General features: G+C 43.9%; 2 protein-coding genes and 2 pseudogenes across 5 annotated transcripts; 2 read left to right on the top strand and 2 right to left on the bottom strand.

Annotated features, from left to right (window-relative positions):
* Window positions 1-43,585: 43,585 nt before the first annotated feature.
* Window positions 43,586-67,082, bottom strand: LOC137859540 (kinesin-like protein KIF27; annotated as a pseudogene).
* A 14,047-nt stretch (window positions 67,083-81,129) lies between these two features.
* LOC137859539 (ubiquitin carboxyl-terminal hydrolase 42-like) lies at window positions 81,130-92,866 on the top strand (annotated as a pseudogene).
* A 3,620-nt stretch (window positions 92,867-96,486) lies between these two features.
* On the top strand, window positions 96,487-112,412 carry LOC137859949 (cysteine protease ATG4A-like). Its single transcript, XM_068689609.1, has 10 exons — window positions 96,487-96,941; window positions 97,405-97,503; window positions 98,297-98,398; window positions 98,955-99,027; window positions 100,361-100,440; window positions 100,979-101,166; window positions 101,276-101,354; window positions 102,243-102,388; window positions 103,439-103,495; window positions 112,217-112,412. The coding sequence occupies exons 3-10, from the start codon at window positions 98,395-98,397 to the stop codon at window positions 112,289-112,291; spliced, it is 702 nt and encodes a 233-aa protein (XP_068545710.1). The 5' UTR covers window positions 96,487-96,941; window positions 97,405-97,503; window positions 98,297-98,394; the 3' UTR covers window positions 112,292-112,412.
* LOC137859948 (coiled-coil domain-containing protein 138-like) lies at window positions 107,491-134,537 on the bottom strand. Of its 4 annotated transcripts, XM_068689606.1 has the most exons (15): window positions 134,365-134,531; window positions 132,731-132,847; window positions 131,097-131,213; window positions 129,520-129,578; window positions 127,828-127,948; window positions 126,192-126,308; window positions 124,558-124,674; window positions 122,924-123,040; window positions 121,290-121,406; window positions 119,654-119,770; window positions 115,057-115,212; window positions 114,119-114,235; window positions 112,992-113,184; window positions 110,219-110,401; window positions 107,491-108,712 (listed from the first exon to the last, which is right to left on the bottom strand). In XM_068689606.1, the coding sequence occupies exons 1-15, from the start codon at window positions 134,467-134,469 to the stop codon at window positions 108,708-108,710; spliced, it is 1,758 nt and encodes a 585-aa protein (XP_068545707.1). In that variant the 5' UTR covers window positions 134,470-134,531; the 3' UTR covers window positions 107,491-108,707. The 4 variants fall into 4 exon arrangements, with proteins under 4 accessions (XP_068545707.1, XP_068545706.1, XP_068545708.1 ...); XM_068689605.1 differs by having other exon boundaries at window positions 107,491-110,401; window positions 134,365-134,530; XM_068689607.1 differs by having other exon boundaries at window positions 107,491-110,401; window positions 121,290-121,410; window positions 122,982-123,040; window positions 134,365-134,530.
* Window positions 134,538-144,179: the final 9,642 nt, after the last annotated feature.

Below are 144,179 nucleotides of genomic sequence, written 5' to 3'. Positions count from 1 at the left end.
CTTCCAAAAGTGCCCCCAAAGGAAGGCTTTGGGTACATCGGAACTCCCCAGGGGAGCCTTTATGCAGCCCCACATGCAACTGGACCCTCCGCGTTCACTCTTTCTACGCAAGCCTAAATATAGACCTAGCCGCAAAGGGAGAAGACTGAAAAAGCGGGCCTCAGAAAACACATTGCGAGTCTCTTTCGCCCATCCAAAAGTACCCCCAAAGGAAGGCTTTGGGTACAAGTGAACTCCCCAGGGGAGCCTTTACGCAGCCCCACATGCAACTGGACCCTCCGCGTTCCCTCTTTCTACCCAAGCCTAAGTATAGCCCTAGCCGCAAAGGGAGAAGACTGAAAAAGCGGGCCTCAGAAAACGCATTGCGATTCCCCTTGCACCATCCAAAAGTGCCCCCAAAAGAAGGCTTTGGGTACAAGTGAACTCCCCAGGGGAGCCTTTATGCAGCCCCACATGCAACTGGACCCTCCGGGTTCGCTGTTTCCGAGCAACACTAAATATAGCCCTTGCCGGCATTCGAGACGACTGAAACCTCGGGCCCCAGAAAACGTATTCCGAGCCCCATTCGCCCATCCAAAAGTGCCCCCAGAGGAAGGCTTTGGGTAGAAGTGAACTCCCCAGGGGAGCCTTTACGCAGCCCCACATGCAACTGGACCCTCCGTATTCGCTCTTTCACAGCAACCCTCAATAAAGCCCTGGCCCGCATGGCAGACGACTGAAAAATCGGGCCTCAGAAAACGCCTTACAAGCCCCATTCGCCCATCCAGAAGTGCCCCTAAAGGAAGGCTTTGGGTACAACTGAACTCCCCAGGGAAGCCTTTATGCAGCCCCACATGCAACTGGACGCTTTGGTTTCACTGTTTCCGAGCAACCCTAAGTATAGCCCTAGCTGGCATCGAAGACGACTGAAAAATTGGGCCCCAGAAAACGCATTGCGAGCCCATTTCGCCCATTCAAAAGTGCCCCCAAAGGAAGGCTTTGGGTACAAGTGTCTTCCCCAAGGGAGCCTTTACGCAGAGCCACATGCAACGGGACCCTACGGGTTCACTCTGTCATAGCAAACCTAAATATATCCCTTACCTGCACTTAAGACTGAAAATCCGGGCCCGAGGAAACGCATTCCGAGCCCCTTTCACCCATTCTAAAGGTGCCCTCAAAGGAAGGCTTTGGGTACAAGTGAACTCCCCAGGGGAGCCTTTACGCAGCCCCAAATGCAACTGGACCTTCCGGGATCACTCTTTCAAAAGAAGCCTAAATATATGCCTAACCGGCATGGGAGAAGACTGAAAATCCGGGCCCCTGAAAATGCTTTGCGACCTCCTTTCGCCCATCCAAAAAGTGCCCGCAAAGGAAGGCTTTGGGTACAAGTGAACTCCCCAGGGGAGCCTTTCGCAGCCCCACATGCAACTGGACCCTCCGCGTTCCCTCTTTCTACCCAAGCCTAAGTATAGCCCTAGCCGCAAAGGGAGAAGACTGAAAAAGCGGGCCTCAGAAAACGCATTGCGATTCCCCTTGGACCTTCCAAAAGTGCCCCCAAAGGAAGGCTTTGGGTACAAGTGAACTCCCCAGGGGAGCCTTTATGCAGCCCCACATGCAACTGGACCCTCCGCGTTCACTCTTTCTACCCAAGCCTAAATATAGCCCTCGGCGCAATGGGATAAGACTGAAAAAGCGGGCCTCAGAAAACGCATTGCGATTCCCCTTGCACCATCCAAAAGTGCCCCCAAAGGAAGGCTTTGGGTACAAGTGAACTCCCCAGGGGAGCCTTTATGCAGCCCCACATGCAACTGGACCATCCGGGTTCTCTCTTTCCGAGCAACCCTATATATAGCCCTGGCCCGCATGCCAGACGACTGAAAACTCAGGCCCCAAAAAACGCATTCCGAGCCCCTTTCGCCCATCCAAAAGTGCACCCAGAGGAAGGCTTTGGGTACAAGTGAACTCCCGAGGGGAGCCTTTACCCAGCCCCACATGCAACTGGACCCTCCGTATTCACTCTTTCACCGCAAGTCTAAATATATCCCTCCGCGCAATGGGAGAAGACTGAAAAAGCGGGCCTCAGAAAACGCATTGCGATTCCCCTTGCACCATCCAAAAGTGCCCCAAAGGAAGGCTTTGGGTACATATAAACTCCCCAGGGGAGCCTTTACGCAGCCCCACATGCAACTCGACCCTCCGGGTTCGCTCTTTCCGAGCAACCCTAAATATAACGCTAACCAGCATGGCAGAAGACTGAAATCTCAGGCCACAGAAAAAGCGCTTCAAGCCCTATTCGCCCATCCAGAAGTGCCCCCAAAGGAAGGCTTTGGGTACAACTGAACTCCCCAGGGAAGCCGTTATGCAGCCCCACATGCAACTGGACCCTCCGCGTTGACTCTTTCTACCCAAGCCTAAATATAGCCCTCGGCGCAATGAGATAAGCCTGAAAAAGCGGGCCTCAGAAAACGCATTGCGATTCCCCTTGCACCATCCAAAATTGCCCCCAAAGGAAGGCATTGGGTACAAGTGAACTCCCCAGGGGAGCCTTTATGCAGCCCCACATGCAACTGGACCCTCCGGGTTCGCTGTTTCCGAGCAACACTAAATATAGCCCTTGCCGGCATTTGAGACGACTGAAACCTCGGGCCCCAGAAAACGTATTCCGAGCCCCATTCGCCCATCCAAAAGTGCCCCCAGAGGAAGGCTTTGGGTAGAAGTGAACTCCCCAGGGGAGCCTTTACGCAGCCCCACATGCAACTGGACCCTCTGTATTCGCTCTTTCACAGCAACCCTCAATAAAGCCCTGGCCCGCATGGCAGACGACTGAAAAATCGGGCCTCAGAAAACGCCTTACAAGCCCCATTCGCCCATCCAGAAGTGCCCCGAAAGGAAGGCTTTGGGTACAACTGAACTCCCCAGGGAAGCCTTTATGCAGCCCCACATGCAACTGACCCTCGTTATTCGCTCTTTCACAGCAAGCCTAAATATAGCCCTAGCCGCAAAGGGAGAAGGCTGAAAAAGCGGGCCTCAGAAAACGCATTGCGAGTCTCTTTCACCCATCCAAAAGTGCCCCCAAAGGAAGGCTTTGGGTACAAGTGAACTCCCCAGGGGAGCCTTTATGCAGCCCCACATGCAACTGGACGCTTTGGTTTCACTGTTTCCGAGCAACCCTAAGTATAGCCCTAGCTGGCATCGAAGACGACTGAAAAATTGGGCCCCAGAAAACGCATTGCGAGCCCATTTCGCCCATTCAAAAGTGCCCCCAAAGGAAGGCTTTGGGTACAAGTGTCTTCCCCAAGGGAGCCTTTACGCAGAGCCACATGCAACGGGACCCTACGGGTTCACTCTGTCATAGCAAACCTAAATATATCCCTTACCTGCACTTAAGACTGAAAATCCGGGCCCGAGGAAACGCATTCCGAGCCCCTTTCACCCATTCTAAAGGTGCCCTCAAAGAAAGGCTTTGGGTACAAGTGAACTCCCCAGGGGAGCCTTTACGCAGCAACACATGCAACTGGACCCTCCGGGGTCACTCTTTCACAACAAGCCTAAATATATGCCTAACCGGCATGGGAGAAGACTGAAAATCCTGTTCCCAGAAAATGCGTTGCGAGCTCCTTTCGCCCATCCAAAAAGTGCCCGCAAAGGAAGGCTTTGGGTACAAGTGAACTCCCCAGGGGAGCCTTTACGCAGCCCCAAATGCAACTGGACCCTCCGGGATCACTCTTTCAAAAGAAGCCTAAATATATGCCTAACCGGCATGGGAGAAGACTGAAAATCCGGGCCCCTGAAAATGCTTTGCGACCTCCTTTCGCCCATCCAAAAAGTGCCCGCAAAGGAAGGCTTTGGGTACAACTGAACTCCCCAGGGGAGCCTTTCGCAGCCCCACATGCAACTGGACCCTCCGCGTTCCCTCTTTCTACCCAAGCCTAAGTATAGCCCTAGCCGCAAAGGGAGAAGACTGAAAAAGCGGGCCTCAGAAAACGCATTGCGATTCCCCTTGGACCTTCCAAAAGTGCCCCCAAAAGAAGGCTTTGGGTACATTGGAACTCCCCAGGGGAGCCTTTATGCAGCCCCACATGCAACTGGACCCTCCGCGTTCACTCTTTCTACGCAAGCCTAAATATAGACCTAGCCGCAAAGGGAGAAGACTGAAAAAGCGGGCCTCAGAAAACACATTGCGAGTCTCTTTCGCCCATCCAAAAGTACCCCCAAAGGAAGGCTTTGGGTACAAGTGAACTCCCCAGGGGAGCCTTTACGCAGTCCCACATGCAACTGGACCCTCCTCGTTCAATCTTTCTACCCAAGCCTAAATATAGCCCTCGGCGCAATGGGATAAGACTGAAAAAGCGGGCCTCAGAAAACGCATTGCGATTCCCCTTGCACCATCCAAAAGTGCCCCCAAAGGAAGGCTTTGGGTACATCGGAACTCCCCAGGGGAGCCTTTATGCAGCCCCACATGCAACTGGACCATCCGGGTTCTCTCTTTCCGAGCAACCCTATATATAGCCCTGGCCCGCATGCCAGACGACTGAAAACTCAGGCCCCAAAAAACGCATTCCGAGCCCCTTTCGCCCATCCAAAAGTGCACCCAGAGGAAGGCTTTGGGTACAAGTGAACTCCCGAGGGGAGCCTTTACCCAGCCCCACATGCAACTGGACCCTCCGTATTCACTCTTTCACCGCAAGTCTAAATATATCCCTCCGCGCAATGGGAGAAGACTGAAAAAGCGGGCCTCAGAAAACGCATTGCGATTCCCCTTGCACCATCCAAAAGTGCCCCAAAGGAAGGCTTTGGGTACATATAAACTCCCCAGGGGAGCCTTTACGCAGCCCCACATGCAACTCGACCCTCCGGGTTCGCTCTTTCCGAGCAACCCTAAATATAACGCTAACCAGCATGGCAGAAGACTGAAATCTCAGGCCACAGAAAAAGCGCTTCAAGCCCTATTCGCCCATCCAGAAGTGCCCCCAAAGGAAGGCTTTGGGTACAACTGAACTCCCCAGGGAAGCCGTTATGCAGCCCCACATGCAACTGGACCCTCCGCGTTGACTCTTTCTACCCAAGCCTAAATATAGCCCTCGGCGCAATGAGATAAGCCTGAAAAAGCGGGCCTCAGAAAACGCATTGCGATTCCCCTTGCACCATCCAAAATTGCCCCCAAAGGAAGGCATTGGGTACAAGTGAACTCCCCAGGGGAGCCTTTATGCAGCCCCACATGCAACTGGACCCTCCGGGTTCGCTGTTTCCGAGCAACACTAAATATAGCCCTTGCCGGCATTCGAGACGACTGAAACCTCGGGCCCCAGAAAACGTATTCCGAACCCCATTCGCCCATCCAAAAGTGCCCCCAGAGGAAGGCTTTGGGTAGAAGTGAACTCCCCAGGGGAGCCTTTACGCAGCCCCACATGCAACTGGACCCTCCGTATTCGCTCTTTCACAGCAACCCTCAATAAAGCCCTGGCCCGCATGGCAGACGACTGAAAAATCGGGCCTCAGAAAATGCCTTACAAGCCCCATTCGCCCATCCAGAAGTGCCCCTAAAGGAAGGCTTTAGGAACAACTGAACTCCCCAGGGAAGCCTTTATGCAGCCCCACATGCAACTGACCCTCGTTATTCGCTCTTTCACAGCAAGCCTAAATATAGCCCTAGCCGCAAAGGGAGAAGGCTGAAAAAGCGGGCCTCAGAAAACGCATTGCGAGTCTCTTTCACCCATCCAAAAGTGCCCCCAAAGGAAGGCTTTGGGTACAAGTGAACTCCCCAGGGGAGCCTTTATGCAGCCCCACATGCAACTGGACGCTTTGGTTTCACTGTTTCCGAGCAACCCTAAGTATAGCCCTAGCTGGCATCGAAGACGACTGAAAAATTGGGCCCCAGAAAACGCATTGCGAGCCCATTTCGCCCATTCAAAAGTGCCCCCAAAGGAAGGCTTTGGGTACAAGTGTCTTCCCCAAGGGAGCCTTTACGCAGAGCCACATGCAACGGGACCCTACGGGTTCACTCTGTCATAGCAAACCTAAATATATCCCTTACCTGCACTTAAGACTGAAAATCCGGGCCCGAGGAAACGCATTCCGAGCCCCTTTCACCCATTCTAAAGGTGCCCTCAAAGGAAGGCTTTGGGTACAAGTGAACTCCCCAGGGGAGCCTTTACGCAGCAACACATGCAACTGGACCCTCCGGGGTCACTCTTTCACAACAAGCCTAAATATATGCCTAACCGGCATGGGAGAAGACTGAAAATCCTGTTCCCAGAAAATGCGTTGCGAGCTCCTTTCGCCCATCCAAAAAGTGCCCGCAAAGGAAGGCTTTGGGTACAAGTGAACTCCCCAGGGGAGCCTTTACGCAGCCCCAAATGCAACTGGACCTTCCGGGATCACTCTTTCAAAAGAAGCCTAAATATATGCCTAACCGGCATGGGAGAAGACTGAAAATCCGGGCCCCTGAAAATGCTTTGCGACCTCCTTTCGCCCATCCAAAAAGTGCCCGCAAAGGAAGGCTTTGGGTACAAGTGAACTCCCCAGGGGAGCCTTTCGCAGCCCCACATGCAACTGGACCCTCCGCGTTCCCTCTTTCTACCCAAGCCTAAGTATAGCCCTAGCCGCAAAGGGAGAAGACTGAAAAAGCGGGCCTCAGAAAACGCATTGCGATTCCCCTTGGACCTTCCAAAAGTGCCCCCAAAGGAAGGCTTTGGGTACATCGGAACTCCCCAGGGGAGCCTTTATGCAGCCCCACATGCAACTGGACCCTCCGCGTTCACTCTTTCTACGCAAGCCTAAATATAGACCTAGCCGCAAAGGGAGAAGACTGAAAAAGCGGGCCTCAGAAAACACATTGCGAGTCTCTTTCGCCCATCCAAAAGTACCCCCAAAGGAAGGCTTTGGGTACAAGTGAACTCCCCAGGGGAGCCTTTACGCAGTCCCACATGCAACTGGACCCTCCTCGTTCAATCTTTCTACCCAAGCCTAAATATAGCCCTCGGCGCAATGGGATAAGACTGAAAAAGCGGGCCTCAGAAAACGCATTGCGATTCCCCTTGCACCATCCAAAAGTGCCCCCAAAGGAAGGCTTTGGGTACATCGGAACTCCCCAGGGGAGCCTTTATGCAGCCCCACATGCAACTGGACCATCCGGGTTCTCTCTTTCCGAGCAACCCTATATATAGCCCTGGCCCGCATGCCAGACGACTGAAAACTCAGGCCCCAAAAAACGCATTCCGAGCCCCTTTCGCCCATCCAAAAGTGCACCCAGAGGAAGGCTTTGGGTACAAGTGAACTCCCGAGGGGAGCCTTTACCCAGCCCCACATGCAACTGGACCCTCCGTATTCACTCTTTCACCGCAAGTCTAAATATATCCCTCCGCGCAATGGGAGAAGACTGAAAAAGCGGGCCTCAGAAAACGCATTGCGATTCCCCTTGCACCATCCAAAAGTGCCCCAAAGGAAGGCTTTGGGTACATATAAACTCCCCAGGGGAGCCTTTACGCAGCCCCACATGCAACTCGACCCTCCGGGTTCGCTCTTTCCGAGCAACCCTAAATATAACGCTAACCAGCATGGCAGAAGACTGAAATCTCAGGCCACAGAAAAAGCGCTTCAAGCCCTATTCGCCCATCCAGAAGTGCCCCCAAAGGAAGGCTTTGGGTACAACTGAACTCCCCAGGGAAGCCGTTATGCAGCCCCACATGCAACTGGACCCTCCGCGTTGACTCTTTCTACCCAAGCCTAAATATAGCCCTCGGCGCAATGAGATAAGCCTGAAAAAGCGGGCCTCAGAAAACGCATTGCGATTCCCCTTGCACCATCCAAAATTGCCCCCAAAGGAAGGCATTGGGTACAAGTGAACTCCCCAGGGGAGCCTTTATGCAGCCCCACATGCAACTGGACCCTCCGGGTTCGCTGTTTCCGAGCAACACTAAATATAGCCCTTGCCGGCATTCGAGACGACTGAAACCTCGGGCCCCAGAAAACGTATTCCGAGCCCCATTCGCCCATCCAAAAGTGCCCCCAGAGGAAGGCTTTGGGTAGAAGTGAACTCCCCAGGGGAGCCTTTACGCAGCCCCACATGCAACTGGACCCTCCGTATTCGCTCTTTCACAGCAACCCTCAATAAAGCCCTGGCCTGCATGGCAGACGACTGAAAAATCGGGCCTCAGAAAGCGCCTTACAAGCCCCATTCGCCCATCCAGAAGTGCCCCTAAAGGAAGGCTTTGGGTACAACTGAACTCCCCAGGGGAGCCTTTATGCAGCCCCACATGCAACTGACCCTCGTTATTCGCTCTTTCACAGCAAGCCTAAATATAGCCCTAGCCGCAAAGGGAGAAGGCTGAAAAAGCGGGCCTCAGAAAACGCATTGCGAGTCTCTTTCACCCATCCAAAAGTGCCCCCAAAGGAAGGCTTTGGGTACAAGTGAACTCCCCAGGGGAGCCTTTATGCAGCCCCACATGCAACTGGACGCTTTGGTTTCACTGTTTCCGAGCAACCCTAAATATAGCCCTAGCTGGCATCGAAGACGACTGAAAAATTGGGCCCCAGAAAACGCATTGCGAGCCCATTTCGCCCATTCAAAAGTGCCCCCAAAGGAAGGCTTTGGGTACAAGTGTCTTCCCCAAGGGAGCCTTTACGCAGAGCCACATGCAACGGGACCCTACGGGTTCACTCTGTCATAGCAAACCTAAATATATCCCTTACCTGCACTTAAGACTGAAAATCCGGGCCCGAGGAAACGCATTCCGAGCCCCTTTCACCCATTCTAAAGGTGCCCTCAAAGGAAGGCTTTGGGTACAAGTGAACTCCCCAGGGGAGCCTTTACGCAGCAACACATGCAACTGGACCCTCCGGGGTCACTCTTTCACAACAAGCCTAAATATATGCCTAACCGGCATGGGAGAAGACTGAAAATCCTGTTCCCAGAAAATGCGTTGCGAGCTCCTTTTGCCCATCCAAAAAGTGCCAGCAAAGGAAGGCTTTGGGTACAAGTGAACTCCCCAGGGGAGCCTTTACGCAGCCCCACATGCAACTGGACCCTCCGGGATCACTCTTTCACAAGAAGCCTAAATATATGCCTAACCGGCATGGGAGAAGACTGAAAATCCGGGCCCCTGAAAATGCTTTGCGACCTCCTTTCGCCCATCCAAAAAGTGCCCGCAAAGGAAGGCTTTGGGTACAAGAGAACTCCCCGGGGGAGCCTTTCGCAGCCCCACATGCAACTGGACCCTCCGCGTTCCCTCTTTCTACCCAAGCCTAAGTATAGCCCTAGCCGCAAAGGGAGAAGACTGAAAAAGCGGGCCTCAGAAAACGCATTGCGATTCCCTTGGACCTTCCAAAAGTGCCCCCAAAGGAAGGCTTTGGGTACATCGGAACTCCCCAGGGGAGCCTTTATGCAGCCCCACATGCAACTGGACCCTCCGCGTTCACTCTTTCTACGCAAGCCTAAATATAGACCTAGCCGCAAAGGGAGAAGACTGAAAAAGCGGGCCTCAGAAAACACATTGCGAGTCTCTTTCGCCCATCCAAAAGTACCCCCAAAGGAAGGCTTTGGGTACAAGTGAACTCCCCAGGGGAGCCTTTACGCAGTCCCACATGCAACTGGACCCTCCTCGTTCAATCTTTCTACCCAAGCCTAAATATAGCCCTCGGCGCAATGGGATAAGACTGAAAAAGCGGGCCTCAGAAAACGCATTGCGATTCCCCTTGCACCATCCAAAAGTGCCCCCAAAGGAAGGCTTTGGGTACATCGGAACTCCCAGGGGAGCCTTTATGCAGCCCCACATGCAACTGGACCATCCGGGTTCTCTCTTTCCGAGCAACCCTATATATAGCCCTGGCCCGCATGCCAGACGACTGAAAACTCAGGCCCCAAAAAACGCATTCCGAGCCCCTTTCGCCCATCCAAAAGTGCACCCAGAGGAAGGCTTTGGGTACAAGTGAACTCCCGAGGGGAGCCTTTACCCAGCCCCACATGCAACTGGACCCTCCGTATTCACTCTTTCACCGCAAGTCTAAATATATCCCTCCGCGCAATGGGAGAAGACTGAAAAAGCGGGCCTCAGAAAACGCATTGCGATTCCCCTTGCACCATCCAAAAGTGCCCCAAAGGAAGGCTTTGGGTACATATAAACTCCCCAGGGGAGCCTTTACGCAGCCCCACATGCAACTCGACCCTCCGGGTTCGCTCTTTCCGAGCAACCCTAAATATAACGCTAACCAGCATGGCAGAAGACTGAAATCTCAGGCCACAGAAAAAGCGCTTCAAGCCCTATTCGCCCATCCAGAAGTGCCCCAAAGGAAGGCTTTGGGTACAACTGAACTCCCCAGGGAAGCCGTTATGCAGCCCCACATGCAACTGGACCCTCCGCGTTGACTCTTTCTACCCAAGCCTAAATATAGCCCTCGGCGCAATGAGATAAGCCTGAAAAAGCGGGCCTCAGAAAACGCATTGCGATTCCCCTTGCACCATCCAAAAGTGCCCCCAAAGGAAGGCATTGGGTACAAGTGAACTCCCCAGGGGAGCCTTTATGCAGCCCCACATGCAACTGGACCCTCCGGGTTCGCTGTTTCCGAGCAACACTAAATATAGCCCTTGCCGGCATTCGAGACGACTGAAACCTCGGGCCCCAGAAAACGTATTCCGAGCCCCATTCGCCCATCCAAAAGTGCCCCCAGAGGAAGGCTTTGGGTAGAAGTGAACTCCCCAGGGGAGCCTTTACGCAGCCCCACATGCAACTGGACCCTCCGTATTCGCTCTTTCACAGCAACCCTCAATAAAGCCCTGGCCCGCATGGCAGACGACTGAAAAATCGGGCCTCAGAAAGCGCCTTACAAGCCCCATTCGCCCATCCAGAAGTGCCCCTAAAGGAAGGCTTTGGGTACAACTGAACTCCCCAGGGGAGCCTTTATGCAGCCCCACATGCAACTGACCCTCGTTATTCGCTCTTTCACAGCAAGCCTAAATATAGCCCTAGCCGCAAAGGGAGAAGGCTGAAAAAGCGGGCCTCAGAAAACGCATTGCGAGTCTCTTTCACCCATCCAAAAGTGCCCCCAAAGGAAGGCTTTGGGTACAAGTGAACTCCCCAGGGGAGCCTTTATGCAGCCCCACATGCAACTGGACGCTTTGGTTTCACTGTTTCCGAGCAACCCTAAATATAGCCCTAGCTGGCATCGAAGACGACTGAAAAATTGGGCCCCAGAAAACGCATTGCGAGCCCATTTCGCCCATTCAAAAGTGCCCCCAAAGGAAGGCTTTGGGTACAAGTGTCTTCCCCAAGGGAGCCTTTACGCAGAGCCACATGCAACGGGACCCTACGGGTTCACTCTGTCATAGCAAACCTAAATATATCCCTTACCTGCACTTAAGACTGAAAATCCGGGCCCGAGGAAACGCATTCCGAGCCCCTTTCACCCATTCTAAAGGTGCCCTCAAAGGAAGGCTTTGGGTACAAGTGAACTCCCCAGGGGAGCCTTTACGCAGCAACACATGCAACTGGACCCTCCGGGGTCACTCTTTCACAACAAGCCTAAATATATGCCTAACCGGCATGGGAGAAGACTGAAAATCCTGTTCCCAGAAAATGCGTTGCGAGCTCCTTTTGCCCATCCAAAAAGTGCCAGCAAAGGAAGGCTTTGGGTACAAGTGAACTCCCCAGGGAGCCTTTACGCAGCCCCACATGCAACTGGACCCTCGGGATCACTCTTTCACAAGAAGCCTAAATATATGCCTAACCGGCATGGGAGAAGACTGAAAATCCGGGCCCCTGAAAATGCTTTGCGACCTCCTTTCGCCCATCCAAAAAGTGCCCGCAAAGGAAGGCTTTGGGTACAAGAGAACTCCCCGGGGGAGCCTTTCGCAGCCCCACATGCAACTGGACCCTCCGCGTTCCCTCTTTCTACCCAAGCCTAAGTATAGCCCTAGCCGCAAAGGGAGAAGACTGAAAAAGCGGGCCTCAGAAAACGCATTGCGATTCCCCTTGGACCTTCCAAAAGTGCCCCCAAAGGAAGGCTTTGGGTACATCGGAACTCCCAGGGGAGCCTTTATGCAGCCCCACATGCAACTGGACCCTCCGCGTTCACTCTTTCTACGCAAGCCTAAATATAGACCTAGCCGCAAAGGGAGAAGACTGAAAAAGCGGGCCTCAGAAAACACATTGCGAGTCTCTTTCGCCCATCCAAAAGTACCCCCAAAGGAAGGCTTTGGGTACAAGTGAACTCCCCAGGGGAGCCTTTACGCAGTCCCACATGCAACTGGACCCTCCTCGTTCAATCTTTCTACCCAAGCCTAATATAGCCCTCGGCGCAATGGGATAAGACTGAAAAAGCGGGCCTCAGAAAACGCATTGCGATTCCCCTTGCACCATCCAAAAGTGCCCCCAAAGGAAGGCTTTGGGTACATCGGAACTCCCCAGGGGAGCCTTTATGCAGCCCCACATGCAACTGGACCATCCGGGTTCTCTCTTTCCGAGCAACCCTATATATAGCCCTGGCCCGCATGCCAGACGACTGAAAACTCAGGCCCCAAAAAACGCATTCCGAGCCCCTTTCGCCCATCCAAAAGTGCACCCAGAGGAAGGCTTTGGGTACAAGTGAACTCCCGAGGGGAGCCTTTACCCAGCCCCACATGCAACTGGACCCTCCGTATTCACTCTTTCACCGCAAGTCTAAATATATCCCTCCGCGCAATGGGAGAAGACTGAAAAAGCGGGCCTCAGAAAACGCATTGCGATTCCCCTTGCACCATCCAAAAGTGCCCCAAAGGAAGGCTTTGGGTACATATAAACTCCCCAGGGGAGCCTTTACGCAGCCCCACATGCAACTCGACCCTCCGGGTTCGCTCTTTCCGAGCAACCCTAAATATAACGCTAACCAGCATGGCAGAAGACTGAAATCTCAGGCCACAGAAAAAGCGCTTCAAGCCCTATTCGCCCATCCAGAAGTGCCCCAAAGGAAGGCTTTGGGTACAACTGAACTCCCCAGGGAAGCCGTTATGCAGCCCCACATGCAACTGGACCCTCCGCGTTGACTCTTTCTACCCAAGCCTAAATATAGCCCTCGGCGCAATGAGATAAGCCTGAAAAAGCGGGCCTCAGAAAACGCATTGCGATTCCCCTTGCACCATCCAAAAGTGCCCCCAAAGGAAGGCATTGGGTACAAGTGAACTCCCCAGGGGAGCCTTTATGCAGCCCCACATGCAACTGGACCCTCCGGGTTCGCTGTTTCCGAGCAACACTAAATATAGCCCTTGCCGGCATTCGAGACGACTGAAACCTCGGGCCCCAGAAAACGTATTCCGAGCCCCATTCGCCCATCCAAAAGTGCCCCAGAGGAAGGCTTTGGGTAGAAGTGAACTCCCCAGGGGAGCCTTTACGCAGCCCCACATGCAACTGGACCCTCCGTATTCGCTCTTTCACAGCAACCCTCAGTAAAGCCCTGGCCCGCATGGCAGACGACTGAAAAATCGGGCCTCAGAAAGCGCCTTACAAGCCCCATTCGCCCATCCAGAAGTGCCCCTAAAGGAAGGCTTTGGGTACAACTGAACTCCCCAGGGGAGCCTTTATGCAGCCCCACATGCAACTGACCCTCGTTATTCGCTCTTTCACAGCAAGCCTAAATATAGCCCTAGCCGCAAAGGGAGAAGGCTGAAAAAGCGGGCCTCAGAAAACGCATTGCGAGTCTCTTTCACCCATCCAAAAGTGCCCCCAAAGGAAGGCTTTGGGTACAAGTGAACTCCCCAGGGGAGCCTTTATGCAGCCCCACATGCAACTGGACGCTTTGGTTTCACTGTTTCCGAGCAACCCTAAATATAGCCCTAGCTGGCATCGAAGACGACTGAAAAATTGGGCCCCAGAAAACGCATTGCGAGCCCATTTCGCCCATTCAAAAGTGCCCCCAAAGGAAGGCTTTGGGTACAAGTGTCTTCCCCAAGGGAGCCTTTACGCAGAGCCACATGCAACGGGACCCTACGGGTTCACTCTGTCATAGCAAACCTAAATATATCCCTTACCTGCACTTAAGACTGAAAATCCGGGCCCGAGGAAACGCATTCCGAGCCCCTTTCACCCATTCTAAAGGTGCCCTCAAAGGAAGGCTTTGGGTACAAGTGAACTCCCCAGGGGAGCCTTTACGCAGCAACACATGCAACTGGACCCTCCGGGGTCACTCTTTCACAACAAGCCTAAATATATGCCTAACCGGCATGGGAGAAGACTGAAAATCCTGTTCCCAGAAAATGCGTTGCGAGCTCCTTTTGCCCATCCAAAAAGTGCCAGCAAAGGAAGGCTTTGGGTACAAGTGAACTCCCCAGGGGAGCCTTTACGCAGCCCCACATGCAACTGGACCCTCCGGGATCACTCTTTCACAAGAAGCCTAAATATATGCCTAACCGGCATGGGAGAAGACTGAAAATCCGGGCCCCTGAAAATGCTTTGCGACCTCCTTTCGCCCATCCAAAAAGTGCCCGCAAAGGAAGGCTTTGGGTACAAGAGAACTCCCCGGGGGAGCCTTTCGCAGCCCCACATGCAACTGGACCCTCCGCGTTCCCTCTTTCTACCCAAGCCTAAGTATAGCCCTAGCCGCAAAGGGAGAAGACTGAAAAAGCGGGCCTCAGAAAACGCATTGCGATTCCCCTTGGACCTTCCAAAAGTGCCCCCAAAGGAAGGCTTTGGGTACATCGGAACTCCCCAGGGGAGCCTTTATGCAGCCCCACATGCAACTGGACCCTCCGCGTTCACTCTTTCTACGCAAGCCTAAATATAGACCTAGCCGCAAAGGGAGAAGACTGAAAAAGCGGGCCTCAGAAAACACATTGCGAGTCTCTTTCGCCCATCCAAAAGTACCCCCAAAGGAAGGCTTTGGGTACAAGTGAACTCCCCAGGGGAGCCTTTACGCAGTCCCACATGCAACTGGACCCTCCTCGTTCAATCTTTCTACCCAAGCCTAAATATAGCCCTCGGCGCAATGGGATAAGACTGAAAAAGCGGGCCTCAGAAAACGCATTGCGATTCCCCTTGCACCATCCAAAAGTGCCCCCAAAGGAAGGCTTTGGGTACATCGGAACTCCCCAGGGGAGCCTTTATGCAGCCCCACATGCAACTGGACCATCCGGGTTCTCTCTTTCCGAGCAACCCTATATATAGCCCTGGCCCGCATGCCAGACGACTGAAAACTCAGGCCCCAAAAAACGCATTCCGAGCCCCTTTCGCCCATCCAAAAGTGCACCCAGAGGAAGGCTTTGGGTACAAGTGAACTCCCGAGGGGAGCCTTTACCCAGCCCCACATGCAACTGGACCCTCCGTATTCACTCTTTCACCGCAAGTCTAAATATATCCCTCCGCGCAATGGGAGAAGACTGAAAAAGCGGGCCTCAGAAAACGCATTGCGATTCCCCTTGCACCATCCAAAAGTGCCCCAAAGGAAGGCTTTGGGTACATATAAACTCCCCAGGGGAGCCTTTACGCAGCCCCACATGCAACTCGACCCTCCGGGTTCGCTCTTTCCGAGCAACCCTAAATATAACGCTAACCAGCATGGCAGAAGACTGAAATCTCAGGCCACAGAAAAAGCGCTTCAAGCCCTATTCGCCCATCCAGAAGTGCCCCCAAAGGAAGGCTTTGGGTACAACTGAACTCCCCAGGGAAGCCGTTATGCAGCCCCACATGCAACTGGACCCTCCGCGTTGACTCTTTCTACCCAAGCCTAAATATAGCCCTCGGCGCAATGAGATAAGCCTGAAAAAGCGGGCCTCAGAAAACGCATTGCGATTCCCCTTGCACCATCCAAAATTGCCCCCAAAGGAAGGCATTGGGTACAAGTGAACTCCCCAGGGGAGCCTTTATGCAGCCCCACATGCAACTGGACCCTCCGGGTTCGCTGTTTCCGAGCAACACTAAATATAGCCCTTGCCGGCATTCGAGACGACTGAAACCTCGGGCCCCAGAAAACGTATTCCGAGCCCCATTCGCCCATCCAAAAGTGCCCCCAGAGGAAGGCTTTGGGTAGAAGTGAACTCCCCAGGGGAGCCTTTACGCAGCCCCACATGCAACTGGACCCTCCGTATTCGCTCTTTCACAGCAACCCTCAATAAAGCCCTGGCCCGCATGGCAGACGACTGAAAAATCGGGCCTCAGAAAACGCCTTACAAGCCCCATTCGCCCATCCAGAAGTGCCCCGAAAGGAAGGCTTTGGGTACAACTGAACTCCCCAGGGAAGCCTTTATGCAGCCCCACATGCAACTGACCCTCGTTATTCGCTCTTTCACAGCAAGCCTAAATATAGCCCTAGCCGCAAAGGGAGAAGGCTGAAAAAGCGGGCCTCAGAAAACGCATTGCGAGTCTCTTTCACCCATCCAAAAGTGCCCCCAAAGGAAGGCTTTGGGTACAAGTGAACTCCCCAGGGGAGCCTTTATGCAGCCCCACATGCAACTGGACGCTTTGGTTTCACTGTTTCCGAGCAACCCTAAATATAGCCCTAGCTGGCATCGAAGACGACTGAAAAATTGGGCCCCAGAAAACGCATTGCGAGCCCATTTCGCCCATTCAAAAGTGCCCCCAAAGGAAGGCTTTGGGTACAAGTGTCTTCCCCAAGGGAGCCTTTACGCAGAGCCACATGCAACGGGACCCTACGGGTTCACTCTGTCATAGCAAACCTAAATATATCCCTTACCTGCACTTAAGACTGAAAATCCGGGCCCGAGGAAACGCATTCCGAGCCCCTTTCACCCATTCTAAAGGTGCCCTCAAAGGAAGGCTTTGGGTACAAGTGAACTCCCCAGGGGAGCCTTTACGCAGCAACACATGCAACTGGACCCTCCGGGGTCACTCTTTCACAACAAGCCTAAATATATGCCTAACCGGCATGGGAGAAGACTGAAAATCCTGTTCCCAGAAAATGCGTTGCGAGCTCCTTTTGCCCATCCAAAAAGTGCCAGCAAAGGAAGGCTTTGGGTACAAGTGAACTCCCCAGGGGAGCCTTTACGCAGCCCCACATGCAACTGGACCCTCCGGGATCACTCTTTCACAAGAAGCCTAAATATATGCCTAACCGGCATGGGAGAAGACTGAAAATCCGGGCCCCTGAAAATGCTTTGCGACCTCCTTTCGCCCATCCAAAAAGTGCCCGCAAAGGAAGGCTTTGGGTACAAGAGAACTCCCCGGGGGAGCCTTTCGCAGCCCCACATGCAACTGGACCCTCCGCGTTCCCTCTTTCTACCCAAGCCTAAGTATAGCCCTAGCCGCAAAGGGAGAAGACTGAAAAAGCGGGCCTCAGAAAACGCATTGCGATTCCCCTTGGACCTTCCAAAAGTGCCCCCAAAGGAAGGCTTTGGGTACATCGGAACTCCCCAGGGGAGCCTTTATGCAGCCCCACATGCAACTGGACCCTCCGCGTTCACTCTTTCTACGCAAGCCTAAATATAGACCTAGCCGCAAAGGGAGAAGACTGAAAAAGCGGGCCTCAGAAAACACATTGCGAGTCTCTTTCGCCCATCCAAAAGTACCCCCAAAGGAAGGCTTTGGGTACAAGTGAACTCCCCAGGGGAGCCTTTACGCAGTCCCACATGCAACTGGACCCTCCTCGTTCAATCTTTCTACCCAAGCCTAAATATAGCCCTCGGCGCAATGGGATAAGACTGAAAAAGCGGGCCTCAGAAAACGCATTGCGATTCCCCTTGCACCATCCAAAAGTGCCCCCAAAGGAAGGCTTTGGGTACATCGGAACTCCCCAGGGGAGCCTTTATGCAGCCCCACATGCAACTGGACCATCCGGGTTCTCTCTTTCCGAGCAACCCTATATATAGCCCTGGCCCGCATGCCAGACGACTGAAAACTCAGGCCCCAAAAAACGCATTCCGAGCCCCTTTCGCCCATCCAAAAGTGCACCCAGAGGAAGGCTTTGGGTACAAGTGAACTCCCGAGGGGAGCCTTTACCCAGCCCCACATGCAACTGGACCCTCCGTATTCACTCTTTCACCGCAAGTCTAAATATATCCCTCCGCGCAATGGGAGAAGACTGAAAAAGCGGGCCTCAGAAAACGCATTGCGATTCCCCTTGCACCATCCAAAAGTGCCCCAAAGGAAGGCTTTGGGTACATATAAACTCCCCAGGGGAGCCTTTACGCAGCCCCACATGCAACTCGACCCTCCGGGTTCGCTCTTTCCGAGCAACCCTAAATATAACGCTAACCAGCATGGCAGAAGACTGAAATCTCAGGCCACAGAAAAAGCGCTTCAAGCCCTATTCGCCCATCCAGAAGTGCCCCCAAAGGAAGGCTTTGGGTACAACTGAACTCCCCAGGGAAGCCGTTATGCAGCCCCACATGCAACTGGACCCTCCGCGTTGACTCTTTCTACCCAAGCCTAAATATAGCCCTCGGCGCAATGAGATAAGCCTGAAAAAGCGGGCCTCAGAAAACGCATTGCGATTCCCCTTGCACCATCCAAAAGTGCCCCCAAAGGAAGGCATTGGGTACAAGTGAACTCCCCAGGGGAGCCTTTATGCAGCCCCACATGCAACTGGACCCTCCGGGTTCGCTGTTTCCGAGCAACACTAAATATAGCCCTTGCCGGCATTCGAGACGACTGAAACCTCGGGCCCCAGAAAACGTATTCCGAGCCCCATTCGCCCATCCAAAAGTGCCCCCAGAGGAAGGCTTTGGGTAGAAGTGAACTCCCCAGGGGAGCCTTTACGCAGCCCCACATGCAACTGGACCCTCCGTATTCGCTCTTTCACAGCAACCCTCAATAAAGCCCTGGCCCGCATGGCAGACGACTGAAAAATCGGGCCTCAGAAAACGCCTTACAAGCCCCATTCGCCCATCCAGAAGTGCCCCGAAAGGAAGGCTTTGGGTACAACTGAACTCCCCAGGGAAGCCTTTATGCAGCCCCACATGCAACTGACCCTCGTTATTCGCTCTTTCACAGCAAGCCTAAATATAGCCCTAGCCGCAAAGGGAGAAGGCTGAAAAAGCGGGCCTCAGAAAACGCATTGCGAGTCTCTTTCACCCATCCAAAAGTGCCCCCAAAGGAAGGCTTTGGGTACATTGGAACTCCCCAGGGGAGCCTTTATGCAGCCCCACATGCAACTGGACGCTTTGGTTTCACTGTTTCCGAGCAACCCTAAGTATAGCCCTAGCTGGCATCGAAGACGACTGAAAAATTGGGCCCCAGAAAACGCATTGCGAGCCCATTTCGCCCATTCAAAAGTGCCCCCAAAGGAAGGCTTTGGGTACAAGTGTCTTCCCCAAGGGAGCCTTTACGCAGAGCCACATGCAACGGGACCCTACGGGTTCACTCTGTCATAGCAAACCTAAATATATCCCTTACCTGCACTTAAGACTGAAAATCCGGGCCCGAGGAAACGCATTCCGAGCCCCTTTCACCCATTCTAAAGGTGCCCTCAAAGGAAGGCTTTGGGTACAAGTGAACTCCCCAGGGGAGCCTTTACGCAGCAACACATGCAACTGGACCCTCCGGGGTCACTCTTTCACAACAAGCCTAAATATATGCCTAACCGGCATGGGAGAAGACTGAAAATCCTGTTCCCAGAAAATGCGTTGCGAGCTCCTTTCGCCCATCCAAAAAGTGCCCGCAAAGGAAGGCTTTGGGTACAAGTGAACTCCCCAGGGGAGCCTTTACGCAGCCCCAAATGCAACTGGACCCTCCGGGATCACTCTTTCACAAGAAGCCTAAATATATGCCTAACCGGCATGGGAGAAGACTGAAAATCCGGGCCCCTGAAAATGTTTTGCGACCTCCTTTCGCCCATCCAAAAAGTGCCCGCAAAGGAAGGCTTTGGGTACAAGTGAATTCCCCAGGGGAGCCTTTCGCAGCCCCACATGCAACTGGACCCTCCGCGATCCCTCTTTCTACCCAAGCCTAAGTATAGCCCTAGCCGCAAAGGGAGAAGACTGAAAAAGCGGGCCTCAGAAAACGCATTGCGATTCCCCTTGGACCTTCCAAAAGTGCCCCCAAAGGAAGGCTTTGGGTACATCGGAACTCCCCAGGGGAGCCTTTATGCAGCCCCACATGCAACTGGACCCTCCGCGTTCACTCTTTCTACGCAAGCCTAAATATAGACCTAGCCGCAAAGGGAGAAGACTGAAAAAGAGGGCCTCAGAAAACACATTGCGAGTCTCTTTCGCCCGTCCAAAAGTACCCCCAAAGGAAGGCTTTGGGTACAAGTGAACTCCCCAGGGGAGCCTTTACGCAGTCCCACATGCAACTGGACCCTCCTCGTTCAATCTTTCTACCCAAGCCTAAATATAGCCCTCGGCGCAATGGGATAAGACTGAAAAAGCGGGCCTCAGAAAACGCATTGCGATTCCCCTTGCACCATCCAAAAGTGCCCCCAAAGGAAGGCTTTGGGTACATCGGAACTCCCCAGGGGAGCCTTTATGCAGCCCCACATGCAACTGGACCATCCGGGTTCTCTCTTTCCGAGCAACCCTATATATAGCCCTGGCCCGCATGCCAGACGACTGAAAACTCAGGCCCCAAAAAACGCATTCCGAGCCCCTTTCGCCCATCCAAAAGTGCACCCAGAGGAAGGCTTTGGGTACAAGTGAACTCCCGAGGGGAGCCTTTACCCAGCCCCACATGCAACTGGACCCTCCGTATTCACTCTTTCACCGCAAGTCTAAATATATCCCTCCGCGCAATGGGAGAAGACTGAAAAAGCGGGCCTCAGAAAACGCATTGCGATTCCCCTTGCAACCATCCAAAAGTGCCCCAAAGGAAGGCTTTGGGTACATATAAACTCCCCAGGGGAGCCTTTACGCAGCCCCACATGCAACTCGACCCTCCGGGTTCGCTCTTTCCGAGCAACCCTAAATATAACGCTAACCAGCATGGCAGAAGACTGAAATCTCAGGCCACAGAAAAAGCGCTTCAAGCCCTATTCGCCCATCCAGAAGTGCCCCCAAAGGAAGGCTTTGGGTACAACTGAACTCCCAGGGAAGCCGTTATGCAGCCCCACATGCAACTGGACCCTCCGCGTTGACTCTTTCTACCCAAGCCTAAATATAGCCCTCGGCGCAATGAGATAAGCCTGAAAAAGCGGGCCTCAGAAAACGCATTGCGATTCCCCTTGCACCATCCAAAAGTGCCCCAAAGGAAGGCATTGGGTACAAGTGAACTCCCCAGGGGAGCCTTTATGCAGCCCCACATGCAACTGGACCCTCCGCGTTGACTCTTTCTACCCAAGCCTAAATATAGCCCTCGGCGCAATTTGATAAGCCTGAAAAAGCGGGCCTCAGAAAACGCATTGCGATTCCCCTTGCACCATCCAAAAGTGCCCCCAAAGGAAGGCATTGGGTACAAGTGAACTCCCCAGGGGAGCCTTTATGCAGCCCCACATGCAACTGGACCCTCCGGGTTCGCTGTTTCCGAGCAACACTAAATATAGCCCTTGCCGGCATTCGAGACGACTGAAACCTCGGGCCCCAGAAAACGTATTCCGAGCCCCATTCGCCCATCCAAAAGTGCCCCCAGAGGAAGGCTTTGGGTAGAAGTGAACTCCCCAGGGGAGCCTTTACGCAGCCCCACATGCAACTGGACCCTCCGTATTCGCTCTTTCACAGCAACCCTCAATAAAGCCCTGGCCCGCATGGCAGACGACTGAAAAATCGGGCCTCAGAAAACGCCTTACAAGCCCCATTCGCCCATCCAGAAGTGCCCCGAAAGGAAGGCTTTGGGTACAACTGAACTCCCCAGGGAAGCCTTTATGCAGCCCCACATGCAACTGACCCTCGTTATTCACTCTTTCACAGCAAGCCTAAATATAGCCCTAGCCGCAAAGGGAGAAGGCTGAAAAAGCGGGCCTCAGAAAACGCATTGCGAGTCTCTTTCACCCATCCAAAAGTGCCCCCAAAGGAAGGCTTTGGGTACAAGTGAACTCCCCAGGGGAGCCTTTATGCAGCCCCACATGCAACTGGACGCTTTGGTTTCACTGTTTCCGAGCAACCCTAAGTATAGCCCTAGCTGGCATCGAAGACGACTGAAAAATTGGGCCCCAGAAAACGCATTGCGAGCCCATTTCGCCCATTCAAAAGTGCCCCCAAAGGAAGGCTTTGGGTACAAGTGTCTTCCCCAAGGGAGCCTTTACGCAGAGCCACGTGCAACGGGACCCTACGGGTTCACTCTGTCATAGCAAACCTAAATATATCCCTTACCTGCACTTAAGACTGAAAATCCGGGCCCGAGGAAACGCATTCCGAGCCCCTTTCACCCATTCTAAAGGTGCCCTCAAAGGAAGGCTTTGGGTACAAGTGAACTCCCCAGGGAGCCTTTACGCAGCAACACATGCAACTGGACCCTCCGGGGTCACTCTTTCACAACAAGCCTAAATATATGCCTAACCGGCATGGGAGAAGACTGAAAATCCTGTTCCCAGAAAATGCGTTGCGAGCTCCTTTCGCCCATCCAAAAAGTGCCCGCAAAGGAAGGCTTTGGGTACAAGTGAACTCCCCAGGGGAGCCTTTCGCAGCCCCACATGCAACTGGACCCTCCGCGATCCCTCTTTCTACCCAAGCCTAAGTATAGCCCTAGCCGCAAAGGGAGAAGACTGAAAAAGCGGGCCTCAGAAAACGCATTGCGATTCCCCTTGGACCTTCCAAAAGTGCCCCCAAAGGAAGGCTTTGGGTACATCGGAACTCCCCAGGGGAGCCTTTATGCAGCCCCACATGCAACTGGACCCTCCGCGTTCACTCTTTCTACGCAAGCCTAAATATAGACCTAGCCGCAAAGGGAGAAGACTGAAAAAGCGGGCCTCAGAAAACACATTGCGAGTCTCTTTCGCCCGTCCAAAAGTACCCCCAAAGGAAGGCTTTGGGTACAAGTGAACTCCCCAGGGAGCCTTTACGCAGTCCCACATGCAACTGGACCCTCCTCGTTCAATCTTTCTACCCAAGCCTAAATATAGCCCTCGGCGCAATGGGATAAGACTGAAAAAGCGGGCCTCAGAAAACGCATTGCGATTCCCCTTGCACCATCCAAAAGTGCCCCCAAAGGAAGGCTTTGGGTACATCGGAACTCCCCAGGGGAGCCTTTATGCAGCCCCACATGCAACTGGACCATCCGGGTTCTCTCTTTCCGAGCAACCCTATATATAGCCCTGGCCCGCATGCCAGACGACTGAAAACTCAGGCCCCAAAAAACGCATTCCGAGCCCCTTTCGCCCATCCAAAAGTGCACCCAGAGGAAGGCTTTGGGTACAAGTGAACTCCCGAGGGGAGCCTTTACCCAGCCCCACATGCAACTGGACCCTCCGTATTCACTCTTTCACCGCAAGTCTAAATATATCCCTCCGCGCAATGGGAGAAGACTGAAAAAGCGGGCCTCAGAAAACGCATTGCGATTCCCCTTGCACCATCCAAAAGTGCCCCAAAGGAAGGCTTTGGGTACATATAAACTCCCCAGGGGAGCCTTTACGCAGCCCCACATGCAACTCGACCCTCCGGGTTCGCTCTTTCCGAGCAACCCTAAATATAACGCTAACCAGCATGGCAGAAGACTGAAATCTCAGGCCACAGAAAAAGCGCTTCAAGCCCTATTCGCCCATCCAGAAGTGCCCCCAAAGGAAGGCTTTGGGTACAACTGAACTCCCCAGGGAAGCCGTTATGCAGCCCCACATGCAACTGGACCCTCCGCGTTGACTCTTTCTACCCAAGCCTAAATATAGCCCTCGGCGCAATGAGATAAGCCTGAAAAAGCGGGCCTCAGAAAACGCATTGCGATTCCCCTTGCACCATCCAAAAGTGCCCCCAAAGGAAGGCATTGGGTACAAGTGAACTCCCCAGGGGAGCCTTTATGCAGCCCCACATGCAACTGGACCCTCCGCGTTGACTCTTTCTACCCAAGCCTAAATATAGCCCTCGGCGCAATTTGATAAGCCTGAAAAAGCGGGCCTCAGAAAACGCATTGCGATTCCCCTTGCACCATCCAAAAGTGCCCCCAAAGGAAGGCATTGGGTACAAGTGAACTCCCCAGGGGAGCCTTTATGCAGCCCCACATGCAACTGGACCCTCCGGGTTCGCTGTTTCCGAGCAACACTAAATATAGCCCTTGCCGGCATTCGAGACGACTGAAACCTCGGGCCCCAGAAAACGTATTCCGAGCCCCATTCGCCCATCCAAAAGTGCCCCCAGAGGAAGGCTTTGGGTAGAAGTGAACTCCCCAGGGGAGCCTTTACGCAGCCCCACATGCAACTGGACCCTCCGTATTCGCTCTTTCACAGCAACCCTCAATAAAGCCCTGGCCCGCATGGCAGACGACTGAAAAATCGGGCCTCAGAAAACGCCTTACAAGCCCCATTCGCCCATCCAGAAGTGCCCCGAAAGGAAGGCTTTGGGTACAACTGAACTCCCCAGGGAAGCCTTTATGCAGCCCCACATGCAACTGACCCTCGTTATTCGCTCTTTCACAGCAAGCCTAAATATAGCCCTAGCCGCAAAGGGAGAAGGCTGAAAAAGCGGGCCTCAGAAAACGCATTGCGAGTCTCTTTCACCCATCCAAAAGTGCCCCCAAAGGAAGGCTTTGGGTACAAGTGAACTCCCCAGGGGAGCCTTTATGCAGCCCCACATGCAACTGGACGCTTTGGTTTCACTGTTTCCGAGCAACCCTAAGTATAGCCCTAGCTGGCATCGAAGACGACTGAAAAATTGGGCCCCAGAAAACGCATTGCGAGCCCATTTCGCCCATTCAAAAGTGCCCCCAAAGGAAGGCTTTGGGTACAAGTGTCTTCCCCAAGGGAGCCTTTACGCAGAGCCACGTGCAACGGGACCCTACGGGTTCACTCTGTCATAGCAAACCTAAATATATCCCTTACCTGCACTTAAGACTGAAAATCCGGGCCCGAGGAAACGCATTCCGAGCCCCTTTCACCCATTCTAAAGGTGCCCTCAAAGGAAGGCTTTGGGTACAAGTGAACTCCCCAGGGGAGCCTTTACGCAGCAACACATGCAACTGGACCCTCCGGGGTCACTCTTTCACAACAAGCCTAAATATATGCCTAACCGGCATGGGAGAAGACTGAAAATCCTGTTCCCAGAAAATGCGTTGCGAGCTCCTTTCGCCCATCCAAAAAGTGCCCGCAAAGGAAGGCTTTGGGTACAAGTGAACTCCCCAGGGGAGCCTTTCGCAGCCCCACATGCAACTGGACCCTCCGCGATCCCTCTTTCTACCCAAGCCTAAGTATAGCCCTAGCCGCAAAGGGAGAAGACTGAAAAAGCGGGCCTCAGAAAACGCATTGCGATTCCCCTTGGACCTTCCAAAAGTGCCCCCAAAGGAAGGCTTTGGGTACATCGGAACTCCCCAGGGGAGCCTTTATGCAGCCCCACATGCAACTGGACCCTCCGCGTTCACTCTTTCTACGCAAGCCTAAATATAGACCTAGCCGCAAAGGGAGAAGACTGAAAAAGCGGGCCTCAGAAAACACATTGCGAGTCTCTTTCGCCCGTCCAAAAGTACCCCCAAAGGAAGGCTTTGGGTACAAGTGAACTCCCCAGGGGAGCCTTTACGCAGTCCCACATGCAACTGGACCCTCCTCGTTCAATCTTTCTACCCAAGCCTAAATATAGCCCTCGGCGCAATGGGATAAGACTGAAAAAGCGGGCCTCAGAAAACGCATTGCGATTCCCCTTGCACCATCCAAAAGTGCCCCCAAAGAAGGCTTTGGGTACATCGGAACTCCCCAGGGGAGCCTTTATGCAGCCCCACATGCAACTGGACCATCCGGGTTCTCTCTTTCCGAGCAACCCTATATATAGCCCTGGCCCGCATGCCAGACGACTGAAAACTCAGGCCCCAAAAAACGCATTCCGAGCCCCTTTCGCCCATCCAAAAGTGCACCCAGAGGAAGGCTTTGGGTACAAGTGAACTCCCGAGGGGAGCCTTTACCCAGCCCCACATGCAACTGGACCCTCCGTATTCACTCTTTCACCGCAAGTCTAAATATATCCCTCCGCGCAATGGGAGAAGACTGAAAAAGCGGGCCTCAGAAAACGCATTGCGATTCCCCTTGCACCATCCAAAAGTGCCCCAAAGGAAGGCTTTGGGTACATATAAACTCCCCAGGGAGCCTTTACGCAGCCCCACATGCAACTCGACCCTCCGGGTTCGCTCTTTCCGAGCAACCCTAAATATAACGCTAACCAGCATGGCAGAAGACTGAAATCTCAGGCCACAGAAAAAGCGCTTCAAGCCCTATTCGCCCATCCAGAAGTGCCCCCAAAGGAAGGCTTTGGGTACAACTGAACTCCCCAGGGAAGCCGTTATGCAGCCCCACATGCAACTGGACCCTCCGCGTTGACTCTTTCTACCCAAGCCTAAATATAGCCCTCGGCGCAATGAGATAAGCCTGAAAAAGCGGGCCTCAGAAAACGCATTGCGATTCCCCTTGCACCATCCAAAATTGCCCCCAAAGGAAGGCATTGGGTACAAGTGAACTCCCCAGGGGAGCCTTTATGCAGCCCCACATGCAACTGGACCTCCGGGTTCGCTGTTTCCGAGCAACACTAAATATAGCCCTTGCCGGCATTCGAGACGACTGAAACCTCGGGCCCCAGAAAACGTATTCCGAGCCCCATTCGCCCATCCAAAAGTGCCCCCAGAGGAAGGCTTTGGGTAGAAGTGAACTCCCCAGGGGAGCCTTTACGCAGCCCCACATGCAACTGGACCCTCCGTATTCGCTCTTTCACAGCAACCCTCAATAAAGCCCTGGCCCGCATGGCAGACGACTGAAAAATCGGGCCTCAGAAAACGCCTTACAAGCCCCATTCGCCCATCCAGAAGTGCCCCGAAAGGAAGGCTTTGGGTACAACTGAACTCCCCAGGGAAGCCTTTATGCAGCCCCACATGCAACTGACCCTCGTTATTCGCTCTTTCACAGCAAGCCTAAATATAGCCCTAGCCGCAAAGGGAGAAGGCTGAAAAAGCGGGCCTCAGAAAACGCATTGCGAGTCTCTTTCACCCATCCAAAGTGCCCCCAAAGGAAGGCTTTGGGTACAAGTGAACTCCCCAGGGGAGCCTTTATGCAGCCCCACATGCAACTGGACGCTTTGGTTTCACTGTTTCCGAGCAACCCTAAATATAGCCCTAGCTGGCATCGAAGACGACTGAAAAATTGGGCCCCAGAAAACGCATTGCGAGCCAATTTCGCCCATTCAAAAGTGCCCCCAAAGGAAGGCTTTGGGTACAAGTGTCTTCCCCAAGGGAGCCTTTACGCAGAGCCACATGCAACGGGACCCTACGGGTTCACTCTGTCATAGCAAACCTAAATATATCCCTTACCTGCACTTAAGACTGAAAATCCGGGCCCGAGGAAACGCATTCCGAGCCCCTTTCACCCATTCTAAAGGTGCCCTCAAAGGAAGGCTTTGGGTACAAGTGAACTCCCCAGGGGAGCCTTTACGCAGCAACACATGCAACTGGACCCTCCGGGGTCACTCTTTCACAACAAGCCTAAATATATGCCTAACCGGCATGGGAGAAGACTGAAAATCCTGTTCCCAGAAAATGCGTTGCGAGCTCCTTTCGCCCATCCAAAAAGTGCCCGCAAAGGAAGGCTTTGGGTACAAGTGAACTCCCCAGGGGAGCCTTTCGCAGCCCCACATGCAACTGGACCCTCCGGGATCACTCTTTCACAAGAAGCCTAAATATATGCCTAACCGGCATGGGAGAAGACTGAAAATCCGGGCCCCTGAAAATGCTTTGCGACCTCCTTTCGCCCATCCAAAAAGTGCCCGCAAAGGAAGGCTTTGGGTACAAGTGAACTCCCCAGGGGAGCCTTTCGCAGCCCCACATGCAACTGGACCCTCCGCGTTCCCTCTTTCTACCCAAGCCTAAGTATAGCCCTAGCCGCAAAGGGAGAAGACTGAAAAAGCGGGCCTCAGAAAACGCATTGCGATTCCCCTTGGACCTTCCAAAAGTGCCCCCAAAGGAAGGCTTTGGGTACATTGGAACTCCCCAGGGGAGCCTTTATGCAGCCCCACATGCAACTGGACCCTCCGCGTTCACTCTTTCTACGCAAGCCTAAATATAGACCTAGCCGCAAAGGGAGAAGACTGAAAAAGCGGGCCTCAGAAAACACATTGCGAGTCTCTTTCGCCCATCCAAAAGTACCCCCAAAGGAAGGCTTTGGGTACAAGTGAACTCCCCAGGGGAGCCTTTACGCAGTCCCACATGCAACTGGACCCTCCTCGTTCAATCTTTCTACCCAAGCCTAAATATAGCCCTCGGCGCAATGGGATAAGACTGAAAAAGCGGGCCTCAGAAAACGCATTGCGATTCCCCTTGCACCATCCAAAAGTGCCCCCAAAGGAAGGCTTTGGGTACATCGGAACTCCCCAGGGGAGCCTTTATGCAGCCCCACATGCAACTGGACCATCCGGGTTCTCTCTTTCCGAGCAACCCTATATATAGCCCTGGCCCGCATGCCAGACGACTGAAAACTCAGGCCCAAAAAACGCATTCCGAGCCCCTTTCGCCCATCCAAAAGTGCACCCAGAGGAAGGCTTTGGGTACAAGTGAACTCCCGAGGGGAGCCTTTACCCAGCCCCACATGCAACTGGACCCTCCGTATTCACTCTTTCACCGCAAGTCTAAATATATCCCTCCGCGCAATGGGAGAAGACTGAAAAAGCGGGCCTCAGAAAACGCATTGCGATTCCCCTTGCACCATCCAAAAGTGCCCCAAAGGAAGGCTTTGGGTACATATAAACTCCCCAGGGGAGCCTTTACGCAGCCCCACATGCAACTCGACCCTCCGGGTTCGCTCTTTCCGAGCAACCCTAAATATAACGCTAACCAGCATGGCAGAAGACTGAAATCTCAGGCCACAGAAAAAGCGCTTCAAGCCCTATTCGCCCATCCAGAAGTGCCCCCAAAGGAAGGCTTTGGGTACAACTGAACTCCCCAGGGAAGCCGTTATGCAGCCCCACATGCAACTGGACCCTCCGCGTTGACTCTTTCTACCCAAGCCTAAATATAGCCCTCGGCGCAATGAGATAAGCCTGAAAAAGCGGGCCTCAGAAAACGCATTGCGATTCCCCTTGCACCATCCAAAAGTGCCCCCAAAGGAAGGCATTGGGTACAAGTGAACTCCCCAGGGGAGCCTTTATGCAGCCCCACATGCAACTGGACCCTCCGGGTTCGCTGTTTCCGAGCAACACTAAATATAGCCCTTGCCGGCATTCGAGACGACTGAAACCTCGGGCCCCAGAAAACGTATTCCGAGCCCCATTCGCCCATCCAAAAGTGCCCCCAGAGGAAGGCTTTGGGTAGAAGTGAACTCCCCAGGGGAGCCTTTACGCAGCCCCACATGCAACTGGACCCTCCGTATTCGCTCTTTCACAGCAACCCTCAATAAAGCCCTGGCCCGCATGGCAGACGACTGAAAAATCGGGCCTCAGAAAACGCCTTACAAGCCCCATTCGCCCATCCAGAAGTGCCCCGAAAGGAAGGCTTTGGGTACAACTGAACTCCCCAGGGGAGCCTTTATGCAGCCCCACATGCAACTGACCCTCGTTATTCGCTCTTTCACAGCAAGCCTAAATATAGCCCTAGCCGCAAAGGGAGAAGGCTGAAAAAGCGGGCCTCAGAAAACGCATTGCGAGTCTCTTTCACCCATCCAAATGTGCCCCCAAAGGAAGGCTTTGGGTACAAGTGAACTCCCCAGGGGAGCCTTTATGCAGCCCCACATGCAACTGGACGCTTTGGTTTCACTGTTTCCGAGCAACCCTAAATATAGCCCTAGCTGGCATCGAAGACGACTGAAAAATTGGGCCCCAGAAAACGCATTGCGAGCCCATTTCGCCCATTCAAAAGTGCCCCCAAAGGAAGGCTTTGGGTACAAGTGTCTTCCCCAAGGGAGCCTTTACGCAGAGCCACATGCAACGGGACCCTACGGGTTCACTCTGTCATAGCAAACCTAAATATATCCCTTACCTGCACTTAAGACTGAAAATCCGGGCCCGAGGAAACGCATTCCGAGCCCCTTTCACCCATTCTAAAGGTGCCCTCAAAGGAAGGCTTTGGGTACAAGTGAACTCCCCAGGGGAGCCTTTACGCAGCAACACATGCAACTGGACCCTCCGGGGTCACTCTTTCACAACAAGCCTAAATATATGCCTAACCGGCATGGGAGAAGACTGAAAATCCGGGCCCCTGAAAATGCTTTGCGACCTCCTTTCGCCCATCCAAAAAGTGCCCGCAAAGGAAGGCTTTGGGTACAAGTGAACTCCCCAGGGGAGCCTTTCGCAGCCCCACATGCAACTGGACCCTCCGCGTTCCCTCTTTCTACCCAAGCCTAAGTATAGCCCTAGCCGCAAAGGGAGAAGACTGAAAAAGCGGGCCTCAGAAAACGCATTGCGATTCCCCTTGGACCTTCCAAAAGTGCCCCCAAAGGAAGGCTTTGGGTACAAGTGAACTCCCCAGGGGAGCCTTTATGCAGCCCCACATGCAACTGGACCCTCCGCGTTCACTCTTTCTACGCAAGCCTAAATATAGACCTAGCCGCAAAGGGAGAAGACTGAAAAAGCGGGCCTCAGAAAACACATTGCGAGTCTCTTTCGCCCATCCAAAAGTACCCCCAAAGGAAGGCTTTGGGTACAAGTGAACTCCCCAGGGGAGCCTTTACGCAGTCCCACATGCAACTGGACCCTCCTCGTTCAATCTTTCTACCCAAGCCTAAATATAGCCCTCGGCGCAATGGGATAAGACTGAAAAAGCGGGCCTCAGAAAACGCATTGCGATTCCCCTTGCACCATCCAAAAGTGCCCCCAAAGGAAGGCTTTGGGTACAAGTGAACTCCCCAGGGGAGCCTTTATGCAGCCCCACATGCAACTGGACCATCCGGGTTCTCTCTTTCCGAGCAACCCTATATATAGCCCTGGCCCGCATGCCAGACGACTGAAAACTCAGGCCCCAAAAAACGCATTCCGAGCCCCTTTCGCCCATCCAAAAGTGCACCCAGAGGAAGGCTTTGGGTACAAGTGAACTCCCGAGGGGAGCCTTTACCCAGCCCCACATGCAACTGGACCCTCCGTATTCACTCTTTCACCGCAAGTCTAAATATATCCCTCCGCGCAATGGGAGAAGACTGAAAAAGCGGGGCCTCAGAAAACGCATTGCGATTCCCCTTGCACCATCCAAAAGTGCCCCAAAGGAAGGCTTTGGGTACATATAAACTCCCCAGGGGAGCCTTTACGCAGCCCCACATGCAACTCGACCCTCCGGGTTCGCTCTTTCCGAGCAACCCTAAATATAACGCTAACCAGCATGGCAGAAGACTGAAATCTCAGGCCACAGAAAAAGCGCTTCAAGCCCTATTCGCCCATCCAGAAGTGCCCCCAAAGGAAGGCTTTGGGTACAACTGAACTCCCCAGGGAAGCCGTTATGCAGCCCCACATGCAACTGGACCCTCCGCGTTGACTCTTTCTACCCAAGCCTAAATATAGCCCTCGGCGCAATGAGATAAGCCTGAAAAAGCGGGCCTCAGAAAACGCATTGCGATTCCCCTTGCACCATCCAAAAGTGCCCGCAAAGGAAGGTTTTGGGTACAAGTGAACTTCCCAGGGAAGCCTTTATGCAGCCCCACATGCAACTGGACCCTCCGGGTTCGCTGTTTCCGAGCAACACTAAATATAGCCCTTGCCGGCATTCGAGACGACTGAAACCTCGGGCCCCAGAAAACGTATTCCGAGCCCCATTCGCCCATCCAAAAGTGCCCCCAGAGGAAGGCTTTGGGTAGAAGTGAACTCCCCAGGGGAGCCTTTACGCAGCCCCACATGCAACTGGACCCTCCGTATTCGCTCTTTCACAGCAACCCTCAATAAAGCCCTGGCCCGCATGGCAGACGACTGAAAAATCGGGCCTCAGAAAACGCCTTACAAGCCCCATTCGCCCATCCAGAAGTGCCCCGAAAGGAAGGCTTTGGGTACAACTGAACTCCCCAGGGAAGCCTTTATGCAGCCCCACATGCAACTGACCCTCGTTATTCGCTCTTTCACAGCAAGCCTAAATATAGCCCTAGCCGCAAAGGGAGAAGGCTGAAAAAGCGGGCCTCAGAAAACGCATTGCGAGTCTCTTTCACCCATCCAAAAGTGCCCCCAAAGGAAGGCTTTGGGTACAAGTGAACTCCCCAGGGGAGCCTTTATGCAGCCCCACATGCAACTGGACGCTTTGGTTTCACTGTTTCCGAGCAACCCTAAGTATAGCCCTAGCTGGCATCGAAGACGACTGAAAAATTGGGCCCCAGAAAACGCATTGCGAGCCAATTTCGCCCATTCAAAATGCCCCCAAAGGAAGGCTTTGGGTACAAGTGTCTTCCCCAAGGGAGCCTTTACGCAGAGCCACATGCAACGGGACCCTACGGGTTCACTCTGTCATAGCAAACCTAAATATATCCCTTACCTGCACTTAAGACTGAAAATCCGGGCCCGAGGAAACGCATTCCGAGCCCCTTTCACCCATTCTAAAGGTGCCCTCAAAGGAAGGCTTTGGGTACAAGTGAACTCCCCAGGGGAGCCTTTACGCAGCAACACATGCAACTGGACCCTCCGGGGTCACTCTTTCACAACAAGCCTAAATATATGCCTAACCGGCATGGGAGAAGACTGAAAATCCTGTTCCCAGAAAATACATTGCGAGCTCATTTCGCCCATCCAAAAAGTGCCCGAAAAGGAAGGCTTTGGGTACAAGTGAACTCCCCAGGGGAGCCTTTACGCAGCCCCAAATGCAACTGGACCCTCCGGGATCACTCTTTCACGAGAAGCCTAAATATATGCCTAACCGGCATGGGAGAAGACTGAAAATCCGGGCTCCTGAAAATGCTTTGCGACCTCCTTTCGCAAATCCAAAAAGTGCCCACAAAGGCAGGCTTTGGGTACAAGTGAACCCCCCAGGGGAGCCTTTCGCAGCCCCACATGCAACTGGACCCTCCGGGTTCACTCTTTCACAGCAAGCCTAAATATATCCCTAGCCGGCGTGAGAGAACACTGAAAAAGCGGGCCCCAGAAAACGCGTTGCGAGCCCCTTTCGCCCATCCAAATGTGCCCCCTAAAAAAGGCTTTGGGTACAAGTGAACTCCCGAGGGGATCCTTTAGGCAGCCCCACATGCAACGGGACACACCGGGTTCGCACTTTCCAAGCAAACCTAAATATATCCCTAGCCATCGTGGGTCAAGACTGAAAAACCGGGCCCCAGAAAATGCGTTGCGAACACCTTTTGCCCATCCAAAAGTGCCCGCAAAGGAAGGCTTTGGGTACAAGTGAACTCCCCAGGGGAGCCTTCACGCAGCCCCACATGCAACTGGACCCTCCGGGTTCACTCTTTCACAACAAGCCTAAATATATGCCTAACCGGCATGGGAGAAAACTGAAAATCCGGGCCCCAGGAAACGCATTCCTAGGCCCTTTCACCCATCCAAAAGTGCCGGCAAAAGAAGGCTTTGGGTACAAGTGAACTCCCCAGGGGAGCCTTTACGCAGCCCCACATGCAACTGGACCCTCCGGGTTCTTGTTTCCGAGCAATCCTTAATACAGCCCTAGCTGGCATAGAAGACCTCTGAAAAATGGGGCCCCAGGAAAGGCGTTACGAGCCCCTTTCGCCCATCCAAAAGTGCCCGCATAGGAAGGCTTTGGGTACAAGTGAACTCCCCAGGGGAGCCTTTACGCAGCCCCACATGCAACTGGACCCTCCGGGTTCGCTGTTTCCTCTCAACCCTAAATATAGCCCTAGCTGGCATGGGAGAACACTTAAAAATTGGGCCCCAGAAAACACGTTGCGAGCCTTTTTCACCCATCCAAAAGTGCCCGCAAAGGAAGGTTTTGGGTACAAGTGAACTTCCCAGGGGAGCCTTTACGCAGCCCCACATGCAACTGGACCCTCCGGGTTCACTCACTCCGAGCAAGCCTTAATATAACCCTAGCCGGCATCGAAGACGTCTGAAAAACTGGGCCCCACGAAATGCGTTGCGAGCCCCTTTCGCCCATCCAAAAGTGCCCGCAAAGGAAGGCTTTGGGTACAAGTGAACTCCCCAGGGGAGCCTTTATGCAGCCCCACATGCAACTGGACCCTCCGGGTTCACTCTTTCACAGCAAGCCTTTATATATCCATAGCCGGCATCGAACACGACTGAAAAATCCGGCCCTAGGAAACGCATTCCGAGCCCCTTTCGCCCATCCAAAAGTGCCCCCAAAGGAAGGCTTTGGGTACAAGTGAACTCCCCAGGGGAGCCTTTACGCAGCAACACATGCAACTGGACCCTGTGAGTTCACTCTTTCCAAGCAACCCTAAATATATCCCTAGCCGGCATCGAAGACGTCTGAAAAACCGGGCCCCAGAAAACGCATTGCGATTCCCTTTGGACCATCCAAAAGTGCCCCCAAAGGAAGGCTTTGGGTACAAGTGAACTCCCCAGGGGAGCCTTTACGCAGCCCCACATGCAACTGGACCCTGTGAGTTCACTCATTCCAAGCAACCTTAAATATATCTCTAGCCGTCATCAGAGACGAATGAAAAATCAGGCCACACAAAAATCGTTGCGAGCCCCTTTCGCCCATCCAAAAGTGCCCGCAAAGGAAGGCTTTGGGTACAAGTGAACTCCCCAGGGGAGCCTTCACGCAGCCCCACATGCAACTGGACCCTCCGGGGTCACTCATTCCGAGTAACCCAAAAACAGATCCCTTGCCGGCATCAGAGACCACTGAAAAATCTGGCCCCAGAAAACGCGTTGCGAGCCCCTTTCGCCCATCCAAAAGTGCCCCCAAAGGAAGGCTTTGGGTACAATGAACTCCCCAGGGGAGCCTTTACGCAGCAACACATGCAACTGGACCCTCCGGCTTCACTCTTTCATAGCAAGTTTAAATATATCCCTTACCTGCACTTAAGACTGAATATTCGGGCCTGAGGAAACGCATTCCGAGCCCCTTTCACCCATCCAAAAGTGCCCCCAGAGGAAGGCTTTGGGTACAAGTGTACTCCCCAGGGGAGCCTTTATGCAGCCCCACATGGAACTGGACCCTCCGGCTTCGCTCTTTCTCAGCAAGCCTATATATATCCCTAGCCAGCATAGAAGACTACTGAAAAATCGGGCCCCAGGAAACGCGTTGCGAGCCCCTTTCGCCCATCCAAAGTGCCCGCAAAGGAAGGCTTTGGGTACAAGTGAACTCCCCAGGGGAGACTTTACACAGCCCCACATGCAACTGGACCCTCCGGGTTCGCTCTTTCCGAGCAAACCTATATATATCCCTAGCCGTCGTGGGTCAAGACTGAAAAACCAAGCCCGAGAAAACGCGTTGCGAGCCCCTTTCGCCCATCCAAAAGTGTCCGCAAAGGAAGGCTTTGCGTACAAGTGAACTCCCCAGGGGAGCCTTCACGCAGCCCCACATGCAACTGGACCCTCCGGGTTCACTCATTCCGAGCAACCCGAAACATTACCCTGACCCGTATCAGAGACGACTGAAAAGTCGGAACCCAGAAAACGCTTTGCGAGCCCCTTTCGCCCATCCTAAAGTGCCCGCAAAGGAAGGCTTTGGGTACAAGTGAACTCCCCAGGGGAGTCTTTACACAGCCCCACATGCAACTGCCCCCTCCGGGTTCGCTCTTTCCGAGCAAACCTAAACGTAGCCCTAGCCGGTGTAGGAGAAGTCTGAAAAACCGGGTCTGTATGTATGACATCTGCTGTAATAATAATAACAAAATAGAAATACGTTTAATATGCAACAAATTCAATGTAGATGATCAAGCTGGGGATTGGTCTGCATGTAAATGATACAGAGTCTGTGGTGGGTATTTTAAAGAAAGTGTTAAAGAAGTCTCTGTTGTTGTGATATCATTGATGCTCTCTGAAGAAAGTTCTTGACCAGGAAGTTTCTGAAGTTTTCCACAGGTGTCTGAATTCAAGGATTGCATTGCTTTGCCAGAGAAATGAACTTTAGAAGAAAAGAAAATCCGAGGGAAGTTAGAGCAGAAAGGCTTATACCATGTCAAAAAAACTGGGTATCCTGGGATAAATGCTTAGCTCTACAGACAAAATGAGGTTTCCATGCAGGGAAATTGTTTGCCTGAATTTTCTGGAAGAGTTTCCCAATGACTAAGCAAATGAATGGGAAAGGCTCTTGAGAACGCCCTTTGTTCTTCCAGGTCCTATTTCAATACATACTCTGATACGTCCAGAGGGAAATCCGTTTCATCCTCATGTGGTTTACTTTGCTGTGAGTCTGATCAACGGAGACACAGGGCAGCCATGCACAGTAGTCCTCTCCGGTAAGAAAGCGTTCTCCTTCCAACAGGGATGTCAGGGTGAGCTCTGTAGTGAGACAGGGAACAAGATGAAGGCTGGTGATTCCTAGGTCTGAGCGAGCACCATTGTAGGTTACCGACCTGAAGATAATGGAGTACAAGACTCTATGCAGAGATCACGGAAACAGCAAGAACTGGCTGACTGCAGAAGTCTGTCAAAGACATGAAAGGCTGAGAGGTGGAGAAAGAAAGCTCTTATTAAAATTCAGTCTGTTCCTTGGTAAGTTATGAAGGAAATTAAAAATAGATAATAAGTAGGTCAGAATCCTTTTTTATTTTATTTTATTTTATTTTATTTTATTTTATTTTAATTTAATTTTATTTTATTTTATTTTATTTTATTTTATTTTATTTTATTTTATTTTATTTTAATTTCTATACACAGCTCTGTTTTTTATGTATTTTTACCCTATAGTCAGCTTTCAATTTATCTTATTTTTGGACTGAAAATGTGTAACTATCCCAAATTATAAAAAAGAAGTTGAAAAGTAAACTGCAGTTCCTGGCACCAAGATGAGTTACAAGTGCTTAAAAATGTAGAGTAAGAGCTAACCCAACAGACTGGTTTTTGCTACAGCCTTTCTCTGGTACAGCCCGCCTCTCTGGTAATTTCTCACTCATCTTCAGCCGTGTCTTAACCTTACTTCTTCTGTCCATAAGCAAACCTGATTGTTGAAGTGAATCTTGTCTTTATGTCCTTGGTCTTGCTTTCAAGCCATAGCCACTGGAAAAGAGTGGAGTCTGGGAAGAAGACCCGAAGAGAAACTTTCATAGGAAGAAAATGAACTGGTTTTACTGTCCATCAGTGTCACCATTTTACTGTGCTGGAGAGAGTGAAGCAATGCAACAACAAATCTGTAAAAATATGATCTTGTCCTTGTTCTTTCCTCCTTTGAAAGAAAGTTTGTCTTGCAGTCTCCTGTTGGATGTCCTCTTTCATCCCAGGGTGTTAGTTGTCATGCCAGAATTTGCATTCCCATTTCCATCCAGTAGAACAGCCGGACTTGTCGAAGAATGCAGCCAAAGCTGGTTGCAATACCACCACCTCCAATCCCAGCAGTTTCTGTACTTCCTCGCAGGTGTTTGTCTTCCATGGGGGTGACAGCTGAATTGTGTGCAGAAGGATTGACTGAGGCTGGCACACATACAAAGGCAAGTCTCCTCTTGGCTTCCTGTCTTCCTCTGGCCAGATGTTGCCACTGTGGAGCAGAGGCTGCTGGAAACAAATTCTTGTTCAAGCAGTCATTTGCTCAGTTCGGACAACAGGCTTCCAGCACTAAGTCTTGAGCAATCTTCACTGGGAAAGCTATGTGTTTCTGCAGCAAGGCTCTTTTTTCTTTCAGGGGCTTCTGCTCTGAGATGATTTGGAGTAGAGAGAAGCATTTTCTGAAAGACTCTTCTGGGCAGAGGATCTTCATTGTTAGTCTTGTAGTAGCACATGCTCTGAGATTTCCATCAAATTAGGTTTTGGACATAGATGTAGATAAGATTGTCATTGGGTTTCTAGGTCTGTATTTCTTGATGTCAACTAGGTACGGAACAAATCAAAGAGGCACACTGTATTCTTGTGCCTCTTTCCTCCTAATGAATTAATCCTTCCCTTTTTCTACAAGAATGGGTGAAATAAATGTCATGCTCGTGTAAGGTGATCTACAGCTTATCTTCTGGCACAACCGCAATGTTGTCATCTGAAATCCAAGGTTACTCTGCACTGTAACCTAGTCATCAGCTGTCACCCAACTTGCGAGCATTTCTAACCAGTCCTACCTTACCAGTCAGGCGTTTTTGTTAAATGCTCCAGGGAATTCTATACATATTGTACAAGTGTGACTTTTGCTTCAATATGCACATTACAGACCCTTCACTTCAGAATGAGAACTACCAAGAATTCACGAGCTTCTTCCTCTAAGCCCAGAATGCACGTTGATGTGTTTGCGTTCTGCTCTGCAAAATGGCATGGCAACTTTACAACAGCTACAGACTTCTGCGTAGTAGCTTTTTACTTATTGTCAATCCCAGCTAAGATGCTTGCTTTTCCCATGAGTCTTGTTTTCCCCATTATTTTTCCACTTCAAGAAAGACATTTGGTTATCTCTTTTCCTTTATCCACACGTGACACTGCTACCTGTGTTTTTCTCAGATCTATTTCATGGCTGATCTTTGTCTCCACTTCCTCTGTTATAAATCCCTACATCTGTTAGATTTGGACTCCTGTTTTCAAACACCTTGGTAACTTTTTGCTTTTTGAGATGCTTCTACTTTCTTAAAGAAGAAAGACCTGGATGTACAAGTCAAGTATCTCCAAAGAAAGGAAGCATGCAGAATTCATGAGAAAAGCCACAAAGCAAATTGCCAGCTGATTCACAGCATACCTGATCATTTTGTTTTCCAAGATATTAAAAACACCACGGCTGTGCTGGCCAAGAGGAAATGTAGCAATTCCCTTCGGGCTTGGAGTACTTACGACACTCAAGATACTAATGCTTATCTGGTATCTTTTCAATATTGAGTACCTTGTGTTCTTTTGCCCAAGGTGAAGACAGGCAGTTTTGGAACCAACAGACTACACCTGGGTAGCCAGATAGCATACCATATAGGCATCCTTCTTCACTTCTATGAAATTCTGAAGTGGTTCACCTGGGAAATACAACAGCAGCATAGTTGTTAGACAGCCAGTCATGTGAAAGGCTTTGTTCAATTGACTGCTGCTTGTAAGCAATAATTACATCATGACAGAAAGTGACAGAGTGACATAATTTTTTAGTGCATAACTCCGGTCTGTATGTGAATAGCTGGATTAGTATGAATGGGAAAGAACCACATAAGTAAATCTACACAGGAAATAAAGATAGATAGAATCATTTTTGTCTGTTCTTCTAAAAACTGTCTATTAATTATGAAGCCACAGCACTGCTTCAAATGCTGGAATTGACACTGTTCCTGTAAATTGACACTGTTCCTTTCATTTCATTAGACCAACTATACAGAGTTGTATAGAGAAGACTATTCTTGTGAAGAAGAGTTGTATAGCATAGCCTAAGTACCCTAAATCTAAGCAGGTAAAATCATACCTAGTAAAGAACATGTCTTTCTTTCATGGGGTAAGTGTAAGAGCATTACCAAAATTCCGTCCTGACTTGGGGAACAAAAAAACAAAACTGTGCAAAAGAAATCATGAGCCACTGGGATGAGTGCTCTGGCAAGCAGACCCAGATTCTTCAGATTCTTTGCAGCAAATCTACCCAGGCTATCATTTGCACTTCCTATCTACTTCAGTGCAACCAACTTTTGATTTATCCTCGGAGTATTTCTCAAGTTTTTCAGTCCTTCCCCAGACCTCTCCCCTTCACACGGTCCATGAAGCCCACCTTCAGCCAGAGAGGAGGCATGGCCACCCTGAAGAAAGAAAATGAATGGGGACAGTCCCTGCCACCTCATCCTAGTACTACGTACTGGGACCAGGTTGCCATAGGCATCTGTCCCTGGAGTGGAGCAGGGTGGAGCATTAATCAGAAAGGAATTTGTCTCTATTGCCGAGAGCAAGCCACATTCCTCATGGATATCACAAGTCTTCTTTTCATTCCCTGTGGAGCTCTTGAAGCCCTCTGCTCAGGGAACCTCACTGCTGGTGACCCCTGTATGTTCTACAGGGACTCCTGGTACCTCAAGTGACCTGAGGCGTGGATTTCACAGCTCAACTGGAAGCCTGAGCGATGCATAAGCCTTAGGTATTGCAACCTGTTCCTTCCTTAGATCTCTCCTTACCTACGTATGGACAAGATTGTCAGGTGTTGTTTTTGAACCTTCCAGTACCCACTAATCACTGAATTGAAAAAGCCAATCTGCAAGCAAGGACTGGATTTCCAACAAAAAACGGAGAGAAGCCCTGGAAAAGCTGTTGTGAACAATAGCCCCCTCTTGTGTGTTAAAGGAGCAGCAGGTCTGTGTCTGCATAGGCCTGAGCTTTGGAGCTTTACGCAAACTTGGTAAACTTGTGAGGAAAGCAACCAGTGCAAGTGGCTTCCCCAAGGGGCGACTGGACAGAAGCGAACGCCTGACAGTGGCTGCCCAAGCTGACGGCTTAGCTCTGGTCTGGATATATCATAAGCTTTGTTGTGCAGGGTAGAAGTGAATTTCCGTCATGAAAAACAGCCCGGTGCTGTATGATATCATGTTTATTTCATAAAGAAGCAAGGAGGGAGGAAAACTTGACTGTTTTCTAAGACTCTTGCATATCCTCAGCACATTGAGCACGTAGGTCCTAGCACTGCACTAGTAAGGGAAGACCTCAATCAGGAGCAGATTATTCTTGATTAATTTAAACTGGGGGAGCGGGAATCACACCAGACAAAGACGTCCTTTTCACCAACATAGTTTATTTTGCCTGTCACGGCTCTACACGAAGACAGTAAAAAGGTAACAAATAAGGCAATATTCCCTCCTTCCCCTTCCCTCTCCTCCCCTCCACTTCCTTCCCCGACTCTCTCCTCCCCTATACTCCCGTACATTCCCCCCACACACACTCCCCTACACTCTCCTCACCTACACTCCCCTACACACACCTCCCCTACACACTGCTCCCCTACACTCCTCTACACTCTGCTCCCCTTCCCTCTTCTTCACCCAGTTCCCCTACACTCCCCTACACTCTGCTCCCCTACCCTCTTCTTCACTCAGTTCCCCTACACTCTCCTACACTCTGCTCCCCTACCCTCCCCTACATTCTGCTCCCCTACCCTCTTCTTCACTCAGTTCCCCTACACTCCCCTACACACACCTCCCCTACCTTCCCCTTCACTCAGTTCCCCTACACTCCCCTTCCCTACACTCCACTCCACTCTCCTCTCCTACACTCCCCTATACTCTCCTCCCCTACGCTCCCCTACACTCTCCTCACCAAACAATCCCCTCCCCTACACTACCCTACACTACCCTACACTCCACTACACTCTGCTCCCCTGCCCTCCCCTGCCCTCCCGTGCCCTCCCGTGCCCTCCCCTGCCCTCCCCAGAACTCCCCTGCCCTCCCCTGCCCTTCCCTCCCCTCCCATTCTCGTTTTTACCCTTCCCTCCCCTCCCTCCCGTTCTCTTCATTCCCTCCCCTTCCCTCCCGTCTTCTCCTTTCTTCTCCTCTCTTCTCCTTTCTTTCACAAATTGCAATGGAGAACAGGGAGAAGCATCACTTCCAGTCACTTCCGTCGTTCTTGTAGCTTGTGTCACTGCCTGATTCGTGGCAATCCATCAGCAGTATCCAGAAGCGTTCCAGCTGCTGTGCTACTAGGTGAGCAGCAGTCTCCAAGGGGCAATCACGGACTTCTTGCTGTGGCTCGGACACGGCACTTTCAAGTCCACCCTGGCTTGGCCATGTCCTCTTGCTACGTCCCCACCTACATTACAGTTCTGCTTAGAAGCCGAAGCACAGTGCTGAAGTAGTTCCACTCCTTCCATTTGCAATGATTGAGTTTGTCTAGCCAAGTGGTTTCTGTCCATAGAACACAAGAAAGAGGTTTTGCTTAGAAACAACGCAAGGAGGACTTCTTTTCCACATGGGCAAGGAATAGTCACGCTTTTCTAATGGAGACTCCAGTGGAAGAGAGAATGACAGATCATTCCGAGAGCTTTGAAATATCCCTTGGGGATGCTTAGTGCAGAGGACCAGAGGAAAGCTGTCCAAAGGACACCAGAGAATCACTCTGAATTACTTCCTCACAGACACATGTCCTTACTATGTCTGATATGGCTTCATGTCTGATATGGCTTCAGCTGGTTTCAGGGTTCTTGTTCACCTAAAACCTAAATTCGGAGTTGTAAATGAAGATGGAAAGATTGACAAATGTATAAATCACTGATGGGGAAAAAAAAAAAAAGAAAAAAAAGTGCTTTGAGAACTTTGGCCATTAGCCCTGGAAAGCATCAAAGTACTGTCCTCTGAAGCAAATGCCTTCTTCTCTTGATACCTAAAGAGGTAAATCAATCCAATGTTGTAACATTAGAAAAGCAAACACTAAACACAAGCAAAGGAGAAGAACACAAGTAAGCAATTGCAATGCCTATGGGGCTATTGCAGGGTTAGGCAAAGAACTATTGTACCATGAAATCTTGGGATAGAAGAAATATTATGTGCATTTTTTACTGTTTCATTTGTTGAGCTAATTTAGAAGTGGATATAAAATTGTTTTCTTTTTTTTTTTTTCCTCTTGAGTTCACTCCTTTTTATAGGATTTCATAATAGAATAGATATATACTAAAAAAAAAAAAAGATTCCAAGCAGGTAATCATATTCACAATTATTTTTTCAATCCAGAAACAATAGCAAGGATGAGCTGAAAAGTATTTCTATGCCATTAGAGTGTCAAGGTGTGTCCCATACGTTAGTAACAGTCAGAGGATTCATTTTGGAGAACAAAAGATATCTTGAAAGAAGTAAAGACAGAAGTAAATATGTATGCATGTACATCTCTCTCTCTCTACAGAAACCTAAGAAACTCGTATGCAGGTTAGCTTCTTGCGCTCTCTTCTCAAAGTTCTAGTGAATACAGCATCAGTGTGTGTTCCAAACATTACCCTCAGTCCAGCACGGATACACATGAGAGGTCAGTCTGCAGGTTGCGCAGGCCAAGAAACTGCTCTGGCTTGATGGGAAGAGCCAAGGCAGAAGTTGCTGTCAGAGAAAAGATGCTGTCAAAGCGTGTCACGTCCATGCTAGAGCCTCTCTCCCACCATCTAGCTCTACTGCATCTAGATGCATCTATACTAGAGCGTCGCTACTTAGCCAGTCTGGGGGATCTTAGGAGCCTTCTGAAGACCCAGAGGAGGGGCTCTTTGTCCTTTCTGTTTTAACAGCCAGTGAAAACTCTTACCATTTGACACAGAGTGGCTGAAAAACACAAAGTGGACTTGCAATCTTCACAGCTTCGAAGCAAGTGGAGATTGTGGAGGTTGTGGAGTAACCAAGGAAACTGTTGATCTAGAAGCAGCCTACAGATTGTGTTTAGCCAGGGCCTTGTATTGCCCTTCTGGCTGATCTGCCAGCAATTCAAGAAAGTCTCCCTGGCAAGCCAGCCCTGGAGTCACCCAAAACTTGGTGAAACCCATGAGATTAGAAAGGAGACAGTTGCACTCCATAAACTGCAGGTTTCTGTGCTTTTTGATTGATTGCTTGCTTGCTTGTTTTCCAGGCTGAATTGGATTAGCTGGACAAGTTGGCAGCTGCCTACAGACAAATACCTTATCAGGAGTCTAAACTACGGGATTGCTCTAACTGAGAACAATGAATTGGACTTGACGTCCTTAGGAAGTCTTTCCAGCTACGCTTTCTACCACTACAGAAATGCACCTGATTCTTTCACAAAGCTTACGGGTGCTGACTGCAAATAGTCCTCATCATTCTCCATTGCCTTCCTCATCTCCATTCTCTTTTGGCCCGTGAAGCTTTTCCGAGCAGAGATGAAGATCAGCTCTAATACGCAGTCTGGGATTCTGCAAAGGAAAAGAAGAATCCTCCTGAAAACTCTTTGCAACCTCACCCGCCATCCCCAAAGCAAAGAAGAGCAAAAGAACACCGCTTGATCACAGCAAGCATCAACTCGAGCATAGGTCTCCTGCAAGTATAGCGGGGTTCAACAGCTGCCAAACAAGCTTAAGGAGCACACCCAGAATCAAGTCCATCAAACCGTGTCTTCAAACAGGTGCTTGAAAGAGTTAGGTTTTCTTAGGCGTGAGGAATGAAAAAGAAAGCAAGAACTGACAACTTACCAGCACACAGTTTCCCTCGAGCTTGCTTGGCTTCATTCCGCACCTGAGGCTGGGCTCCCAAGCAGGATTGAGCAGCATTGTGCAGAAATGCCAAAGCCTCCCCAGCTGTGCTGGATCTTCAGCCCCAAGGGCTTTGGCTCTGTTGCCTCCTCAGCAACATGGGCAATTGCCCAGGCAAGCCGGTGTCCAGCAGCTCGACTCAGGAAGTGCAGCCCCCCCTTGCCACCGCTTGCCGCTCACACCAGGAGCCCCCGCGGTGGTGGCAGCCGTTGCGCGGCGCTTGGTGCAGTGCGGTGCGGTGCGGGCAGAGGGCTGCGGGCTCCTTCTCCTCGGGGGTGGCTCTGCCATGGGGCGTCCACCGCGGGGCTGCTGAGGCGGCGGGGGGCTCCATGGGGGAGCGGAGGGCGACGTGCGCTGGGGCTGGGACGGGCCTGGGGCTGGGGCACCGCGCCGCCGCCGCCATGCCAAGCGGCACTCCTGGCATCTGTGCTGCAGAGCCAGCCAGTGTGATGCCTTGGCGTTTGTGACTTCACAGAATCACAGAATGTCTGCGTTGGAAGAGACCTCAAGACCATCGAGTGCCAAACAAAGGCAACTCTGCATTTCCTTCTTAAACACCCGGTTTCTTCAGAAAAACAAAACAAAACAAAACAAAAGAAAAACAAAACAAAAAACACAGAACTTCATCCCTCACACGGGATTCCCGAAGAGAGCCTGCAGGGGCTGCCAAAGGCAGCAGCTCCTCAAGCACTGCTCCCACACGGCTCCCTACCACGGGCTCCATCCATCCCCCAGGAGCAAACTTGGTCAAACTAAGCCCCTTTGGAGATATTGTATGGCAGGCCTTACCAAATGCCGGACAAAGGAGAAGATCTAACCCATTTAGGAAACCAATATTTGCAACAACATCTTACAGTTTGGTGCAAGCAACTAGAACAAATCAATGTTTTAGGCACTAGACCTTTTATTTGCCTCCCAAGGGGAAGGATGCACTTTAATCAATATTAGTTGCTGTATGTGTGTAAATGAGGCAGGAGGAATTGAGACTGAGCACGAAAACATTTGGGGAAAGACTACGGTAATAAGGTGATTAGTCTAAGGTGATTACGTAAGGTAATTCAAGATGACACCTCCTGGGGTTTTCGAGAATTATGCAACAAAATAACCTTTTGGTTACCCAACTTTACTTGGCTTAAGCAATCGTTTAGAGGAATCCTGATCTTCTTTTTAAGAGTAGTAGTCTTGACTTGTGTAGTGGTACAATGTGCATTTTGGTGCTGTATGAAGGACTAGATTATGATACCTGGAAGTGTAACTGAAACAAGCACCAAGTCAAAACTGGTAAGAATTTAATGAAAACTTTTAATCAAGAAGGATTGTAATAAGCCAAAGAATTTGCTTAGGCTCAAGAAAAGGGGGGACTTGAGACAGGGAACAAGATAAAGACTGGTGATTCCTAGGTCTGAGCTAGCACCATTGTATGTTAAGGACCCGAAAGATGAGGAAGTAAAAGACTGTGTCTTTTACTTTCCGCTGGCTCTTTGCTTGTAATACAAGCTTCACCATTCTAACTTGCAATTTAGGCAATCTTAAAACAACTGAACCATGACAGTAAAATATGAAATTCTTCGTATTTTCAAAAGTAGTCTGCAATTTCATTAGCAGAACACACAAAACATAGTCTTTGAATGTGACTTTAATGTACACAGGGATTTTTGTTATTTTTAAAGCTCATCACTTTTTTATTACATTGTATTATGCCCCAAAATATATTCAGAGGAAAGATAACTAAAGGTAATTATACAAAAATACTGAGCGCTTCTTACAAACGTTACAAACATATGGATTTGAAAAAGTTAGAAATTCACAGGGACATTCACCCTTCTACATTTCGCTACAGTTTGGCTGCGATGGATGTTTCCTCACAGCAAAACATGTCCTGGACTACATGCTTCTTTGTGTATTAGACACAGAATAATCTTCCCCATGCTCATTTACAGTCCAACCTGTGCAATATTCATGTTCACACCACCACAGCATACTTTCGAGTAATGAACCTCTAGGCTTATTATCCTGCCTGGAGAGCTAAACCTCAATCCACTCTGGTAGCAACAGATGCATATGTGACCAGCATCTACGTGTTACAAAGACATGGCACTACCTCAAGTGTGACGAAATAGAACCATCAGTTAAGAGGAAGAATGAGTCACGCTGAGCCTTAAGACGAAACACGGGGCCAAGAAGGCTGCACTGTGCGTGTGAAGTGGTGGTGGTGGCAGTGTGAGGTGTAAGACAACCAAGATAATGACAATGATTAAACCATTTTTGCTTCTACACTAGAACTACTTCATTTTAAGTTTGAGTTGTGGTTAGTAGGACCTGGAACAATGAAAAAAACTTTTCATAGTTGTTTGTTGGTCCTTTTTTTTTTTTTTTTTTTTTTTGGTCAAAGCATAGATCACATTAGGAAGCTTATCTTCTTACTACAAATTCTTACTACAAATATCTAGGTCTTTTAACCTTAATAAAGAATGATTTTAGTTAACTGGAAGTATGGACCTCCTCATTGACAATCTTCCAAGAAATAACTTCTATGAAATCAAGTGCTGGCAGCAAAATCAAGTTGATTGTTTAAAATACTGGCATCTAAAAGCATAGCATATTACACATTTGTTAATTATAATGCCATTCAGAGTCTTTCAGATCATAAAATACCGTTTTCTCAACCACAACAGTGTGAGACTGTAGCTTCTGAAATTATGCTCGAATCCACAGAAAACCAAACACGAATTTAGAACAGTGTTATACCACTGCCTCTATTACAAACTGATGTTGTCTCTCCTTTGCAAGTGTGGGGAGATGTAGTACCTTCCTGGATAAGAGTTAGTTCAGTAAAAATATGAGTTTTATGTCTATCTGATATACTTCTGTCTGTTTGCTACCCCTCAAATGATCTACTGACAAACACAAAAGCATTTTAAGATCATGTACTTACATTTAGTAGGTGCTATTAGTTGATGGGGTGACTCTCCAAAAAAGCCCTTCAATTTCTTCTTCAGCTCTCTGCTGGTTTTCTCTAGAATAAAAGAAGTCTTTTTCCAGTTGCTGGACTTTTACTTCATACTCTTTCAAGGTTTCTGCAATACCTTCACCATCTTGTTCTAGGGCAAGTAAAACTAGTATGAGAATCAAATCTTCACTTCACTTCTCTGTGCCAAAATCAAGATGCCCAGCTAGAGAATGTCCTGTATTTTGCTGACACTCTGCTTTCAGGGTGTACATTTAAAGTAGTATGACAGAGGATCAAAAAGCCCATGCCAACCCCAATTCTCCATTTTAATAGGAGCATTTAGAGGATAAAGATCAAGGGGATTGCTATCTTTCACCTTTCCAATGTCAACAAATTGAATATAAAAATGTGACAATTCTGACCGTTTTTTAAAAATGGTCAGCTTTTTTCTTTTATACAAGCACCTTGTGTCTGTTCATCAGCATCCTACACGACATCAGAATTAGTAACAGCCAAAATGTTATCTTTCTACCTCATATCTTCTTTTTTCTTTCATATGAAACACAGTATTTCTCAACAGTGACTAAAGATAATATCTGCTGTACAATTCCCCTTGGAAAACAAACAAGCACCCTTGAAATGATGCAGTATCAACTGTAGTTTTTTCTCATGTTCTCTGTGTTGTAGCGTCAGCTGCCTGTCACACTGCAATTTGATGTGCTCAAGTGCAGATTCCAATTCACGTATTATATTTTCCTGGTCTATGACCTTCATCTCCTGTTCTTCAGTCTGCAGTTGTAATTTACGTTCAGACTCTCGCAGGCCAACAATCTAAGACAATCTAATACACTTCTATCAAACCATTTCAACAAATGCTTTTACAGTTCTGCTTAATAGATGAATGGATACAAAAGCAATTGTCTGTATAAGCTGTAAGCTTATACTGGAAACAGATTTGCCTGCTGACACGAGTTCACACTTCAGAATTGAGCTCTGTAGATTTTGATCACATGGACTAGTGGATTTTTTAATGCCCTGTGCAGAACTTAAACTGATACAAGAGTTTTTTTCCTGTTTCTGGAAAACTGCCAATTTGTGTACCACAGACAACTTGTTCACAAAATCACCCAAGGTTCACCCATGGGCAAAGAGAGACACCAAGTCCTAATGCATTTCTTTTTTATGTTTCCAGGTGTCATTACGATTCTTCAGTATATGGTGGTAAGCGCTTGTTTGCAGAAAGATTTTATAATGGATTTGGAAAAAAGAAATACTATCCTGAGGTTAATAAAGACTGCAGGTGGGAAGAATTTCAATACGACACCACTGTTTAAATATGTTGCTACTTGAGAAGTTAGCAGCATAAAGCAGTGGAAAGGAGCAAGGAAATTTCCAGAGTTGCAACACCTTTTAAGCTAATGACACCAAAACAAGATACAAACAAGTAATAGAAAAGCATCCTTTTTTATGTTGATGTCAAGATGCAAAATATCCAAATTAACAACAGATGTGAGTAACCTAAGCAGGCTTTCAAGGAAAGTGGATTAAATTGACTTTACTTCTTGACACTATTTCATTTAACTATTTAGCACAATAACAGGTAATAGGCTAAAATATTGATCATTAGCCAAAGCAAACCTTGTTAAAGTATTTGAAGAGGATAGCTCTGAGCTCATCAGCAGACAAGGAAACTAGTTTTCCTATTGCATTATCCTCACTCTGTGAAAGGATCTGTGAAGAGGATCTAAGCAAGTACTGGCGACTCTGAATGCTTTCATTCTTGTAATTAATAGCAGCCTCCAGGGCTTCAATTCCTTCTTCCAGCTGCAAAAGGACATGTTCTTCCTACACAGAAACACAGGAGTGAGATTGTAAAAAAAGTACAAAACAAACCTTTGTGTGCATAAGACATTAACTTCATTCTCAAAGGTGAATCTAAATTGAAGAGCAAGACTAACTAGTAGTAGTACAGAGAATGGAATGGGAAAAATAAGAGGAAGAGTACAAATCTAGAACCTGCTTGGAGCAAGCAGGAAATGTCTTGATATCCCTTCCACAGACCAGAGTTCAAACAAATGGTTCATCACCACAAAAGCCTACATTCTATTCTTCCTCCATTTTCCCCTCCCCACAATTTGATGACTTCTATTACTTTTTCAGTTGAACTAGTTTTCTAATTAGCGATTAATGAACCAATCAGATCTGTAAGCAGTTTGGTGACCATTATCTGTGCAGGAAGGTGGCAGAAATTCATGCCCTGAAGTATTGCAGAAGATTCTGTGGAGTGAAGCAAATAGGATTCTTTCTGGCATGCTATCAGCTCAGTAATAGGCCCCAACTGCTGCTTCTCAAGACCTAAAACAAAACTGTGTATTTGACATCAATTTATTCAATCTTCAACTTAATTATACTGATCAATTCAAGTGTGTAACATCCACAATATGGCTTATTTTCATTGTAACTATATGGAGGCCTTCAGGTGAGGTTTGGTCTTTCACAAAAGCCTATGAAAAAAAAAATCAAGGGACATCACTATTAGAGTACTTCACCTTGTTCTATGTCCTGATAGGAAAATAGCTGCCTAAGATAAATTGATGGACATCCTGTTTCATTATTTCTAATTATAGAATTGTTAGGCCAGCGACATTTGTCCGGACTCTAGCTAAAGTAAGTAAGTTCCTCTGAAAGTATATGTTGTTACCTGTTATGGAAGTAGTGCCATTATAGCAGTACTTTCATGTCGGCTGTTAACAAAAACACCCAACCTCAGTTCCTTGATTCTCTACTGTCTAATACTGGGAGACATTTTAGGTCATGATTGGAATACTTTATTATACAACATTGCCTAAAACTTTGATGTATCTCAGAGATAGTTACTTACTTCAGCTGACAACACTTTTCAGTTACCCTCTTTCAGTTTCTCATCCATACTATTTCTTCTTCTGAGTAGCTGATCCCTTTCCTTCTGAAGAACCTGAATTTTTTCCAGAATGTCTGTCTTATCTTCAGTAGTGCTGTCCTGAAGCTGCATACCTTTATCACACAATTCCTGGTCCAGCATACTTAAGCGAGTAGACAATTTCATACTATCTTTGTTTAAAGCCTTTAAAAAAAAAAAAAAAGAGAGAGAGAGAGAGAGAAAGAAATAAGAGGAAGAATGAAAGAAACCGTAAGTATAAAACTCCTTCCCCATAAACATGTACATGAGACTGTCGCATCCTAAAGTGGAAGACCTGTCTACTTCTTGTAAAGGGACGCCATTTAGGCTAAGTAGACAGCTACCATAAAATTTACTATTTAATCAAAAGATGAAAGAAAACAAAGAAAAGCAATGTGCAGTTTTCTACATATCTTACATGAGTTAGTCATTACGGTGACAATGACATTTCAATTTCTGTTTCTCAGTAGCCAAAGTAAATAATACAGAATGTTTCTCTGCCATGTTCTCTACTTTGCAGGCATTGAGCAATTTTTTAGATATCGTTATTTAATGTGCTGCAATAACAGAACTTTGGAAGTCAGATTTTGTTTTGTTGTTAGAATTTCGGGGATATCATGTAAATAAAGGTTATTACATTCTATTATTCATGTTTAAAATGTTCATTTGATCAAGCCACACAATAATGTAATGGCAGCGCTAGAGATACAAGTTGCATGGCTTAAACCTCTTCTGTTATCCGGCTGCCCTCCTCCCATAGTCTTTTCAGGCAGCTCTACAATTGTGTTAAATTTCTTTCTTTCTTTCTTTTTTTTTTTCCTTAAATCACCTGGCTAGATCTCAGTTTCTTGATTTCTAGGAGGCTCTTCTCTTGCAATAATGCTTCTTTTTTAGCTACAATGGCTTCTCTTTTCTTTAAATCTTCTTCTAGTTCCACTAACTGTTGGTGCTGTTGAAGAATTCTTTCCATTTCTTCATCCAGCCATTTCTTTTGCTCTTCTAACTTCTACAATTTAAACAGAGATCCAGAGAGCATTAACGAGGACTATTTGGGTCAGAATTTTATGACTATGTTTTTCCTCTTTTAGAGTAACTGATAAAACGTGAGAAATCAACATTTCAATTCTTAAAATTAAGTGTTCAACAGAATCCTGATTCAGGATAATACAGAAATAGGACTGACTTAAGGAGAGGCTCAGCAATGTTATATTACTACATCTTATGCAAACAATTTTATCAGATGCTTTTAAGGAAATGTATTATTTTCCTAAAAACAGTTATAGAAATAGATGTCATATATAGAATGACAACAACTAAGTTTGAAAGGTACCACAAGAAATCAGCTAGCCCATCCTCATTGCATGATTCTTGCCCAAGACCAAGATTTGTGGAAAAACACATCGTGATGAGAAACTCTGATGCTGAAAGAAAGAAAAAATGGGAGTTCTGATCCTGCTAGCAGAGTCTATTATAAGTCTCTTCTGAAGCAATGGTTTATCAGTGGGCATATTGCTGGTATGGCTAAGAAGTTGCTTTTATTTCATTTTTTAAATTGATTTTCACCTCTAAAGACTTTGGTTAACTCATGAAACTCTCATGTTCCAATGTCTAGTTCTGAAATCATGCAGGTAGCACTGTTGCACAGGAAACCTACTATTCTAACACTGTCATGAACAACCAAAACCATAGCCATTTGTCATATTTGTCAGATGGGAAAAGAAATAAACAAACAAACCATGCAACATTTATAACAGAGCTCATCAGAATCACCTTCAAACCTACCAGACAACCAAACTCGTTGAATTTCCAGCTATCTGCATTACTACCTTTGACAAGTCATAGAAAAAACAAAGACATTACAGCCCTCTCCTTTCGTTCATTCAAAACCAGTAAAAGAGCTTCTTGACTTGTCTCAGTTTTTGCTACAACAAAAAAATAACAATTTAAAAAAAAAACAGGGGAGGGAGAACGGAATACTCTTCTTCCAAACGCTTTACAAAGGTGACACGGGGTGAATAAAGACACCTTTCTTTTCAGTGTCCACACAGATTTGGAATAGATTAGCTACCTCTGATTTCTGTAAAGTCCACACCGAGTTATTTTTCTTCTTTTTAAATGCAGCAATCTCTCTGTCTTTAAGAATCTTCTGTTGCTGTTCCATCTTAAGCTGAAGTTCCTCTAAACAAAAACAAACAAACAAAACTTTCTTTCTGCCTCAGTCAGTGTGTTTTTCAAACACATTTAATGACAGAATCTACACAATCATGAAATCAGAAATATTGAACTAATTTACATGCAAAATTGCAACTCAGGGCTAGACATCACATAATAACATTCAAAAAAATAGCTGAAGAGAAAGGAAGAATGAAGATTTCTGTGAAAATACTTATACACAATTTCTTTAGTGTCAAGTAAGCAATTACTTAAAAGGACAAAATCTGGTAGTATAGTACATTGCCTTTGGGAAAACAAAGGTCAAACTGGTTGATCTTACTCTTTGTCATAAAGAAACAGAAAGAATCCTACTTTAATTTGTAGCTGGTCCCGCTGAAGCTCTGCTTCTAGTTGCTTCTTTTTTTTCACTCTCCTCACGCAGTCTTTTCTCTAGCAGGGTCTGCTGATGCTTCATCTGAGCCATGTTCTGCTCAAGTTCTATTGCTCGTTTTTCACTTTGGTTAGATAGAGAAGCCAGATTCTTAGTGTCTTGCTTCTTCTTCTGTAAGGCCTGAATGTTCATGGAAAATTTCAGCTTAACAACAGGAAAACTTAAAACTAAAACCCGACTCAGGTTAATTCTCTATTTCACTGAGTTAGGACAGTGAGCAAGACTTGCTACATTTTGCCACAACAATCACACATTATCTCTAAGGTCTCTGAGCCTTCGTAAAATCATCAAAGACAGAACTATCTAACTACTTAGTTGTTAAATAGTAGTGGGTATAACTGTGTGAAGGTTCTCATTGGCTACTTCAATCCAACTAGCTTCAATTGTGTGAAGCTGATGAGAGTTTCACAAGCAGAGTGTACGGATTTCAAAGGTGATGCTGAGACAGGAATTTGCAAATCCTAATGGTCATATTGGAAATACCTGCACTTTCAGCTTAGCTGCATCCATCTTCTTTCGGAACTCTCTTTGCAGCTTGGCTTTCTCAGCTCCTTATTCTCCAGCTCCTGAAGCTGCTTTTGAGTTTCGGCCAGTTCCATTTTGGCCTGCTCGGATTCTTGCTCCGGTTTAGTTATCTTCAAAGAATATTGCCTGCTTACACACTCTGCATCCTTACCTTAAAGACATCATATCCAAATAGTTTTAAAACAGCAAGCTAATAATTTGCAATGTATCACTTAAACCTGTAATTGAATCGTTACTTACTTCATCCTGATTAAACCAAAAATTTCTGAGACATTTTCCAAACCTAAACAAACAGCTCCCTTATAACACTGAAATATAGATGAACAAAGGAACCTTAAAACTGAACTCTTCATAAATCATCTGATGTCACCAAAGAAAGTAACACCTGAGTGCCACATCAAGTGAAAATTTTCTGCCTACTGCAGTCCATGACAAAATAGCTTGCCTGTATTATTATGTTTTTTGTTGTTTGTTTGTATGTTTGTTTGTTTGTTCCCCAGAAGAATATGCTACATATTTCTCAGCTTTCAACTTGGTAATCAGCAAAAAACTCTCGATTGTGTTTCTACTGATTTGCCCTGTTCGGGCAATCTGATTTGCTCTGTTTGGGATTCCGTAAGTACTGTTACTGGGGGCGCACAATGTTTCTCAATGCCAAAAGACTGCCTCAGGAGAATATGTACACACTAGAAGAGTGTGATTGAAACAGCTAAGCACAGATCTTTAGGGTCATCACAATGATAAGTTTCTGGCAAGCATATATATATCAGGACAGGTGTGTAATGATATAGGCTAACAGGGACACTGACCTTTTCCCTCATCCACTTCTGACTCCTGCTTCTCTACTGCTATGATGGCAATGCAAGCATTCCCAGCACAGTGTCGTATCTTCTCTCCTATCCCAGACACTGGGTGACAAACACATGTCCATGAAGAGATCAGTTGCACTAAGCATACATGAAAAATTACACTATAGGTGGACAAACACAATAAGCTACAAAACAGAAAAAAACATTTAACAAACAAATCTGCAGATCACAGCTGAGTAGGACACAATAAAAATTTGCAGCCTTCAATGCACTCATAGCAAGTAATTCATAGAAGTTAGGAAACTGTAAGTTACCAGAAGTATTCCCGCAGAAGAAAATTACCCAAAAACTAAGATATGCAGGTCTTCAGAAGTTTTGTGTCTTTTTTCTTGCTTATTTCTGAATGTCTTCATTTCAATTTTTCAGTCACTTACCTGTTCTTACTAATTCCTTAATAAGTTCTTCTTTCATTTTGATGTTAAGTGCAAGTTCTCCCATTTTTTGCTTGGCCTCAGTGAGTCTCAACTCTGAATTCTTTAACTTCTGCATGTTAAAAACATGACTTTTCTGGAGGCAGTCGATTTCTTCACCTTGAAAGAAAACAAAGCAATGTGGAGACCAAAAAAAAAAGGAATAAAAAAGGAATAAAAGGAATACACTCTTTAGCCAAAAGACAGTGATCTGAAATATAGTATGTATAGAATTCTTACAAATGAAGCGAAAGAGCCAAAAGGAGAGAGTATTGCAAAGAGTCTTTTCCCTGCCGTCTAAATACGGAAATGACAGCATGCATTAGCATTTCAAGAATGCTAATGAATGCTAATCTGAGAGAGAAAAAACATATTTAAGCATTTTCAGTGCATCTCTGATGAAATAATAGCATGTTTCCTTTTCTTGAACTAGTACTAGATTTGTAGGTCAAGTGTTTTCTCGCTAGTAAGTAGTACTCAAACATTAAGGTCACTGATGTCAATTTCAGAAAAGGGAAAAGGAAAATAATTAAAAAATAAATTTATGTTGAGCTATAATGAAAAAAGTATTTGTAGCAAATAAAGACATTTTGATGAGAAAAATAATTACATGTGATAAAGACATTATTGTATATTCTAGTATTATATCTAACACAATTTACTCTCATGACTTCCATTTTACCTGTGGCTGTATCAGTCTGTGGCACAGATTTGTCACATAAGCTGGACTTGTCAACTTGACATTTCATGTCACTTTGCTCAAAGGGAAAGCACAGAGAAGCCTGTTTTCGTGTCCATTTTTGGTTTATTGAATGCCTAAGAAAGAATGGAAAACATGATACATTCTAAACACAAAGGGATTTTTTTTTCTTTTAACTTTATATAAAGTACATGATATTAAAGAGAAGAGTGCCAAACTGAGAAAGCTTACATAAGCATTTGCACCTTCTTCTTCCCATGCTTGATCTTGTTGGATGATGTCCCCAAAACAAAGATCATGCAATCTTTATCGCATCAAAAAAATGTGGTTTTTAAACTAGTTTCATAATATGCCTAGTTGGTCCTGCAAATTTATTTTAAGTAGTATCACAAATGGCCTCACATTACAGTAGGATTAGGCAGTAATATTGTATTTGCTATATATTTATCTGTAACAAAAGTTAAAGAAAAAATTACCTAAATGAGAAAAAAAAAAAATAAATTACTTTTGACTGTCTGTATTTTCTTTCTCTTCATCACTCTGATAGAGAGGTGGCAGTGAAGGACTTCATCTTGATCTTCTATGTAGCTCAGTATCATCTGGCTACGAGCACGGAATCCTGCCATCATCCGAGCCAGGGAAAAAGCAGGGGGACTGGTATACACCTGCCAAAAAGCACCAAAAAAACACTTGGAATAGTTCAGTAATTCTTTATTGATATTCCAATAGTATTTCAGTTTAAAAGTCTTTCACTACCTGACCTTGTATGCAGAATTGCAGGTGTTTAAATAATATTTCTGAGTACCTGTGTACCAGAAGGTTTTGCAAGAGAAGGTTCTGCTTAGAACATTGTCCCAAGTGCAAAAGAAGGTACTGTTACCAACTTATTACCCAAAATGTTAAAATGTTCAGTTTATCAGTACAGAATAATCATTCATTTTGGTAATGCTTCCTATCTGAACTGTTAAACATTGCACAAAAAGATCACTAAAGACTACAGCTTTATGACTGTGATAAATTCTGTGTTTTAAGTCAATTTGTATGGGGCTTTGAGCAACCTGATCTAGTGAAAGGTGTCTCTGTCCATGGCAGAGTTGGACTAGATGATTTTTAAAGGTCCCTTCAAACTCCAGCCATTCTGGGATTCAAAATGTAAGCCCATAGATTTTGGACAACTGGGACATAGCGTGTGTTGCAAGACATTCAACAGTACTTTTTCAGTCTTCAATGCTAAAATGCTTCAAAGCTAAACAGCAGCTGACAAGAGGTCACCATAATTTGTCACGCCCAATAGAATTATTGAACAATAACTGTTAAAAAAAATGTAATGCTTAGGTAGACCTTACCTTTCGTGTCTCTGTCCCTGAAGATGGGTAAAGCGAGTGTAGCAGACTCTTTGTGAGTGGGACACTGTATGGCCTTCTTGCAGATGCCGTAACAGCAGGCCCATCTCCACAAGCACTTGAGAAGTCCCAAGTTTTCACAACCATAAACTTCTCTAATTTTTCTTTTAGCTGATCAATAAGGATTTGCTGTTCCACCATTTTTTCATTCTCATATGAAAAAAACAAAAACAAAAACGGTTGCTGATCATCAGGTTTGCATCATACCTTTCTAAATTCATTATAAAGGTCAGTCTTCTTGTATATCATTCACTAACTCTAAATTCTTCTGCAGTGCACAGGCAAATTCTGCAACAAACTGAAAATTCTCTGGCATGACAGGTAGAATCTTACCTCTCCCCAAACTCCAATCATTTTTTTGAGACATTTTTGTCTCTAAAGGACCTGTCCTATATAAATTATGTCAGCTAGATTTAGACATCTAGTGAGAAGTAGATGACATATTTATCAGCCCTTGCTTGCCTTATTTGTGTTCATGGATAAATAAAACGGTAATTCAAGAAAAATGTTCAAATGAAGCACATGGTCTGAGTTTAAAGAATGAAATGTACATACATGTAGGCTTCCTCTTCCTCTTGGAGTGGTCCAACTTGAAAGATTATTTTTATTAATTAACATTCATAAAATTGTACGTGACCCCAGGATCCCCTGTATCAACCGTTACTTTCTTTTCTACCCAGCCTCAAATTTGTCGGTAATGCTAGTTTGAAGAACTTACTTGCCTTTCCTACAGCAATCTGTGCATTGTTCAAAATTACATATCTTCACTGAACTGATTTATCCATAAGGCCAAGACCATACAATTTTCAGTCTTCTCTGTTCCTTTCAGAATACATCGAAAATCTTGCCTACCAACAGGAAATTTGAATAACAGCTAGAGATAGTTAACTAAAGTATGCATTCTCCTACTTTGAATCATATATTTTTTATTTATTCTTTTTTTCTCATCTTCTTAGACTGCAAGTCCTTTCCCCATACATAGACAATGCCCCACAAATTGACATTTTGTTGGAATACAATACATAATATTTCTGTGTCATAGCAAAAAGAATATATATGTCAATACCATACATTTTATGATTGTGGAAGTAGTAATGGGCAACTCCACCTTACAACTTTTTTTTTTTTTTAATCCCTATAAGACTCTGCCCCTTATGCCCTTGTACATACAACCCCATAGTGCATAACCTGTTACATAAATACATGGGTACAAACATTTACATGCTACTTTTACAGTTCTTATTCTATCATGTATCATTGAAATGACACTTTCCTGTGCATACAACTTTAAGCCATTTGACACAAGCATTTGATTTAATTATTATACTGATTTTTCTGTTTTTAAGTAAAAGTGAGAGCTGCGATCTTTTGCCTACAGTACAACTGTTTCTGTTCATAACATCTGCCTCGTATCCTCCATAGGATACAATTATAAGCATAATCGTATATAAGCATCTATGTGTATTAGAAGCATGGATTGTTTCAGTCTAATAAGCTGACAATATGCAGTATGGGTTAAAAAAGGAAAACACACAAAAAAAGCCTATCCAGAAATGACAGAACAGAAAAAAAGTTACAGAGGGAAGGAAAAGATGGTGACCAGTGTACTTACCTTTCATTCATTGACTCTCCCCAAGCCATCAGCAAAGAAGAGGAAAAAGGAGGAAAAGGAGGAAAAGGAGAATAAGAAGGAAAAGGAGAATAAGGAGAATAAGGAAAAAAAGGAGAAAAAGGAGAAGAGTACTAACTAGCCATGTTTATGCTGTTCCCTTTAAAAAAGGTCAGATCTATCATCCTATAAAGTCAGATCTATCAACTATCCTATATATGGTCTCCTGGATCTTGAAATGCTATTCACTTACTACCCATTACAATTTCATTAGCATATACAAGATCTAGAGAGGGAAGGAGGCAAGCAGTGTTTCCACTGTGTCACTCAGCTTCTTGTAATAGTAAACTCTCAGAATACTAGGATGAAATTCTGTCTTAAAAAGTCAAAAGGCAACAATACTTTACTCTCACACTGAATAAAGATATAACAAAGCATGTTTCTACACAGCCTTTCAATTAAAGCATTCTGTAGGAACTTGATGGTCTTTTTGAGATTCTAAACAATCTTTTAAAGCCTTTCAAGTCCTAAATCATGAATCGTCCTGAAACAACTTAGCAACAACACAGATCTGGAGGAAGGCAGGAAGCAAAGAGAGGGTGAATGAATCACTTAATATCATACACGAAGGCTGTGGCACAGTTAGGCTGATACACAAACTTCAGGAATTACAGTACTGTGATTCACCCACTAGATGATCTCAGCTCATTAGGGAATACAGCTCTAATTCAAACAAGGTGCTTGTAAGACTGGTAGGTGTTTACATCCAAAAAAATTCTGAAGGATCTGTCTTGAAATCATGAGTACATTCCTATAGTGGACGGATGGTTTGATATAGATATATGTAATATATGCCAGAGGAAAAATACCTGTAATCTATGTCTTTCTTCAGCCTTCTTTAAAGATTCCAGTTGCTCTTCATTTTCCTGTATTAATGTCTTTATCTGATTCTGCAATATCTTCAATTCATGATCCTTCTGGCTGAATACTTCTTCATCCATAGCTAGAGCCTGCTAGATAATAAAAGGAAAATTCAGCCAGTGGAAAAGCAGGCATTGTTATTCTTGAAGTTGGAAAATTAAATACATACATATATTTATTTGTTGTTCAAAGATGTGAGTGGAACTGCAAAGTTGTGACGTATATATAGCAAATTCTCCCACCATGGAATCACAGAACAGCTGAGGCTGGAAAGGACCTCTGGAGGTCACCTGGTTTAACCCCTGGCTCAAGCAAGGCCACCTTGAGCAGGTTGCCCAGGACCATGTCCAGGTGGCTTTTGCAGGTCTCAGAGGATGACTCCACTTCTTTGGGCAACTTGTTCCAGTGCACAGCCACGGCCACCACACAGTACACAAGTGCTTCCAGATGTTTGCCTAGAAGCTCTTGTGTTCCAGTATATGCCCACTGCCTTTTGTCCTGGCTGCATGTTCACTGCACCTTCCCTTCAGGTATTTGTAAGACATTGCTAAAATCCCCCACTGAGCCTCCTCTTCTCCAAACTGAACAGTCCCATCTCTCTCAGCCTTTCCTCATTGGAGAGGTGCTCCAGTCCCTTAAGCATCTTTGTGGCCCTCTGCTGCACTTTTTCCATTATGTCCCTGAATCTCTTGCATGGGGGAGCCCGGAACTGAACAGAATCAAGCAGAATGCAGTAGAGAAGTTGGAAAGGACCTACAAAGACCATCAAGTCCAACTGGCTGACCACTTCAGGACTAACCTAAAGTTACAGCATGTTATTGCGGGCAGTGCCCAAACGCCTCCTGAATACTGACAGGCATGGGGCACCAAACAGCTCGCTAGGAAGCCGGTGCCAGTGTCTGACCATCCTCATGGTACAGAAATTTTCCCTGCTGTCCAGCGTGAACTGGACATCCCCCACAGCTTTGTGCCATTCCCATGCATTCTTCCCTCAGTTACCAGCAGCACAGACCAGCACCTTCCCTCCTCAGCAAGTTGCTGAGAGCCATGAGGTCGCCTCTTGGCCTCCTATTCTTCAGACTGGACAACACAAGTGTTCTCAGTCTCTCCTCATAGGACCTGCCTTCCAGCCCTTCTACCAGCTTTGTTGCCTTCCTCTTCACACTTTCAATTATCTTCACATCCTTTTTCAACTGGGGTGCCCCTGAGCACACGATACTCAAGGAGAGGCCACATCAATGCTAAATATGGTGGGAGAATCACCTCTTTTGACTGGCTGCCTATGCTGTGTATAACACACCACAAAATACAGTTTGCAACTGCAACTGGACACACTACTCCAGCTGTGGCCTCACTGAGCAGAAGGATCACATCTGTTGACCTGTTAGTGACACTTTGCCTAGTGCAGCCAACAAAACCACTAGCCTTCTTAGGAGGAAGGGCACATGGCTGACTCATGTTCAACTTGGTGGCCACCAGGACGCCCAGCTCCTTTTCTGCAGGGCTGCTTTCCAGCAGGGTGGCCCCCGGCATGCACTAGTGCCTGCAGTTGTTCCTCTTCAGGTGCAGGACTCTGAACTTGCCCTTGCTGAACTTCATGAGGTTCTTGTCAGCCCACCTTTCTAGGCTGTCAAGGTCCCTGTGGCTATGGCAGCATGGCCCTCTGGGGAATCAGCTGCTCCCTTCAAAAGTGGTTTCCACCAGTCATTTCTTTACTTCTGTTTCTCATCTATTGATTTTGTTTTGACAAGTTTCTTTCTCCCAAAGGAAATAATGGACCCATAACCAACACTACCTTACAAAGTGGGTATTTAAATCCAATTACTTTCTTCGGTGTGCTGTGAGATTTGGCTGTAAAATCTCAGCATCAATCATAATATTAATACACTTCTCAAACAAAAAAATAAGGATGGCCCTCCTCATTTTTCATCTCAAAGAAGAGCCTAAAGATTAAAGAAATTATAATGTTATTTTTTTTCAGATGTTTTTCTGGGTAAGTGATCCAATAGTGATTGAAGGTTACTTCCAAATGTAGTTGGCCTTCCAGAAAACGTTTAGGAGCCAAATGCAAAGTATAGACACACACTGTCTTACCATTCTAAAGACAGATACTTCTGTACAACTCTATCTTTTCTGTACAACCTATATCTTTCAAGTAAATACAACTCTTAAGAGCTGCTCAAGAGCCTTTATTGCCCTGTTTATTTTAGCATCTCCCTAACCATCTCCTCCGAGCTGTGGATGGCATGCTTACCTGGGTATCTTTCAGTTTAAACCCAGCTCTTACACTGTTTTGAACCTGGGAAGCAGAGCTTTACAATAAGCCAGAGAAAAAAAAAATGAAGAATAAATAACAGAGCTGTAATTTAGGATGATGAGAACCAAGAAAAGCCAGAATTTGTGTATGCGATTGCGAGGTAACAATCTACAGGCTTACCAGAATTCAGTGTGAAAAATGAAAATAGGTTGATTTTATAAAATTCTAACTTGTTGGAACTCTATCTCCTCCTCCTACAAGACAGACACATTAGCTTTCCTGATTTGTTCATAGGTACCTAAACAATCAACTTAGAATGAAATACCTGGCAGTTCTTTAGTTCTCTCCTCAGCTGAAGAATTGTGATATGATGGGGCTCTTGCATGGTGCCAGTTCCAGTGTCAATTTGCTGCACGGTGAGAGCTTCCTGCTTTTTAAGCTAACATCATCATTCAAATCAACCAGGAATGGGAAGGCTTCGTCCAAACAGTTTCTGTAGCTGAAGCACTGAACTTGAAGCCGGGTGAGCTGTTCTTCTAGCAAACTGATTCGGGTTCTTTCTTGATTGAAGTCATGTCAACACTGATTACCAACTTGTTGGTTCTGCAAAGCTTCTCGGAGCAATCTGATTTCAAGTTCCATTTCATCAATCCGGTCTTGATCAGGGTTGTAGTTGACAACTGGTTTATTTCTAATGTTTTTGGCTCTGTTTGCATATTTGAGCGAATTTACAGATTCATCAAAGTCTGATGAGGATGGACTTATACATGTTATCATGACAGTCTTGGCGTTCCCTCCTAGGGAGTCTTTCAGAATGCGAGTGATTTTAGCATCCCTGTATGGAATATGTACGCTTTTCCTTTTTGGGTCTCCAAGAGCACTGATGACATTTCCCAAGGCCAACAAACCACTATTGATTTGAATTGATTCTTTGAATCCTTCACTGGTATTTCCAGTCTTTGTCACCCTCTCTGATCCTGCCAAATCCACAAAATGGAACTTTGAAGCAATCATCTGGACTGATTTCCAAGATGAATCCTGTGGATCACTATTTTTTTTGAGACTCTGCAGATTGTTTCTGACAAATACTGATAGTAAAAATGGCATGTGATCGACTAGAGTGTTCGTTCATTTGTGTTGTGCCTGCGTGACGAGCTGCATTGCCACTTTCCAACAGGCTCATCACTTCATCTGCACATTCTACTTGGAATTCCTTAGCACCAACAATCACTTCAAACACCAAAAGAAAATCAGAATAATTACATTAATTTTAAACTTTTCAGTAAAAGTTTACTGCAATTATGAAGAGTCAATCTATAAACACAAATCACAGAAGCATACAAGCCTGCATTATTATAAGGTCGTAGCACATAGCTAAATAAAATAAAACAGTATGTGGAAAGCATGAAGTACAGCACATCTAAAACCTGCAGAAATAGAATATATGGGTGTATTTTGTCACACCACTTGAAACAGTATTGTAAACAGAATACACTTAGGTGTTTACACATCGTCTTATGCAATTTGCAACCTAGTGCTATCTAGAAAAAAAGTATGAGCAAACCTAGCTCAAAGCTTACTTTGTCAGTTAAAAAAAAAAAAAAAGACAGAAATTTTGAAAGTTTGTAGTAAAAGTGACTCCCAGCCTATGTTAAGAACATAGTTCTTAGTGGAATGGAAGCAGATATTTACAGCATAAGTAGCTTAACAAATATAACTTTGAAGTGAGAAGCAAAGGCTTAATCTTAAAGCATTCATTCAACTGAATAATCATGCACAATTGTGTTTCTATGCTGAATTTGCAGAAACAGTAACAGTACTACCTTACCACCTGATGCTGCTTCTGGAGGAACATTGATATTGTTCATAGGAATCTCAAATGAAGGCTGCTTCAGATCAGCTAAACTTAATTGATATTTTGAAAACGTGACTTCGTCTAGTATTAGTCATCGGTAAGCTCTCTTTTCAAGAGATGGAAACAATAATTTGTGCACACAACAGAAATCAAATGCACAAAGTTCTAGAGCTGAAATCCTACCTGTATTTCCCTTTTCATCTTCTCAGATATGTAAATCTTTCACAGAGGTCTCCAACTCCAATAAATCTCAAAGTTCTTCCTCGTAAACCTCTATATAAGATACCTTCACTCGGAAATTGATGTTATGGTTTTCAGAAATATGCTGAAATAACTCCTGAATAGCCCGTGGGATTATGCCTTTTTCATCCTCTGAAAATGATGCTAAAATATAAACACAGATGTCACAGATACTTGCAGTCATTCTGTCACACAAATTACAAAGACTAAAACTAATGAGAAGTCTGCGAGGTTTATCACTCAATATAATAAGGAATAGGAAGAGCTCAGTTTTCCCAAGTTTTCATGTAAAGATTTGCTTTTCTGTTGATCAGAAATGTATGGAAATGATACAGAACTTTACTACTTTCTGCGGGTACGAGACTACAAGAAAATTAAATTAGTAAAAAATCACGCTAGAAGAAAAAAATATTTTGAACTTGCTAATGAATTAATGATAAAACTTCAAATCCTTTATGCAAAAAGAACGAATACATAATTTTCAGGGTTTCAAATTCAGAATCAAGGACCAAGAAAAATCCAGATAGTCTTCTAATTCCTGCTACTCCACTTCTTCTCTCTTATTCAGCAGAACAGACAAACAAATTGTGACTTCTCGATACGGAAGGGAAGATAACCAGAGCTGGTGATACAGGATTTCAGGGAAAGTCAGAAAGCAAAATTGTATACATGCAGAAGCTGAAGAATTCTTCTGCGAACTAATACAGAAAAATAGTAGTTTCCAGTCTCAGGTGTTTGAGAAACACTGACTTGGAAATACCAAGTAAGTCGAATAGTAGAGTTTCAGATATCTGCCTTTAAAAAAGCAAAATTTGAATTCCACATAAAGTTCAACAAGGCCAATATGCAAGGTTCTGCACTTGTGCTGGAACAGTTCCAAGCACAACTACAGTCTGGACAGAAAACAGATTGAGAGCAGCCTTGAGGAGAAGGACCTGGCGGTGTTGGATGATGAGAATCTCCACCTGAGCCAGCAATGTGTGCTTCCAGCCCAGAAAGCCAACCATATCCTGGGCTGCATCAAAAGCAGCATGGCCAGCAGGGGGAGGGAAGTGATTGTCCCCCTCTGCTCTGCTCTCGTGAGACCCCACCTGGAGCTCTGGGTCCCCCAGCACGAGGACGTGGAAGTATTTGAGAGAGTCCAGGAGGGCCACAGGGATACTTAGAGAGATGGAGCACCTCTCTTACGAAGACAGGCTGAGGGAGTTGGAGTTGTGCAGCCTGGAGAAGAGGCTTTAGGCACAGCAGCCTGCCAGTGCCTAAAGGGGGCCTACAGGAAAGCTGGGGAGGGACTCTGGAGGGACTCTTTGGCAGGTGGTGTAATGATAGGACAAGGAGGAATGGCTTTCCAACTAAAAGAGGGTTGATTTGGATTAGATATTCAGAAGAAATTCTTTACTCAGAGGGTGGCAAGGCACTGGCACAGGTTGCCCAAAGAAGCAGTGGATGCCCCATCCCTGGGGGTGTTCAAGGCCAGGCTGGATGGGGCCCTGGGCAACCTGGTCTAGTGGGTGACATCTTTGCCCGTGGCGGGGGGTTGCAACTGGGTGATCTTTAAGGTCCCTTCCAACCCAAACCATTCTAGGATTCTATTCCATGAAATTTATCTATGAAATCTCTTTGTCAGACTCTGAAAAAAGTCCAAGAGTGAGTTTGCTTCATACAATTACCTAAAGCAGATACTTTCTAAGTAGGATAAATGTAGCCAAAATTTCTAAAGCACTGTGTTTCAGAAAGTAGTGTAAGTTGCCTGTTAGAATAGAGAATGGAAAAGAGCACTTTAATTTTTTTTTATTTTTTTTTTTCTCTCATACTTTTGGTATAGCCTAACGGACACAGAATTTGTGTTTAGAACACAACCATCACATAAACTTTGGAATATATATGTCTTTTTTTGCTATACATTTTTTCATTATCTCTTAAAAATTCTCAAGCATCATCTGTTATGTATTAAATACTTAATTTGCAGAACTACATTGTTCACACACACACAAAAAAAGACTTTTTACAACGTACCAATGTGACCACCTCCAATGGTGTAAGTCTTCCCAGAACCTGTCTGTCCGTATGCAAATACTGTAGCATTATATCCCTCAGCCAAAGACCCTAGAAGAGGTTTAATGCAAACTGGATAAACTTCTTCTTGGGTTGAGTTTTTGCCAAATACAACATCAAAAGTGAAGACACGGTCTTTCCCAATGATTATTTGTTGTGTATTTGGGACTAATCTCACGCATACTTGGTGGTTATGAAGTACTTCCTTGGAAAGCAGAGGTCTCTGACCCTTACTGCAACTTTAACCAGGATCTCCTCCATGCCGGCCTCCATCTCTGTGCTCCCCACTCAGTATTCAGGAAGTCATTACGAGATCTGTTACAATTCCTCTGTTCACCTCATTTGCAATTTTCTGCACCTAAGAAAAAATGTTCTCTGAGTTAAATAATAAAGAATTAACTCCCTGCTGAAACAGAATGTTGAAGAGTTTCCCAAAGAATACATAAGCATCATTACACCCTGGAAAGGAACTGTGATAAAAAAGCAGATATGTTAACAACTGTTAAACCAGTGCAGAAACTAATTTTGCTTCTATTACCTTCTAAGCTAGCAGACTTAACCTTTGGTCTGAAAGTGGTCAGACTTTCTGTTTGGATGTTATACTGCCGGATGAAGCAACAATATTGTAAGATCTTGTTAATGAACTCTTGATAAAGCATAGACTTACAATGAACCTTATTTTCTCACTGCTACAGTACCGATGCATAGGCAACAGAAATTATTCAAACAAAACCTTTTTATCCTGAATTTATACCTATAGACACACACGTGCTTGAAAGCCATCTTCTGCTTACAAGGGCCAAGTATTTAGAATTTCAGAAGCACAGAAAGCTGTCGTGTTGCTTACATGGTGGATATGATTTTAAATAGTTGTGATTACTACACACCAAGCATTCCTCTGATTTTAATCCGTCTCTTTATGCCCATATGGAACTATTTTTTATTAGTTATATATTTCAGCAACCATGGTTCCTTATACTGCCCCCCATCTATTAATTCTGAAGCACAAGAAGAAGCATCGAATAGGATTTCTTTACAAATGTCTACCAGAAACACTCCAAAGCCTCGATGGGTATCAAATGCTGCCGGATCCCAAACACATCTTCTGCTCTTGCTGATTCTCAGTCAAGGAGGCTTTGCCATGCAAAGGAAAGTTTGCTGAACTTCCTTCTTGCTCAACTCCCACGCAGCCTTTTTGCTCTGTTACCCAACTGGCAGAACTCACCAGCTAAGCACATCAAATTCAGCCTGCATGAAAATGCAACCAGATTGAAACACAAGTCTTCTGTGGTTGCAAAGAGAAGAGTTTTGGCATTTCACTCACACCCATTTGCATTGAGGGCTTGTCCATTCAGAGCTGAGAAACTTTGGAAGCTGACAAAAAGCCTTGTTGTACAGAACAGAGCAAAGGGAAGCCAAGAAAGAGAAGCAAGAGCCTGAAATCCTGCTCATTTCAGAAAGGGCACGGCAATCACGAGCACATACTGAAAACTTACTGACTCCCCCCCCCCCCCCGCCCCCCCCTCCCAAAATGACACCCAAACCAGTCGCGGGAGGGGAGGGGCGGAGGAGGGGAGAGATCCCATTTCCTACTTCCTCAAACAAACACCAAGCAAAATGCCGGCTCAGCGGCGCTGTGGGGCGGCTCCCCCCAGACCCAGCCCCGGCCCCGTCGCTCCCCGCTCCAAACCTGCTCCGGGCGGCGGGAGGCAGCCTCCGGGCGGGCTGAGGGGCCGGCGGGCCGCGCCTGGGCCGCCCGCGCCGCTGGTGACAGCGCCTCGCTAGGCAACGGCCGCAACCTTCGGCGGCGCCGCCCCGCCGCGCACAGCGGCCCCCCGCGGCAGGAGGGCGCGGGCGGAGCGGGGGTTGAGGGGTGGGTGTGAGGGGACACCGGGGGGCAGCCCCCGGCCCCCAGGGACGCGCACAGCTCGCCCTCGAGTCCTGGGGAGGGTGGAGGGGGCCGTCTGCTTGTGGTCAAAGCAGGGGTGCGAAATGCGGCTTCCATCGCCGCGCTCGTCATGGAGGAGAGCGTCTCCTTACGGCTCCGGTGGAGCTCAGCGGTAAAGGCTGAGTTTTCCCTCAAACACAAGCGGTCTCCAAGTAGGCGAGCCACGCTCACAACTGCTCGCAGCTGCTCGCCCAGCAGCCGCCGGGAGTGCCCAGGCACACGTCCACACACAGACACATCTGTAGACACAATGCCGACAGAGCTCAAGGAGCAAAACGCGAACGGATTCTGTCCGATTTGTATATGAAAACAACAGAGAAGACCAAGTCGGTCCCATTCATGACATGGAACACTGCTTTATCAGTTTGTAAGTGCACAGAGCTTACTCCACCCTAAAGACTTGATAAACAAAGAGACATTTAGAAAGCTAAGTTGTGAAATGACTGAAACAAAAAGGTGTATTTCCAGCTTCAGTTCCCTAAAGCGTGTAAGTACTTCTCAGAAACATAAGACAGGACAATGTAAAGATGTAATCTGCGATTAAGTAGTTCTTCTTTCACAGGGAAAACCAAAAACAATGACTTTTCAGGGACAGCAAAAACTCTTGATGAGACAACAACCTTACTCATTGCTGAAAATACAATCCCTTTACATCATTGGCCTCACTCTGCTGCTGTTCTCTCCTTTTTCTTCTTTTCTCTCTTTTCTTCACATTTATAGATCTACACCCTGAAGCTAGAGATTTACCAGCACGTCGGCCACTTCTGCCTTTTCCAGGCTCTGAATCAGTATCACTTTCCAGTTGTAGTAAGGCAAAACGAGATGCAGTGGTAGGGACTGAACTGATTAGAGCAGATTCCATTGCCATGTCTGAAATTCTAGGGAGCTGGCTTCTTTTAATTATCAGTTTCCTGGGAAAGTAGCACAGAAGGTAGAATGAAAACATTGTTTGATCAAACAAGCAATAATTCATATCATTAAACCACAGAAGTGTTTTTTTTTGGCTCAGAAAGCATAAGACAGGGCTGGAATTGGGGGAATGAGGGAGAAATCAAAAAGATACAGTATAATTTATTTATATTTTAACCGACTACACTGTATTACCTTAGGTAACTAAAGAAGGATTACATTAAAAAAAAAAAAAAAAAAACTGTCTACCAAACACATTTTAGGCTAATACATTCGCTCTTGAGAGATTTCGTGGAAAAAAGGTGGCTCTACAAGAAGCTGGTCTTCATGTTCTGGGTGGAAATAGACAGAATAGAATAGAATAGAATAGAATAGAATAGAATAGAATAGAATAGAATAGAATAGAATAGAATAGAATAGAATAGAATAGAATAGAATAATTTAGTGCTTAAAAACTATTTCAGATGCCATCCCCAGAGCCTGACAAACACAATTTAAAAATGAAGTAGATAATACACATACACAAGCTCCAGTTTGGGGTAAGCAGCCTTATCTCTTCTTTTACAAGAAGTTTAATTTTGTTTGCAATGCACTGGAGATTCAGCAAGCAGTTTTCTCCACAGGGAGGTGAACCCAGCATTTCAGCTGGTACCGTCCACAAACATCAAGTTCACCTGTTCTTACAGCAAGACACAGAGGATACGCTGGGGGGAGACGGAACTAAGCAACACTTATGCCTTCTGTTGTTGCCTGTAGCTAAAAGCAACATGTACATCCCTGGGACACCATTCTAAAGATCAAATCATTTACCTAGCATTAAAGCTAGATCCTGGGTATATCTATGTTTGTCCAACTGCAGTTTTTCCATGCAGAGTTTGGTCAATTAGCAGAGTATTGAAAGTGATGATATCCATCTCTGATTACAAATTTCATAGAAAACAGACATCTAGATATGCTAACATATTATGACAGAGGTGTAGTGAGATAATACATACTTCTTGAAATTACTGTTCAAAAGGAATCTTTAGAGTTTGAAACAAGTTCTTGAGTTATCTGCTTAGATAACCTACAAATCTGTTCCTTATTAAGTACTATTACAAAAGAACATGAGACTGATATAGTATAAACTCACTTTAGGATAGAATAAAACTTGTGGTTAAAAGTTAGCAAGGACAAAGTAAATGACATCTTGTTATCTGTAGACCTTTTGTTATGTTTAAGCATCTTGTTATTTGAAAGCATCCCAGTATCTGTTAACCGTTAGTCAGGCTGAGACTTGAGATAACTTGAGTCAATTGTTTTGTCTTGTTAACTGAGACTTCCTGTTATCGGCCGACCCTCAGTTAAATTGAAAGCCAACTCAGCATTTTTACAGCTTGGAAAACAACTGATTAAGCAAAGGTGAAAAGTGCATCATGAGGAAGACCTACGGCCTTCCTCCCAACGACCACTGCCCACATCCTGAAGACCCCGGCCCACAATTCTTGGAAGGCTTTGCGCAAGCGCAAGGACTGATAAGCTAATTAGCATACGAAGCGAGGGTGGGCGGGGTTAGGTAATGGTGCTAATTGAATATTCATTGTTTTGCTGTATAAATATGAGATAGTTTGTCACTTCGAACATGCACGATAGGCGGAAGGATCCCCCGTGCATCCAGCGCTGCAATAAAGAATATACCACTTAAAGAAATTTTGGCTTTGATCTTTAAATCAAGACTCTGCAGAAGTTTCCACAGGCTCTCTTTACCACTTAACTCCAGAATTTCTCCAGTCCAAAATTGTATAGGTGCTCCATATATACTCAGGTATGTCAACATGCAACAATAGCATGGCAGAGACCATTCCCCAAAATAATGATTTAAAAGGAATATGTCATTTCACTTTTCAGAGATGAAAGAACCATGCTCTACTCTTAAGTTTACAGGAGACAAAAAGGTTACAGAAAAGAGCATTCTCGTCACACAAAGTTACTCAACTCCATTTCTCTCAAAAGAAGAGAAAATGAAGCTGGTCATCTTAGGAGAAAACGGCCATTGAGCTGTGAATCTACTTGATGCTGATATTCAGATTAGCTGATCAGACCACAACTATGTATCTAGAAAATACAGGTCAATCATATCTACATCATAAGTAATTCATATTTGTCACTCTTTAAATGACAGAACAGGATACATTTGGATTTTTGTGCAGACAAGACTGTGCACATATGCACACGTGTGCATACATTGACAAATATTTTAATGCTAAATAACTATATAGTTAACCAGCTGAGGAAATTAGTTAAAGTTGAGAGACTTCATGCTCTTACTAGCTGGACACGAAATATGTTGAAACTTGAAGCTCAGAGAAAAGATTACAGGTGCATCTTTACAGCAAGAAAAAGCACCAGATAAAAGTGCTCAGTCATGTTCCACAAGAACTTATGATGCTGGATGTTGCTCTAAAGCAGACAACACTCAAAGTTTTGTCTGCAGACTCCCTGCTGTGCTTGGCTTAAGACAAAAAAAAAAAAAGAACTATAGTATGACTCTTCAGTAAAAGCTTGGAATTTCTAGTCTCTCTCTACTGTGGTGTATTTATAGTTAATGTAAACAGTACAACGGCACAACAGTCTTTATTTGTACAGTGGCAGCAGTGGCTAATGCTGCCAAATCCTTCTTTTTGCACATACAATCTGAAAACAATTACACGTAGCTGAACCTCTACACAGGTACATAAAGTGGCTGCAAACTCCCTTCTTTCGTCTATAAATACACCAATATAAATACACCAGTAAGTATACCTTTGCTGTCTTATCGTAGTTGGCATGCAATTAAGAGCCCAGCTGACAAGTACATTTAACAAGTACTACCCATGGAATTCTGCTGTTCCAATTCACTGAAATACTACAGTGACAACATGATATCAATTTACAAAACCTTATTCCTGAATTCGGTGTTTCTACATCATCATCATCATAATGGATGGCAATGAGTTTATAAAGTGAATTGCAAATACATGAGATTGCAGGTTATTTTCTAGTTGAGTCGCAGATAGTTGTTAACATTGCTAATTCAGTTGGTAGGACATTTCAATACTATTCATATTACAGCAGGATCAAATTATCCCACTTCTGCAACACCTAAAGATGGATCCAGTGATTTACCAAGGCCTACCACCATGCCAGGCTTCATATTTTAGCACCACACCTACAATTCTGGCAGACCCATTTTATTAAGCACCTAGCACTTCAGTTTCAAAGTATGGCTCCCATTCCCCCCTCCCTGAAAAAACAATGGGCTGATACCTCAAAAGCTTTCAGCTAATTAGAGGTGCTTGCTAGCACCCTTTCAGAGGCTGGTATAGTTCCCCCCACCTCAGGAATTATGAGCAGTGTTATTCTGTATTGCTATAGAAATAACCAGCCATAGAAAATTAAAAACACACTGGTGTAATTGAGCTTGAGGCTGTGTTTAAGGAAGCTTTTTGATCACAGAAAGAAAGTGTTCAAATATGATTCAAAGATCAAAGCCGAAATTCCTTGAAGTGGTATAGTCTTTATTGCAGCGCTGGATGATGCACAGGGGATCTCTCCACCTATCGTGCATACCCAAGGCGGAAAGCAGTCTTGAATTTATACAATCAATCTATCAATATTCTACAAGCGCCTATACATATTCCTTACCTATCCCTGCCTTCCCTCGCTTCTCATGCTAATTAGCCTTTTGACACCTTGCGCCTGCGTAGAGCCTCCCAAGAATTGTGGGCAGGGGTCTTTGGGACATGGGCAGGGGTCTTTGGGAGGAAGACCCCAAGTCTTCCTCACAGTGTACTTTTCACCTTTGGTCAGGAATCTGCTGAGTTGGCATGTTTCTTAATTGCAAGCGCTGGTTGTTGCTAATTCTTCCATTTGTTGTATCTTTATAATGAATTCCAATGTCCAGTTTTGAGATTTATAGTCCTTCCATTTGTTTCTCTGTCCGTCTGCCGCTTCCTTATCATGAGTTGCAGCGTCTTGTTTCAAGATATACAGTCCTTGTCTGGGGATTGTCCTTGCCTCCCCAATGCCTCCCCAATGCCTCCTTAATCAAATACCACAAGGAGTTTCATAATTCCACAGATCAAACTATGACCTGAAGCATCATTTCAACTTCTACAGTAGTTTTCAAGGAAGAGTTTTGAAGTGCGGTAAAATATTGGAAGTAAATAACAGCCTGTTGCCCAAACCCTATTTATCTGAACACAATATTCCCTACTACATAGGCTACAGGAAAAATCCGCATGAAGGTAAAAGGAAGCAAAGCCTGCTGGCAAGTATTTGAAATTGTTTCCATTTGTGTTATATATTAGCAAGAGCCATAGTCTTGAGAGAAGACTTTCACTAATGTGTCAAGGAAGTAAGTAACCCCGTTACAAAAAGAGCCCTCAATAATCCAAGTTGCAACACCATCATGGCATGGATTGACAGCTCCCATAAATGACCCAGTTTCCCAACTTTCTGATCTGCATATCACTAGCAGGCTGTTAGTGCAACTCTCTGTGCAGTCTGCTCCAAGCAGTAAGAGTTGTGAACACAGCTCCTGCAGCCAAAAGTACCTGTTACTCAGATTCATACATCACCAACAGAAGATGAGCATTGTGAGGAATGTGTTAACAATTCGTGTCCATAAAGAACAATTCTGTTTGAATCCTGTCTGCCTCTGGGTTCTGCACTGGCAATTTAATTCTTGAACCACAGATGCAGTGTGTCCCAGTCTCCCCCTCATTCTAGTCAATTTATCATGTCTTCAGAAAACACTCCTTAAATTTATGAACCTGTTTGCTTTTGTTATTCTGGACTTTTATTTCTAACAGTTACAGCCTTTTTTTCCTGTCTTCTTCGAGATTAACTTAACACTGCTATAGATGTGTCTGTGAATGGCTGGGGAAGAATGTTTTAATTACTCGTGAAGCGTCAAATAAGAAAGCTGTCTGTGTTTGATGTCTGGGAGTTTCAGAACAACTGATAACAACTAGTGACTGTTATGGGATACTATGCGGATCTTTGGTATCTGGCTAGGAGGCCAAGAGATTAAGAGGAAGGAAAAAGAAGCTGAAGGACGGCTGGGAGACAAGACTTGCAGAAAATGTTCTATAATCTTGGTGTGGTGCCGAGTGAGTACAAAGGGGAGAGGAAGACTACGAGCCTTCAGCATGAAAGACCCCTAGAGACCCCCAGAGGAGACTGATGCACATGCTCCAGTAGGAGGGACTGGACCCCGGAAGCTAATTATAATAATCTATTTTTTTAGAAGTAGTAATGAATATGTATTAGTCTAGGAGCATAAAAATCAGCTGCTTGATGTAACTGGTGTGCGTCCTGGTGGAGCGGAGACTCCCGGTGCACCCAGCGCTGTTTGCTTACCTCTATTCCTTTATATTCTTTTAATAAATCCTATTTTTTTATTTAATCCTAATTTGAATCCTGAGCCATTTATAACAAATCTGTCCAGATCTCTCTGCAAGGCCTTTCCACCCTCAACAGTCAACAACTTCAAGTTTAGTGTCATCAGCAAATTTGCTCAAAACACCTTCTAGTCCTACATCCAAATTGTTTATAAAAGCATTGAAAAGAACTGGCCCTAAAACGGAGCCCTGGAGGACCCCACTGGTGACCAGCCACCAGCCTGATGTAGCCCCATTTACCATAACCCTCTGAGCCCTACCCGTCAGACATTGTTCACCCATCGTATGATATTTTTTATCTGTGCTTGACATTTTTAATGGGATTGTGTATATGGTTTGCTTTTCTTGTTCTCTAAAATGACTTTCTGAGAAATCCTTTATATAATGAACATGAAGTTGAGGAATCACAGACAAGACAGGTGACAAGAACTTCTGAGGTGCTCAAAAGAGTACACACCATAAAAATATCCATTTCTGCTTCCTAGCTTTTATCCTAATCTGTTATAAGTGCATTGTCATCTTTCTCCCGTGACTGCATTCTACAGGGCTGAGTTTTTGGGATGCTAGCTAGCACTCCTGAGCACATTACTTCAGGTTTCTAGGCCAGTCTAATAAGCGTCTTCCACCACTGAGGCACCAGTATGAATATGAACCAGTCCTTTTTGTTAGAATTGTAGGGGTTGGAAGGGACCTCCAGAGATCATCGGGTCCAACTCCCCTGCCAAAGCAGGTTCCTTAGAGCAGGTTGCCCAGGTAGGCATCCAGATGGGCCTTGAATATCTCCAGAGAAGGAGACTCCACAAGCTCCCTGGGCTGCCTGTCCCAGTGCTCCGTCACCCTCACCGTGAAGAAGTTCTTTCACATGTTGGTGCGGAGCTTCCTGGGCTCCATTTTGTGGCCATTGCCCCTTGTCCTGTCCCCACAAACCACTGAAAAGAGGTTGGCCAAATCCCTCTGTCCACCACATCTCAGATATTTATACACATTGAGGAGATCCCCTCTCAGTCTTTTCTCCAGGCTGAACAGCCCCGGGTCTCTCAGCCTTTCCTCACAGGGGAGATGCTCCAGGCCCCATTATCATCTTTGTTGCCCTCCGCTGGACTCTTTCCAGGAGACCCCTGTCTTTTTTGTACTGGGGAGCCCAGAACTGCTGGACACAGTGCTCCAAGTCTAACTTTTCTCAATTGTTTCAGGATCTATCTATGCTATATAAACCATGGAGCTTTCTAGGCAAACACTGGCAAATCGTGAGCCAGGTGCAACTCAATGCCGACGTTTCCATCAGTGTGTTAGGTGTGATAAATTAGTAGGGGTTTGTTCATTGTCCTTGAGAATTTAAAGAATCTACTGAGGAGATAAGGTTTCACAACTCACAGCATTGTAACATGGGGACAAATGGGGAAGGAGGGTTGGGTAAACATCTTGTTAAATCCTTGTTAAAACAAGGATTTTGTAAGACACCACCCACCCACCGCAAGACATCCTATTTTGCCCCCACCTGAACACAAGCACAACGCATGATCACCGGAGGAAGAATAACGACCCCCAACAACAGACTGCGCAGCCTCAGAACAAGTCTCGACAAGTCGACAAGTCGACAGGTCAAGTCTCGACAAGCCAGAACTTGAATGCTCTAAAACAGCGACACTGGAAAGGGGAAGTTGCGTGCTGTGGTGGAGCGGAGACTCCCCAGCTGCCCAGCGCTGTTTTGCTTGTGTCTGCTTACTTGATTAATAAAATAATTTCAATAGACCAGAAAATTGTGTGGTCTAACTTATAACAATTTGGTGCCGTGACTCGGATAAAGGCATCAGACTGAGGCACATTTCAGGGGACACGCCCCGCCGAGTTCGGCAGCCTCTGAGAATGCAGGCCTCACTTGGGACCTTTTACCAACGAACCCTAAATTGGATACAAGCAAATAAAACCGGTAAACCTCAGGCAACCTTTGTGCACGAAGACCGAACGAAGACTCAGAGGAGGAGTGAGTAAAAAAACGATAGTCCGGTGTTCCGTTCGGTTGGGGTTGGGTTTCCCAGAGTGTGACAACTGAGACGTCCAATTGCGGACGAAGCGAGAGCGGACCCCCGGTAGTGTGGTTCCCACATCCCGCGAGGGACTGGGCCACGAAAAGGGAGAGTGTGTGTGTGTGTGTGGGGGGGCACTCTGGAAGATGAGCCAGAAAAAGAGTAAGCTTTCTGGTTCCATGGGTGGGGGAAATAGTGGTAAGGATATGTCCTCCATTCCCCCCCGATAGTCCTCTAGGAATAATGATTAAAAATTGGAATGATTCCCCTTTTAGGCGGGGAAGGAATAAAGTAAAAATGATACATTATTGTGTTGAAGTTTGGGATGGTAAACAGATTCGAGGAGACCACCTTTACTGGCCTGTATTTGGGTCTTTTGAAGATTGGGTTTGTGAGGCCTAAATATTTATGTAAACTCAAAGGAACCTTTTAGTCTGGAAGAAAGTGAGTATGCGCACCTCTGGATAAATTCAGATATGAGGACGCATCTACATCTCTAAAAGAAAAAGGAGGGCAGGATAAAAAGAGAAAGGACTTAGAAGTCCTAACACCGCCCCCACTCTATATTCCACCGCCCGCACTAACAGCTCCCGTCCTTAATGGACTCCCCGAATTAGCTAATCCAGGAGAATTGGAATCGGATCATGAAACACAGGGGCCGGTAACCAGAAGCAGGGCAAGAAATCAGAAATCTGCTTTAAGGGAGGGATTATATCCCCTACGAGAAATAGTGATGGGGGGACCCCAGCCAGGAATGGAATATGTGGCCATCCCCATTAACTCTGGGGATGTCTGAGATTTTAAGAAAAGGACAGGAGGAGGGTAAGCGAGCTTTAATGGCAACTGGCATGTTTGCAGCTGCTGAGGAATAATTCTAACTGGAATAATAACTGTACATTGTGTATTGTATATATATAAAAGCCCGGGCATTTTTGTTAAAGTACACTTTTATACATATGTTAATATGTAAATATGTAAATATAAGGACTGCCATTGAGGTGTATGTCTAAGGGAACAAAATTTGCCCAGGCATATTATCGGCTCATCAGGTTTAAATGTCCTCAGTGTAATTGTCAAGAGGCAGTTAATTTACAGTGGTCTGATTTTACTTGTGTATCTATATATTGTGGATTTTGGAGGGATTGGGATTGACTACTAAAGAGCTTCTAGGAAAACAGTGGAATATTGACCACTGTAGATTACAACAGGAAAAGTTCAAAGCAAAGAAATCCCGAGGAAAAGCCCTCTAGGATGTATACTAACACATTGGAGGGATATAGTGGGGTGAGAGGGTACAGAAAGTAAAAGAACTCTTATCATATATTGTAATCAATGGTGGCCACTTTATAAACTAGAGGATGGAGCAGAGTGGCCCCTAAATGGAACTATTAATTATAACACCATATTACAGTCAATGTTGTTTTTGTGGAAAGAAGAAAAATGGGATGAAATATGGTATATTGATTGATATGTTGTTTCAGTATCTTGGAGGGAAAAGGTATGGAATTAAGTTGGACTCTGACTGAGCCTTTGGTGCTGGTATTAGAAAAGTACAGGCTGGAGAAAGATAAAGGAAGTGTTAAAAGGGTTGCTGAAGGTGTTAAAGGTGTGGCATGCAGTATTTAACAGAGCTGTTTGAAACTGAATGAGCAGGGAAAGGTGATGTAGGCATTCTAGAAGTTTTGGCATATTTGCATATTTGCTGTGGTGTTTGTTCAGTTTCCCAAGCATCGGGGAGGGGGGAACAGCCTGCTCCACCAGGGGCCTCTCCAGTGGCCGCAGGGGGGCTTCGGCTCCAGTGCCTGGAGCGCCTCCTCCCCCTCCTTCTGCACTGACTTAAGTGTCTGCGGGAAGGTTTCTCGCTCTCCCAACTGCTGTTGAGCAGCAGGTTTTTGTTTGTTTCTTTGTTTGTTTTCGTGGATGTGCTCTCACAGAGGCACGGACTGTGTTGCTTATGGCTTGGCTCTGGGCAGCAGTGGGCCCCTTTGGGGCCAGATGAAATTGTTCCTTATCTATCACGGGGAGGTTTCTGGGTTTTTCTCACGGGGGCTGCCACTGCAGTTTCCCCCCCCCCCCCCATCACCCCCCCCCGCCCCCCCCAGAACCTTGCCATCAAACCCAATACACTGGAGCAGCTAAGTGATTACTGACTTGTAAAGTATCAGGGATTAAATTAACTAATGAAACCCTAAATGTGATGGGGGTAGAAGGGACTGGGATAACAGTGCCACTTTTGGGGAATACTAAGCTGAGACCAGGGGATAAAATGATCACTGGACAATTATTGTATGTACCCAAGGCAGGGACTAACTTGATGGGAAGGGATTTGATGATTAAATTGGGCATTCAAATAGTAAATTGTTAGACTGGAATAACAGTGTTATTAATGGAGTGCTCTCTGGCCCTGAGAGCAAACATACATGTATATTCACCTCTGACTGGAAAGACCCTGAAATGGGGGCGGAAGCAACAATATAGGTGGACAATTTTACCTCAGGGGTTTACAGGACCACCTATCTATTTGGGTAAATTCTAAAAAAAGATTTTGGAGCAATTACAACCTCCCAAGGAGGTATTAATGTTACAAATATGTGGATCATTTTAAGGAAAATCGATACTCCCTGATGGGAGAGAAATGCTGAATAAAGTGATAATGAGGCAAATATTAACTGTTTTACATCAGAAGAGTCATTGGGAGGTGCAAGCAATGTGTGATGTTGTTCTAAGAAAGCATGTCTGTGTAGGAATATATAGTTTAGGGAAACACACATGCAGAGGATGTACTATATGTCAAAAGGTAAATAAAAAGGTCTTCTGTAACCCATCTAGAGGGGGACGGGAGCCAGGGCTTTGACCTTTCCTAAGTATACAGGTAGACTTTACTGAGTTACTTGTTTGTCCTAATTGACCACGTGACTGAATGGGTGTAAAGCTTTACTGCAAGGATTAAAGCAGGCCGTAGAGATTGAGTGGGATTTTCACAGCCCCTGGCACCCCTCCTCTTCTGGAAAGGTAGAGCGAATGAATGGTGAAATTAAGAAACAACTAACAAAACTTATGCTGGAAACTAAGTCTTCTTGGGTAAAATGTTTACCCCTTGCACTGTTAAACATATGGACACAGCCCAGAACTGATGTAGGAATTTCTCCTTTTGAAATGCTATATGGTATGTCCTATGACTTGGAATTGCCACTTGATCACCCTCAATTCTAATTAAGACTTGGAAAGAGACTTTTTTTAACACCACGATGGGGAAGGCCCCTATGTTGTTTTGCTTACTACAGAAACAGTCGTCCGGACTGCGGAGAAAGGATGGACACATGCCATCCGTGTTAAAGGACCCATCTGTGACAAGAAGTGGGAGATCGCTCCAGGAAACAAAGACCTGAAGCTCACATTGCGACGAACTCGATAGGTACCGTGGGTTAAGGTAGTGTCTCTCCCCTGAAGAACACTACTGCTGCCGAGAAGAACTAAAACCTCGTAGTTGGCTGCAACCCAACTGACAAGTGAGGCAGAGGAGTGAATAAGTGGGGAAAGAAATGGGCCTCAGCCATTCCTATCGGTATTTGGGGGTTCTCGCAGTGATTTCATCCTGCATAGTGACTCAACACCACCCCCACCAACCTTTTAAATGGACTTTAAGTCGATTCGAAGATCAACAGGTTATTGCAACCCAGATAACATCGGGGGGGGGGCAAGCTTTACTTCTACACTATGTCAGCTGATCTCGAGGCCCTGATGCTGGGAATATATGGGATTTTATTTCTGCCCAAGTTCTAACCTGGGAAAGGGGTACTGTAAATGCCTGAATGTGTATTATTGTGCATACTGGGGGTGTGAAACCATTGCTACAGACTGAACACTCGGGGCTGGTCAGGATAAATTCTTACAAGTGGGATATGGGCTGCAAGGTTGTAACCGACAATTGGATCCTTGTTACAGGTGGCAAGGGCATGGTATAGGGTATACAGGAACCTTCCACGGAAATAAAGAAATTTGCAAGGTTCTGTATATAAATATAACAAACTCAGACGATACTAGCTGGGTACTAGGGAAAAATGTCAGATTTTACTAACATGGAACAGATAGGGGAGGACTCATACCAATAAAGAAGGAAAAACCCGAGACTTCCAAGGTAGTCGGGCCTAATAAAGAGTTATTAGGGGAAGGTTTGGTTGTCCAGACTGTAAAGATACCTGGGACTGCCCAACCTACTACAGTGTTTTCTAATAAGTCAACAGAGTTATCCTTACCCACACTGCTTCCAAGCATTGTGAAAAAAAAAAAAAAAAAAAGAAAGGGGTTGTACCCGAGAGTAGTATGTGGAAAGTTATAAATGCTAGTTTCCAGGTACTAAATCGAACTAATCCTGAGATAACTGAAGGGTGCTGGCTATGTGTAAGTGTTAAGCCCCCATATTATGAAGCTATAGGAGATATGGGGAGGTCTGAATATTCAAACGAGTCAAATCCTTCCAAGTGCAGCTGGGGTCAGGAAATTGGGATAACTTTGACTCAAGTTATGGGAAAAGGTAGATGTATCGGCACAGTTCCAAGAGATAAAAATGATCTGTGCCATGCCACTGAAAAAAAAAAAAAAAAAGGTACCAAACACACAAATGGTTTATTCCTGCAAATAACACTAAGTGGGTATGTTCATTGTTGAGAGTCACTCCTTGCCTATCTTTAAAATTGTTTAACACATCTCACGATTTTTGTGTACAGGTGGTCATTATACCAAGGATTCTATACCACACTGAAGAGTATATGTATACCCATCACACAGTGGCTGAATACCATCTGGTAAAGATCATACTGGGGTGGTAAGAGATACAATGACTAAATCGCGGGAAGGATTAGAAAAACACAAAAGGGAAAATGAGGCTCATCAGAATTGGTATGAATCCTGGTTTAATTACTCACCTTAGCTTACTACACTGCTAACAACCATAGTGGGGCCCTTGTTGTTACTTATATTAACACTGACTTTTGGACCATGTATATTCAATCGAGTAATCGCAACTGTGAAAAGACAATTGGAAGCTGCTCATCTTATGCTTGTGTATGCTAAGTATGAATCTCTTGAGCAGGAGGAGGACGACGCAGAAACTTTGATGCTCAGCAAGAAAATATTGCAAAAATTCAATGAACAAAATATGTTAGAAAAAGAAAAAGGAGGGATTGTGATAAATTAGTAGGGGCTTGTTCATTGTCCTTGAGAATTTAAAGAATCTACTGAGGAGATAAGGTTTCACAACTCACAGCATTGTAACATGGGGACAAATGGGGAAGGAGGGTTGGGTAAACATCTTGTTAAATCCTTGTTAAAACAAGGATTTTGTAAGACACCACCCACCCACCGCAAGACATCCTATTTTGCCCCCACCTGAACACAAGCACAACGCATGATCACCGGAGGAAGAATAACGACCCCCAACAACAGACTGCGCAGCCTCAGAACAAGTCTCGACAAGTCGACAAGTCGACAGGTCAAGTCTCGACAAGCCAGAACTTGAATGCTCTAAAACAGCGACACTGGAAAGGGGAAGTTGCGTGCTGTGGTGGAGTGGAGACTCCCCAGCTGCCCAGCGCTGTTTTGCTTGTGTCTGCTTACTTGATTAATAAAATAATTTCAATAGACCAGAAAATTGTGTGGTCTAACTTATAACATTAGGGGTGGCAGCTTTTTCCAAGACTGACCTACGCCTGGCACCTAATCTGCGTTTCAGTAGATGTACAGAAGGGAACAAAGAGCTGTGTTGTTAGCACTGTATTTAAAAAGCTACCGTGAAGAAGATGCCTGTGTTGAGCGGACAACAGGAAGCTTTCATTGCATCTCCAGGCAAAGGAGAGGAAAAAAACATATCACTGAGGCAAAAATGTGTTTCTTCTTATCCACTTCAAGACGATGTTGAAAACCTGGTATCCTAAATGCATCTTTACCTATGGAACCACAGTCAGCTCATTGCATTGCAACTGGAAAATTTCATACTTAATAGGGAATGACAGGCAACGAGGAAGCAGGAGCGTTCCTGGCATCAAAACTTTTGCTCTTCGAAGTTTTGGGCAAACTTCTCCCCGTTATTAGTCGGGAGAGAAGAAGACCTTCACAGTTAAATATATATAAAGGCGTAAATCTCGGTTGGACATGAACAGCTGTCACAGCTAAGGGTTCCCAGAAGCCCCATTCTGTTTTTTCTGACTTGGGGAAAAGATCAACTTTTAGCGTCTGAGGTAAAAACATTGCTAAAAGCAGCGGTATGTGGAAACACAGCGTATTGAAGAGAAGTACGTAGTGGGAGTTAAAGCAAAACGTAGACTAAGATATCTGGACACGTACTGAAGGAAGAGCTCCTCTTTATTCAACTTGGAGGTGGAAAAAAAGGGGGTTGGGGGTGGGTTTTTTGTTTGTTCGCTGTTTGTTTGTTTTTTCTCCAAAGGTTTTGGGGGTGTCCCAGCCAGCCCCGGAGGGCATTCCTCCCTCAGCACCGGGCACCTGAGGGGAACTCGGGGCTGGAGAAGAAGCCGAGGTCGGGGAGCCGGGCGCCCTCAGCGCCTTTATGCCCTGAGCCGAGGCGAGCCGAGCCGGGCCGGGCCGGCCGCCGCCTGCCGGGCGGAGCGGCTCCGCCCCGCTCCCTGCCGGGGGAGGCTGAGGCACCACGGCCCGCCGCTGCCCGGCCCTGCCCGGCCCTGCCCGGCTCTCAAACCCTCCCGGGGACGGGGGAGGAGGCTGCGAGGCGCCGGGAGGATGCGAGTGGGCGCCGCGGGCTGCGAGGCGAGGGCCCGGGCGGCCGGCGGAGCTGGGACTCGGCGACGGCTCAGCGCCCGCCCCGCCGGCAGCGGACGACTCCCGGAGACGCAAAACGGCGGCGGCGGAGGAGGAGGCAGGCGGCGGGGCTGAGAGGAGAGGGGGGCGAGGCGGCTGCGGGAGGCGACCCCAAGCGGCCACGGGAGACCCCCGGGGAGAAGGCGAGGCGCTCCCCCGGCCGGCCCTGAGGAGAGGGGCGGCTGCGAGCACCCCTTCCCCGGCTCTGTGAGGGGGGAACGGGGCGCGGTTGGGCTGTGACAGAGCCGGGGGTATGGGGGGAACACGGGCAGGGCGAGCAACTTCGCTTTCCGTGCCTTGAAACGGGACGGAGCCAGCCGAGACCGGGCTCCCCCCCCCCTCTATATATACACACACGCGCTCGGTGTGGCGGTGGGAGGGGAGCGGGGCCATGTCCCCAGCCCTGCCGGGGGTTTTTGCGGTGCCGGGGGCCGCCCTGACGCCCGGCTGTCCCCCAGGTGCTGCGCGGCGCTGGAGATCGGCAGCCGGCGGGGCGAGGCGCCTAATGGAGGCGGCGGCGGGGCGCTGAGGGAGCGGAGAGGCTGCGGCTGCGGCTGTCAGCGCTGCCCGGTAGGTGCTGGGGCTCCCCGTCAGGCTTGACGGAGGAGTTTGGCTTCGTTGAAGGGTGAGTCAAGGCTGAGGTGGCGGTCCCAGCCGGGACAGGCGCCCCAGAGAGTGCCTTGGGGCTGTCAAAGTGCACGGCGATCCGTGCAAAGGGGGCTTTGTTGTGGAAGGCCTGAGGTGAACACGAGCAGCCCGCTGGAGGGGGAAAGGAGAGGGGAGTTTGGAAAGCTGCGCTGCTGGTGTTAAGCAGCAGCCTGTGCTGTGTTGGTGTTTGCTCAGAGGGGTTTCACGCACGAGGAGCTGGTGGGTGCTCTGAGGAACCTGGTCCAGCTGTGGAGAACAACCTGTATGAGGCAAACCCCAGGACCCAAATGCCATAGGCTGTAAGTCCAAACCTCCCCGAACAAGCAGACATTATGTAGAAAACCCATTTGTTACCGTCTTGAAACATTGCCAGCAAGGCAGCCTCTTCCAGTTACGCTGTTAATTGGGTTCCCCGGAGCTCGTTAGAAGGAGGTGCCATTTTTTCTAAACGAGGTGACTGCTAACTTCAGGCTGGCAGTCCTACTAGCTTTCCTCAGCCAAAAAGCCCTCTGCATTTCCGTAAAGCACCTGTGCACTGTGCTTGTTTAACAAAGACAAGTTTGAGACATAACACTTGGAGGTAGGGCACGCATTCTCTTTGTGAGGCTTTCCTACTCCTTGAATGCTTCTTGTGGCTCTCCTGGGCTCTCTCTTCTCTTGCCAAGCCCTCGATGACCTGTGCCTGCTTCAGCTGCATCCAGCGCTCCGTTTGCTAGCCGTAATTGTCGTCATTTATCTCTGCTGGTTATTACTGGGAAAACCGATGTTTATCGCTGCGTGTCCACGCGTCCCTGGAGCCTGTTAGAGCTGGCTTTTGAACGGTTCTGCCTTTTGTAAATTTCTCTACGCTGAAGAATTTCTGTCAAGTGATGGACTTTGTGCTGTTGTTAGGATTCCTTTTGTTCCTAATGTACCAAAAAGGCTGTTTCCTTGGGTCTTTTGCTTCCCTTAGCAGTTTGTGGTGTTTCACTTAGGCTTATTACTATCCTTGCGCTGTTTTTTCCCCAGTCACTTACAAAGCCTGAGGGACAGGATTAATTTTTTTTTAATCTAGTTACCATTAATATAAATGATCTTTTTGTTTGGATGTGACTTCTGAATTCATAACAGTCTTACTTCAAAGATCTACGACTGGTTTTGAAGTCTGATGCTTTCTTCAAGTTTGAGTTGAGAATTTCTTCCGTCTTTATGGAACTAACTTCTAAAGCAGCAAGTCAGTGTAAACTGTTTTTCTAGTTCTGTTTGCACGTAATAAATATAACCGAGGCATACTCGCTTGTGGCTGAGCTCTGGCCAATCTCTATTTCTATGGTCAGTTTCGCTTTGTGTCTCAAGGCTGAAGTCTAGCTGAGAATTCCCCTGTGCCAGATGCAGTATTTTTGTATATTATGAAATTAGCCTCTCTAATTCTGAGAAATCCTGAGCCTGTTGCAAAATTGACAGAACGAGCTCTTTGGGGTCTGTTTAATAGAAGTCCTACGTGATAAGTTTTGGGGTGATGAGGGGAGGGGACATTCTGACCACATTTGGCGCAGTGCAGGAGGGCCTGGACGCGCTGTTCCCTTCTGTGAACTCACGGTCGGTATTCCCTCTCTGTCCTGTGCCAGAGACGTGAGGTCACTGATCCATAAATGCCCGAGATGGTTTGCCTCGGAGTTGCCGGTGACTTGTAAACAAGTGATGCAATTTTCAGGATAGCACTGTTTCCCCTCCTCCCTTTGTTTCCTCACTATTTCCCAGTCAGGTACCAGTATCAGTGTTCAAGTCCGGCTGTCGGTTGTATCACCTTTGCCGAGTGTGTGCTCACAGGAATCCAGTTTTGTGGTGTTATTAATTAACTTTCTGACACTGTCACATCAGGCACTAAAGGTGCTTCCTCCTGCAGTCTACACAAGGGATGTGATGACTCAAGTTTTCAACATCTTTATTGTCATTGGTAGTATTAATTCTGATGTTCATCTTTTATTGCAGTCCATCATGTTAGTTTGGTTTGGTTTCAGTTTGGTTTGTGGTTTCGTTGTTGGTTTTTGGGGTAGCTCAGGGCCTCCTGAAATACTCCAACCACTCTGCTGCATAAATAGTTGTTTCTTTTTCTGTGGAGATGGGAGCCACCAAAAATGCCTCCTTTCCTTATCCTTGTAGCAGCCAGATGGCATTTCGTAACACTGTGCCGTGCCTCCCTTTGGCTGATGGTTCATTTCCAGTTCTCTTGCCTTTCTGAGAGCTGGAAGGAACCACACCAGGACCACTCACCTCTTTTCGTGTACCCTTCAGAGTGCAGTGAGCTGCAAGGTGTTGCATAAAGCAGCATCTCTGCTTCCAGGGGATCCTTTCTACCCAGCTCTGGAAGTCAGCCCAAAGGGAGCACACGGCTGCTGACATGGGAGAACGTGAAGGGAAAAACAGGCAAGAACTCTGACCACGTTGCTACTAGCTCTTAGAAGACCTTGGAGATGGATCATGGAGAGCTTAACGATGCAAACATGCTTTGAAAGTTTGACTTCTGCTTGCACCTAACAGGTCCAGAAGAGCTCACTTCCAAAAAAACCAACAGGCTTCCAGTTGTGTTTGAAGCCGTTCCAGAAAGCCACTTGGTGTTGCAGGTTCTTGTTGGGTGCCTTGGCCTTCTTGACCCACAGCTTGAAGCCGCTGCTGGAGCCAGCCTTGGAGCCAGCAGGGAGCTCCTGAACTTTGTCATGGTTATGGCAAAGGCTGCAGGTGTTCAGCGCCCTGAATCTGGAGAGCATCTCTCAAGCCACATATAGTTTGTGAGACCAGAAAGAGCTGCCGGCTTATAATGAGTGCTGTGACTTAGGCGCACGGTTTGTAGAGGTTTTAAGGCGTAGTGCATGAGTGCCAGGCTCCTGTTTGGTCACTGGGACAAAACGAGATCTGGGAATGTTGGATGTCCTAAAAAGAGTACAGGGGAGACAACCGGGGAGGAGATGTGGCTCTTGTTGGCCTTGTTTAGCCCCCAGCCCCTCTACACCCCACAAACCTTAGTTACAGCTGTGGGCTTCTGCAGAACGTCACAATGCCTAGTAAATCTTTGGGATATACTTAAAAGCAGGAAAATACTGTGTTGGTTTCTTTTTTTTTTTGTATACATAGGGCAGCTGCCAGCAGCAGCACCTGCTGGAGTCGAGGGTGCTGAGCAAGGCAGGGTCGTGTCCCGAGCAGCAGTCACAAGGGGAGCTGAGCGGAGCCCGCCTGAAAACTCGGGGGGTTTCTGCTTCTTAGCAAGCCGAAACACAGCTCCCCGTCCCCAGTACTCCTCGCTGTGAGGATGAGGACTGAGGAAGGCTCACCCTGCCTGCAGCTTCTTCAGTTCTTCGTGCGGGGAACTCTTGGAGGAGCTGGTGCCTCTGGAAAGAAAGCACCTGTTGGTACTGTGGGCATCCGAGCGTGATGCTAACCCACGCAACGCTGCCCCTTGCATCTGACAAATGTTTTACAACTTTGACTTCTTTGCAGGTTTTACTTAAATTTGGTGGAGGAGGCTGTGGCTGAGCAGAGAACTAATTTGTTATTTCACTAACTGGAATAATTTACAATGGAAAGAAGCTTTTTTTAGTTAAAAGTTGTGTTTCTGATTACAGCTTCCGGTATTTTACCTCGCAGTCCACAAACACTCTTTTTAAACTTGATTCCTGACAAGTCGCTTTTCTCAATTCTCGCGTTCTTGGACTCCACCAGGGGAAAAGGAAGGCCCTGCTAATATTGCTTGGCTGTTTCCTTCCGGAGGAAGGAGGGGAGAGTTGAGAAAAAGAGGAACGAAGTAAAATGAATTTACTCTTTGCACACGTGCTGAAAGAATAGGCAGGTGTTCTTGGGAATATCTCATTTAAATCTCTGTGTATGTGTTTCGAGAGGATGCGTCCTCACTTAGAGGAGCCAACATCCCATTGCTGGACCTAATCCTGATGGGGCTGGCATCTGAGGGTTATGCGGGCTGCTCCCGGCAGGGCTCTTCCCACGCGGGGAGGCCGAGGGAGTCGGTCGAGCACTGCTCCGCTGCCTGGAAAGATTCAGTCATTTCCACCCAAAGCGAGGAAATAAAAAGCTCGGTCAGCCATTTCATCTGGAGATACCCCGCCCTCCTCCAACAAATACAAAAAAGGGAAAATGTAGGCTTGGGCCCTCACATATCCCAGCAGTTTGCACCCATTCGGGTGATGCGATTGGGGTCGGGGCAGGCAAAATAGAAGTTACCTTTATTTTTTTTTTTAATTTCGGCAGAGGAAGTTATAAGGTTGATGTTGCCCCTTTGATATTTGATTTAACCCACTGACTGCCCGGGAAGGAAGGAGTCTGTTTAGTTTACCTTTGTCCTAGATTCAGTTTTAATATCTCATGTTTAAATGGGGGGGGATCTTTATTCTTAATGATTCATGCCGCCTCAAAGCACAGTGGCTTCTACTTGTGTGCTGCCTTTCCCACTGGGGGATGCAAAAACAAGAACAATCATTTCAGACTCCTCCTTCAGTTTCCAAGAGAACCTTAGCTGCTCAGGGATAGCTCTGAATTTTAAAAGCATTTTTTTCTTCCAAATTATGTATTGATTGCACATAAAATAGCAGCACCGTAATATGCAATTTCAAACAAATGCACGGGGGTGCTTGGTTGCTTTTAATGCTCCTCCTTTATTTTTATTTTATTTTTTTTCCTCCAGCAGAAAACAAAAAGTGGATTCTGTTCCCATAAGCCGCTCTTGCAAAATCCGCACAAACATTTATTAGTCTAGACACAAAATATTCTCAGCCGGCCTCAGCCTGACGATGGCAAAAAGAAATAAAAATAATAATAATAATAAAAAAAAAAAAGAAAAGGCAAGCTAATATTGTACTTGGCTGTGAAAAGGGAAGGGGGGAATCATGCCCCAGGCTAGTGAAGCTGTAACATTTTGCTGGGGCTGCCTGCAACAACAGATGCATCTCGTTCCCCTGGGCTTCCAGTCCTGCCTATTCTCTTCTGCTGAACTTGGCCGCTCGCAAACATTCCCTGTGAGCACCACACCCCGGGCTTCTCCTGGACGCTTTTGATTTGATTGAATGATGGCACCAGGCCTGCTCTTGTGCCCCAGAAATCACGTAGCGAATTCATTGATTGGAAAACGTGCAAAATAGGTGGGATCTGGGGTGACTGGTAGAAATCAAAAGGGTTTGAAATAGGCGATGTGACCGCAGCTTAAACCTGCAGGAAGGGAGCATCGACCCGAATGGTTTATCTGAATCTTCAGCTGCAACTTCTGTAAATACCAGCTCCTTCTCCTCATTTGCTACTATGGCAGTTTGCAGACTTTTGCTGAGTTAAAAGGACAAATCATAGTTGTGCGCGTTTGTTTGATCAGGCCTTTACCTGAGTGCTCACGTTCTCAGACTGCTGGGGTTTTACATTTTTGTCATTTTCTTAGAAAATGGTGAATGATGCATATCCCGGCTTCCAGATGATTAGTTCCTGTTGCTCCCAATTTGTGTCAGGCTGCGTTTGGTTGGAAATGAAAATGTAATTGCAAATTCCCCTAAACAGCACAACATGTCTGTGGTATTAATTAAAGCACTGTAAATACGTAGAATATCTGAGAATGCATTCCTTCAAGCATGGCCGTGTTTTTTTAAACCTACAGAGGAGGCAAAATACGGTATTTAGGCTTAGTAGATGAAATGTATTGCTTCTGTGGTGGCAGATTCGTGTCTTGAGACTTTAAACCTGGTGGATCTCGTGCTCGAGCCTTCAAAGGAGATGTTACATAGACAATAAAACGTCCTGCTTTTCAGGGAGGGCTCTCCTTAGGTCACTCAGAAAACGCCTTCAGTCTTCACTCACTGCAGCATTCACAAAGTGAATGCCTTCCTGTAAGGTTAGTCACCGATGGCCACTCATTCCATGCTTTCACTAAGAAAAACCTTCGCAGCTTTGAATCTGAATTTCCTGCCCCGCGTTTAGGTGAGCCCGGAGCGGCGTCAGGCATTGCTGGGCTCCTCGTCCGGCGGCGCTGGTGAAGTGAAAGATGGCAAAAGTGAAGTTTGACAGTGAGCTCGGGGGCTTGTGCTGGCCCGGTGGCTCTCTAAGCCCCCGTGTCTGAGCAGCGGGAGCATCCGAGCAGCACAGGACGGAACTCAGCAAGAGGCTGGGGTCAGGGCACTGCTGCAAATAGAAATGCTTTGCTGGCTGCAGAGGTTAACCAGGTACGCAGCGCTGTTTTACTACATGGTGGAGACCTACGGAGAGTGTTTCTGCCCTCCTTTTTAGCTGAAACATCCCCAGATTCTAAGGGGAAAAGGAATAGAAGGGACTTGCGGAGTAATGTTCTAGTGAAACCCAGCCTTCCTAAAGAAGCCTGCCTGAATAATTCCTGTGAATAACAGACTGTGTTCAGCTATTTCCTAACATAGAAACGGTGCTGACTGCTTCTTCAGAGTAACATAAGTTAGTGATGCTACTGAAATAGTTGTGGTTCAGACGTAGATCTAATTTCTCCTAAGCACGCTGAATTCACAGCTGTTGATCCTCCAGAGGAGGCTTTGCAATTGAACACCTGGAGAATAGGTAAATTTCCCGCTGCTGTTCTCCTCTCCTCTTGTTTTGTTTTGTTCTGTTTTCCTAGTAGCATAGGCTTTAGACTCTGAGGAAACAGGCTGCTTTTTTTCATTTCCAACACTGGCTGTTCCTCCTGAGCCCCGCCTTCTATTTTTGCAGTCACAGGATATGTGAATGTAAATTCTTGGGAGAGAGGTAGAAAACTCTGTTTCAACTGGTGTCTTTTTCGGCTATGTTGGGAGACCAAATAGGGTGGTTTTGAACCTTCTGGCTCTTATTCAGAGCCGCAGCATGTGGAGGGAGACAGATGCGTTTGCTTTTTTAGTGCAATGGCTTCAGAAGCACGAGGGGAAAAAACACTTTCTCTGGGAGCTGGAGAAGGTGTCCTAATCGCAGGAGAGGTTTCTAAATGGCATATCTTTCTTTGTGAGTGTTCCTGTAGTCCGGAGGTTTTTGTTTGTTTGTTTGCCTTTGGAAGGTTTTACTGTTAATCTTCACGTCCTTCAGCAGAAGTGAGAAATGTGATTTTATTTTGTGCAGTGTCGCGGACCCTCCGAAATCTGCTGGGAAGGATGAATACCTCGCACAGTACCAATGTGATGACGGTGGAGACAAGGAGAAACCAAGAAGATCAAAAGAACGTGACCTCATTTCAAAAGAAAACGTTTTGTACGGCAAAGAGCGTGGTGAGAAATTGCGGCAAACTTCCTCTCTCAAGTGTGACACTGAATGTAGCTCTAAAAAGCTTTCCTCCTCAGCTATTGCAGAGAGATGCCAAGGTAGAAAGGCCAAGACTAAAAACACTGAGAAAGAGCATTACCAAAGCAAGAGGGAACATGCTCCTAGTGAAGAGAAGGAGAGTCAAAAAGCAGGTCCTTCCAGCAAGAGGAGGTGTTCTCAGAGCGTGGAAGTTGTTGAGCAAAAGCGTCACAAGCAGGAGCACTGGGAGGGAAGCAGGTGCAGATCTTTCCCTGGTGAAAGAAACAGCCCTGAGAATGGCAGAAGAGCAGTCAAATATTCAAAGTCCAGATCTGGCAGCGGAGGAAGATCAGAACAAGGTAGCAATAGATATTACCGATCCAAAGGGGAAAGAAGTTGGAGCAGAGAAAGATACTATCGAGATGAAGCACGGAGATGGGAAAGATGTAGCTATTCCAATGATTACTATTCACCTCATGCGACAGGAGACAGTAGAGAGAGAAAGTTCTCTCACGGCGATGCAGCCTTTGACAAATGGACTGCAACTTACTACGGCAGGTCACATAAGCATTATCATTACAAAAGTGGATGGCCTCACGGTTCCCTCTTGAGAGATGAAGATGTACGTCGCTTTAGCACACCCCGAGCAGACTTGCATCGTTGCTCGGTATCTCAGCAACATTCTGGAAGACATTCTCGTGAAAGACATGCGCTTCCACCTGTGTCAGCTCATTTGAAGAACTGTCGCCAGAAAAATGAAACAGAAGGAAACAGAAAAAGAAAATCTACCCGTGCAGAAGGTAGTGAAAGTGAAATAGAAAGGAAAGACAGAAAGATAGAAAAGGAGCTTTTAGGTGGTGAAAAAAATGCAAAAATATCACAAGTTCTAGAAGAAAAAGAAGTCTAAGGATAAACATGGAGAGAAGGATTCCAAGTAAGCAAGGATTCCAGCATACTCCGCATTTTTTATCCTAATTCTTTTCTGGGTGCTTCTCATGTATTCCTTTTTTTTTTCTCCTTTTTTTTTCTTCTCTATTTTCTTCTTCTTTTTTTTTTTTTTTTTTTTTTTGGTTCTGGTAGTTTCTAAGTTACTTAGATAGCATCAGCTGGCTGGGGATCATGTTGTTAGGTTGATCGGTGAAGATAGGAAAGCTATTGCTGAATTGTGTCAGAGCACTAGCTTTGGACCACATAGTTGGAAACACATCCGTACACCATTCTGGATTAGGTTAAAAGTTTTTTTCTGCTTGCACGTATTCCAGAGCTAGCCATTGTTAATGATCTGTGTACAAACCAGGACCTATGGTCCTTCAATCTGAGGGCTTAAGTTTGCTACATCTAAAGTAAGTTGCGTGTGCACAAAGCACCACAAAATAGCTGACATGCTGCAAATCATCACCTGTGGTAAAATAAATAAAGTTTCATATAGGCAACAAGTGCCACATCTTTTTTTCTCTTTTAAACTTGCATGTTTCTTTCAGACTTCACGATTTGTGTTTCTGTGCGCTCCACTTTGACAATGCCAATCGCAAGCGTAAAAAAAGAAGAAAAAGGAGAAGAAAAAGAAGAAAAAAGAGAAACACCAGGAAAGTGAAGGGCTCCTTGGAACACTTAGATCCTCGTTTCCAGAAGATAACGCGGGAGAAGAAGGAAGAATCCCATCCTCCAGATGGCTCTTCATGTGAGCAATGCACAAGTGAGAGCAGTAAACAACCTTACAAGGAAGGGAAGCCTTCCAGTGCAGGCGAAAGCAAGAAATACAGCTCCGTCTCATCCAACGAGTGTATTAAAGGTAAGCGGCCGCAGTGTGTCTGAGGAATTCCTTTTCTATTAATGTAGAGATTATTTCAAACAGTCTTGAAGTGCTTGATGACTTAAGAGTCTGCTGAATATTAAAAAAAAAAAGTTGATGGACTTTTTCTTTCCGTTTTTAAATGACCACTAGGAAAGAAGGCCTGAAATAAAGAGGTGAAAGGCAAATAGTTCTCATTTGGTGTGATGATTAAGTGGCAAACAAGAGGAAGAGTTGCAGGATCCCTTCTTAAATTCAGTCCAGCCAAGTAGGAAAAGTAAACGTGGACAGCTGTACCTTGGCAAAGAAGATAGTAGGGAGCAAGGAGGTTTAGCAGTCAAGATGGAAGGTGATGCCATGAGGCTTACAGGCTAGTAATGTTCTAGTGAAACCCAGCCTTCCTAAAGAAGCCTGCCTGAATAATTCCTGTGAATAACAGACTGTGTTCAGCTATTTCCTAACATAGAAACGGTGCTGACTGCTTCTTCAGAGTAACATAAGTTAGTGATGCTACTGAAATAGTTGTGGTTCAGACGTAGATCTGATTTCTCCTAAGCACGCTGAATTCACAGCTGTTGATCCTCCAGAGGAGGCTTTGCAATTGAACACCTGGAGAATAGGTAAATTTCCCGCTGCTGTTCTCCTCTCCTCTTGTTTTGTTTTGTTCTGTTTTCCTAGTAGCATAGGCTTTAGACTCTGAGGAAACAGGCTGCTTTTTTTCATTTCCAACACTGGCTGTTCCTCCTGAGCCCCGCCTTCTATTTTTGCAGTCACAGGATATGTGAATGTAAATTCTTGGGAGAGAGGTAGAAAACTCTGTTTCAACTGGTGTTTTTTCGGCTTTGTGGGGAGAACAAATAGGGTGGTTTTGAATCTTCTGGCTCTTATTCATAGCATGTGGAGGGAGACAGATGCGTTTGCATTTTTAGTGCAACAGCTTCAGAAACAAGAGGGGAAAAAGCACTTTCTCTGGGAGCTGGAGAAGGTGTCCTAATCGCAGGAGAGGTTTCTATATAGCATTTCTTTGCGAGTGTTTGTTTGGGGAAGGCCATGTCTTGCGCTGGGCAGCCTGCTTGGCTCCAAAGCCTGCAGTCCTCCCCACGATGTCGGCGAGGGGCTGGTCAGCCGTTGGGACGGAACCCCTGTTGCTCGGGTTCCCCAAGCAACCGCCCCACTCTCCAGCCACCATGGCAGGTCCAGCAGCCGGCTCCCGCTCCTCCCAGGGCTGCGGCCCTGCTGTTTTGGCCCCCCTTTGCTCTTCTTTCCTTCCTTCTGGATTAAATTCCTCTCCTTAGGTGGTCACTCAGCAAGGCCTCTGCCTGCAGCACTTCTTGCACTGGGATGCCGAGGGGATAAGAACTGGGAGGTTTTTGGGATAGCAGATGATCAGTGGGATGGGAAGTGATGATGGGGATAGGAATTCATTGGAATGGGAAAAATGGGTTTTATTTTTATTAAATTTAAATTTGTTAATTTTCCTTTAATTTGTTGGTTTTATTATTTATTTAATTAAATCCACTTTATTGACTGTGTTGTACAGTATGGCATTGTTTTATTATTATAAAATTATAAGTCTTAGTATTTATTAGTATTAAATAGTTTTATATATTAATATATTATAAATTATAAATATCATTATTTATTATTTTGTTTGTTTCTCTTCCTTTTCTACCCTATTAAACTCTCTTTATCACAACGCATTGGTTTGGACTTTATTTTTCCTTCGGAGTCGTTCTGGATTCACTCTGGATGGGGTACATTAGCGAACGCCTGTGTGCTTCAGATCCAAGGTCACCTTTGCCCTCAACTCAAGATACATATTTGCATCTGTTGTTGTGAAACAAAATTAACAACAGGAACAATAAAGTTACCTACTTGCTAGCAGCAGCTCTACGTTTGCTGGGGTTTGCTCTGTGCATTTTGAAGACCATTCCATGCTCTTCAGCCCCTTCAGGAGGAAATGTCTGGTTATAGGAAAATGCGTCTTGACCTGATGCAAAGCTGTGACGCACCCTGCAGCCCCCGCAACCCCTGGCATTTTACCTGCAGCCCCTCCAACAACTCTGATGTTCCCTGCATCGACTTCAACCACTGCGCTGGGACCTGAGGCCCCTCAAAGCCTTGTCACTCGCTCTGCAGCCCCTCGAGCCCCTGGCATGTTCCCTGCAGCCCCTCCAAGCCTGGCACAGGCCCTAAAAGCTGGCTCCGGGGACTACCCCGGTCCTGTCTCAGGCGCCAATACACACAAGGGGAAGGAATGCATGCAGAAGTCATCTCGTTTCGGAAGGGCAGAAAGTCCTCCCAAGAAGGGGAAGGAGCAAGAGGAAGGCAAGGCAGCCTACCCCAAGGTAGGGCCATCCCAGGGAACAGGAGGCTGTTGGAAAGGAGAGCAGAGAGAAAAGCAGCATCAAGCAGGTGATCCCCATCCCTGGGCGAGCTGCGAGCCATGGGACAAGATTGCAGCTGTCCTCCAGGCGAGCACGTTGTCAGCTGGCTGCTGCGCTGCTGGGATAGCAGCTGCGGGAGCCTGGCAGCAGAGGGCAGGGAAGCCAAGCAGCTGGGATCCTTCTCTGGGGAAGGGGGCACTGAGAAAGCGCTTGCAAACGGGGCACAAGCCCTCAGCCTCTGGAGGCGGCGCCTGGCAGGTGTGAAGGAAAGGGATCCCTTCAAGGAAGATGCTGTGGGCTTGCTGAGGCTTGAAGAACAGATGCTGCTGGCTGCTACCAGCGTGCTGCAGCAGCGGCAAGAGAGAGCAAACCGCGGTGGCTTTCCTCAGCTGGGCAGCTGAGCTCCAGCACAAGCGCTCTCTCCCCGCCCCTCCTCCAACGCCAAGGGGAGAAAAGAGGCTGGAAAGGGCTCAAGGGCTGCCAGAAGGACAGGGAGATCACTCCACAAGGAGCGTCACGGGCAAAGCAGGCTCAGCACAGCCTGTTCCAGTCCAGCCCGGGGCCTGCTCCTGCGGGGGCTCTCCACAGGCCGCGGCCTCCTCCAGGCCACAGCCACCTGCTCCACTGGGGGCTCCTCCAGCCACAGGGGGGCTGCAGCGTGGAGATCTGCTCCACGGGGGACCCATGGGCTGCAGGGGGACAGCCTGCTCCACCAGGGGCCTCTCCCTGCACAGGCCGCAAGGGAACTGCTGCTGTGAGCCTGGAGCACCTCCTGCCTCCTGCTGCACTCACCTTGGGGGCTGCAGGGCTGCTTCTCACTCCTTGCTCTTCCAGCTTCTGTTGTGCAGCAGTATTTCCCCCTTCTTACATCTGCTCTCCCAGAGGTGCAAACAACATCGCTTATTGGCTCAGCTCTGGCAAGCGCCGGGGCCGTTTTGGAGCTATCTGGAGCTGGCTGTTGTCTGGACTGTTCTCACAGACGCCATCCCTGCAGGCCCCTGCTACCAAACCCTTGCCACGTAAATCCGATCGAAGTGTATGCAGCAATTACAAAGCCGCTGTACTTTGGGCTGTCACGATCCTCCTGCAAGTGCAGGGGAGGTGCAGGGTTGCTTTGCATTTCCAAAAGGAGGAAGAAAGCCTCCAACCCCACCGGACCTCAGCCACTTGCAGGATCCAAGCAACGCTCCCCACTTTCAGTTATCTCCCTCCCATGCACACAGTGGGAGCAAGGTTGAACAAGCACATTTTTGAAAATGTTTATCTTAATGAAGAATAAAAGAAGTCTACAACACCCAATCCCTCTGTGCACCCAAGGCAAAAATCGTGGACTATTCTGCCTCAACACTATTTTCAGACCCAATTTGTCAAGTCATCTAGCAGAGGATTTCTCTCTTGTTCACTCACTAGCTTAGTAGAGCACCAGTTTACATAGGTGCTGGAGCAGATTCCTCAACCATCTGAAGGGACTTGATCCCAGAAAAGTTCAAAACTGCAGATGACTCATGATTTTGTGGTGAAGCATCTATTAAATGAGAGCTGTTCCGCTTAGGGCACAGTGAGACAATGTGAGAAGAACCCTGTATCTCACTGATTGAGGCTTTATAACTCTACAGAATTGTCAGTCAACAATAAATGGAAAGTGCAGGAGATATGTTCTTTCTTCCTCCTTTCCCTGCCATACATTAGCAGAGAGATTGTGGTGGGATATAGGTTCAGAGCCTCACAGAAGAAGGATTTGAACCCAGGCTCTCCACAGTCTGCACCACTGCCTTCCTGATGGCTTTTGACTATTTTATTATTTTATTTTATTTTATTTTATTTTATTTTATTTTATTTTATTTTATTTTATTTTATTTTATTTTATTTTATTTGTATTATTATTCTTCTTTTTCTGGGTGGTGTCTAAGTCTTGGGGGGAAGAACCAACTGTGGGAGGAGGGAATGCTACTACTGTCTGTGACAGTGGTGATTTCTGGACAGTGTTAGCAACAGAGCTTCTGCAGAGAAGAGAAAATGCCAGGCAGTCTCTGTTGGTATTCCATGTACTGAGTACTGAGTGCAGTTTTGGGCTCCGCAGTATAAGAAAAAGACATAAACCTGTTAGAGAGTGTCGAAAGAAGGGCAACAAACAAGAGGGTCTCTTTTAACAGGGGGATTGAGGTTTGTGGCAAGGTTTTGGTAGCAATTTAGGGGCTGCACTGTGCTGGACACAGCAACAGACGCACCATAAGCCAAAGTCAGACAATAAGCCAAGGTGTGTTCACGTGTGGTTTACTGTGGTTTACGTGTGGTTTACGTATAGAAGAAAGTTTTCGCCTATTGGTGAGTATACTGCAGATTTGCTGCATTGTTCTAAATTAAATAGCAAGATAAGTGATGGCATCGTAGGCTGGGGAAATATTTCTAGAGTATCAGCGCATTTTGAGCATCATTTTAACTGTTTATGTAAACATGAAGATTATTAAAATCAGTGTTTATTTATGTCTGTATGTAAACAGGTGATCATGTTGTATAGCATGCAGTAAATGGTTTGTGAATGCTGCTTGAAGAATGAAAAGAGTAAGTCAGCTCCACAAGGAATAAATGAATTTTGTTTATTTGTGCAATGCAGAGATTAGAATTAGACCAACAGCATGGAACCAAAGTCTTGCTCTGTGCCTTTTATCTGTAGGACAGTTCATGGAGGCTTCAGCAGCCCTATCTGTTTTCTAGCACTCTGAAATGTCCTCTGTGGTGCTGCACCCAGTTGAAAGCCTGCACTGATTGTGATGAACTTTCCTAACAGGAGGCACGGGTCCTTCGTCGGACGCTGGCTGGGGATGTATGCTGCGATGCGGGCAGATGATGCTGGCCCAAGCACTGATCTGCAGACACTTAGGGAGAGGTGAGTGCTGGTCCTGAGGGAACTTCGGTATTGTCTGCAGACGCTTCTTCGTAAGTACTCCATTAAAAGCACAAACCCTGAATTTATTAGTGAGACTTTCTTTGATGCCCTGGTAACAGTTCCTAATGAATCAATTCATATTCAGCTGGGTGAAATCATCCCTGCCTGAAGCAGAGAAATAGGCATAGAAGGAGAACAAATGGGGAATCCTGTCGCCATTATTTTATAAACCTTTTAGTGTAACACCCAAGTTGAGGCCAAGGGAAAACCTGCCACCGTGGGACAGTGCTCTTACCCTTCTCTTCACTCCTCACTTGTCAGCAGCACGAGGTCCAAACCCCCCTGGTGCAAGCTCTTAAGCATGCATGTCACATCCCAGGATGCTGCCAGTGGAGTGTTTGGACTTTCTGTATGGATCTTATGTTGTTATTTAATGGGTGCTTAGAAATCCAACAAGGTCTAAACACAGCCTGTACTTTTAAATAATCTTGGAAGCTCATAGATACTGGAATGGCTATCAACACGCAGCATGATCCGTCAGAATATGTTTGCAGTTGATGTTTTTGTTTTGTTTTATTTTCCCTGTTTTTACAATCTAGCCTATGATGATAAAGGGCAGCTTGATGATAAATAACAAGCTTGGAATTCTAGGAGCTCTACACAAAATGTAAATATTCGAGATGAATTGAAATGTCTTTTAACATCTCATTATAAAGCTTTCTGCTGTCTAGACATTTGATCAGTGTAATGAAAACGTCACCATTTTTTATTCTATATCAATTTTTCCTTTCAGATTGGCAATGGGAAAAACACAAAAAACAACCAGAAGAATATCACAGAATCCTACGATGCTTTCTCGACAGGAAGGCTTGCTGTTAGTCAATCCACCAGATGGGTAAGAACAAACATAAACTTTCAGGTTTTTTTCCACTGAAATTTCTACTGTGTTGAATCACTAATTTGCAGTATGTTAATTCATAATTTTAAAAAGTGGATGTGAAGACAATGTGTATGCTTATATAAAAATAAAAAGGTATGCAGATGGGCGCAAAGACTAGTAGTACAGAAACATTCACTGAGACCTAAATAAAGCCACGTACTAGAATCTAGCTCTTGATAAACTCTGTAAGCCTTGGGTACCAGAGTCAGTAATGTTAGAATAGACAGTCTTGTAGCTTATTGCTGTAATTTGTAATAAAGGGCACTAACATTTGTTAACTTGTAATTCTCGTTATAGTTTAGAAGCCTTTTGTTTATTAAAGAAACTGGCACTCCCTAAGTTTTGAAAAGAGCATAGATTGAGAAAATAATTGTTATTGCTAAATACAGGTTGCAGTTACTCTAGAATGTTTGACAGTCACGATATTTACTGTGTATTGTTCCCACATTCTTTATGGTCTCATTTTTCTTTGATTTTGTGTACGTGTGTCTTTTTTTCACTGTGAAAACAGCACAGGTGGGTGTTGGAGAGGGGAAGTCAATTGGAGAATGGTTTGGACCAAATACAGTTGCTCAAGTACTAAAGTAAGTGAGATCATACCAGTCTCATTCAGAACGTATTCCCCTGGGGCAGCCAAGACAAGGCCCAGGCAGAGTTTTGAAGGCTGCATCTCCCCCTGTCCCACAGTCAGGAATGTACTTGCCATCTATTTACAAGTGCAGCATGGAATGTCATGCCACAGCTCGGTGTGCAGGTACTGAGTTGGGAATGGGTGACCTCTAAATTTTAATAAAGGAAGAGCCTGAGGAGAAGAAACTGCAGGAAAGTCTCCTGCTATGCCGTCTGCATGCCCTCACCAGTCACACCACAGATGTATATTCCTTTCTGCACAGTGGCACAGCTCTGGCAGGTCGAGAGTGCCACCGTGTAGGTCGGAGTGGTGGTGTGAAACATCAGAGAGAAGCCATCTCGGCTGAGGAGGGAACTGAGCTGCAATTCCTCCCTTTCTGAGCAGCAGTTCTGCCAGCAAGGCTACTGGATAAAGACGGGCAGCTCCTCATAGTCTGGGAGCCACACTGAAAGGAACTGAGGCTGCTCAGTTCTCCAGGGGTACGTGGAGGTGTCTTACCTCAGGCAGGGGCTAGGCTACAGGTCCTGCGAGCTCAGCAGCAAGTCTTTGACACCCTGGAACAGGCACATGATCTGAAGAGGGAGGGGAGCTGAAGCATGCCCTGGACTCCAGATCTTTCATGGCCAAGTTTTTCATGGTGAAACGCTCACCCCCATTTCTTTCTGGCTTATTTGAAACAGCTAATTCTGCCAGTGCAGCTTAAGAGTGTAGCTCCCTTCCCCAAAGGTTTGGATTTTGCAGAAGTGGACATAAAACTGTGTGCTGCTGTCTCCCACTGAAGTTTTGGTGCCCCAAACCCTTAGCTGATTTAGCTTTTAATGCCCCATTTCTGCTGTGCACGCAGGCTCAGGCAGAAGTAATTCCACTGAATTCAGTGGAATTTCTTAAGCAAAAAGTAATCTGCAAAACTGGCATAGGAATTTTTTTCTTTTCCAGATGAGAAAAGACACAATTGGGCAAGAACCCATTGCAGAGACTGTCGAGTGCAATAAAAAGTAATAAACTTGATGTAGTTGAACTGTTACTGTCACTGCACTTAGCAGTAAGACAAAACAGTTTGCACATGGTGCAGCACATATGTTTTTCCTGGTACCACTCAGTACCTATTTTTCTAAAGATATTAAACATTTAATGTTTAAAGTTTTCTTTTTCTTACATGGAGACTTTAAAAAATGCAGAAAGGATGTTTTTTCTTAAGAAAAAAAAATAAAATAAATGGTTCTGAGTGTAAAGCTACCCTTTTGATCCAACTAGTTTATATTAATTAGTACCTTAATGTTTTCTAGGAAGCTTGCTTTATTTGATGAATGGAATTCATTAGCAGTTTATGTATCTATGGGCAATACGGTGGTCATTGAAGACATCAGTAAGTGACACCTCATCAGTTTTCTGGTAACAGTTTCTGATTTGACTCCATTTGCCAGCATGTATCTAAACATGAACAAATACTTGGGGGGCCATGGGTTTGTCTTGCAAGGGTAAGAAGAGGGAAGAAGGACATACAAACTCAGTTGTGTTTTTTTGATCCCTGATGCCAACTTCGTGCTCACATCACTGGATGTGAAGAGCTCCTTGAAGAATTTCTACTGTCATCATTGCTGCCATTTCATTTCTCTGGCGTTTTATAGGCAAAGCTTGACAGTATTAATAACATTAATAGTACATGTCACTGCAGTCTTAAATTGTCATCCCCCAATCATTGATCTAACGTCTCACTTGGACGTGCCAGCACATACTGTCTGCTAGAATTACTTCTACTAAATAGCTGTAATTGCCATGCCCGGCTCGTTTTGTCTTGGGTGCCCTATAAAGATCCCTGGCAAACTAGCTTAATTCACTACTGAGAGGAAGATCTGCTTTGTGTTCCTCTGTGCGTTGACTGATTTCTAGTTTTATTCCCGCAGAAAAAATGTGCTGGTCCCCTCCTCAGAGCAGCAGCGCGTCCCACAGCAGTGCACATTTGCACAGAAGTGCTCTTGGCCGAAGCAAGAACGCAGGAGGACTCTGCACAGGCTGGAAAGCCCTCTTGCTTATTATACCTCTACAACTAGGGATAAATCACATAAATCCCCTATATATTGATGCATTTAAAGTAAGGTTTTCTTTCAATTCATTGCTCGTTACTGTCAAATAAGTTTGGGTATCTGTGATGTCAGTAAAGAAATGAATTACAATTTCCTTTATTCCTTTTGAACTCCTAGGAATGCTTTAAGATGCCACAGTCTTTGGGAGCATTAGGAGGGAAACCAAATAATGCCTATTATTTCATAGGATTTTTAGGTAAGGAAAAAAGAAACTTATTCCAAATGTGCAGATGATCAAAAGAGAACATTTTTTGAAGGGGAAATAGTAAGGAGTCTAAGCGTGAACCTCTAGAAGTAAAGAAAGATGAGAATAGAATAAAATAAATGAAGAAGCATATCTAAAAGAGTTTAGAAACAGTATGAGATGATCCTTAACAGGAGCAGAAAGTTAACAGCAAAGCTAGGTGTAAAAATAAGTGATGACATCAACAAGAGCAACATACTGAGAATAGCTGATAGCATTTGACAAGTGTATTGGTCAAATGTCACTCTTATTTTCTTGTATTTCAAAACTGCTTCTGATAGCAGTATCTTTTTCACCTTTTGCATACCTTCTGTTATTAAGTATTGCTCTAATTAATTTAAAATGCATTCCTTCAGATTTCACCCCACTTTGGGCCAAAATTTTGCAACCCTATTTTGTCCTTTTGTAAAACCTAACCTGTTTTAGTTAGGCTTTTTTGTTCCAATTTTTGAATGAATGCCTAATGGGATTACAGATTGCATCTGTGAACATCCTGTACCTTTTAATCTGTCAAATGTTAGTGTTTACAACACTTGAGATTTTTTTTTTTTTTAAAAAAAAAAAAAAGTACTGGATCTCACATGGAAAAATAGAAGTATGTGACAAAGATAGAACATAACCAACCAAAAAATTACAGTAATAGGTCACAATAGGAAGTTATACTAAATACCCTGTGGGAAACGCTGTGTCTAAACCTTCCGATTCTCTTAAAGAATCCCTAGCTGGAAAGTCTAGATTATACTGACTGCGATGGCAATCTAATTTCTATTTTACAGTTCTGGACCAAGTGCTTATTAATGTCACTTGCTTATTTTTAACATACGGCTTTTACCCATCCAGGCAATGAGCTGATCTATCTGGACCCTCACACCACTCAAAGCTTTGTAGATTCAGAAGAAAATGGCACGGTTGACGATGAGAGTTTCCACTGCCAGGAAGCCCCACATAGAATGAAGATCATGAATTTGGACCCTTCAGTAGCTTTAGTAAGTGTCAGGAAATCTTGAATGCATGTACTTTATCTCAAAGTAATGTCTCTCTACATTGGTAAGGGCAGCAATGCATCTCCTTGAACAGAACCAAGATCACAAAGCTGTCTTCTGTGATCAACACATAGTAGTTTGTACATAACTACATCGAGAATCTTAGGGCAAGTGGGGAGCTGTCTGTACTGTAGGGAGCTCGCTTTGTTTTCTTTACTGAGCAGCTTTTACTTCTTTCATGAGGCATTATAATGGTCAGAGCAAGGAACTGAAACAGGTTTACGTGTTTTATTCTATCACTACTTTATGTTTGGTCACCTCTAGACAAGTTACTTAAACTTACTTTATATCATAAGTTGAAAATGTTTAAGTGGAATTATTGTATTTCACCCAAAATTACAAATACAAATGTATTATTTGTAATTCACCCAAAATGTCATGGGGGTACTGTGGTATTTGAAAAAATTGGATCTGATCCCATGCCAGTATCCTGTGATTGGGTGATTGGCAGTTGTCACCAGTGGGATGTGTTTCTAAAGCTTTAAACAATCTGTAAAGATACCGGTATCTGTCATTCATTCACATACCTGTTTTTTAATACTGCTGCTTTTTAGAAAGTTTTTTTGTTTTGTTTTGTTTTAATACTTTACTACGTAACTGTGCAAAATGTGGCATGATGCAACGAGACAGACAAAATCATAATGAAGAGCAAATATTTTCAGTATAGATACCAGAATGGAAATGTTCCTTAGGTGGTCCATCATCTACAAGTTTTCAGCTTCTGCTGATACCTGGACTGTAGGAACTGGGTGGCGCTCCATGGAGGAGCACACAGGAGCTGCTGCTATTTTTTGCTTGACTATTTCGTTAGGGGTTTGCAGGGCCTTGTTCTCCCCGTGGGTTCTCTCCCTAGAGCTGCCACATATTTGGAGTCTTATATCTACTGATCGTACAGGGCATTACTGTATCAGAGGTCAAACCGCCTTACCTGCTGGTACCACATACCTACCATCTGCAAAGGTAAAACTCTGTGTGTTTGTTTTTTCCCCTAAGGGCTTCTTTTGCAAAGAAGAATGTGATTTTGATAACTGGCGTAGTCTTGTACAAAAGGTAAGAGTGGGAACTTAGCATCTCGATTTGTTCTTTATAAAGTCTGGTTTTTATTGTCTGTTTTTTGTAAAATTTTCCTTTGCATTTTCCTTTGTATACAAATTGTATGAGCCATAAGAGAAGAATGCATTAAAGCATCAGGGTAAGGCAATACTACTGAATTGCTAATTGGAAATTGTTCAGCACTTTACCAGCCACAAACCCTGCCAGTTGGAAAATGGGTGTAAACATACACACTTGAAGGTGTTACTGGGTGACACTTGCTTTTAACTTCTAATTCTCACTAAATGACTAAGGTTTAACTGCCATATTGTAGTGATGTATCAATGATTTGCTTCCTGATCCTTTTTTATTGTTTGACATAATAGATTGCGTGTTCTAATTATGACTGTTAGTCCCTGCTATCTTAAAGATCTGATTCTGTAAGTGCTGCAGGCCTCTAGCTCCTGCTGATCTAGGGAGAACAGAAGGTGCTGGCTGCCACAGGAAACAGACTTGAGGATGTTTCTGCATGCAGCTGTTAAGCTAAGCACCAGACGTCTGAATGTAAAGTACCATCAACCTCTAAAGGCATTTATTTAAAAAAAAAAAAAACAGTTTGTAAATAACTGAAATACAGGACAGAAGGTAACTTCTCTTTGAAGAGGAACAGCGTTTGGCTTCAGGAACACCTTTTTTCCTGACCAAAACCTGTCCTTCAAAATCTGATGCGTTTTTTTTTTTTTTTTTCCCCCTTTGGAGGAGCTGATAGATCTGTCTTTTGTGCTATTGATCAACAGAAAACTTGAGGAGAGTTCTATGCAAGCAACTTTCTTTTAAAAAGCAGAAAATATTGTTGTAAATAGCTCAGGATTCAAATTAGGATTAAATAAAAAAATAGGATTTATTAAAAGAATATAAAGGAATAGAGGTAAGCAAACAGCGCTGGGTGCACCGGGAGTCTCTGCTCCACCAGGACGCACACCAGTTACATCAAGCAGCTGATTTTTATGCGCCTAGACTAATACATATTCATTACTACTTCTAAAAAAAATAGATTATTATAATTAGCTTCCGGGGTCCAGTTCCTCCTACTGGAGCATGCGCACCAGTCTCCTCTGGGGGTCTCTAGGGGTCTTTCATGCTGAAGGCTTGTAGTCTTCCTCTCACCCTTTGTACTTACTCGGCACTATTCCAAGTTTATGGAACACTCTCTGTACACTCTCCACAGGTCTTGTCTCCCAACCGCCCTTCAGCTTCTTTTTTCTTCCTCTTAATCTCTTGGCCCCCCTAACCAGATACCAAGGATCTCATAACAGTCACCAGCAGTCACCAGTTATTATCAGTTGTTCTGAAACTCCCAAACAGGTTGACGACTCACGAGCAATTAAAACATTCTTTCCCAGCTATTTACAGTCATCTACATAACATCTATAGCAGTGTTAAATCAATCTCGAAGAAGACAGAAAAAAAAACTGTAACTGTTAGAACTAGAAGTCAGGAATAACAAAAGCAAACAGGTTCATAAATTTAAGGAGTGTTTTCTGAAGACGTGATAAGTTGACTAGAATGAGGGGGAGACTGGGACACACTGCATCTGTGGTTCAAGAACTAAATTGCCAGTGCAGGGCCCAGAGGCAGACAGGATTCAAACAGAATTATTCTTTATGGACACGAATTTATGGACATGAATTGGAATTGTTAAAACATTCCTCACATCAAGAACTATGCTTTCTCTTGACTAAATGGTATTTACATGTAGTACAGTGGAAGATCAAGGAAAACCTGTAAAAAGATTTCCCCAGTGAGAAGCAAGATTTCAGAAACAGGACGTGTACAGAAAATCCACAATAACATCGAGGCAAATACAGTAATGAACTACTACAAAACCAAGGATAAAAAAAATTAAAGAATATTTCAAGGTTCATTTCTTAAGATTTATGGCACCACCTGTGAGGTTGTCTTTTAATTAAACAAATTAAAAAATCTGGATTTCTGAGTACACCTTTAGTTTATTTCCGATGAAAAATATGATTTAAATTAGAGTATTTTACAGGAAGTTTTTTTTTTTTTTTTCTCCCCAGAGTTCAATTTTGTTCCTAAGAAAAATCAAACAAAACCCTCAGTTTTGTAAATAACTAACTCTAATGTAAGCAACAGTTTAGTGGAAATACCTGCTTTTATAAATGAAACAATCCCATTAAATAATGCACATCAACGGAACTCAGCAGCATTCTACCACTGACATGCTGAAGGTCTTTGTTATAATAAATTAGTAACCAGTAAGCAACAGAAACCTATTCTGTAAAGGTTAACATTCCCCCAAAGTCTTAAATGGCTCAAGACTTTAAACCGTGTGTTGTTTTTTTGTTTGTTTTGTTTGTTTGTTTTGATAGAGATGAAAATTGACAAAACTGAAATTTAAGTCACATACAAAACAATTTTCAGAGGACATTTTTACCAAGTAACTCAGTAAAACCGAAGGTCAGGGGGAAGAAAAGAAGGGTTTTCTTCTAAGCATTCTCGTCATCTAAATAAATGAGGAATATATGTTCTTTAGGCTAGTTATTTTTTAGTTCATATTCTGAACTACACAGATATATAGGCAAATTGAGAGATTCATCTTACATATCTGTGACAAACATTTTAAACATAATTGCTAACAATGAAAGTCCAGCATTATTTGTATTGGAGCAAATGAACGTCAAAACAGAGATGAGCTTTTAAAAAAAGAGAAAGGTCCCCAAGTTCAGTGATCTAATGGCAATTAACAGAAAAACGGTAGTAAAGGATTACTTTATTTCGGAGAGTTTCTGTAATATAAAACAAATCCTTTCCAAAATCGAAATGTCTAGCTCGCGATTCTGAAGCAATGCAGCCAAAGTATCGAAAAAGCGTTCATTATTGCAGTCTTCCAGGAAAATCTTTAAGTAAACTGTAAAAGAAAATAGTTAAAAAGTTTAATCACAGCACTTGGCTCATGGAAAACTAAATCATTGATTTATAGCTTTTGAGGGTTTTATATGCGCCTCATGCTGTGCAACCATGAGAACAATGTACTAACTGGGTATATTCTAGGCATGTGATGCAAAAATCAGGTAAAACTGCGAACAAAACTCACCCAAGTTCCTAAGAATTCTGATATTACCAGCACTTGTGGTATTAAAACAAGGCCTATTCCCTTGAGAACAAAGGAAAACAGGACACTGAGCAATTTTAAACTCAGATAAAAAAATCTCATCTTCAACATGTTTATTCAATGCTCCTTTTCTTATGATGACATGAGGAGAACACTAAGCTATGCTAAAAAAACTGACAAGGAAATATTTTAAGCTGCTGCAAAATGACGTACGGAAATAGTACATGTAGACACTGATGACTAGACAGCTTTTCATTATCAAAACTGTCACCGTACCGTTTCAAGACAGGCAGAATCGTAATTGAGAGGTCAGAGTTGGATAAGAACACCTGAATATCAAAACAATTCCTGTAAAATGCTGGATAATTTTTAAACATGGCCATATAGTATAATCTTTTCTATTTATCCTGCTCCCCAAAACTTAGTCAATTCAGAATAAAGTAAAATCTGTTCCCTTGTGTTATTTCACTCTTGATTCTAATAGTACAGACTGATTTAGAGCAACACCATAAAGAACATAAGTACCAATTTAATAGGTCACAGAACTGAACACATTTGTTAGGAATCCAACAAAACAAGTCACTATTCACTGCACTCTGCCCTTAGCGTATAAACACACTTGGTATGCCCCAGGATATAGTTACTTAGAATATGCCATTAAATTAATAGTTATTGTAATATTATTCTACTTTTACTGTAGAAGAAGGAGGTCCTACAATTTATTCCTATAAATATCCTTAAATATCTAAAAATGCCTTAAATTCCTTTTTGTAGGTGTAAACAAATACCATATTCTGCTTACTTGGGCATTTCTTTGCTGGCTTGTTCTTACTGGTCTCAATAATACTGTATTATTTTATTATTAAAAATACCGGTCTTAAGGTATCTTAAAAAAACTTTATTAATATATATACACACACATATACATACAGATACACTGTAAAATGTTTTAACTGTGAGGTTTATAAAACAATATAAAAAATACGCTGAGGGAATTTTACCATAAAGCAGAAGAGCCAAAGTGGAAATAATACCTCAAGTTTCACAAAGTTCAATCACATGAAAGCAAACTGATAAAGACATGCATTTAAAGAGATTTTTCCTACATTGTTTATCTATTCATTTTATATATTCATTTCAAATAAGCTTTTGCAGAATAGATTTTAAATCATCACAAATGTACAAAATAAGCATATAATTTAAATGCCTGTCTATCTGATGAACTAGAAGAATAAAAACTGTGTATTTTTACATATTTTTCTGCATCATCTCTGCACAGATTTTGTTTTTATTAACTACTGTAGAAAAACTAACTTGGAATCTATCCTGTCAGGATTTGACACAATTTTAAATAATCTGCAAAAGCCTCCCATAGGAGCCATAAAAAATTGCAGCATTTGGTAGTTACATTAACTTAACTTCATTGGTAGACTGTAATGAACAATGAGCAATTTATCACTGTTGACAGAACTCATCTGAAATTTACCCTCAAAGTGATCAGTCACTCACAGCATCAAGTCTCACCAGCTATTGTCATTCAGAAATTTCTGTTTTATAGCTAAAGCTCTGTCACCTCAGAAAATGAAGACTGTCAGGAACACCAGCTTGAAGTTCATGTTTTAACAAATTAACCATTACGATTTTGCCTCGTTTCTAATTGCATGTGGATCTGCCAGGAGACCGGACCAACCCAACAGAGTGATGGAGAGTTAGCTCGTGGAAAAGTTACATAAGGACCACAGAAAAAGAACCAGTAACAACACTGAACAGCTTGCTGATGAGCTGCTGTCTCTTACACAGTCACTGGCAAGATTGGAACCATTTGCTGAGTTTAACTGATTCTCGTCGTCAACAGCTGGGCCTGGTAAGAGCCAGTGGTTATAGCACAACGGAGGGCAGGCGAGGTAACAGTCAGTGCAAGGCCCCTCGAGTGTGGATGCCTTCGTGGGTGACCCCGAGTTAAGAGAGCCCAAGGACAGGTCCAGCCCATCACCCAGTACATGTTGACCTCAGGATGGTATCAATTGTTCTTCAGCTTCCTAGATGTGCAAGACCTTCACGCAGCTATGACACAGGATGTACGGGAGGCCACCATCATTCTTAAATGACCATCACAAACATACACACACAAAAAAAAGCAATAAAAAAGGTTAAAAATAGAACAGGATTCCTTATGTCACAGAAGTAAGTTGGACTGAACAGAAGTTTACAAAGATCAGAAAAGACCAGAACAAAAACCTACACCTTGGAGGCCAGGAACTACCTTTATAACAAGACAGATTGACAGGATTCTGGATGTGAAACACCTGAACCAAACAGGGATGGGGTACATGAAAAGCTGCGTGCCAGTAAAGATGAACAGCAATAAGACTATTAATTCTAATTTGTCATTAAGATACTACGTATAGATAGGAAACAGATGGTACCAATACCTGAACGGTTACATTTGACATGCAACAAGGTTACAAGCAACATGGCAAAATGTGAACTTGTCACAATTTATCTCCATTATTCTTCCAAATCTAGGCATCCAGCAGATCGAAATGACTACTACTAGATAACAGAACATGTACTGTTAGTGGAATTTTTCTTCAAAGTAATGTCAGATACCATCAACCCTGCTTAGGTTTTTCTTTCCCCGTTACTATACCGATCAAAATTATGATGATTAGAAATACTTTAGTGTAAAAAAAATAAATAGATAAACTAACCACACGGTCTGAAAGGATGAAAACAACATCAGGTAAATCTTTCTGCCACTTATCTCACTACAAAATGCCTTCTAACTCAACGTTGTTCCATCCCAAGTCAAACACGCTTTCTGTTTTTGCCCCTATAGTACATGGTAACAAAATACCCCAAGCCAACAATATACATTTCACAAATAGCAGCAGTCCCTTCTCCTTCCCTTTTCTGTTCCAAAAAGCAATGAATAATTTTTATTTTAAGAAAATTAACAAGGATTGTTCCACATGACACTGGAATGGCTCACTACTTGTGTGTTCATCCAGATTGTTATCAACTGATTCTTTGCCTGTGTCACCTGGAAAACCACTGTGAAGGAGACTATTAACCCTTTTATAGGACCACACCACAGTACAACTCATTGAAACATAACCATCCCTTACAGATGTGCCATTTCCAATTAAAGTGAAAAATGGCTAGGGGTGAGCTGTTCACATTAGGGGGGTAAAAAAAGATAAAAGTTTATTTATTTATTTATTTATTTTATCTCCACCTGCTAACAGGATTTCATGAAATGGCTGCCCTGGCACAGCCTTACTTCAAAAGAAAATTACTCATTGGCAAAACATCAGCAAGGTAAACCAGTGGAATAAACAGAAAAGCTAAACTAAACATCAAAAAAAATCACACCACTAAGAAAGCAACCAGGACAAGATGTAAAGCTTGGATGCTGACAGTGAGAAGAGACGGACAATTCAGAAACATACTTTATATCTCTAATGAATTTAAATGACACAAATGAATGCTAATGCTAGATCAGGTTATTTATAGAGAAGCAGCACGTTATTTTTGATTTGGTATTTATGCTTACCTCACCTACTTTCATCATAACTTTGTATGTATTTTTTTCAATTACTCACTTTTATCGTTGTTCATGGCCATCTCAACTAATGCATTAAGTGCAATAAAAAGGAGACATTTTTTGGATATAGTTAAGTGGCTTAGTATGATAGGCACACATCGGTATTGCAAAAATAAGATCTTTCCTTCATCTGTCTTCAAGTCCACGCAAAGGGAACGAAATGCCTGAGTCAGGTAATCCACTGAAAGATAACAGAAAACAGGGAATAAAAATTATGTAATCACAGTTCCATTAGATGATCACAAATACATGAATATTTATCCTAAGAGTTACTGTTGCAGATATATACTAATTAAAAAAAAAAAAATTAAATGGCTGAAAATATTAATTTACTTATTTGTTTAAATGCATCTTCTGCCTATTTTTATTCCTTACAAAAATTGTTGTGAGTGGAAAAAAAGACAAGTTACAACTCACAAATTGAGCAAAATATATTTGCAAATATAACACCTTTCTAATCTCTTCCTTAAGAGAGAAAAGAAATCACAAACTGCATAGTTTGGGACTATATTGGTTTCAACATCTGGGAAGCCTCTAATAAAGGAGTAAAAGGCTCATTCATCTGAATAACTGCAATTACTGTCATGACAGCAACTATTCACATTTCTTTCCATAAAAAGCTGTAGTTTAAGTTATATATGCATCCACGTTATATATGCATCCATTTTGGAGAACACTAAATTATTCAGAGAATTTAGATTAAGTGAATCAATTCAGTTTTCTTAATTTCATGATGTCAAATCTTCCTCAATATCTTGGAATAGCATTGATCATCTGGAGCACAGAAAATTAAGAGTAAGGGAAAAATTTATCACATAGCAAAAGTTTAATTACAGTGCCATCTGCTGGATATTAGCATCTTGAAGGGAACAGGATATATATGTTTAAACTGAATGTGCTGCTTTGTCATCGCTAGATCATTAGACATGTGGTCAGTGATGAAAATTCATACACGGTAAGTTTCAACATAAATTTAACAGGTAATTTTTTTCCATGTTCTATAGGCTCGCAGTAAAAACCGACCATGAGAAGCTAAACTGATTCATTCTGATCAACAGCTTTCATCTGCTTATAGTTAATCTCTGCAATAAGTACTTTTTTTGTATTGTAATTCATTTGCATCATTTTCATCAAACATTTCTAGAAATGTGAGTTTCAATTTCAGGGTAATCATGCTTCACCAAAATATTCTGACTGAAACTATATGATACTGAAATTAAAAATACACTGATTCTTCCCTCCAACAGCTGAAATACTGTATTTGTTTATTAATGGTGACAGGGTGGTCTTCCAGAATGTTTAAATCCTACTTATTCTAAGTACTACCAGTATAAATACTGCACAGGTGTCGTGGTTTAACCCGGCCGGCAGCTAAACACCACGCAGCCGTTCGCTCACCCTCCCCCCTCCCTCTCTGGGACGGGGGAGAGAAATGGAAAGTGAAGCCCGTGAGTTGAGATAAAGACAGTTTAATAAGACAGGAAAATAATAATAACAAAATAATAATAAAATAATAACAATAATAATACAATGGTGATAATAGGAAAGTAATAATAGTATGTACAAACAAGTGATGCACAATGCAATTGCTCACCACTCGCTGACCGATGCCCAGCCTAACCCCGAGCAGTCCGGCCCCCCTCCCCCCAGCTAGCCACCCCTATATATTGTTTAGCATGACGTCAGATGGTATGGAATACCCCTTTGGCTAGTTTGGGTCACCTGTCCTGGGTCTGTCCCCTCCCAGCTCTTACTGCACCCCCAGCCTGCCCGTTGGCAGGACAGAGCAAAAGGCTGAGATGTCCTTGGCTTAGTATAAGCACTGCTCTGCAACAATTAAAGCATCGGGGTGTTATCAGCACTCTTCTCATCCTAAGCCAAAACACAGCATTCCACCAGCTACTAGGAAGAAAATTAATTCTGTGCTAACTGAAACCAGGACAACAGGTCAGTATTTTTGTCATCACTTCAAAGAAAACGTTTTTTGTCTTTTCAGGCCCTGTTTGTTTTTAAAGAAACTGCTGCTGAGAAGAGATACTACGGCATCCTGGAAATTGCACAAGTGGAGTAACTCTCATGAACTGAAGCAAAAGTCACTAAGAACTGCGATATCTCCAGACAAGTACGACCTCGTTTGCTTTTGCCTGTTAACAAAATACATTACTATACTGCATCAGCATATGGTAGCATTCTTCAATGCTGATAATGTTTATGGGTAGCCACTTGCAGTGACAGACTTGGTAGGAGAAAAGGGGAGACAGCAGAGAGGTAAGAGCTAGATAGAGTATGAGCTTTACATTAAACTTTGACAAAGCAATGAAATTCTAGAACTGTTCTGAATTTGCTACTGATTTCAGTTTACTGAGGAGCAATTAGCTGTACCATTATATGCAGTGCAGATCTTGACAAACAAATCACTGCTACGGTGATTGCTTGAGAGAATTACCAACATCTCTTTTCCCCTTTGTCACAAAATACGTTGATCTCACTGACATAAATAAAGCATATTAAAATGACCACACAAATTATGACATGAATAATAGCAAGGTTCATACTTGCTTCCCTATATTATGCTTCATCAGGTGGTAAAATTCAAATAAAACATCCTTTACTACTAAAGCATTACAGATGCTACAGTATCATTGAACTGCTGCATTTTGTACATTTGTTTTTTTGTCTGGGCACATACCTGAAAATAAGATTAAAAAAAAAAAAAAAAAAGAAAAAGAAAAAGATAATTTAAAAAAGACATAATAAAAACCAGAACTTACTTCGTTTTGCTGTTCTAAGCACAACTAAAGTTGACAGAAACCTCAAAGGCATAGAGGAGCTTTTAAAGAAATGTGCAGCTTTTGGTTTACTCCGTGTAGACTTTTTAGTCCATTTTTGCATGCTTCCCTTTTGTACTGCGCCTTTGAGAATAACTTCTGCAAGTCTCTCCATTGTTGCTGTCATGCTTGCATCCTGTTTCAAACAACGTGCACATTTAGCGTAAACATTAAAATACATGAAAATCCTGTCTGCTAAGTACGTATGTTCCCCTAAGGATTAAATATTAAATAGCAGATGTCGTGACCGTGTATTGTAATATAGTCTGTACATGGGATACTACTTTGCGTTCCACAAGCAGTTGAACAACATTAGCACAGGGCCTAGTCAACACACACTTCACAAAGAAACAAGGTAGTCAGGGCCCCTGATATGCTGACATTATTTAATTTGCCTCTGGTTCCAGAATAAAGTCAGTTCAAACTCAGCTTTAATCAGTGCTGCCTACTACACTACCCTCTTTTGTGAAGATGCCTGAAGCTAGGTCCTACAAAAGCGCTTACAGAACTAAGGTCTAAACATTACCCTTAAGAATACTGTACAGGTAAGATGTATTGGACTTTTCAAAAACCGGTGCAGAAATATTACTTCAGAATCAAACTTAATAACATGCTCATTTAAAATACGTTCTCATTAGCACTGGAACCACCAGCTTAGTTCTATTCAGTTAGACACTGAGTAGAGAACAAAGAAATCAAAATACCTTTGCTACTTTGCCACACGTTGCCATCAATTTCAACAAATCTCATGCATAAAGTGAACAAAAATATATTTCTTTTCCTAGTTCACAAGTTTTGTAAGCACATATGGAAAATACCATTTCTGAGATGCTACACACTACTGCAACAAAGATCACGTATGTGTGCAAAAATATGTTTACAGACACGGTGCAAAATATTACAACGAATGTGAGAAAGTTAATTTGGTGAGAATTACTTTTTCATTTGCTATGTATCTGTGGTAGGCATTTATGCTTTGCAAAGACAGCAAAGTTTCTTTTATATATACTCCCTGAAAATATCTACTTTTCATACTCATTTATAATACAAAATATCTCTTGGGAATTTACCTGACTACCAGTGTCTATCTGCCTTAGAGACCAGTAGATAAATTGAATCACAGACATATGTAGTTTAGGATCCACAAATGGCATCCACTGGAGCTGTCCAGTGACCATAGGCAAAAGCTGTAAAAATACAGAATGGCAAAGTTACGTGCAGTATACGAACTTACAGTACAAGCTAACCACAAGTAAAAAGCAAACTAAGCAAAACTAAACCAAACTAAAATCAACGTATTCCCGGAGTTTAACAGACTACATGTACAAATACTCACTGGGCAGATCTGGTACAGGTAACAGAATTATATACTGAATTTACATTTTACACAGGTTTACACAAAAAGTGGAAAGACATTGTGTGAGCTCAAGCTCTGAAGTCTAATACCAAGGGCTACAAATTTTAGATAGAATAATAATTAAACAAACAAACAAACAAACAAACAGAAAAAGCAGATTTCCTGAACGCTTCACTGATTTCCAAGCCTCGGTATCCCAAAAAAGCGTTACAAGTATAGCACGGTATCATCTTTTATAAGACATAACTTGAACTTTTAATACCTAGTATCAGCACTAAAATACTTTAAATTAGACGTGTGTATCTCCTTAGGAAAAAGGAATTACATACAGTATTACAGATAAAACACGAGATAAATTATCAGCTGAGAAAAGTGACTTAAAATAGAAAGGAATCTCAAGGTGACTTAAAATAGAAAGGAATCTCAAGGTCAGACTGCACACTACACATTTCCTTAAAAATGATCTGTATAAATATCTGTATGAAAAATTATCTATTACATCTCACTGTTGGAATTAATACTGATGGATTAACTGCTGTTTTCTTTTAATTCATGGATTCAAAGCGTGTGTAAAACAGGCAGACCTGTTACACTCAGAAATAATACAAAGAATCTTAACATTTCAACCTAAACAAATTCAAATGCCTTTACCTTCATACAATTTTCTAGAGTGTAGTTTTCTTTAGCACACTGAGGTTTCTCACTGCCCTCTCTCTCTTCTTGTATTTCTATTTTGCTAAGGTGTTGGTCTGAGATCCAGTCCATAAGAATAGTTAAGGGGTCGTAAACTTTTGAAATCCGTAGTAACTGTAATACATCCACAACATCAGTTATTTCAGTTTTCAAGTCTATGATTTTCTAAACCACAATACCAATAGACTAAAATATACGAGTACATTAGTAATACGCACATGCTTTATTTTGTGCTTAAACAAATGTTTATGAAAGCCTTGGGAAGAGATTTTCACATACAAAATCACTCTATTTTATAATTCTAACTAAATGGATCATAGGAGAAAGAAAATATTTAATGATCTGTGCATGATCCTCATTTTAATACATTTAATACACTCCTTTGCTTTATTTCATACAATCTACTTATGCTAAATTTTAACTGTGTAACTAGCATTGTTGGAAGAATAAAGATTTCGTGAAATTCTCATTCTGTCCCTCTGCTACAACTGTACAGAAAAGCTCTGTGAAAGGTATCCAGACGTTCCTGAAGACAAACTACACGAACATCTCTCTAAAACCTTCACAAGTTTTCTTGTATCTACCTTCAGACAACTGTTCTTCTCTTCACTCAGAATTCTAACTACTGATACTGCTCATATATCACTTGCGACTGTGAGAAAAGAATATGGGGCAAACTATAACCGCCATTTAAATATAAGTAGCATACTCTATGGATACAACAAGCATCCTGATCATCATGTAAGTCCTCTATGAATACTTCAGTTTGCACAAAAGAGAAAGAGAAAGAAAGATTTTACTGAGACTAGGAAGCAGATGATTTTAATCATACTCAAGAGCATCAGAACTGCAATTCACTGAAGGAGCAACGGTCAAAAGAGTTTAGGCAGCAATTTGCTTGTCAGCACTTAGGTCAGATTTAAGCCAAGTGAGAAGAAAACTTTAACTTTGTATTCTTGTGAACCACTGTCTCAGCGTGCCTTTAAGAACAGAGAAAATACTCCTTTAATTAACACTTTCAAAAATAACTAACTCTAAAGTCTTTAATACTGCAAAAGCTCTGAGAGACTAAATTTCATGTACTAGAAAACGAAGCAGAAAGTATTTACAACCATTCACACAATTCTTGTCTTAAAGAAACAAAATCAGCAATTTTGCAAACAACTTGTTCAAACATTTAAAATTGTTGACTGTAACTTGCAAAGCTACTTATAAACTTGACTGTACTGCTTGACTACTTGACTGTAACTCGTAAAGCTAGTAACAGGAAATAATTAATCTTGCCTGGGTTTTTAGGAATTCGATATTTTCCCTCAGAGAGTTAAGCGATGACCTCAGTTCGTTATTTTCATCAGTCATTTTTCTCAAGGTTTCTCTCAGTTGGCTCATTTTTGTCTCATGCTGCAAGAGAAATATCAAATTTTAAAAGTGATTAACAAGAGAGTCTTTTTAGAAATAATTCTCAACTAAGTTCCATTTCAGTGTTAAAAAATAGGACAAACTTTCAAAGATCAAATTTGTAATTCTTCATGGTCCAATCTGCACATACCACCAGTAGTGAAGAAAGCAACATCCACACCACATATTAAGATGAACTATAAAGAAAATGGGAGCCATGGTGTACAGCCTATGGATCTTTTTTTTTTTTTTTCCAGAAAATACCTAGATCTTCTCATTGATCCTCTTGTACATTCCTCAGTTAAGTCAGGTGTGGGAAAGAATTGTGAATGAAAACAAATATCAAAGCTTTTGTTTACACTTAGCTCTTTTTTCTTTTAGCATCCATTTTAACCACAAATATGCCCAATTCTCCCTTTTTTGAATCTTTCAATTATTCTAACTATTCACTGCTGATAGTTAAGACGCTTTAGTTCACCTGTACTTAAACACCTGTCCTGCAATGTCCAGGAATGTATCCAATACGTGCTACATTTCATGGAATTGGAAAAAAATAATTGTGAAACTCAAGATAGTAATCTTTTAATATTTGTTATTATTATTAGTCCACAATATAATTTAATACCAGTACATACCATTAAAATATAAGCAAAAACAGACAAAAGAAACTGCAACAAAGGAAAATTGAAGCGACAATTACTTGTAACAGTCAAAAACCTGCGTGCCTTGAAAAAGAACCAAAGGAATGTGTCTTTTTTCCCCTTCACTGGAAATTTGTAATATATTTAAATATTTTCCAGCAGATTCTGAAAAAAAAACCAACACTGAGGCTTTGAAGCTGAGTATAAAACAAATGTTTTCAGAAAATAACACTGTTACTGAGCATGATCTGTGAGAAAAGAATATGGGGCAAACTATAACCGCCATTTAAATATAAGTAGCATACTCTATGGATACAACAAGCATCCTGATCATCATGTAAGTCCTCTATGAATACTTCAGTTTGCACAAAAGACAAAGAGAAAGAAGGATTTTACTGAGACTAGGAAGCAGATGATTTTAATCATACTCAAGAGCATCAGAACTGCAATTCACTGAAGGAGCAATGGTCAAAAGAGTTTAGGCAGCAATTTGCTTGTCAGCACTTAGGTCAGATTTAAGCCAAGTGAGAAGAAAACTTTAACTTTGTATTCTTGTGAACCACTGTCTCAGCGTGCCTTTAAGAACAGAGAAAATACTCCTTTAATTAACACTTTCAAAAATAACTAACTCTAAAGTCTTTAATACTGCAAAAGCTCTGAGAGACTAAATTTCATGTACTAGAAAACGAAGCAGAAAGTATTTACAACCATTCACACAATTCTTGTCTTAAAGAAACAAAATCAGCAATTTTGCAAACAACTTGTTCAAACATTTAAAATTGTTGACTGTAACTTGCAAAGCTACTTATAAACTTGACTGTACTGCTTGACTACTTGACTGTAACTCGTAAAGCTAGTAACAGGAAATAATTAATCTTGCCTGGGTTTTTAGGAATTCGATATTTTCCCTCAGAGAGTTAAGCGATGACCTCAGTTTGTTACTTTCATCAGTCATTTTTCTCAAGGTTTCTCTCAGTTGGCTCATTTTTGTCTCATGCTGCAAGAGAAATATCAAATTTTAAAACGTGATTAACAAGAGAGTCTTTTTAGAAATAATTCTCAACTAAGTTCCATTTCAGTGTTAAAAAATAGGACAAACTTTCAAAGATCAAATTTGTAATTCTTCATGGTCCAATCTGCACATACCACCAGTAGTGAAGAAAGCAACATCCACACCACATATTAAGAAGAAATATAAAGAAAATGGGAGCCATGGTGTACAGCCTATGGATCTTTTTTTTTTTTTTTCCAGAAAATACCTAGATCTTCTCATTGATCCTCTTGTACATTCCTCAGTTAAGTCAGGTGTGGGAAAGAATTGTGAATGAAAACAAATATCAAAGCTTTTGTTTACACTTAGCTCTTTTTTCTTTTAGCATCCATTTTAACCACAAATATGCCCAATTCTCCCTTTTTTAAATCTTTCAAATATTCTAACTATTCACTGCTGATAGTTAAGACGCTTTAGTTCACCTGTACTTAAACACCTGTCCTGCAATGTCCAGGAATGTATCCAATACGTGCTACATTTCATGGAATTGGAAAAAAATAATTGTGAAACTCAAGATAGTAATCTTTTAATATTTGTTATTATTATTAGTCCACAATATAATTTAATACCAGTACATACCATTAAAATATAAGCAAAAACAGACAAAAGAAACTGCAACAAAGGAAAATTGAAGCGACAATTACTTGTAACAGTCAAAAACCTGCGTGCCTTGAAAAAGAACCAAATGAATGTGTCTTTTTTCCCCTTCACTGGAAATTTGTAATATATTTAAATATTTTCCAGCAGATTCTGAAAAAAAAACCAACACTGAGGCTTTGAAGCTGAGTATAAAACAAATGTTTTCAGAAAATAACACTGTTACTGAGCATGATCTGTGAGAAAACAATATGGGGCAAACTATAACCGCCATTTAAATATAAGTAGCATACTCTATGGATACAACAAGCATCCTGATCATCATGTAAGTCCTCTATGAATACTTCAGTTTGCACAAAAGAGAAAGAGAAAGAAGGATTTTACTGAGACTAGGAAGCAGATGATTTTAATCATACTCAAGAGCATCAGAACTGCAATTCACTGAAGGAGCAACGGTCAAAAGAGTTTAGGCAGCAATTTGCTTGTCAGCACTTAGGTCAGATTTAAGCCAAGTGAGAAGAAAACTTTAACTTTGTATTCTTGTGAACCACTGTCTCAGCGTGCCTTTAAGAACAGAGAAAATACTCCTTTAATTAACACTTTCAAAAATAACTAACTCTAAAGTCTTTAATACTGCAAAAGCTCTGAGAGACTAAATTTCATGTACTAGAAAACGAAGCAGAAAGTATTTACAACCATTCACACAATTCTTGTCTTAAAGAAACAAAATCAGCAATTTTGCAAACAACTTGTTCAAACATTTAAAATTGTTGACTGTAACTTGCAAAGCTACTTATAAACTTGACTGTACTGCTTGACTACTTGACTGTAACTCGTAAAGCCAGTAACAGGAAATAATTAATCTTGCCTGGGTTTTTAGCAATTCGTTATTTTCCCTCAGAGAGTTAAGCGATGACCTCAGTTCGTTATTTTCATCAGTCATTTTTCTCAAGGTTTCTCTCAGTTGGCTCATTTTTGTCTCATGCTGCAAGAGAAATATCAAATTTTAAAACGTGATTAACAAGAGAGTCTTTTTAGAAATAATTCTCAACTAAGTTCCATTTCAGTGTTAAAAAGTAGGACAAACTTTCAAAGATCAAATTTGTAATTCTTCATGGTCCAATCTGCACATACCACCAGTAGTGAAGAAAGCAACATCCACACCACATATTAAGAAGAAATATAAAGAAAATGGGAGCCATGGTGTACAGCCTATGGATCTTTTTTTTTTTTTTTCCAGAAAATACCTAGATCTTCTCATTGATCCTCTTGTACATTCCTCAGTTAAGTCAGGTGTGGGAAAGAATTGTGAATGAAAACAAATATCAAAGCTTTTGTTTACACTTAGCTCTTTTTTCTTTTAGCATCCATTTTAACCACAAATATGCCCAATTCTCCCTTTTTTAAATCTTTCAAATATTCTAACTATTCACTGCTGATAGTTAAGACGCTTTAGTTCACCTGTACTTAAACACCTGTCCTGCAATGTCCAGGAATGTATCCAATACGTGCTACATTTCATGGAATTGGAAAAAAATAATTGTGAAACTCAAGATAGTAATCTTTTAATATTTGTTATTATTATTAGTCCACAATATAATTTAATACCAGTACATACCATTAAAATATAAGCAAAAACAGACAAAAGAAACTGCAACAAAGGAAAATTGAAGCGACAATTACTTGTAACAGTCAAAAACCTGCGTGCCTTGAAAAAGAACCAAATGAATGTGTCTTTTTTCCCCTTCACTGGAAATTTGTAATATATTTAAATATTTTCCAGCAGATTCTGAAAAAAAAACCAACACTGAGGCTTTGAAGCTGAGTATAAAACAAATGTTTTCAGAAAATAACACTGTTACTGAGCATGATCTGTGAGAAAACAATATGGGGCAAACTATAACCGCCATTTAAATATAAGTAGCATACTCTATGGATACAACAAGCATCCTGATCATCATGTAAGTCCTCTATGAATACTTCAGTTTGCACAAAAGAGAAAGAGAAAGAAGGATTTTACTGAGACTAGGAAGCAGATGATTTTAATCATACTCAAGAGCATCAGAACTGCAATTCACTGAAGGAGCAATGGTCAAAAGAGTTTAGGCAGCAATTTGCTTGTCAGCACTTAGGTCAGATTTAAGCCAAGTGAGAAGAAAACTTTAACTTTGTATTCTTGTGAACCACTGTCTCAGCGTGCCTTTAAGAACAGAGAAAATACTCCTTTAATTAACACTTTCAAAAATAACTAACTCTAAAGTCTTTAATACTGCAAAAGCTCTGAGAGACTAAATTTCATGTACTAGAAAACGAAGCAGAAAGTATTTACAACCATTCACACAATTCTTGTCTTAAAGAAACAAAATCAGCAATTTTGCAAACAACTTGTTCAAACATTTAAAATTGTTGACTGTAACTTGCAAAGCTACTTATAAACTTGACTGTACTGCTTGACTACTTGACTGTAACTCGTAAAGCCAGTAACAGGAAATAATTAATCTTGCCTGGGTTTTTAGCAATTCGTTATTTTCCCTCAGAGAGTTAAGCGATGACCTCAGTTCGTTATTTTCATCAGTCATTTTTCTCAAGGTTTCTCTCAGTTGGCTCATTTTTGTCTCATGCTGCAAGAGAAATATCAAATTTTAAAACGTGATTAACAAGAGAGTCTTTTTAGAAATAATTCTCAACTAAGTTCCATTTCAGTGTTAAAAAGTAGGACAAACTTTCAAAGATCAAATTTGTAATTCTTCATGGTCCAATCTGCACATACCACCAGTAGTGAAGAAAGCAACATCCACACCACATATTAAGAAGAAATATAAAGAAAATGGGAGCCATTGTGTACAGCCTATGGATCTTTTTTTTTTTTTCCAGAAAATACCTAGATCTTCTCATTGATCCTCTTGTACATTCCTCAGTTAAGTCAGGTGTGGGAAAGAATTGTGAATGAAAACAAATGTCAAAGCTTTTGTTTACACTTAGCTCTTTTTTCTTTTAGCATCCATTTTAACCACAAATATGCCCAATTCTCCCTTTTTTAAATCTTTCAAATATTCTAACTATTCACTGCTGATAGTTAAGACGCTTTAGTTCACCTGTACTTAAACACCTGTCCTGCAATGTCCAGGAATGTATCCAATACGTGCTACATTTCATGGAATTGGAAAAAAATAATTGTGAAACTCAAGATAGTAATCTTTTAATATTTGTTATTATTATTAGTCCACAATATAATTTAATACCAGTACATACCATTAAAATATAAGCAAAAACAGACAAAAGAAACTGCAACAAAGGAAAATTGAAGCGACAATTACTTGTAACAGTCAAAAACCTGCGTGCCTTGAAAAAGAACCAAAGGAATGTGTCTTTTTTCCCCTTCACTGGAAATTTGTAATATATTTAAATATTTTCCAGCAGATTCTGAAAAAAAAACCAACACTGAGGCTTTGAAGCTGAGTATAAAACAAATGTTTTCAGAAAATAACACTGTTACTGAGCATGATCTGTGAGAAAACAATATGGGGCAAACTATAACCGCCATTTAAATATAAGTAGCATACTCTATGGATACAACAAGCATCCTGATCATCATGTAAGTCCTCTATGAATACTTCAGTTTGCACAAAAGAGAAAGAGAAAGAAGGATTTTACTGAGACTAGGAAGCAGATGATTTTAATCATACTCAAGAGCATCAGAACTGCAATTCACTGAAGGAGCAACGGTCAAAAGAGTTTAGGCAGCAATTTGCTTGTCAGCACTTAGGTCAGATTTAAGCCAAGTGAGAAGAAAACTTTAACTTTGTATTCTTGTGAACCACTGTCTCAGCGTGCCTTTAAGAACAGAGAAAATACTCCTTTAATTAACACTTTCAAAAATAACTAACTCTAAAGTCTTTAATACTGCAAAAGCTCTGAGAGACTAAATTTCATGTACTAGAAAACGAAGCAGAAAGTATTTACAACCATTCACACAATTCTTGTCTTAAAGAAACAAAATCAGCAATTTTGCAAACAACTTGTTCAAACATTTAAAATTGTTGACTGTAACTTGCAAAGCTACTTATAAACTTGACTGTACTGCTTGACTACTTGACTGTAACTCGTAAAGCCAGTAACAGGAAATAATTAATCTTGCCTGGGTTTTTAGCAATTCGTTATTTTCCCTCAGAGAGTTAAGCGATGACCTCAGTTCGTTATTTTCATCAGTCATTTTTCTCAAGGTTTCTCTCAGTTGGCTCATTTTTGTCTCATGCTGCAAGAGAAATATCAAATTTTAAAACGTGATTAACAAGAGAGTCTTTTTAGAAATAATTCTCAACTAAGTTCCATTTCAGTGTTAAAAAGTAGGACAAACTTTCAAAGATCAAATTTGTAATTCTTCATGGTCCAATCTGCACATACCACCAGTAGTGAAGAAAGCAACATCCACACCACATATTAAGAAGAAATATAAAGAAAATGGGAGCCATGGTGTACAGCCTATGGATCTTTTTTTTTTTTTCCAGAAAATACCTAGATCTTCTCATTGATCCTCTTGTACATTCCTCAGTTAAGTCAGGTGTGGGAAAGAATTGTGAATGAAAACAAATGTCAAAGCTTTTGTTTACACTTAGCTCTTTTTTCTTTTAGCATCCATTTTAACCACAAATATGCCCAATTCTCCCTTTTCTGAATCTTTCAAATATTCTAACTATTCACTGCTGATAGTTAAGACGCTTTAGTTCACCTGTACTTAAACACCTGTCCTGCAATGTCCAGCAATGTATCCAATACTTGCTACATTTCATGGAATTGGAAAAAAATAATTGTGAAACTCAAGATAGTAATCTTTTAATATTTGTTATTATTATTAGTCCACAATATAATTTAATACCAGTACATACCATTAAAATATAAGCAAAAACAGACAAAAGAAACTGCAACAAAGGAAAACTGAAGCGACAATTACTTGTAACAGTCAAAAACCTGCGTGCCTTGAAAAAGAAACCAAGGAATGTGTCTTTTTTCCCCTTCACTGGAAATTTGTAATAGAATTAAATATTTTCCAGCAGATTCTGAAAAAAAAACCAACACTGAGGCTTTGAGGCTGAGTATAAAACAAATGTTTTCAGAAAATAACACTGTTACTGAGCATGATCTGTGACAAAAGAATATGGGGCAAACTATAACCACCATTTAAATATAAGTAGCATACTCTATGGATACAACAAGCATCCTGATCATCATGTAAGTCCTCTATGAATACTTCAGTTTGCACAAAAGAGAAAGAGAAAGAAAGATTTTACTGAGACTAGGAAGCAGACGATTTTAATCATACTCAAGAGCATCAGAACTGCAATTCACTGAAGGAGCAACGGTCAAAAGAGTTTAGGCAGCAATTTGCTTGTCAGCACTTAGGTCAGATTTAAGCCAAGTGAGAAGAAAACTTTAACTTTGTATTCTTGTGAACCACTGTCTCAGCGTGCCTTTAAGAACAGAGAAAATACTCCTTTAATTAACACTTTCAAAAATAACTAACTCTAAAGTCTTTAATACTGCAAAAGCTCTGAGAGACTAAATTTCATGTACTAGAAAACGAAGCAGAAAGTATTTACAACCATTCACACAATTCTTGTCTTAAAGAAACAAAATCAGCAATTTTGCAAACAACTTGTTCAAACACTTAAAATTGTTGACTGTAACTTGCAAAGCTACTTATAAACTTGACTGTACTGCTTGACTACTTGACTGTAACTCGTAAAGCTAGTAACAGGAAATAATTAATCTTGCCTGGGTTTTTAGCAATTCGTTATTTTCCCTCAGAGAGTTAAGCGATGACCTCAGTTCGTTATTTTCATCAGTCATTTTTCTCAAGGTTTCTCTCAGTTGGCTCATTTTTGTCTCATGCTGCAAGAGAAATATCAAATTTTAAAACGTGATTAACAAGAGAGTCTTTTTAGAAATAATTCTCAACTAAGTTCCATTTCAGTGTTAAAAAATAGGACAAACTTTCAAAGATCAAATTTGTAATTCTTCATGGTCCAATCTGCACATACCACCAGTAGTGAAGAAAGCAACATCCACACCACATATTAAGAAGAAATATAAAGAAAATGGGAGCCATGGTGTACAGCCTATGGATCTTTTTTTTTTTTTCCAGAAAATACCTAGATCTTCTCATTGATCCTCTTGTACATTCCTCAGTTAAGTCAGGTGTGGGAAAGAATTGTGAATGAAAACAAATGTCAAAGCTTTTGTTTACACTTAGCTCTTTTTTCTTTTAGCATCCATTTTAACCACAAATATGCCCAATTCTCCCTTTTCTGAATCTTTCAAATATTCTAACTATTCACTGCTGATAGTTAAGACGCTTTAGTTCACCTGTACTTAAACACCTGTCCTGCAATGTCCAGCAATGTATCCAATACTTGCTACATTTCATGGAATTGGAAAAAAATAATTGTGAAACTCAAGATAGTAATCTTTTAATATTTGTTATTATTATTAGTCCACAATATAATTTAATACCAGTACATACCATTAAAATATAAGCAAAAACAGACAAAAGAAACTGCAACAAAGGAAAATTGAAGCGACAATTACTTGTAACAGTCAAAAACCTGCGTGCCTTGAAAAAGAAACCAAGGAATGTGTCTTTTTTCCCCTTCACTGGAAATTTGTAATAGAATTAAATATTTTCCAGCAGATTCTGAAAAAAAAACCAACACTGAGGCTTTGAGGCTGAGTATAAAACAAATGTTTTCAGAAAATAACACTGTTACTGAGCATGATCTGTGAGAAAACAATATGGGGCAAACTATAACCGCCATTTAAATATAAGTAGCATACTCTATGGATACAACAAGCATCCTGATCATCATGTAAGTCCTCTATGAATACTTCAGTTTGCACAAAAGAGAAAGAGAAAGAAAGATTTTACTGAGACTAGGAAGCAGACGATTTTAATCATACTCAAGAGCATCAGAACTGCAATTCACTGAAGGAGCAACGGTCAAAAGAGTTTAGGCAGCAATTTGCTTGTCAGCACTTAGGTCAGATTTAAGCCAAGTGAGAAGAAAACTTTAACTTTGTATTCTTGTGAACCACTGTCTCAGCGTGCCTTTAAGAACAGAGAAAATACTCCTTTAATTAACACTTTCAAAAATAACTAACTCTAAAGTCTTTAATACTGCAAAAGCTCTGAGAGACTAAATTTCATGTACTAGAAAACGAAGCAGAAAGTATTTACAACCATTCACACAATTCTTGTCTTAAAGAAACAAAATCAGCAATTTTGCAAACAACTTGTTCAAACATTTAAAATTGTTGACTGTAACTTGCAAAGCTACTTATAAACTTGACTGTACTGCTTGACTACTTGACTGTAACTCGTAAAGCTAGTAACAGGAAATAATTAATCTTGCCTGGGTTTTTAGCAATTCGTTATTTTCCCTCAGAGAGTTAAGCGATGACCTCAGTTCGTTATTTTCATCAGTCATTTTTCTCAAGGTTTCTCTCAGTTGGCTCATTTTTGTCTCATGCTGCAAGAGAAATATCAAATTTTAAAACGTGATTAACAAGAGAGTCTTTTTAGAAATAATTCTCAACTAAGTTCCATTTCAGTGTTAAAAAATAGGACAAACTTTCAAAGATCAAATTTGTAATTCTTCATGGTCCAATCTGCACATACCACCAGTAGTGAAGAAAGCAACATCCACACCACATATTAAGAAGAAATATAAAGAAAATGGGAGCCATGGTGTACAGCCTATGGATCTTTTTTTTTTTTTTCCAGAAAATACCTAGATCTTCTCATTGATCCTCTTGTACATTCCTCAGTTAAGTCAGGTGTGGGAAAGAATTGTGAATGAAAACAAATGTCAAAGCTTTTGTTTACACTTAGCTCTTTTTTCTTTTAGCATCCATTTTAACCACAAATATGCCCAATTCTCCCTTTTCTGAATCTTTCAAATATTCTAACTATTCACTGCTGATAGTTAAGACGCTTTAGTTCACCTGTACTTAAACACCTGTCCTGCAATGTCCAGCAATGTATCCAATACTTGCTACATTTCATGGAATTGGAAAAAAATAATTGTGAAACTCAAGATAGTAATCTTTTAATATTTGTTATTATTATTAGTCCACAATATAATTTAATACCAGTACATACCATTAAAATATAAGCAAAAACAGACAAAAGAAACTGCAACAAAGGAAAATTGAAGCGACAATTACTTGTAACAGTCAAAAACCTGCGTGCCTTGAAAAAGAAACCAAGGAATGTGTCTTTTTTCCCCTTCACTGGAAATTTGTAATAGAATTAAATATTTTCCAGCAGATTCTGAAAAAAAAAACCAACACTGAGGCTTTGAGGCTGAGTATAAAACAAATGTTTTCAGAAAATAACACTGTTACTGAGCATGATCTGTGAGAAAACAATATGGGGCAAACTATAACCGCCATTTAAATATAAGTAGCATACTCTATGGATACAACAAGCATCCTGATCATCATGTAAGTCCTCTATGAATACTTCAGTTTGCACAAAAGAGAAAGAGAAAGAAAGATTTTACTGAGACTAGGAAGCAGACGATTTTAATCATACTCAAGAGCATCAGAACTGCAATTCACTGAAGGAGCAACGGTCAAAAGAGTTTAGGCAGCAATTTGCTTGTCAGCACTTAGGTCAGATTTAAGCCAAGTGAGAAGAAAACTTTAACTTTGTATTCTTGTGAACCACTGTCTCAGCGTGCCTTTAAGAACAGAGAAAATACTCCTTTAATTAACACTTTCAAAAATAACTAACTCTAAAGTCTTTAATACTGCAAAAGCTCTGAGAGACTAAATTTCATGTACTAGAAAACGAAGCAGAAAGTATTTACAACCATTCACACAATTCTTGTCTTAAAGAAACAAAATCAGCAATTTTGCAAACAACTTGTTCAAACATTTAAAATTGTTGACTGTAACTTGCAAAGCTACTTATAAACTTGACTGTACTGCTTGACTACTTGACTGTAACTCGTAAAGCTAGTAACAGGAAATAATTAATCTTGCCTGGGTTTTTAGCAATTCGTTATTTTCCCTCAGAGAGTTAAGCGATGACCTCAGTTCGTTATTTTCATCAGTCATTTTTCTCAAGGTTTCTCTCAGTTGGCTCATTTTTGTCTCATGCTGCAAGAGAAATATCAAATTTTAAAACGTGATTAACAAGAGAGTCTTTTTAGAAATAATTCTCAACTAAGTTCCATTTCAGTGTTAAAAAGTAGGACAAACTTTCAAAGATCAAATTTGTAATTCTTCATGGTCCAATCTGCACATACCACCAGTAGTGAAGAAAGCAACATCCACACCACATATTAAGAAGAAATATAAAGAAAATGGGAGCCATGGTGTACAGCCTATGGATCTTTTTTTTTTTTTCCAGAAAATACCTAGATCTTCTCATTGATCCTCTTGTACATTCCTCAGTTAAGTCAGGTGTGGGAAAGAATTGTGAATGAAAACAAATATCAAAGCTTTTGTTTACACTTAGCTCTTTTTTCTTTTAGCATCCATTTTAACCACAAATATGCCCAATTCTCCCTTTTTTGAATCTTTCAATTATTCTAACTATTCACTGCTGATAGTTAAGACGCTTTAGTTCACCTGTACTTAAACACCTGTCCTGCAATGTCCAGCAATGTATCCAATACTTGCTACATTTCATGGAATTGGAAAAAAATAATTGTGAAACTCAAGATAGTAATCTTTTAATATTTGTTATTATTATTAGTCCACAATATAATTTAATACCAGTACATACCATTAAAATATAAGCAAAAACAGACAAAAGAAACTGCAACAAAGGAAAATTGAAGCGACAATTACTTGTAACAGTCAAAAACCTGCGTGCCTTGAAAAAGAAACCAAGGAATGTGTCTTTTTTCCCCTTCACTGGAAATTTGTAATAGAATTAAATATTTTCCAGCAGATTCTGAAAAAAAAACCAACACTGAGGCTTTGAGGCTGAGTATAAAACAAATGTTTTCAGAAAATAACACTGTTACTGAGCATGATCTGTGAGAAAACAATATGGGGCAAACTATAACCGCCATTTAAATATAAGTAGCATACTCTATGGATACAACAAGCATCCTGATCATCATGTAAGTCCTCTATGAATACTTCAGTTTGCACAAAAGAGAAAGAGAAAGAAGGATTTTACTGAGACTAGGAAGCAGATGATTTTAATCATACTCAAGAGCATCAGAACTGCAATTCACTGAAGGAGCAACGGTCAAAAGAGTTTAGGCAGCAATTTGCTTGTCAGCACTTAGGTCAGATTTAAGCCAAGTGAGAAGAAAACTTTAACTTTGTATTCTTGTGAACCACTGTCTCAGCGTGCCTTTAAGAACAGAGAAAATACTCCTTTAATTAACACTTTCAAAAATAACTAACTCTAAAGTCTTTAATACTGCAAAAGCTCTGAGAGACTAAATTTCATGTACTAGAAAACGAAGCAGAAAGTATTTACAACCATTCACACAATTCTTGTCTTAAAGAAACAAAATCAGCAATTTTGCAAACAACTTGTTCAAACACTTAAAATTGTTGACTGTAACTTGCAAAGCTACTTATAAACTTGACTGTACTGCTTGACTACTTGACTGTAACTCGTAAAGCTAGTAACAGGAAATAATTAATCTTGCCTGGGTTTTTAGGAATTCGATATTTTCCCTCAGAGAGTTAAGCGATGACCTCAGTTCGTTATTTTCATCAGTCATTTTTCTCAAGGTTTCTCTCAGTTGGCTCATTTTTGTCTCATGCTGCAAGAGAAATATCAAATTTTAAAACGTGATTAACAAGAGAGTCTTTTTAGAAATAATTCTCAACTAAGTTCCATTTCAGTGTTAAAAAATAGGACAAACTTTCAAAGATCAAATTTGTAATTCTTCATGGTCCAATCTGCACATACCACCAGTAGTGAAGAAAGCAACATCCACACCACATATTAAGAAGAAATATAAAGAAAATGGGAGCCATGGTGTACAGCCTATGGATCTTTTTTTTTTTTTTCCAGAAAATACCTAGATCTTCTCATTGATCCTCTTGTACATTCCTCAGTTAAGTCAGGTGTGGGAAAGAATTGTGAATGAAAACAAATGTCAAAGCTTTTGTTTACACTTAGCTCTTTTTTCTTTTAGCATCCATTTTAACCACAAATATGCCCAATTCTCCCTTTTTTGAATCTTTCAATTATTCTAACTATTCACTGCTGATAGTTAAGACGCTTTAGTTCACCTGTACTTAAACACCTGTCCTGCAATGTCCAGCAATGTATCCAATACGTGCTACATTTCATGGAATTGGAAAAAAATAATTGTGAAACTCAAGATAGTAATCTTTTAATATTTGTTATTATTATTAGTCCACAATATAATTTAATACCAGTACATACCATTAAAATATAAGCAAAAACAGACAAAAGAAACTGCAACAAAGGAAAATTGAAGCGACAATTACTTGTAACAGTCAAAAACCTGCGTGCCTTGAAAAAGAAACCAAGGAATGTGTCTTTTTTCCCCTTCACTGGAAATTTGTAATATATTTAAATATTTTCCAGCAGATTCTGAAAAAAAAAACAACACTGAGGCTTTGAAGCTGAGTATAAAACAAATGTTTTCAGAAAATAACACTGTTACTGAGCATGATCTGTGAGAAAACAATATGGGGCAAACTATAACCGCCATTTAAATATAAGTAGCATACTCTATGGATACAACAAGCATCCTGATCATCATGTAAGTCCTCTATGAATACTTCAGTTTGCACAAAAGAGAAAGAGAAAGAAGGATTTTACTGAGACTAGGAAGCAGATGATTTTAATCATACTCAAGAGCATCAGAACTGCAATTCACTGAAGGAGCTACGGTCAAAAGAGTTTAGGCAGCAATTTGCTTGTCAGCACTTAGGTCAGATTTAAGCCAAGTGAGAAGAAAACTTTAACTTTGTATTCTTGTGAACCACTGTCTCAGCGTGCCTTTAAGAACAGAGAAAATACTCCTTTAATTAACACTTTCAAAAATAACTAACTCTAAAGTCTTTAATACTGCAAAAGCTCTGAGAGACTAAATTTCATGTACTAGAAAACGAAGCAGAAAGTATTTACAACCATTCACACAATTCTTGTCTTAAAGAAACAAAATCAGCAATTTTGCAAACAACTTGTTCAAACACTTAAAATTGTTGACTGTAACTTGCAAAGCTACTTATAAACTTGACTGTACTGCTTGACTACTTGACTGTAACTCGTAAAGCTAGTAACAGGAAATAATTAATCTTGCCTGGGTTTTTAGCAATTCGTTATTTTCCCTCAGAGAGTTAAGCGATGACCTCAGTTCGTTATTTTCATCAGTCATTTTTCTCAAGGTTTCTCTCAGTTGGCTCATTTTTGTCTCATGCTGCAAGAGAAATATCAAATTTTAAAACGTGATTAACAAGAGAGTCTTTTTAGAAATAATTCTCAACTAAGTTCCATTTCAGTGTTAAAAAGTAGGACAAACTTTCAAAGATCAAATTTGTAATTCTTCATGGTCCAATCTGCACATACCACCAGTAGTGAAGAAAGCAACATCCACACCACATATTAAGAAGAAATATAAAGAAAATGGGAGCCATGGTGTACAGCCTATGGATCTTTTTTTTTTTTTCCAGAAAATACCTAGATCTTCTCATTGATCCTCTTGTACATTCCTCAGTTAAGTCAGGTGTGGGAAAGAATTGTGAATGAAAACAAATATCAAAGCTTTTGTTTACACTTAGCTCTTTTTTCTTTTAGCATCCATTTTAACCACAAATATGCCCAATTCTCCCTTTTTTGAATCTTTCAATTATTCTAACTATTCACTGCTGATAGTTAAGACGCTTTAGTTCACCTGTACTTAAACACCTGTCCTGCAATGTCCAGCAATGTATCCAATACGTGCTACATTTCATGGAATTGGAAAAAAATAATTGTGAAACTCAAGATAGTAATCTTTTAATATTTGTTATTATTATTAGTCCACAATATAATTTAATACCAGTACATACCATTAAAATATAAGCAAAAACAGACAAAAGAAACTGCAACAAAGGAAAATTGAAGCGACAATTACTTGTAACAGTCAAAAACCTGCGTGCCTTGAAAAAGAAACCAAGGAATGTGTCTTTTTTCCCCTTCACTGGAAATTTGTAATATATTTAAATATTTTCCAGCAGATTCTGAAAAAAAAACCAACACTGAGGCTTTGAAGCTGAGTATAAAACAAATGTTTTCAGAAAATAACACTGTTACTGAGCATGATCTGTGAGAAAACAATATGGGGCAAACTATAACCGCCATTTAAATATAAGTAGCATACTCTATGGATACAACAAGCATCCTGATCATCATGTAAGTCCTCTATGAATACTTCAGTTTGCACAAAAGAGAAAGAGAAAGAAGGATTTTACTGAGACTAGGAAGCAGATGATTTTAATCATACTCAAGAGCATCAGAACTGCAATTCACTGAAGGAGCTACGGTCAAAAGAGTTTAGGCAGCAATTTGCTTGTCAGCACTTAGGTCAGATTTAAGCCAAGTGAGAAGAAAACTTTAACTTTGTATTCTTGTGAACCACTGTCTCAGCGTGCCTTTAAGAACAGAGAAAATACTCCTTTAATTAACACTTTCAAAAATAACTAACTCTAAAGTCTTTAATACTGCAAAAGCTCTGAGAGACTAAATTTCATGTACTAGAAAACGAAGCAGAAAGTATTTACAACCATTCACACAATTCTTGTCTTAAAGAAACAAAATCAGCAATTTTGCAAACAACTTGTTCAAACACTTAAAATTGTTGACTGTAACTTGCAAAGCTACTTATAAACTTGACTGTACTGCTTGACTACTTGACTGTAACTCGTAAAGCTAGTAACAGGAAATAATTAATCTTGCCTGGGTTTTTAGCAATTCGTTATTTTCCCTCAGAGAGTTAAGCGATGACCTCAGTTCGTTATTTTCATCAGTCATTTTTCTCAAGGTTTCTCTCAGTTGGCTCATTTTTGTCTCATGCTGCAAGAGAAATATCAAATTTTAAAACGTGATTAACAAGAGAGTCTTTTTAGAAATAATTCTCAACTAAGTTCCATTTCAGTGTTAAAAAGTAGGACAAACTTTCAAAGATCAAATTTGTAATTCTTCATGGTCCAATCTGCACATACCACCAGTAGTGAAGAAAGCAACATCCACACCACATATTAAGAAGAAATATAAAGAAAATGGGAGCCATGGTGTACAGCCTATGGATCTTTTTTTTTTTTTCCAGAAAATACCTAGATCTTCTCATTGATCCTCTTGTACATTCCTCAGTTAAGTCAGGTGTGGGAAAGAATTGTGAATGAAAACAAATATCAAAGCTTTTGTTTACACTTAGCTCTTTTTTCTTTTAGCATCCATTTTAACCACAAATATGCCCAATTCTCCCTTTTTTGAATCTTTCAATTATTCTAACTATTCACTGCTGATAGTTAAGACGCTTTAGTTCACCTGTACTTAAACACCTGTCCTGCAATGTCCAGCAATGTATCCAATACGTGCTACATTTCATGGAATTGGAAAAAAATAATTGTGAAACTCAAGATAGTAATCTTTTAATATTTGTTATTATTATTAGTCCACAATATAATTTAATACCAGTACATACCATTAAAATATAAGCAAAAACAGACAAAAGAAACTGCAACAAAGGAAAATTGAAGCGACAATTACTTGTAACAGTCAAAAACCTGCGTGCCTTGAAAAAGAAACCAAGGAATGTGTCTTTTTTCCCCTTCACTGGAAATTTGTAATATATTTAAATATTTTCCAGCAGATTCTGAAAAAAAAACCAACACTGAGGCTTTGAAGCTGAGTATAAAACAAATGTTTTCAGAAAATAACACTGTTACTGAGCATGATCTGTGAGAAAACAATATGGGGCAAACTATAACCGCCATTTAAATATAAGTAGCATACTCTATGGATACAACAAGCATCCTGATCATCATGTAAGTCCTCTATGAATACTTCAGTTTGCACAAAAGAGAAAGAGAAAGAAAGATTTTACTGAGACTAGGAAGCAGATGATTTTAATCATACTCAGGAGCATCAGAACTGCAATTCACTGAAGGAGCAACGGTCAAAAGAGTTTAGGCAGCAATTTGCTTGTCAGCACTTAGGTCAGATTTAAGCCAAGTGAGAAGAAAACTTTAACTTTGTATTCTTGTGAACCACTGTCTCAGCGTGCCTTTAAGAACAGAGAAAATACTCCTTTAATTAACACTTTCAAAAATAACTAACTCTAAAGTCTTTAATACTGCAAAAGCTCTGAGAGACTAAATTTCATGTACTAGAAAACGAAGCAGAAAGTATTTACAACCATTCACACAATTCTTGTCTTAAAGAAACAAAATCAGCAATTTTGCAAACAACTTGTTCAAACACTTAAAATTGTTGACTGTAACTTGCAAAGCTACTTATAAACTTGACTGTACTGCTTGACTACTTGACTGTAACTCGTAAAGCTAGTAACAGGAAATAATTAATCTTGCCTGGGTTTTTAGCAATTCGTTATTTTCCCTCAGAGAGTTAAGCGATGACCTCAGTTCGTTATTTTCATCAGTCATTTTTCTCAAGGTTTCTCTCAGTTGGCTCATTTTTGTCTCATGCTGCAAGAGAAATATCAAATTTTAAAACGTGATTAACAAGAGAGTCTTTTTAGAAATAATTCTCAACTAAGTTCCATTTCAGTGTTAAAAAGTAGGACAAACTTTCAAAGATCAAATTTGTAATTCTTCATGGTCCAATCTGCACATACCACCAGTAGTGAAGAAAGCAACATCCACACCACATATTAAGAAGAAATATAAAGAAAATGGGAGCCATGGTGTACAGCCTATGGATCTTTTTTTTTTTTTCCAGAAAATACCTAGATCTTCTCATTGATCCTCTTGTACATTCCTCAGTTAAGTCAGGTGTGGGAAAGAATTGTGAATGAAAACAAATGTCAAAGCTTTTGTTTACACTTAGCTCTTTTTTCTTTTAGCATCCATTTTAACCACAAATATGCCCAATTCTCCCTTTTTTGAATCTTTCAATTATTCTAACTATTCACTGCTGATAGTTAAGACGCTTTAGTTCACCTGTACTTAAACACCTGTCCTGCAATGTCCAGCAATGTATCCAATACGTGCTACATTTCATGGAATTGGAAAAAAATAATTGTGAAACTCAAGATAGTAATCTTTTAATATTTGTTATTATTATTAGTCCACAATATAATTTAATACCAGTACATACCATTAAAATATAAGCAAAAACAGACAAAAGAAACTGCAACAAAGGAAAATTGAAGCGACAATTACTTGTAACAGTCAAAAACCTGCGTGCCTTGAAAAAGAAACCAAGGAATGTGTCTTTTTTCCCCTTCACTGGAAATTTGAAATATATTTAAATATTTTCCAGCAGATTCTGAAAAAAAAAACACTGAGGCTTTGAAGCCGAGTATAAAACAAATGTTTTCAGAAAATAACATTCCATTTCTCAGAAACCGTGAGAATCTTCTATGTGAAAATAGCTTTTTGTTCAGAAGTGTTGTCTTCTGCACTAGGAATTCAACCATCCACTACATTTTCTTAAGCCTCACTCTCAGACTGTTATCATGCTGCAAAAAGGACTTAAGCGGTAAATATAGAAATGATCTCATCAACAAAGAAAATGCTACAGATAGGCTCCGAACGGAGTGCTCAATTACTTCCATTGAAAAGACCAAACCTTTAGAGTTAACCAAGCCTAGGAAAAGCTTGCCCAGCTTGGGATGGAACAGGAGCAAGGTGGCTTGAAATTGACCATAAACTTTCAAAACAGTCAGGGACAGCAGAATTATAAGTGAAAGGTTTTGAGAGGAAAAAAAAAGAATTAATATTCTCAATTTCTCCAAACCACATTACACAATGCTTTATAAGGCTTGCATATTTGGGGTTTTGACAATAATTTCACAGTTCTTCAGGGATTTGGCAATAATTTCACAGACCACAGGGCTGTTGTAGGTGGTGCCAGGATGTCTAAACCATCCAATTCCATTATCAAATCGGGTACCATCTGTATCATAATAAAGTGCATCACTTCATTCCTGCCAAATGTTTGTCTAGTCTGTTCCGAAGACCTGCAAATACTGGAAGCACCAGTCTTACTGACCTCTCTAACCCAGTGGTTAACTGCTTCATTTTAATCTAGTTTTCCCAAATTTCAACAGTAATCTGTACCTACACATCCCACAATTCATTGCACCATTCTGAACTGGAAACCACACCAAACTCACTAACAACAGTTTGGCACTTTTTATGCTAAATCTTTCATTTGGGGGTTTCAAACACTTTAAAGAAATAAGCATTATATCCAGCAAACATATGATGGCTTAAGAAAACTACAAGCAAGTTAAAATGTATGGGGAGCAATAAGAATCACTAAGTAAGTTATTGTTGCGAAGCACGGCCGAAAGCACGACAGACACCAGCAGAGTCAGATCATGCTTCACCATTTTATTGCCCGAATAGCCCAACTTTTATAGTGAATTTTACAGGGGTGGACAGTGTTTCACACAAGATTATTGGTCAAAAGCACCCAGACAAACTGTTAAGAAAATAACACCACCTTTTGATTAGAAGTTAGGAAAACAGCCCCCTTTGTGCTTAACGGTCATGTAGGCCTAGTCCTTGAGGCCAGCTGCTGATAACAATATTTTCTGAGTTCCTTAATTGGGTGATGTGGGAGTCATTGCCGTGGGAGCTTCTCACAGTTACTCTGGCAGCTTGGTTTGTTCAGCTACAGCAGGCCCTGAGATTTCTAAGGCCTACCCCTGGTTGCTTAAAGCAAGCTTAGATCGAACAATTATGCCAATTCCCAACAATTCCCCCGTTTTCTTTTAGTACAAGCAGTACTTGGTTTTATATCAGATGTCAAATACATAACATAACACAACTATACAACTCAACCCTAATAACACCACAATTACTGTAAGCACTTAATGGTAACACAATTTAATAGTAACACACTTAAACCTAATCACTTGATGGTGATCAATCAAAGTCTGTTCTTGACAGTCCTTGAGGTGTCACAGCCCACGTCATTGTCAGATTATCAGGAACCTCTTCTTGGTCGTCTTCAGCGTGTGCAGATTCTAAAACTGCTTCAGTCCACTTTGCAGTGATCCACTGGGTACCTGTTCCCAGCACCACTTCAAAATCCCTATAACATTTTGCAAGTAACCCTTTAACCACATTTATCACAATACTACATGTAATGATGATTGACACCACAATGAACAGAATCCTTAATGCCCCTTTGACTAATCCCAGTAACCATCTATGCATTGTTTCAAACAAATCAGTGAACCATTGATTGAAAGGATTGATATCATATTGAATCTTTCTAATGAATCCATTTTTCTATGATTTTTGCCGGCACCAATTTTCCATGCTTTTAGCCTGCTCTGTAGTTATATCCCGGGATCCTACACTATGGCAACAATAACCTGTACTAAGGCTATATTCCGGAATCCTGCACTATGGCAACAATAACCTGCACTATGGTTAAAATGTGTTCTCTCTCACACAGTACGCAGTACAATCACACATACACAGCACAATCGTACACCCAGAGGCCTCTGGCACATCTCACTCTCAATCATACCATAACCTCAATCATACCACAAGAATATAATTTAGAATGATAAGCAAACAAACAAGTATTGTCTCTCATTGTGTTCCTCATGAAATGACTTGCAACACTTTGTTTTAAAACCTTACCCTTACACAAATACTTTCAACACAAAATACCTGGACATTTAAGAATAACACATATAATTATTAATACTCCAGTTAGTATCCCTCCAGCAGCTGAAAACCTACTGTTTGTCTGCAGCTACAGGAGATCTTTGTCTGCTCCTGCGGTGAGCAGCTGAGAGTGGAGTCCCCTCCGAACAAAACGCTCAGGGTGCACCTAGGGGCGTCCACACCACAGCTGATCCCCGCAGCCGAGCAGTTGTTACGTGCGGCCACAGATGCCACTCCAAGCACTAAAATTGCCAATGCCGCTCTAGCTGCAACCCCACACAATTCAACATTATCATTGCTATCCAGTGCAAGCAATGCCCATTTATGTCTGGTGATTTCATGCAACTGCAACAAGCTAGAAGCAAATACAATGAGTTTATCTAAGTAACATGGACTTCTGACAGCATTTGCAGCGATACCTTGCCAGGCCCTATCCCCACAAATCAGAAAAACATCAGGAGGTAAGGCCAAAGCTGTACAATTGTTCCAAACACTGTAGTTGTTACCCCTTGTCTCCGTGCCATAAACCCCTAAACCCTGCTTAGCAGTGTCATTGTAATCACAGGTGTTATTTGTATTTTTGTACCGGTATGGCCCTTTCCAGGTTTCTGTAGCAGGATTCATCTGATATCCAGGGCTACGTTCACATTTGTAGCCACCTTTCAGGTTGATACATATTTGACTACAGATACCAGGGTTTTGACATTCATCAATATCTCCACAGTTTCTCTTGTCTACAAACTCAAACCCAGCTGGACAGTCACATTCATTTATGTTGCATTCCTTCAGGGGCTCATCACCCCAGTCCTTGCAGTCTCTCTGCTGGTTACACACTTTATTGATATCTATGCATTCTCCACTTCTGCACTTGAATTTGCCAGGTCCAGAGCACTGAATAACATTGTTACAGTTTGCTTCATCAGTGCCATCCAGACAGTCTCTCACACCACTGCATTGCCTACTCCTATGCACACAGTTCCCATCTTCACATCTGAACTGGTCTGGCCTGCAGGTCTGAGAAGGGCAGTTAATTTCATCACTTCCATCCTTGCAATCAGGATCTCTGTCACAGTCTTTTTCACCTGAGCCGCACTGCACCTCACTCACATAACACTTCACCAGAGGTGCAGGCTGGCGGCCACACTGCTCCAAAGATTCATCCGAGTGGTCGGAGCAGTTATCTTGAGCATTGCAGACAAAGCTTTTGGAAATACATTGCCCACTACTGCATGTGAATTCTGCTGCACTACAAGTCACAATGCCACAATTCTCTTCATCTTCTGCACTGTCACAGTCTCTTTCACCATCACATTTCCACGACACTGGGATACACTGGGTCGACTGAGGACCACAGCTGATTTCATTTACCCGGCGTGTTCTCATATGACACAGCTCAGCACTCTCGTCAGACCCATCTTCACAGTCCGGATCCCCATCACACTGCCATCTGTTTGGCACACACTGACCACTGTTGCACACAAAGTCAGATTCAGCACACGTCTTCTTCACACAAGCACTCTCATCACTGCCATCTGAGCAGTCTTCATCACCATCACATTTCCAGGACACTGGTGCCCGCCGCCCCGCACCTGTGTCACTTATACTACTGCTATTACCCATGCCGTCAGTGTCAGTGGCATCCTCCTGGTACCGTTTCTGTCTTTGCCGCCCCTTACTCTCCCCCTTTTCTTTTTGCCACTGACCATTCACCACAAATGGATGAGACACATGATTACTAGTTAGGAAAGAGCATGTAACATCTGCTATACGGCTGCAGGCAATCTGCTGGTTTTGGTAATACTCTAGCTGCCTTTCTGCCAGGTCCATGCGCTGCAGCAGGTTTTCAATGAAGTGCTGGAGCCTGGCTTTTCCCCGCAATTCTTTTTCTGCCTCCTCCTCGAACTCGCTGAGGTGCTGCTTCAAGGCCGCGATCATCTCCACTGCCACGTCCACCTGCCTGCTGAGCACCCGCTCCCTTCGCTGCACCTCCTGCTGCTTCTGTGAGAGCTGCACGAAGGCCTCCCGCACCTCCAGCAGCTCCGCCGTCTTCTGGGCCAGCTCCCCGGTCAGCCTGTCGAGCCGCTTCTCCATCGTCTTGTCCACGGCCTCCACCATCCTGCTGAACTTCGCCCTGACATGCGCGCCGCGGCCGAACCGACCACGCTCCCCGCAGCGCGGGCAGCGGAACGGCAGCGCCGGGCCGGCCACGGGCAGCGGCTCAGGCCACGGGAAGCCGCCCCGCTCCGCGCCGTCCTGCTGCATCCTCCGCCTCGGCGGGGCGGGCTTGGGAAACTTCGGGCACAGGGACCGGGACCGGCCCTGTGGCCGCCCGCGGCCGCGCTGCCCCGGCCGGTGCCGGCGCCGGGGCCGGGGCCGGGAGCGGAGCGGCCACGGGAGGCGTTTGCGACTCTTGCCGCTGTTCCGGCCGTTTCCCGGCATGTTGCGTCGACATGCCGCTTCCTTGTGATTGTTCGACTGACAATTTGAGCACCATACTGCCCCAGCTCTGCAGTTTCGTCTCACGTGTCCAAAAGCACCACAACGATAACATCGGCGGCGGTGTGGTAATTGGTTACTAGGGGGTGGTACTTGACCACCGGCGGTTTGCAAAGGAGCAAGAGCTGCAAGGACCTGACTCTGTGTAAACTCAGCATGCTCTTTCACAGCCTGTGCCTGCTCTCGCATGCTGTCACCTAATTGCTTTACTGCCTCTACTAACATAGCCTGTGGGCCTACTGGTACCTGAGCCATTCTTTCCAACCCTTCCTCAATTGTCCATGTCCCGGGTAAGGAAGCCAATATAGTGCGAGTAGAGGGGTTGCTATTCTGAATTGCGCACTCTTTTAATATCATGTCCTTGAGGTAATCGGGCACCCCTGCTGCCTGTATGGCGTTTACTACACGATCAATAAAAAGCCCAAATGGTTCCTCTCTACCCTGTTTGATTCCCATGTAGGAAGGTATTCCCCCTGGCCCCTTTATCCGATCCAATGCTCTTCTGGCCGTTCTCATTGATTCCTTGGCTTTATCAGGTCCCAGCAATGCCTGTGCTTCTGTCCTAAAATACGGTCCTATCCCCATCAACTCTTCCAGTGTGACCCCATGTAAAGGGTCCCCCGGTGCTCTTATCACTGCAACTGCTTCTTGACAAGCAGCCTGCCAATGGGCATTAAATAAGAGCTGCTGGTGTTGGGTCAAAATTAACTTCATTATGTTGCGTATGTCTCCTGGAAGCAAAATATTTGTTCCCCAAATGTAGTCCAGCATGTGTCTCGTAGGTTCACCTTTCAGACCTGAGTCATTTACTGTAGACCGCAGCTGAGTTAACAATTTCCAGTCCAAATTCACTAGATTATCCGTAACATTACCCTGGGCGTCCGGTGGTGAGTATATTACCGGGAAGGCCTCTGGAATCAATTGTGCAGCTATCTCGTGTTCACCCTCACGTAGGGCCTCATTTGCTATTTGGTTCCACATCCTCTGCCTCTGTTGAACACCGTCTGTAAACGGGCTTGTGTTTTTTCTGTCTGGTTTTTGCTCTCCTATTTCCTTGTCCATCTGAGGGTTAACACTACCAGCTCTTTCTGGCAATCCCAGTCGCTCTGTAGCGGCAGCAGCGACTCTCTGCTCAGCCTGATGTATAGCTAAGGCGTTAGTGACTGCTTTCCAAGGCTTTGATAATTTTTTAGCAGTCTTATCGTCATTAATAACTTCATCAAACAATTTGTCCCCAAATTTGCGCCACTCTGCTTGTTCAAAAACTGTATCCGGATTGATAAAACAACCCTTTGTTACTCCATATGCTAATAATCCTGGTAAATCCTTTTTGCAGTCTATACCCTGCGTGCCTCATTTTTCTAAGAAACATTTGAGCAAATCATAGGCCGCTTGTCTCTCCATGCCTTTGTTTATACTGTTACAACCTTTGCAAGACAAGTGACTGGCAGGGACCGTCTATAGGTGCTCCCGGGCGCTCCCGGGTGCGAGGATTGCGCGTTTACGTCCCGTTCACCTGTCAGAGTGCAGGTGCGGGGATTATCGTCCCTTTTTTCTCTACCGCGATTACTTCAATGTCCTGCGCGGTTCCGTACCCCGCGTCCCTCACCGTGAGTGCCCGCGGCCCACCGTTTCTCGCGTCTCTCACCGGGAGTACCGCGTTTCCGCGTCTCTGACCGGGAGTAGCGCGTCTCACCGTGAGTCCTGTGTACAGCATTTGCGGCTCGGTGTCTGGTCAGCTGCAGCGCCGGTCCGATGTCCGCTCCGAAGTTCCGGCGGTGCTCCGATGTCCCGCGCCGCTCCGATGTCTCTGTCTCGGTGCTGTGACCCCGGCGCTGATCCCCGGCGGCACTGGTCCCGGCACCGCGCCGATGTCCCGGCGCCGCTGGTCCCGACGCCGCTGGTCTCCTGGTCTACCTGCGTTCGGATGTGCCGGCGCCGCTGGTGTCCCGCTGCGCTGGTGTCCCGCTGCGCTGCGATGTTTGCCCCGGCGCCGCTGCGATGTCCGTGCCCGGCTGCGATGTCTGCTCCGGTGCTGCGATGTCCTGCTCCGGTGCGATGTCTGTTCAGGTCCTGTTCAGGTCTCCCGCTGCGATGTCCTGTTCAGGCCCTGTTCAGGTCTCAGCCTGTTCGGGCGCCATTTGTTGCGAAGCACGGACGAAAGCACGACAGACACCAGCAGAGTCAGATCATGCTTCGCCATTTTATTGCCCGAATAGTCCAACTTTTATAGTGAATTTTACAGGGGTGGACAGTGTTTCACACAAGATTATTGGTCAAAAGCACCCAGACAAACTGTTAAGAAAATAACACCACCTTTTGATTAGAAGTTAGGAAAACAACCCCCTTTGTGCTTAACGGTCACGTAGGCCTAGTCCTTGAGGCCAGCTGCTGATAACAATATTTTCTGAGTTCCTTAATTGGGTGATGTGGGAGTCATTGCCGTGGGAGCTTCTCACAGTTACTCTGGCAGCTTGGTTTGCTCAGCTACAGCAGGCCCTGAGATTTCTAAGGCCTACCCCTGGTTGCTTAAAGCAAGCTTAGATCGAACAATTATGCCAATTCCCAACAAAGCCCCTTTCGCCCATCCAGAAGTGCCCCCAAAGGAAGGCTTTGGGTACAAGTGAACTCCCCAGGGGAGCCTTTATGCAGCCCCACATGCAACTGAACACTCCGTGTTCGCTCTTTACAACAACCCTAAATATAACCCTAGCCAGCATGGCAGAGGACTTAAAACTCGGGCTCCAGAAAAAGCGTTTCAAGCCCCTTTCGCCCATCCAGAAGTGCCCCCAAAGGAAGGCTTTGGGTACAACTGGACTCCCCAGGGGAGCCTTAACGCAGACCCACATGCAACTGGACCCTCCGGGTTCACTCTTTCACCGCAAGCCTAAATATAGCCCTCGGCGCAATGGGAGAAGACTGAAAAAGCGGGCCTCAGAAAACGCTTTGCGATTCCCCTTGGACCATCCAAAAGTGCCCCCAGAGGATGGCTTTGGGTACAACTGGACTCCCCAGGGGAGCCTTAACACAGCCCCACATGCAACTGGACCCTCCGTATTCGCTCTTTCACAGCAACCCTAAATATAACCCTGGCCCGCATGGCAGACGACTGAAAACTCGGGCCCCAGAAAACGTGCTACAAGCCCCATTCGACCATCCAAAAGTGCCCCCAAAGGAAGGCTTTGGGTACAAGTGAACTCCCCAGGGGAGCCTTTATGCAGCCCCACATGCAACTGAACCCTCCTTGTTCACTGTTTACGAGCAACCCTAAATATACCCTTAGCCACCATGGCAGAAGACTGAAAACTCGGGCTCCAGAAAATGCATTTTAAGCCCCATTCACCCATCCAGAAGTGCCCCCAAAGGAAGGCTTTGGGTACAACTGAACTCCCCAGGGGAGCCTTTATGCAGCCCCACATGCAACTGGACCCTCCGGGTTCACTCTTTCACAGCAACCCTAAATATAGCCCTGGCCCGCCTGGCAGTCGACTGAAAACTCGGGCCCCAGAAAATGCGTTAAAAGCCTAATTCGCCCATCCAAAAGTGCCCCCAGAGGAAGGCTTTGGGTACAAGTGAACTCCCCAGGGGAGCCTTTACGCAGCCCCACATGCAACTGGACCCTCCTTGTTCACTGTTTACGAGCAACCCTAAATATACCCCTAGCCACCATGGCAGAAGACTGAAAACTCGGGTTCCAGAAAATGCGTTTCAAGCCCCTTTCGCCCATCCAGAAGTGCCCCCAAAGGAAGGCTTTGGGTACAACTGAACTCCCCAGGGGAGCCTTTATGCAGCCCCACATGCAACTGGACCCTCCGGGTTCACTCTTTCATCGCAAGCCTAAATATACCCCTAGCACGCCTGGCAGTCGACTGAAAGGTCGGGCCACAGAAAATGTGTTACGAGCCCCATTCGCCCATCCAAAAGTGCCCCCAAAGGAAGGCTTTGGGTACATCTGAACTCCCCAGAGGAGCCCTTACGCAGCCCCACATGCAACTGGACCCTCCGTGTTCGCTCTTTACAGCAACCCTAAATATAAC

The sequence above is a fragment of the Anas acuta genome, chromosome 7, assembly GCF_963932015.1.
Source record: "Anas acuta chromosome 7, bAnaAcu1.1, whole genome shotgun sequence".
Taxonomy (NCBI): Eukaryota; Metazoa; Chordata; class Aves; order Anseriformes; family Anatidae; genus Anas; species Anas acuta.
This window is presented reverse-complemented; position numbering and strand designations above follow the sequence as displayed.

What these genes read in the sequence shown, in the direction of transcription:
- LOC137859949 (XM_068689609.1), top strand. An exon ending in GGTGGTCATTGAAGACATCA is followed by an intron (nt 100,441 to 100,978) that starts GTAAGTGACACC and finishes TTATTCCCGCAG; the next exon opens with AAAAAATGTGCTGGTCCCCT. An exon ending in GGCGTAGTCTTGTACAAAAG is followed by an intron (nt 103,496 to 112,216) that starts GTAAGAGTGGGA and finishes TTGTCTTTTCAG; the next exon opens with GCCCTGTTTGTTTTTAAAGA.
- LOC137859948 (XM_068689605.1), bottom strand. Translation starts at nt 134,469, where the DNA reads ATGAGCCAACTGAGAGAAACCTTGAGAAAAATGACTGATGAAAATAAC. An exon ending in ACGAATTGCTAAAAACCCAG is followed by an intron (nt 132,848 to 134,364) that starts GCAAGATTAATT and finishes TTTCTCTTGCAG; the next exon opens with CATGAGACAAAAATGAGCCA. An exon ending in ACGAATTGCTAAAAACCCAG is followed by an intron (nt 121,407 to 122,923) that starts GCAAGATTAATT and finishes TTTCTCTTGCAG; the next exon opens with CATGAGACAAAAATGAGCCA.